At 44.7% G+C, this 144,179-nt stretch overlaps 3 protein-coding genes and 1 pseudogene across 4 annotated transcripts; 3 read left to right on the top strand and 1 right to left on the bottom strand.

The window, feature by feature from the left end:
- The first annotated feature begins 14,736 nt into the window (after positions 1 to 14,736).
- LOC109895618 (protein kinase C delta type) lies at positions 14,737 to 42,672 on the top strand. Of its 2 annotated transcripts, XM_020489470.2 has the most exons (18): positions 14,737 to 15,348; positions 23,516 to 23,651; positions 23,871 to 24,070; positions 24,149 to 24,218; positions 24,612 to 24,771; positions 27,380 to 27,411; positions 27,610 to 27,695; positions 30,288 to 30,417; positions 30,511 to 30,611; positions 35,331 to 35,424; positions 35,709 to 35,839; positions 36,067 to 36,240; positions 36,499 to 36,590; positions 40,269 to 40,331; positions 40,573 to 40,711; positions 40,914 to 41,102; positions 41,215 to 41,343; positions 41,614 to 42,666. In XM_020489470.2, exons 2-18 carry the CDS (start codon positions 23,537 to 23,539, stop codon positions 41,770 to 41,772), a joined length of 2,064 nt encoding a protein of 687 aa, XP_020345059.2. In that variant the 5' UTR covers positions 14,737 to 15,348; positions 23,516 to 23,536; the 3' UTR covers positions 41,773 to 42,666. The 2 variants fall into 2 exon arrangements, with proteins under 2 accessions (XP_020345059.2, XP_031678318.1); XM_031822458.1 differs by having other exon boundaries at positions 15,214 to 15,348; positions 23,871 to 24,218; positions 41,614 to 42,672.
- A 13,026-nt stretch (positions 42,673 to 55,698) lies between these two features.
- LOC109873659 (scm-like with four MBT domains protein 1) lies at positions 55,699 to 74,738 on the top strand. The gene is given in 23 exon segments (XM_031822474.1): positions 55,699 to 55,814; positions 58,728 to 58,824; positions 58,895 to 58,986; positions 59,123 to 59,366; positions 62,194 to 62,282; positions 62,425 to 62,462; positions 62,464 to 62,584; positions 62,586 to 62,664; positions 62,855 to 62,949; positions 63,018 to 63,119; positions 64,691 to 64,850; positions 66,876 to 66,958; positions 67,028 to 67,154; positions 67,373 to 67,486; positions 67,598 to 67,640; positions 67,785 to 67,846; positions 67,925 to 68,064; positions 69,629 to 69,738; positions 69,996 to 70,171; positions 70,332 to 70,504; positions 71,964 to 72,173; positions 72,297 to 72,425; positions 72,534 to 74,738. Coding segments are annotated over 22 exon segments (2,556 nt in total). The 5' UTR covers positions 55,699 to 55,814; positions 58,728 to 58,799; the 3' UTR covers positions 72,678 to 74,738.
- An 8,385-nt stretch (positions 74,739 to 83,123) lies between these two features.
- LOC109895611 (ruvB-like 1) lies at positions 83,124 to 92,251 on the bottom strand. The gene is made up of 11 exons (XM_020489457.2): positions 91,850 to 92,251; positions 91,111 to 91,197; positions 90,702 to 90,834; positions 89,628 to 89,779; positions 89,332 to 89,421; positions 85,827 to 85,976; positions 84,473 to 84,536; positions 84,098 to 84,296; positions 83,866 to 83,968; positions 83,674 to 83,765; positions 83,124 to 83,580 (listed from the first exon to the last, which is right to left on the bottom strand). The coding sequence occupies exons 1-11, from the start codon at positions 91,988 to 91,990 to the stop codon at positions 83,421 to 83,423; spliced, it is 1,371 nt and encodes a 456-aa protein (XP_020345046.1). The 5' UTR covers positions 91,991 to 92,251; the 3' UTR covers positions 83,124 to 83,420.
- Positions 92,252 to 98,762: 6,511 nt separating this feature from the next.
- LOC109873558 (selenocysteine-specific elongation factor-like) lies at positions 98,763 to 111,000 on the top strand (annotated as a pseudogene).
- The last annotated feature ends 33,179 nt before the right edge of the window (positions 111,001 to 144,179 follow it).

Genomic DNA, 144,179 nt, shown 5'->3' on the forward strand with positions numbered 1-144,179 from the left:
ATATTTGTAATCACTCCCTTCTTCTGAGGGAACATAGGGCCCAGGGAACATAGGTTGATGGAGCATAGGGCCGAGGGAACACAGGGCCCAGGGAACATAGGGCCCAGGGAACATAGGGCCCAGGGAACATAGGTTGATGGAGCATAGGGCCGAGGGAACACAGGGCTGATGTAACATGGACATGGTCCCTCAGAAATAGCTAGAAATGCTAATGTTAGCTAGCAAAAATGTCAGTGCTCTCCCCCCAATTTTACCTAGCTAGCTAAAGTTATACTGCATCTCAAGTCAATCTGGTGACATCACAATGATGACAAAAGCTTATCCTACTAATTATTTGCCTCCTTTTGAAATGTTGTTTCCAAGCCACAGTAATGCACTTCAGACAAAATCCTAATCAGCACCTACACTCTTAGAAAAAAAAGGGTTCTAAAAGGGATCTTTGGCTGTCCCTATAGGAGAACCCTTTTTGGTTCCAGGTTTAACCTTTTTGGGCTCCAAGTAGAACCCTCTTGGGTTACATGAAGAACTCTCTGTGGAAAGGGTCCTACATGAGCTCTGCACGAGAAGAACCAAAAAGGGTTCTTCAAAGTGTTCTCCTATGGGGACAGTCGAAGAACCCTTTTAGGTTCTAGATAGCACCTTTTATTATACATGTGTATTTAGACTGCATTGCATAGAATGCTCAGCTGGGCTTCAGTCCTGAAACGAACGTTAAAAACAACATTGTGATTAAATGATGTCTTGTTTTTTTTGCATTTAGTGTGTTTCTTTGCTATGCATTTTTGTCATGTACTGTATTTTCTGAAATGGCCTTGCATACAGCAACTAGTTCATGTAAATACATATAGATTTTGATAGGCAAATATTGTTTTGCTTTATTTGCACTGATAAAATGAGAATGGAACTGAAAGTGGAATGTAAGTGCACTCTTCTCCTAAATGTTATTCTTTAATCCTGTGTCTTGGTCGACCTGTGCCAAACTCACTAAGCCCAGTGCCTGGAGTTAGCTAACCATGGATATATCAGTTATATCAGATCAATGACAAAAAAGAGACTTCAACATTAAGTTACATAACATGTCAAATTCCTATTTGTATCAAGCCACAGCTCAGCTTTATAATGAGAGTGGTTTCCCTGATGTGAAACCCTGCTATTAGCCATAACTACTGTAGTGGACTTTGTACTGGATGAGTTATTTATTTCAAACCATGGGGGTTTCTCAGACAAGTAAAGTGACTAAGGTCGGATATCCTTTGCATGTGTCAGTTTGTGTGATTTCTTCTAATTACCCTGTGCTAGGGTTGCAAAGCTACTGGTAATTCACCAAAGTTCCCAAAATCTTCAGTAATTTTTTAATGTATTTTAATTTAAATTTGACCCCTTTTTCTCCCCAATTTCGTGGTATCCAATTGTTTAGTAGCTACTATCTTGTCTCATCGCTACAACTCCCGTACGGGCTCGGGAGAGACATTGTCATTACAGTAGTAAAATAACAAAAAACACAAAGTGCGCATTTTGACTTTGAACTTAAGCATGAGAATAGTGTGCTGTTCACCTGAATGTACTGTACATGTGCTCAGGGAGACGGCAACCTTACTGTGGTCCAGGACCAGCACTGTCTCTCTTCAACTCTTGGTTGTCCAAGTGGATTATTATTTGTTCAGATGATGATGAGAACATAAATATGTACAAAAAGGAAAAATACAAAAGGCCAAAACAAAAGACTCAAAAATAAACTAAAGTCTCTGTGGGCTATTTATACTCCCACACGTATTTCAACTGTGTCTGTGTATAACTGTAACTGCACTAATAAAGCAGAAGTGCAATGTATCTGGTTTCAGATCACTGTGAGGGCTTCAGCAGAGCGAGCAGCGGGGCCTGGGTGATACAGACAGACAGCAGTATGCAGTATAGGAGAGTAGGGCAGGAGAAATGGCAGCACTGCTCTGTTCCTTACCTCTCCCTTGAGGCTTCCTGACCCAGAATAGTGAGGGGGGAAAGTTTGTTTTCTGGGGTAACTGAAAGTTGCAGACACCTTGTTCTATATAGGCTGGATCCTTCATCATCCAGTGCTCTCCTTCTTTCCCTCTCCCAGGGTCCCTCTCTTTCTCGTTACTTTCTTCAACAGTATCCCCAATTATTTCAACTCTTCGTCATTATTTTTTGTCTATCTCTCTTTCTGTTTCACAACGTATCCTGTTTCTCATGGTAAGGCTGTTGGTTAGGTCCTCTTTAGTTCATGCAGGTTTCATCATACTTACTCATACCTATTACATAGGGCCAGGGTTTTTTCCAGATCTGAGCAAGAAAAACTCCATGCTCTACTCATACTGCATACCACTCCAGTGATTCCTACTCTTTTTGACTAATGACCATTAATTTGCTCCAGTTCTTCCCTCTCTAGATACAAACCCCTCCCCTGGTACCTGCTGCTCCTGTTCCTATTATCCGACATGGGGGTTTTGTAAACACTTCATTAGCAACTAGGTTGTGCTAATAGCTACTGTTGATGCTGTTACTGTACTTCAGTTATTATTCACAGTACTGATCATTTGCTCAGCAGATGTATCAATCATGAGGCAGGCATATACATGATCAAAGAGGGAAGTGCCAGGTAATAATATGACATTTATCTGACCATCCTTGACTGTTTTTCTTTTCTTTATCAGCCTATAATACCTTCAGTATTCTAATTCTGGCCCCTATTGGCCATCTGTTCTTTAGTCTATATTGTATCAATACCAAAAATGCAATTTTTGTATTCCATGCGCCCAAACTGTCTCAAAGGAAACACTGAATGTGAGAGGTTAGTGATCATCACAATAGAGACGGGACAGGACAATAATAAACAAGGCGATATAACAATTGTGATGTCTGTACAAGTAAGAAGTAGTGGGGTGGAGAAGTGAGACCTAAAAAGAGAGAAGAGGGAGGTCAGTTCTAATACAGATGTAGGCTCTTAATTTGTATTGTCGCAGCAAAATAATATTAAATATTGCCTGCAGAAACAGGATTTGAACATTTAGTCCATAATGTTGCTTGATTGATGGTTAGCTGGCTAAAATTAGGTTACATGAAAAGTGCAATATTGTTAAAAGTGCATTTATCTGACCATCCTTGACTGTTAACCATCAATCAAGCAACATTATGGACTAAATGTTCAAATCCTGTTTCTGCAGGCAATATTTTTGAGTTAGTGAGGGTTTTTTGTGAATTTATGTAAGGCGCAGGAAAATTCTCAGTAACAAAAGAGTGATCAAATTAAGATTCTACATCTGTAGTCATCTTAGTTTTTCTCTGTGTCCTCATTACTGACACTGACTGAGTGTTGAGTACACTGCTTGTTTTAGGATGGAGGTCGAGGGTGGGAGGATACGCTGTTATAGTGGGATGGTACTGTAGCAGCGTCATAACCCAAACACACACACACACACATGCCCCAGGCATGAGGCACAGAGAGCGAAGCATGCGACTCATCAATGCCACAGAATAGAACAGCTCAATAAGGTCAGCTGCCCTCAGCTCTAATTGTCTCTCAGGCTATTGTCTCTCAAATGGACAGCAAACTGTTAAAGATTGCTCAAATATCTATAAGGAAGTAAACATATTCCTTCTGACCTTAGAGGATGACAAAGTGAGAGCTGCCTTGTGTGAACTCATGGCCAAATTCACGTTACACACACATGATAGCAAGGATAAGCTTTCTAAGGCACTCACCAGAGAGGCGAAAGAGCCGTGTGTGTCTGTGCACTAGCTTCAAATGCAGTTCTGAAACTCATATTGCCATTAGTTACCGTATACACCCTCATCTTCCTGTGTGTCAAGTATTACACAAATGTGTTTTTTCTGCTGCTTTATGTTCAAAAAGAGAAAGCATCATCAGTAGGGATGTAGGAGGTGGTTTAACCCATTTACAGAGACTTAAAGAGTCATAGAACTGGAGCTGTGAAAGAGAAAGAGAGGAAAGAAAGAGATTGAGAAAAAAAGAGCAAATACATCCTCATGACATTAGCTTGACATTTCTGGGTCTGCACCTCCGCAATGCAGTGGAGAGAGAGAGGAGAACAGGAGAGGGGAGGAGAGGTAGAGGAGGGTAGAAGAAGAGAGGGACAAGCTGTATGTCCCACTTTAGTGACTCTACATGCAGCCCACACTGACAAGTCACACCTCTTCCTCTCCCTCCATTCCGCCATCCTTTCACCAGTCCACTTTTAGAATCCTCCCTCTCTCCCTCCCTGAAACAAACAGACAAATAGGAAGAAAATAAGCCCCTCAACCCCCCGGCCCTGTGTTATCTATACATGGAGTGTGTTATGGTTTCCATACTCTGTTTCAGCAATGTTGGTCTGCAGAGAGAGAAACCTAAACATGCGAGCAGCGCTGATGGACGCCACTAAAGATCAGATAAGTTAGATCAAATATACTTGTCTTCAGCTTTCATCTAACACCCCCGATATGCACACAAACACACATTAAGTTTAAAGCCCAGCTCTGAGGACAGGCGCCTGTGTCTATGGTTGTGACCCAGATGGCACCCTATTCCCGAGTGCACTACTTTTGACCAGGGCCCATAGGGATCTGTTCAAAGTAGTCCACTATATAGAGAATTGATTGTCATTTGAGACTCATGCTATGTCTGTCTGTAGTGGTGCTGGGTGGTATTAACTGTCCCTGTGGGGATTTACGTAAGTATTCTATTGGCTGGGGGTCATTAGCATTAGGAATTGAATGGCTGGGCTTTCATAACAACGCAAAGGGTCATTACGCGCACCACTATGACAGGGTTTCCTCTCCAGTCAATTTAATCAAACAATGAATCACTGATCACATTACCACAGAGCGACTCTCATTAACTTACCCAAGAGACTCGGTATAAACACTATAGAAGAGATAGTAGTGCCACGAGTCAGAGGCAGAGAAGTCAGAAAGTACATCATGGAACCTCTGGGTGTGATTGTTCCCAGTAACCATGCTTATGTCCCAAATGGCACCCTAGTCCCTATATAGTGCACTACCTTTGAACAGAGCTCTATGGGCTCTGGTCAAAAGAAGTGCCCTAAAAAGGAATATGGTGCCATTTACCTCCGCCTCTGTGACCTCGAGCTAGCTGTGGCCTATTAGAGAATTAGAGCCATGTATGTCAGTGCAGAGCTGGGGGAGTCAGCTGTGTGGAGCCAGATCCATCAGAAAGCCATCGCTCAATGTAATCTCCACATGCTAAATTTACCTCCATGTTCTGCACCCCAGAGTCAGAGTCAGAAGCTGAGTTCTACACACCCACAGAGTTGTATAAGGTGAGGAATTCCCCAGTTCTGTCATGAGTCAGGATCTCCCTGTTATGTAATCATGATTGGAGTAGAGCAGTGACACATACCTGTACCTCCCTGTCCCACAGGTCTCATCTTACAGCAGGGGACCCCCCCCCCCCACACACACACACATACACACAGTTTAATTAATCCATCTATAATTAAGCCTCTATGTAGGGATAATAGACATATTTATACTGCCGAAATACTGCGTGCTAATCTCTGTGATGGTCTTTAGTAGTTAATGATGTGTGTGTGTGTGTGTGTGTCTACGTGTGTGCACTTGCTACTGCATTGCGTGTGCGCACATGAGTGTGGGGAGTATCTGCACTTGAAGCCTAAACATTGGATGATGTTCAACAATTTACAGTTTTGGTGCCAGTTTAGCCTGAGGTACAGTGGTAGCCTCAGCAGCAGCCAAATCTACCACCTCCACATCCTCAGAGTTCTGCCCAAACCAGACTACCCCCGCAGCCGAGCCACGTGATCCAAACCCACACACACCAGGACTTTATGTAAAACTCAGCCCAGGTCTTTTTCCCACACAGAAAAAACACACGAATCTCAGATTATCTACACGTGATCTTGTGTGATCTCATGTGATTCAATGTGAAGTAAATGTGTTAACATAACACTACACGTGACATGTTAACACATGTAAGCACATGATCTCATGTGAAATTAATGTGAAATACATGTGACAACATGGGGATGCAAAATCTCAACATGTGATACCGTGAAACTACATGTGACAACAGGTGAACATGTGAAAACACGATCTCGTGTGAAATACATGTGACAACATGGAGATGCAAAATCTCAACATGTGATACCATGACACTGTATTTTTACAACTAAATGAAGGTGTTAATGTGAAAGGACAGTATGATGCTGTATGTTGATTACTTGGGACTCAACCTCACTTGGGATTTGAACTCACAACCTCTTGGTTGCTAGCTACCTGAAGTTCCTGCCACCAGTGCATTTGGAAAGTATTCAGACACCTTCACTTTTTCCATATTTTGTTGTTACAGCCTTATTCTAAAATGGATTAAATCGTTTTTCTCCCCTCATCAATCTACACATAATATCCCATTGAGACAAAGCAAAAACAGTTTTTAATGTTTGCAAATGTATTAAAAATAACAAACATAAATACCTTATTTACGTACAGTAAGTTTTCAAACCCTTTGCTATGAGACTCAAAATTGAGCTCAGGTGCATCCTGTTTCCAATGATCATCATTGAGATGTTTCTGCAACTTGGAGTCCACCTGTGGTAAATTCAATTGATTGTACATAATTTGGAAAGGCACACACCTGTCCATATAACATCCCACAGTTGACGGTGCATGTCAGAGCAAAAACCAAGCCATGCGGTTAAAGGAATTGTCCATAGAGCTCCCCGAGACAGGATTGTGTCGAGGGACATGTTTGCAGCATTGAAAGTCCCCAAGAACGCAGTGGTCTCCATCATTCTTAAATGGAAGAAGTTTGGAACCACCAAGACTCTTCCTAGAGCTGGCCGTCCAGCCAAACTGAGCAAATGGGTGAGAAGGGTCTTGGTCAGGGAGGTGCTGTGGGGATGTTTTTCAGTGACAGGGACACGGCAAAGACAACGCAGGAGTGGCTTCGTGAAAAGTCCCTGAATGTCCTTAAGTGGCCCAGCCAGAGCCTGGACTTGAACCCGATCTCTGGAGAGACCTGAAAATAGCTGTGCAGCAACCCTCCCCATCCAAACTGACAGAGCTGAAGAGGATCTGCAGAGAATAATGGGATAAACTCCCCAAATACAGGTGTTCCAAGCTTGTAACGTCATACCCAATAAGACTCGAGGCTGTAATAACTGCCAAAGGGGCTTCAACAAAGGGTCTGAATACATATGTAAATGTGATATTGAAGTTAATTTTATTTTAATATATTTGCAAAAATAAATAAAAAATGTTTTTGCTTTATCTTTATGGGGCATTGTGTGCATAGTGCGCTTTGAAATATACATTTGAAGTCGAAAGTTTACATACACTTAGGTTAGAGTCATAAAACTAGTTTTTCAACCACTTCACAATTAGATGTTAACAAACTATAATTTTGGCAAGTCGGTTAGGGCATCTACTTTGTGCATGACACAAGTAATTTTTCCAACAATTGTTTACAGACATATTATTTCACTTATAGTTTACTGTATCACAATTCCAGTGTGATACATACACTAAGTTGACTGTGCCTTTAAACAGCTTGGAAAATTCCAGAAAATGATGTCATGGCTTTAGAAGCTTCTGATAGGCTAATTGACATCATTTGACTCAATTGGAGGTGTACCTGTAGATGTATTTTAAGGCCTACTATCAAACTCAGTCGCTCTTTGCTTGACATCATGGGAAAATCAAAAGAAATCAGCCAAGACCTCAGAAAAAAAAATGTGGACCTCCACAAGTCTGGTTCATCCTTGGGAGCAATTTCCAAACGACTGAAGGTACCATGTTCATCTGTACAAACAATAGTATGCAAGTATAAACACCATGGGACCACACAGCCGTCATACCGCTCAGGAAGGAGACGCGTTCTGTCTACTAGAAATGAACATACTTTGGTGCGAAAACTGCAAATCAATCCCAGAACAACAGCAAAGGACCTTGTGAAGATGCTGGAGGAAACAGCGACAAAAGTATCTATATCCACAGTAAAACAAGTCCTATATCGACATAACCTGAAAGGCCGCTCAGCAAGGAAGAAGCCACTGCTCCAAAACTGCCATAAAAAAAGCCAGACTATGGTTTGCAACTGCACATGGGGACAAAGATCGTACTTTTTGGAGAAATGTCCTCTGGTCTGATGAAACATAAATAGAACTAGTTGGCCATAATGACCATCGTTATGTTTGGAGGAAAAGGGGGAGGCTTGCAAGCCAAAGAACACCATCCCAACCGTGAAGCATGGGGGTGGCAGCATCATGTTATGGGGGTGCTTTGCTGAAGGAGGGACTGGTGCACTTCACAAGATAGATGGCATCATGAGGTAGGAAAATTATGATGATATATTATGATACATTCAATAAGACACCTGGTGTAGCGTGGTGCGTAATTGGTGGCAGAGAAGTCTGGCGCAGGAGAGCAGAACTGGGTGATAACCGGAGATTTATTTAGCAAAACCAACGGCATCCAGAACAACAAGATACATGGGCACAAAAATAACCCGTTGTGCGCTCACGGGGAACGTGTACAAGCACTACAATAAACAATCCCACACAAAGACATGGGGGGAACAGAGGGTTAAGTACACAACAAGTAATTGAGGGAATTGAAACCAGGTGTGAGGAAAAACAAGACAAAACACATGGAAAATGAAAAGTGGATCGATCATGGCTAGAAGACCGGCGACGCCGAACTCCAAGTGCCGCCGAACAAGGAGAGGCCCCGACTTCGGCAGAAGTCGTGACAGTACCCCTCCTTGGAGCTGCGCGCCAACGCCGGCCTCGGGGACGACCCGGAGGGCGAGGCGCAGGGCGATCCGGACGGAGACGATGGAACTCCCGCAGCATTGACGGGTCCAACACATCCTCCACCGGAACCCAGCACCTCTCCTCCGGACCATACCCCTCCCACTCCACGAGGTACTGAAGGTCCCTCGCACGACGCTTCGAATCCAGAATAGAGTGAACGGAGTACGCCGGGGCGCCCTCGATGTCCAGAGGGGGCGGAGGAACCATCCGCACCTCAGACTCCTGGAGCAGGCCAACTACCACCGACCTGAGGAGCGACACATGGAACGAGGGGTTAATACGGTAATCAGGGGGAAGCTATAACCTATAACAAACCTCGTTCACTCTCTTCAGGACTTTAAATGGCCCCACAAACCGCGGTCCCAGCTTCCGGCAGGGTAAGCTAAGGGCAGGTTCCGGGTCGAGAGCCAGACCCGGTCCCCCGGTGCTGAAGACCAGGGCCTCACTGAGGTGACGGTCTGCGCTGGCTTTCTGCGATGTCCCATATCTCCTCCCCGCGCCTGAACCAGTCATTCACCACAGGAGCCTCGGTCTGACTCTGATGCCAAGGCGCCAGAACCGGCTTTACCCCAGTACGCACTGAAAGGGGGACAGGTTAGTGGAGGAGTGGCGGAGTGAGTTCTGAGCCATCTCGGCCCAGGGCACGAACGCTGCGCACTCCCCCGGTCGATCCTGGCAATACAACCGCAGAAACCTGCCCACATCCTGGTTCACTCTCTCCACCTGCCCATTACTCTCGGGATGAAACCCAGAGGTAAGGCTGATCGAGACCCCCAAGCCTTCCATGAACGCCTTCCAGACCCTCGAAGTGAACTGGGGACCTTGACAGGCATTATATCCTCAGGCACCCCGTAGTGCCGGAAGACGTACGTAAACAAGGCCTCCGCAGTCCGTAGGGCCATAGGGAGACAGAGTAGAGGGAGGAGACGGCCGGACTTAGAGAACCGATCCACAACAACCAGGATCGTGGTGTTTTCCTGTGAGGGGGGAGGTCGGTAAGAAAATGCACCGACAGGTGCGACCAAGGCCGCTGTGGAACGGGTAATGGGTGTAGCTTCCCTCTGGGCAGGTGCCTAGGAGCCTTACACTGGGTGCACACCGAGCAGGAGGAAACATATACCCTCACGTCCTTGGCCAAGGTAGGCCACCAGTACTTCCCAACCAAACAGCGCACCGTCCGAACAATCCCAGGATAACCAGAGGAGGGTGACGTGTGGGCCCAATAGATCAACCGGTCATGGATAGCAGACGGAACGTACAGACGCCCAGCAGGACACTGGAGGGGAGCTGGCTCTGCACGTAACGCCTGCTCAATGTCCGAGTCCAGCTCCCACACTACCGGCGCCACCAGGCAGGAGGCCGGGAGTATGGGACTGGGATCCATGGGCAGCTCCTCTGTGTCATACAGTCTGCCTTCACGTTTTGGGAACCTGGTCTGTAGGAAAGGGAAAAAACTAAATGGGTGAAAAACATGGCCCACCTTGCCTGGCGAGGGTTCAGTCTCCTCGCTGCCCGGATGTCCTCCAGATTGCGGTGGTCAGTCCAGATGAGAAAAGGGTGTTTAGCCCCGGGCTGTGCTTCTTCAAGAAGAAGGCACAGGGGCGGAGCTTCGGTGGCGTACCTGAGCACTGAGAGAGCATGGCTCCTATCCCAGCCTCGGACGCGTCCACCTACACTATGAACGCCAAAGAGGGATCCGGATGGGCCAGCACGGGAGCCAAGGTTAACAGAGCCCTCAGGTGACCAAAAGCCCTGTCCACCTCAGCCGACCACTGCAAACGTACCGGGCCCCCCTTCAGCAGTGAGGTAATGGAAGCCGCTACCTGACCAAAACCACGGATAAACCTCTGGTAGTAATTGGCAAACCCCAGGAACCGCTGCACTTCCTTTTTCTGTGGGGGGAGTCGGCCAATTACGCACGGCTGAAATGCGGTCACTCTCCATCTCCACCTCCGAGGTACCCCTAGGAAGGAGACGGACTGCTGGAAGAACAGGCATATCTCAGCCTTGACATACAGGTCATGCTCCAACAGTCGACCAAGCACCCTGCGCACCAGGGACACATGCTCGGCGCATGTAGCGGAGTATATCAGAATGTCATCAATATACACCACTACACCCTGCCCGTGCAGGTCCCTGAAAATCTTGTCTACAAAGGCTTGGAAGACTGATGGAGCATTCATCAACCCGTACGGCATGACGAGGTACTCATAATGCCCTGAGGGAGTACTGAACGCTGTCTTCCACTCGTCTCCCTCCCGGATACGCATCAGGTTGTAAGCACTCCTGAGATCTAGTTTGGTGAAGAAGCGAGGTAGATAAGAGGTAGCGGGTAACTGTACCTCACAGTGATCTGATTTAGGCCTCGGTAGTCAATACACGGGCGCAGACCTCCCTCCTTCTTCACAAAAAATAAACTTGAGGAGGCGGGTGAAGTGGAGGACCGAATGTACCCCCGACGCAGGGATTCGGAGACATATGTTTCCATAGCCGCCGTCTCCGCCTGTGAGAGGGGATACACTTGGGGGGAACAGTGGGTTAAGTACACAACAAGTAATTGAGGGAATTGAAACCAGGTGTGAGGAAAAACAAGACAAAACACATGGAAAATGAAAAGTGGATCGATGATGGCTAGAAGACCGGCGACGCCGACCGCCGAGCGCCGCCCGAATAGGGAGAGGACCCGACTTCGGCGGAAGTCGTGACACCTGGATTCCGCAACTATGTTTTTCACCTACTGTACCCATTGACTGTAATGTACAATTTTTCATATTTACATCCTAATGACCACTACGGAGGACAATTTTGCACATAAAATCAAATCTTGGTAACTTGGTTTTTTCACCCCAAATAATTGCAGGTCTCAGGAGTATACTCACGTGCCTACCAGACCCTCAGGTCAGTGAGTGTAATGGGTTAGCTACAGGTAAGTTACTGTGAATTTTACAAGAACCCGCTTGCAACTTGTTTACAGTAAGTTATTGAAAATGAACTTCTTGTCAACCAGCTGCCATTAAGCTACTGGAAAATGCACAGCAACCTTGTCACACTGCAGCTCTTTATTGTCACAAGTTCTTACAACAATTCTAGAACTGACAGCGTATAACTGAAAGTTTATAACGTAGGTGCACACAGGTCGAGAGACAAATTTGAGTGTGAAATTCCATACCGCCTTGCACACTTGCCTGCATCTTGCTGATATAGGATGTAATTATTAGTCCAACAGTTTCTATTGGATAAATTCAAGTATGTTTATCGCCGTTTTGTTCCGATTGCTTCCATATAAGAAACTTTTTTTTTAACCTCTGACATGCGCTCTCCTCCTCTCACCTCTTGCACAACACACAGCCTACATTGTTGTCACCATATTAGCTAAAGTAACATCATAGTCAGCATAGCTAATAGAACTAACGGGTTAGTAAATGTGCTACAATCATGAAGTAACATTACAGTGTAAGCAGTTGCACAGGTGGGCTTGGTGGCAATACATTTGTAAAACCAAATGCTTACCTTGACTTGGAAGAGTTCCAGTGTTGTGTTGGATAGTCTTAGCCAGCTAGCTAACATAGCATCCCTCTGTTTGAGCAGGGTGTTTCAGTAGGCTAAACTCGCAAGCTGCATTTGCTAGCTAAGTAAGTAAAACTTAAAGTGAAAAAGAAATACAATTTCTCTCTTTATATATTTCTCTCTTGCTTCTCCTTCATTTTGGACAAAATGTATATGTTCAAAACTCATCAACTTTTATCTTTCTCTCTTTTTAAGTCAAATATTCACCACATTTTATGCACTGCAGTGCTAGCTAGCTGTAGCTTATGCTGTCAGTACTAGATTAATTTTCTGATCCTTTGATTGGGTGGATAATATGTCAGTTCATGCTGCAAGAGCTCTGATAGATTGCAGGACGTCCTCCGGAAGTTGTCATAATTACTGTGTAAGTCTATGGAAGGGGCTGAGAACCATGAGCCTCCTAGGTTTTGTATAGAAGTCAATGTACCCAGAGGAGGACTGACACCAGCTGTCCTCCGGTTGAGGCTACTGTTGACCTTCTTTGAAAAATAGTGCGTTTTAATAAATAATTTGGTGACGTTTAGTATAGTTTTATCTGAAAAGGATAACTTCTTAAATGTTTTACCATTTTAATGTTTTATAAAATTCACTGAGGAAGATGGTCCTCCCCTTCCTCCTCTGAGGAGCCTCTACTGACATGAACGCAGCGTGTGTTCTTAACCAAGTGGGAAGTGGGAATTTATACCCTGATGAAGACAGCTTGTCTGTCGAAACGTTGGTTATTAGTTTATAAAATTATTGTATCTGGGTGTGCGGCTCTCCTTTTCTTTTGGAAGTGGGAATTAACACATAAAACTGGGAGAAATCCACTTGAACAGCCCTCCAACTGGTAATTACTACTGTCAAACTTGTCTATCATCCTGAGCTCCCATTTCTCCCTCATGCTGACCTCTGACGTCAGCTACTAAGGAAATTACATTTATAACATAATTTTCGGAAGGAAAAATGCAACAACATTATTAATAAAAAGCAATATATTAATATGAATTTTGAACACAGTAATTTGCTTACAAGCATGATAGCTGTACTTTTAGTTTATGGTTAATGCAGCTTGTTGGCCATTAGGCAATCAGCATTTCTCAACAAGTTCAAAGCACATGAATGCATCCAACTGGTATTTACGACTTCACAACTGGTAAAATCCCACCTCCCAAATTGTTACGAATCGAGCATTAAATTGAATGTATTGGGTAGAACATTTTACTATTATGCTAGATTCTCCGCACATGTACAGTACCAGTTAAAAGTTTGGACACACCTACTCATTCCAGGGGTTTTCTTTATTTTCACTATTTTCTACATTGTAGAATAATAGTGAAGACATCAAAACTATGAAATAATACATATGGAATCATGTAGTAACCAAAAAAGGGTTAAACAAATCAAATTAAAATAATATTTCAGATTCTTCGAAGTAGCTACCCTTTGCATTGATGACAGCTTTGCACACTCTTGGCTTTCTCTCAACCAGCTTCACCTGGAATGCTTTTCCAGCCGTCTTGAAGGAGTTCCCATATATGCCGAGCACTTGTTGGGCGCTTTTCTTTCACTCTGCAGTCCCACTCATCCCAAACCATCTGAATTGGGTTGAGGTTGGGTGATTGTGGTGCCCAGGTCATCTGATGCAGCACTCCATCACTCTCCTTCTTGGTCAAATAGCCCTTACACAACCTGGAGGTTACTTTTTTTACATGGGCAATGTCATGTGTTATCGCTATTCAGCTAAAGCATGACCCCACCTGGAATTTGAACTCACATCTTCTGGATGTGAGGTACACTGACCTTTCTGCTGTGCCACAAAGTATGTATATGCATTCAATACATCTCTGCACTTACATTGATTTATTTCCTCAATTTGAGTGTTTTCTGTCTAGCTGTATAATGTTGGTGGTGCATATTAGTCTGCTTTAATGTTACACCTGAATCCCTATGATAAATAATACTTTTTCTTGAGTGTATTTTTTAAATCAAAGCTGGGATGTACTTTGAAGTCCAAAAGTGTAGGAATAAAGGTGAAATCAGTAATAGACATGGTGGGATAGCAGGATGATTGGAATGCAGTGTTCCAAGCATTTATGAGTTCAAATCCCAGGAAAGGACATGTTAAATAGTTATTACTGTAAACATATTCAAAGTGTGTCAAATATGTTAAAAAAAGAAGAAAAAAAAGCACTGTGTGTGTGTATCATAACAACTATATTTGATTGCAAGGCATCACATGTGAAACTTCATGTGGAATATCATTACAAAGTTTTCGAAAAACACATTGTTTTAGATGATTTCACCTGTGCAAAACATGTGGAAATGTCACATGTTAAAAGTGTTTTTTTCCATAACGGTCGTCCATACAGCGATCTGGAACAGACATACTCATCCCGCATACAGCGATCTGGAACAGACATACTCATCCCGCACACAGCGATCTAGGACAGACATACTCACAGCGCTGCCAATATTGAGAAAGGCTTAAAAAAAAGTCACGGTATAAAAAACTGTAGAATTCAATAGGGAAGTGGAGGCATAATTGACTAAGCACTGTTGTAAAGCTAAGAGTTGAAGAACTTGGAGTTAAAAGAGGGCAATTCATTATTATCACCAATTGGCATAAATGTTTTATGATGCCTATACAATGGATCAATGTCAACACAGGAGTCAGGAGATGACCAATAATCAGTGAAACCAAAAGAGGACATGGATCTGTGTATTCTGGGTTGCCGCAAAGACTTCTGCATCCGCAGTGCAGTGCAGTATAGTGCGTGTGTGCGTGCGTGCGTGTGTGTGTGTGTGTGTGTGTGTGTGTGTGTGTGTGTGTGTACGGTCGACGTCACTTCGCTACAGTCTGCGGAGAAGCCTGAGAGCAAGCGAGCAGTAGCTTACTTCCTCGATCGACGGAATCACAGACGAGAAACTGAAGGGAAGACACGAACAAGAAAACTCACGAAACAAGAAATAATCCACACGTTTGCAAGACGAGGTAAGTCAACGGAAAATGACTTTCGGTCATTCGGCTAATTGAGGAAATATATTTTTGTAACTTTTTTCGGTTTTGTTGCGTTTTGCAACCTAGTTTGAGAAGTTTTTCAGGGTTGATTATTGAATGCTTAAATAGCCTTTATACTTTTTACTAGTAGTTGCGCTTGCGCGAATAGCGTACTAATATTTCGAGTACTAGTATTTCGAGTACTAGCCTACAACTGTAATGTTATCTGTTGTTTATGGCGGGCACTGACATGCGCCACATACCAGATAAAAAAAATTGCACAGTAACCTACAGTTTCATGACGTGCAAGAGACGAATGAATCCTTCAAGAGAACGTTGGCCTTGACGAATACTTCAAATGTTTCTAAACTGTAAACGCCGGGGTCTTTTTATGAACAGACTGTCATATAAATCCAGACTTTTCTCAATTATGAGACATCAAGAAACTATTATTTTATATTTGTAGAAAAGAGTGATGATACTGTACATAATAGCCTACCTTGCTTCCAAATCGCTCTGGGGTTTCTCAAGATCACGACACGTTGAATTGACGTCTGTGCCCAGTGAGAAGGCATTGATGGAGAAACCGTTTTAAAGGCATCCACTTATCAACACTATTCAGTTCATTTCCCAATTACTTTACATTTCATGACCAATTCTGCATGTTTGTTGTTGGCTAATAACTGTGTTGAAAAGAAAGGTACTTGACTGTGAAACTTTGGTCCCCGGGGCCCTTTTGTATGCAGGTTTGCTTGCTAAGGGAATCCCCCTTTCATGTTGCATTGCATTGTGAGTCACCACTGGGCCCAATCACAATGCCTACTGGAGTTGGTGAAGCACATTCACATCCAACTAACAGTGCAAAGATGAAACAAGAAGAAGACATGATCTCTGCACACCCAGCTGTTGGCCAACTTGAACTGATCAGATGATGATGTTGAAGACACTGATCTCATTCTTCTCAAAAGGAAGTGTGTGTGTGCGCGTGCGCGTGCGTGTGTGTGTGTTCCGGCGCATGGAGTAAATTGACTCTTTAATATCTTATTCCGTTGTGTCCCACTATAAAGACTGGACTGATCATCGTGTTGCAGCCTCCATCACAGAGAGTGATCAGCTTTATCCATACGCTTCACTTTCATTGCCTGGAGTGTAGCCCATTGTGTGAGTGTGCGTGCGTGTTTATTTGCGCTGCTCAACAATCAGAAGATCAGACCTCGACTGGAACATTGTTCAGCTCACTAGCTGCATGGCTTTGGCTGTGACTGCACTGGAGATGTTATGTCATAGATTAACAGGCTGAATAGTGGTCACTTTGAATGGCCCCATTAGAGTTTGAGTTATGAGTCTGTGTAAGAAGGCCTGTAGTCATTACCGCTCGCTCTCCGTTCATCCATCTCTCCCTCTCTCCCTTCATCTCGGTCTCTCTGTTAGATCATAAGTATTTGTTCTCGCCCGTTGGTTTGGTGACAGACTTCAACTTTATAGGATAAATTGCACTATAGATGGTGACACAAAAGGTGGACGGGGACATATATATATTTTTATCAGGTCAGATGAACACTCCAAACAGCCTACCAGACCGCTCTGAGGCGTCCGCATGGTCCTAAAGCACACCCTGGCTTAGTTTTGGATCACATTTTAATCATAAAACTGGGGGGGGGACATGTCCCAAGTGAAAATTGTACAGTTCACTACTGGCCCAGTAGCCTTGAGTTACGAAGGAGGAGATTAGAGTCCAGGTCCTCTACAGTCTACTACAGGTCATGTCTCCTGCAGAGTCTACTAGAAGTGGTCTGCTGTGAAAGAAATAACCATGACTGCCATAGATCGTATGAGCTTGTGAAAGGAATAACCATGACTGCCATAGATCGTATGAGCTTGTTCCAGGACTGCTGTCTCACTAGTGTGTGTGTGTGTGTCAGAGGGGTTCTTTAAGCTTACACTTGAGTGACGGTCTCTCAGCTATAATAAGTGTTTGTCTCTGTGTATGGTATGTGTGCTTGCATGTCTACTAGCATGAGTCTACCGTTGTTGCGTTGTTTGATCTCCACAGGGTGATGATGCAATGATGCTTCACTTCCCTGTCCAGATCTGTATTCTCTACATAAAAGTTTGGACTAACACACAGTTTCACACTCCGCCCACACATGCGCTCACGCACGCACGCACACACACACGCACGCAGACACACTATTAGTGTTCGGTTTAAAGCTGGAATCCACATTAGGTGAAACAGCGCCAATGGTCGCCCCAGGTGCATTTGTTACTGTTTTTGTTTTGTTTATGGAAGGAGGGTAGGAGCATCCAGCATACTGGTAAAACAAAAATGGAATATAAACTCTGCTGTTTTACCACATGTGCAATGATGTCCAACGGGGAAGAACTGTCTTTGTTGTGACATCGCAAATGGACATGGCAGTTTCACTGCTAATGAGTCCAGCTTTAAGACCCACGTGATTTGATAGGATGTGTGATGCTTATTTATCACAGTTTCGTTGTGTGCTGTAATAGAATCATCTACAGCCTTGTAAATACACCTGGCTACCCATGGCTGACTAGTAACTAACACGTTTCCAGTCTGCGCTTGTCATTTACCAAAAAGCTCTGCCACAGTTTGCCAGGCTAATGATGGCCAGTGTACTGTAGCACAGCTGTGTGATGTCATTGTCTGAGGTGCTGTCAGTCAGCTGTCTGTGAGTCAGAAGGGGATGATGTGTGAATGCATGACTGCATTGGGACAATATGCATATGTTTATTCAACACAGTTGCTGTGATTCACTATATTGTCATACTATAAACAAACAAAGTGTTTGGAGAGGGAGGTGGACAGTGGACACAGGCGATGGGAGAGGAGGAAGAAAGAAAGCGATATGGAAAGGAGTATGAGCTCACAGCCAGGCTCATTGCCACTACATACAGAGAGAGAGAACCGGCTGGTGGACAAGATTATAGTGCTGAGCGATTAACCGAAATATCAGTTATTTTTAGTTTTTTAAACAACTAATTGACCAACCTATTTGAATTCCATTGAGTTTTTCGTTTTAATGTGAGCTCAATGTGCACACTGCGCTGCACCTTTTCTGGAGATAAATTAGATCATGCCAGAACTGTGTGATATAGTAGTGAGTTGTAGTTTCCAACAGGCCAATGTTTTACATAGTTTAGCGCAGAAAACATGATAATTAACTACAATGACCATAATCCATTTTGCGTCTACTTGTACGGTCTGTGTTTATTTTACTCCTGCTACGTAAGAGACAGAAGGATACATAGCAGAGCAGTTTACACACGTTCACCCATCACTCACAAGCTACTGATGTACAGAGCAGTTTACACACGCTCACCCATCACTCACATGCTACTGATGTACAGAGCAGTTTACACACGTTCACCCATCACTCACATGCTACTGATGTACAGAGCAGTTTACACACGCTCACCCATCACTCACATGCTACTGATGTACAGAGCAGTTTACACACGCTCACCCATCACTCACATGCTACTGATGTACAGAGCAGTTTACACACGCTCACCCATCACTCACATGCTACTGATGTACAGAGCAGTTTACACACGCTCACCCATCACTCACATGCTACTGATGTACAGAGCAGTTTACACACGCTCACCCATCACTCGCATGCTACTGATGTACAGAGCAGTTTACACACGCTCACCCAGCACTCGCATGCTACTGATGTACAGAGCAGTTTACACACGCTCACCCAGCACTCGCATGCTACTGATGTACAGAGCAGTTTACACACGCTCACCCAGCACTCGCATGCTACTGATGTACAGAGCAGTTTACATACGCTCACCCATCACTCACATGCTACTGATGTACAGAGCAGTTTACATACGCTCACCCATCACTCACATGCTACTGATGTACAGAGCAGTTTACACACGCTCACCCATCACTCACATGCTACTGATGTACAGAGCAGTTTACACACGCTCACCCATCACTCACATGCTACTGATGTACAGAGCAGTTTACACACGCTCACCCATCACTCACATGCTACTGATGTACAGAGCAGTTTACACACGCTCACCCATCACTCACATGCTACTGATGTACAGAGCAGTTTACACACGCTCACCCATCACTCACATGCTACTGATGTACAGAGCAGTTTACACACGCTCACCCATCACTCACATGCTACTGATGTACAGAGCAGTTTACACACGCTCACCCAGCACTCGCATGCTACTGATGTACAGAGCAGTTTACACACGCTCACCCATCACTCACATGCTACTGATGTACAGAGCAGTTTCTTCGTGAGGTATCTCTACCTGAAAATACATGATCTAAGTGATTGCTGGTAGGTTTTCAGCAGTCATAAATGTAGGCTTTATTTACTTTGATTTTTGTCAGACTGCATAGACAGCAGGTGTATAGAGATGATGACTTGGAATGAAATAATAAAGTCAGCAAATAAAACAAATGTAATATACACAACAACTGAAATATTTTATTAAAATAAAGTAATGTCAATAAGTGATGGTTAATAAGTGATAAGCAGTAATGGTCACTACCATCATGGGACTTTTATTCATTGTTTTATTCTGTGTTGTTGCAGCATTCAATCCACATAATGCATAGAGCATTTCATGTTTAAAAAAATGATTGGGCCTTCTGAGTGACACAGCGGTCTAAGGCACTGCATCACAGTGCTAGAGGTGTCACTACAGACCTGGGTTTGATCCCAGGCTGTATCATAACTGGCCGTGATCGGGAGTCCTATAGGGCGGTGCACAATTGGCCCAGTGTCGTCCAGGTTAGGGGAGGGTTTGGCCGGGGAGGGGGGGCTTTACTTGGCTCATCGCTCTCTAGTGACTCCTTGTGGCAGGCCGGGCACTTGCAGGTTGACCTTGGTCAGTTGAACGGTGTTTCCTTCCGATACATTGGTGCGGCTGGCACCAATCTCTGATTTGCCTGGTAACACACACACACACACACAGTTTATTATTGATCAACAGCCGGAATCATCACAGCTCAAAGCTTGAACACATCGACTCCTGCTTTAATACATGCTGAATGTCATTCCTCTGTCTGTCATTTTTCTGTCCTCTCTTACTTTTTCTCTTTTTTCTTTCCTTGTTTTTGCCATCATTTCTTTGTCTTCTGACATATTTTTGACGTGTATGGGTGGTGGTGTAAAGCTGGGGAACAGAAACACAGGAATGTTGTTGAGGAGCCCTCTTTAGACTTTGGACTTGTTGAGACTTGCTCCCTCCCAGGATGCAGGGAAATACCTTCAGTACCAGAGCTACAGTACACTCAGAGAGAATCACAGAGATCACACACACACATTCTTCAACACCTGCTACTATCATTTCACACCATACACACATTCTCACTGACAAAATTATAAATGAAGCTGTTCTTGACAGAAGTGCTTAAATGCCATGTTTTCTGTGTTCCTATTGTAGGCTATGTGTGTGTGTGTGTTGGTTTGGATTAGGGTTCTTCTAATGTGAGATTGAACCATCAGAGTTCAAGTTGAACCTTTGGTTTACAGTGTCAGTAAGGTTAAAGTCACATGTGGATGTGAGATATGTGAGAAGGGCGTTGACTCAGCTCCGTTTCTCATTAGTAGGTTTAGGCCTATGTCACAGAAAGAGTTTCTGTTTGTTAAGGTGACTCAGAATATCTTTATTTCTCATACACACCCATACTCTCACTCGCTAACTAGAGTCACTCACTCACTCACACGCACACTCACTAACACACGCACGCACACACACACTCTCCCACATACGCACTCACACACACACACAAATATACTCACTCACATAAATAGTGGCTGGTTGCACCTTAATTGGGGAGGACGGGCTCATAGTGATGGCTGGAATGGAATTAATGGAACAACATAGAGCTATTCATTTTACAGTAATGGTTCTATGTGTTTGATGCCATTCCATTGACTCCATTCCAGACATTACTATGTGCTGTCCTCCCCTCACCAGCCTCCTGTAATATACACACATATGGATACATACAGTACCAGTCAAAAGTTTGGACACACCTACTCATTCAAGTGTTGTTCTTTATTTTTGATCTACATTGCAGAATAATAGTGAATAGATCAAACTTTGAAATATCACATATGGAATCATGTAGTAACCAAAAGATTGTTCAACAAATCAACTTCTTCAAAGTAGCCACCCTTTGCCTTGATGACAGCTTTGCACACTCTTGGCATTCTCTCAACCAGCTTCACCTGGAATGCTTTTCCAACTGTCTTGAAGGAGTTCCCACATATCCTCAGCACTTGTTGGCAATTTTTCTTTCACTCTACGGTCCAACTCATCCCAAACCATCTCAATTGGGTTGAGGTCAGATGATTGTGGAGGCCAGGTCATATGATGCAGCACTCCATCACTCTACTTGGTCAAATAGCCCTTACACAGCCTGGAGGTGTGTTTTGGGTCATTGTCCTGTTGAAAAACAAATGATAGTCCCACTAACCAGATGGGATGGCGTATCGCTGTAGAATGCTCTGATAGCCATGCTGGTTAAGTGTGCCGTGAATTCTAAATAAGTCACTGACGGTGTCACCAGCAAAGCACCCCCAACCATCACACCTCCTCCTCCATGCTTCACAGTGGGAACCACACATGAGGCGATCATCCATTCACCTACTCTGTGTCTCACAGAGACACGATAGTTGGAACAAAAAATCTCCAATTTGGTCTCATCAGACCAAAGGACAGATCTCCACCGGTCTAATGTCCATTGCTCGTGTTTCTTGGCCCAAGCAAGTCTCTTCTTATTGATGGCCTTGAGTAGTGGTTTCTATGCAGCAATTTGACCATGAAGGCCTGATTCACGCAGTCTCCTTTGAACAGTTGATGTTGTCTGTTACTTGAACTCTGTGATGCATTTATTTGGGCTGCAATTTCTGAGGCTGGTAACTCTAATGACTTATCCTCTGTAGCAGAGGTAACTCTGGGTCTTCCTTTCCTGTGGCGGTCCTCATGAGAGCCAGTTTCACCATAGCGCTTTGGTGGTTTTTGCAACTGCACTTGAAGAAACTTTCAAAGTTCTTGAAATTTTCCAGATTTTTTTACCTTCATGTCTTAAAGTAATGATGGACTGTCATTTTCCTTTGCTTATTTTAGCTTGCCATCATATGGACTTGGTCTTTTATAACGACACAAGGCGAGACCCAGATGTAGACACGGGAGGCAGATGTTTTGAGCTCTGATGTTTATTATAATCCAAGGAGTAGGCAAAAGGCAGGTCGGGGACAGGCAAGAGTTCATAACCAGGTCAGACTCCAAAACGATACAGGGCAGCAGGCAGGCTCGAGGTCAAGGGCAGGCAGGCGGGCTCAGAGCTAGGACAGGCAAGGGTCAGAACCATGAGGACGAGAAAAACAGACTGGAATAAAACAGGAGCTAGGAGAAAAACCGCTGGTTGACTTGACAAACTGGCACAGACAGACAGAAAACACAGGTATAAAATACACAGGGATAATGGGGAAGATGGGCAACACCTGGGGGGGTGGAGACAAGCACAAGGACGGTTGAAACGGATCAGGTTGTGACACTTTTACCAAATAGGGCTATATTCTGTATACCACCCCTACATTGTCAAAACACAATTGATTAGCTCAAACGCATTAAGAAGGAAAGAAATTCCACAAATTAACTTTTATCAAAGCACACCACATGAAGCTGGTTGAGAGAATGCCAAGAGTGTGCAAAGCTGTCATCAAGGCAAAAGGTGGTTACTTTGAAGAATCTCAAATATAAAATATATTTTGATTTGTTTAACACTTTTTTTGGTTACTACATGATTCCATATGTGTTATTTCATAGTTTTGATGTCTTCACTATTATTCTACAATGTAGAAAAATAGTAAAAATAAAGAAAAACCCTCAAATGAGTAGGTGTGTCCAAACTTTTGACTCATGAAACAATGAATTAAACAATTATCCACATTAGTAGCATGTGACTGATGCTGGTGGATGTGTGTGTTTGCATGCGCGTGCGTGTGTGCATAACCCTCATAACAGATGGTGAAGTTACTGAATCACGGCTGTCATGTGCGTATGAACAGGAGGCTGAGTGACGGACATGTCACTGCAAATATGTTGCCGTGGTTACATTCTGCTTGGCCATGTCTTTGAACAGGTGGCCCAGTGACACATCACCATGGCGCCCTTCTTGCGGATTGCCTTCAACTCCTACGACCTGGGTGTGCTGTCTCCACTGGCCCCTTCTGATCCCCCCTTCTGTGCCATCAAGATGAAGGAGGCCCTCACCACCGGTGATAATCTGACTATTACTGTAGTTATTACTGTGTTATAGTAGGACTATTTTAGTCCCATTGTCCCATAGAATCACATTGTAACCTGTTACCAGTGTGGTACAGATGTGCACATTTTTTGATTGTTACACAAGAATATGAAAAATCAGTCTCTTATCTTATCTTTTAACCTTTATCTAACCTTTCTCTCCCTTTCCCTCTCTCCCTCCTTCTCTCCAGAGCGTGGTAAGACCCTGGTTCAGAGGAAGCCCACCATGTTCCCAGCCTGGAAGGCCAGCTTCGACGCCCACATCTACGAGGGGCGTGTCCTGCAGGTGCTGCTGATGAAGACTGCCGAGGAGCCATTGGCTGAGGTCACAGTGGGCGTGTCCGTCCTCGCCGAGCGCTGCAAAAAGGGCAACGGCCGTGCTGAATTTTGGGTAGGAGGTCTGCAGTCGGATTCTCTACCTTCCTGCCTGAATTATGTGTCTAATTTACAGATGATTGTTTGTGTTCAGGTGGACCTACAGCCCTCAGGGAAGGTGATGATGGCAGTGCAGTTCTTCTTGGAGGGAGCAACTGATACAGGTGAGAGTCAGGAGACAAAGCCCACCTCTCTTCTTCTCATCCTCCACTTTTCCCTTCCTACCTGGCCTGGCATCTTTTATGTGATGTTTGTCACACTGAAGCCTTCTGTCTGTTCCCTTGGTTCTCATCTGTTCACTGCACTTACTTCTTAAATACAGACAGAGTAGACAGCACAGCACACACATTCTTGCAGTCATGTACAGGTCTTGTATATGAATCCCGGTTTTCTAAACATAGTTCTCTATTCTTGGCTTTCCTATATAAGGTTTTGCCTGTTTTCTCATACTAACAGTGTACAAAGCACTCCAAATGTTGTCTCTACTGTTCCTAACGCTACATTCATGTTTCTAAATTGTAGCGCTCCACTGACGCTTCTCTCCCTGTCACCCATAGAGGGCAAGCTGCCCACGAAGGAGGAGGAAGGGGGGCCCACCATAAACCGCAGACGAGGAGCCATCAAACAGGCCAAGATCCACGAGGTCAAATGTCACGAGTTCATCGCCACCTTCTTCAGACAGCCCACCTTCTGCTCCGTCTGCAGAGAGTTTGTCTGGTCAGTTATTCAGTCTGTCCAGCCATCTGGCTCTTTACTCCTAGCTCTATTATCTGTTCGCTTGTTGCTAACAGAAGTGATTCAATATTTAGAAGTTTTATTATCGGTTCCATTCATCTAATTTAAGTGGCAACGTCTTGGTCGGTCTACTTCATGCTGAGAGACTGAGTGGGGAGATAAGATTAGACAATGTCTTAGTAATCTCCTCCTATCTAACTTTAGACTTAGGGTTGGTGGCTAAGAAAGTGGGTCAGAAATCCTGCATTGTGTGGAAATACCAGCACAACATTTAGCAGTGTATTTGCAAAATCAGCACCTCTTCACTGCTAGTCATTTATTTTCAAGTGCTGTAGTGTTGTGTTCTACTAGAATAGGTGGTGTCTGTAGAGACGGTGACAGAGTCTCCGTTTGCTGCTGTATAAACAGTGCTCAACTATCAGCTGATTGTGGTCACAACCACAATTATTGGCAACCTTGACAAAGATTAGCAAAAAATACTGTACACTCTTAGAAAAAAAGGGTTCCAAAAGAGTTCGTCTCCATAGGAGAACCCTTTTTGGTTCCAAGTAGAACCCTTTTGGGTTTCATGTGGAACCCTATGTGGAAAGGGTTCTATGTAGAAACCAAAAGGGCACTTCAAAGGGTTCACTCTTTTACACTAGGTTGTAGACAGCACCTTTTTTTCTAAGAGTGTATAAAATCAACAGCATACAAATACTGAGCTATATTGTATGCTCAAAAAAATACTAATACAACTGCTCTGAGAAAAAGATGGCTATCAAAATTATTGGCACCCCTGTTTTCAATACTTTGTGCACCCTCCCCTAGCAAAAATAGCAGCACTTAGCCTGGTTCTATAATGTTTTATGGGATTGAAGAACACATTGGGAGGGATGTTAGACCATTCCTCCATACAGCATCTTTCCAGATCCTTGATATTCTTCGGTCTGCGCATATGGATTGCCCAACAATGCCCCATGACCAGTGAAAGCAAAACAGCCCCATAACATCAATATACCATATTTTACAGTAGGCATGCGGGTATTTTCTGCATATGCATCCTTCTTTCAAGGCCAAACCCACCACTGGTGTGTGTGGCCAAAGAGCTCTATTTGTGTCTCATCTGACCATAGCACCTGGTTCTAATCCAAGTGCCAATGCCGTTTACCAAACTCTAGGCGTTTACATTTGTTGGTTTCTCTCAATAAAGGCTTTTCTATGGCAACCCTTCCAAATAGTCTATTGGCATGGAGGTGGCGTCTAATTCTAGATTTGGAGACTTGGCAACCCCAGGATGTGACCAAGTTCTGTAATTCTCCAACTGTTGCCATTGCTCTTTTCTTTGCCTCCCAAACCATCTTCCTCACTGTGCGTGGGGACGAGATACACGTGGGTCCACTTCCAGGCAAGTTTACCACTGTTTCAGTGGTTATAAACTTCTTCATTGCTTCCCTAATAGTGGTAAGTATATATATTGTATATATATATTTTTTTCAGTCTGTTTTTTGTACACATTGCCTGATTTATGAAAGTCAAAAACCATTTGTCTCTTTTCATTAGTGAGTTCTTTGCCTATCCCCATGGTGATGGGTGACAAATGGACCAACTCCTTTAACCCCAGTGAAACAGGAAGCCCTGAAAGGCCACAATACAGTTCCTTAAGCAGAAATGAACTTAAAACAAAGCTGAATGTTAATGCAGATTCAATTTTGTTAGATTTTATTCATAAGAATCGTTAGGGCTGCCAATTCTGCCAAGTATCTTTGTTAGATTTTATTCATAAGAATCGTTAGGGCTGCCAATTCTGCCAAGTATCTTTGTTAGATTTTATTCATAAGAATCGTTAGGGCTGCCAATTCTGCCAAGTATCTTTGTTAGATTTTATTCATAAGAATCGTTAGGGCTGCCAATTCTGCCAAGTATCTTTGTTAGATTTTATTCATAAGAATCGTTAGGGCTGCCAATTCTGCCAAGTATCTTTGTTAGATTTTATTCATAAGAATCGTTAGGGCTGCCAATTCTGCCAAGTATCTTTGTTAGATTTTATTCATAAGAATCGTTAGGGCTGCCAATTCTGCCAAGTATCTTTGTTAGATTTTATTCATAAGAATCGTTAGGGCTGCCAATTCTGCCAAGTATCTTTGTTAGATTTTATTCATAAGAATCGTTAGGGCTGCCAATTCTGCCAAGTATCTTTGTTAGATTTTATTCATAAGAATCGTTAGGGCTGCCAATTCTGCCAAGTATCTTTGTTAGATTTTATTCATAAGAATCGTTAGGGCTGCCAATTCTGCCAAGTATCTTTTTTAGATGTTATTTTATGACCAAAAAAAAGGGTTTTCCCCGAGCAATTGTATTAGTATGAAATAATATAATTTCCCCATATTTTTTGCATACAAAATAGCTCAGTATTTATGTTCTTTATTTTATACAGTCTTCTTTGCTCGTCTTTATCAAGGGTGCCAATACTTTTGGTCGTGACTGTCCAGTATGTACTCCATTCTCACTTTATCTCCTTTCATCATCAGCACAACACCTAATCATTAGGTGATCATCATCTTCACTGACCCTCCATAATCTCTCACTCCTATACCTTTGTATTCTACAGGGGCCTCAACAAGCAAGGCTACAAGTGCAGACGTAAGTGTACAATAACATGGACTGCTCTGCTATACAAACCAATGCACACAACATCATAGATACACATTATAAACACTGTAGTTATGAACACTCCCACACTGCAGGGCAGACTATACAGCACTACCAGTGACTTTCATATCTGCCTGTATGAACGGTGCTCACCTGCCATCAATATACTCCATATCCCTTCTCTCCCAGAATGCAATGCAGCCATCCACAAGAAATGCATCGACAAGATCATTGGCAGGTGTACGGGCACGGCCGCCAACAGCCGGGACACTGTGGTACGTTGGGACTACTTATTCATTCATTGATTAGGACATTTCCTTATTTACTTGTCCTGTGTCAGTCCAACGTGGAGTTTTCTCCCTCTCCCTGCAACCGTGAGTGTGAGTGTCATTCCAGTTTATCTAATCTGTTTAGTTAGGCTATTACATGTTATACACTGATTATACAAAACGTTAACTACACCTGCTCTTTGCATGACATAGACTGACCAGGTGAAAGCTATGATTCCTTATTGATGTCACTTGGTAAATCTATTTCAGTGTAGATGAAAGGGAGAAGACAGGTTAAAGATGGATTTTTAAGCCTTGAGACAGTTGAGACATGGATTGCGTATGTGTGCCATTCAGAGAGTGAATGGGAAAAAATAAAGAAATGTAATCAAATTTGAATCAATCAGTATTTATGAAGCCCTTTTTACATCAGCCGATGTCACAAAGAGCTATACAGACACCCAGCTTAAACCCCAAGCAGCAGCAATGCAGGTGTAGAAGCACAGTGGCTAGGAAAAACTCCCTAGAAAGGCCAGAACCTAGGAAGAAACCTAGAGAGGAACCAGTATCTGAGGGGTGGCCAGTCCTCTTGTGGCTGTGCCGGGTGGAGATTATAACAGAACATGGCCAAGATGTTCATATGTTCATAGATGACCAGCATGGTCAAATAATAATAATAACAGTGGTTGTAGAGGGTGCAACAGGTCAGCAGCTCAGTGTTAAATATCAGTTGGCTTTTCATAGCCGATCATTCAGAGTTAGAGACAGCAGGTGCGGTAGAGGGAGAGAGTCCAAATCAGCAGGTCCGGGACAAGGTAGCATCTCCGGTGAACAGGTCAGGGTTCCATAGCCGCAGGTAGAACAGTTGAAACTGGAGCAGCAGCATGACCAGGTGGACTGGAGACAGCAAGGAGTCATCATGCCAGGTAGTCCTGAGGCATGGTCCTAGGGCTCAGGTCCTCTGAGAGGAGAGAGAGAATTAGAGGGAGCATACTTAAATTTACACAGGACACCGGATAAGACATGAGAAATACTCAAGATATAACAGACTAATCCTAGCCCCCCGACACATACACTATTGCAGCATAAATACTGGAGGCTGAGACAGGAGGGGTCGGTGCCAGGTGCACAGGTTTGTGTCAAGAACTGCAACGCGGCTGGGGTTTTCATGCTCAACATTTTCCTGTGTGTATCAAGAATGGTCCACCACCTAAAGGACATCCAGCCAGCATCCCTTTGGAATGCTTTCGACACCATGAGGGTGTTCAGAGGGCAAAAGGGGGGATGCAACTCAATATTAGGGAGGTGTTCCTAATGTTTGGTATACTCAGTGTATAGGACTATGGCCAGTTACTGTGTCTTGTAAAAGACTCACGTATGGCCTTGTGTCAATTGAGAAGTCAGTAGTTCTCAATGATCTCCTCAGGGACCCCCAGCCGTTCCAGAGTTAGCACACCTGATTCAATTTGTTAATAAACACAATAATAAAATCTATGGATTATTTACAATATGATATGGCTATTATACCAAAATAAATAAATAAATTCTCTGGTTCTACAAATAATCTTTGAGATTGAGAAAGGTTCTTTGTAGAACCTTTCTCCATTAAAAAAAGGGTTCTATATAGCCCCAAAAAGGGTTGTAACCATAGCGGGGTTTCCTAAACTCAGTCCTGGGCCCCCCCTTGGTGCACTTTTAGTTTTTTGCCCTCGCATTACACAGCTGATTCAAATAATCAAAGCTTGATGATTAGTTAATTATTTGAATCAGCTGTGTAGTGCACAGGCAAAAACAAAAATGTGCAGCAAGGGGGGGCCCAGGACCGAGTTTAGGAAACCCTGTTTTATAGAACATTAGGAAAGGGTTCTTTATAGCTCCATACAGATTATATTTAGAAACTTAAACATGGTTCTTTATAGAACCTTCAACAAAAGGTTCCAAATAGCACCAAAATGTGTTCCGCTATGGTTACAGCCAAATAACCCTTATTTGGAACTATATAGGACCATTTGTTTTTAGTGTGTAGCTGTGATACCATTAGCTGTCGAAGTGTCAAAGGGTCAGAGTCCAAACTAGCAGGCATCAATCAGACCTGCAACCAATCGGATGAGGTCCCCTCACATTCCAGTCAATATTAATCAATAGAGTGGACAAAAGAGCACAGATAACTGAGCTTAGTTACATTCAAAAGTGAGGGATTCTGCATTCACTCACACCTGAGGAGTGGTGAGAAGGGGCATGTTCTGAGTGAGAGAGGGGCTTAAATAAGGCCATCTGTAGACTAGAGATAGAGCAGGAGAGGAGACCAACAGAAAGTGTGTCTGTCAGTCTGTGACCTTCTAAGGAACACCACGGACACTACTACAGGAAGCATCACACCACGGGATGCAAAACAAAAGGAGAGGGGGAGAGAGCATGGCAGGAGAGAGAGAGACAGAGAGAGAGACAGAGAGAGAGACAGAGAGAGAGAGAGGAAGAGAAATGGGGATGATGAGACAGGTGCGCAGGGCCATGAGGTACCCTCCCAGGCGGGTGTTTTGCCCCCAGTTGGTACCGATGGATCTGGGTGTTGATGAGTTGTGTGTGTGTCCGTCACAGTTCCAGAAGGAGCGCTTTAAGATTGACATGCCACACCGCTTCAAGAACCACAACTACATGAGTCCTACCTTCTGTGACCACTGTGGCAGTCTGCTGTGGGGCCTGGTCAAACAGGGCCTCAAGTGTGAAGGTAGGGAGCTGTGTGTGTGCTGTGTCTGTTGTGTTTGTGTTGTCATTGTATTTACCTATACAGTATACTGTAACTCTTTCTATTCTCTTGTAGATTGTGCCATGAATGTGCATCATAAGTGTCAGGATAAAGTGGCCAACCTTTGTGGAATCAACCAGAAACTACTAGCTGAAGCACTTACTCAAGTCAGCCAGGTAAGTGAGAGAGTTTGTTGTGTGTATGTGCAAGCGTGCAGGCATGTGGTCTATGTGTCCCGTGTATGTGGACGTACGTTCTTGCAAGCGATTGCAGCAAAAGCAGTCATCTCGCTGTGATGTTCTCAGATGGATTAAGAGCTCTCAACATGTAAAAAAACTAAATATTTTCGTGGAATTGAACAAGACCACTTTCTCTTGGTTACAGACAGCCAAAATCAATGTGTGCTTAAAGCTGAAGTTGCAATGAGTCAGCAGGCATTTGAATGGCGTCTCTGCGTTGCTCAGAGGACGATGGACAGAAAATGCGCTGTCGTCAGTTATATGAAATGGTGCCAATTTTGTACTGTCACTAAGTATGATCATATTTATTATACAGTTATAAGACAGGTGAAATATTATAGTAAGTCATTTAGAATTAGATTGTTAGTATATTTAGAAAGAATTTCAATTATTTCAATCATTTCAAGCCCTATTCCCCTACTTTTTTTAAATAGGAAAAAAATCATACATGATTTTTCATATTTTCATATTTTTATCATGTTTGTACTGTGTCTTGAGCTTGTGTCCTCAACAGTGACTGCACATCACTGATGTATACATTTTTTTACCAGAAAGGTGAGATTTGAATCTTTCTGGCAGTATAAGAATTGTTTGTGTTTATTATCAATCCCCTCTTCCTGGGGTCCAGCAACATTGGGGCAGTTATACATTTTAAAAACATTACAATGCATTCATAACAGATTTCACAACATATTAAGTGTGTGCCCTCAGGCCTCTACTCTACTACTACTTATCTATACAAAATCTATGTGTAAGTGTGTGTATATTGCGTATGTTATCGTTTGTATGCATGTGTGTCTATGTTTGTGTTGCTTCACACTCCCCGCTGTTCCGTAAGGTGTACTTTTATCTGATTTTTATCTGATTTTACTGCTGGCATGAGTTACTTGATGTGGACTAGAGTTCCATGTCGTCATGGCTCTATGTAGTACTGTGCGCCACCCATAGTCTGTTCTGGGGACTGTGAAGAGACCTTTTGTGGCATGTCTTGTGGGGTATGCATGGGTGTCTGAGCTGTGTGCCAGTAGTTTAAACAGATAGCTTGGTGCATTCAACATGTCAATACCTCTCACAAATATAAGTAGTAAGGAAGTAATTCTTTCCTCCACTTTGAGCCAGGAGAGATTGACATGCATATTATTAATGTTAGCCATGCTGCCCTGTTCTGAGCCAAATGCAATTAACCTAAAGTCTTTCTTTGTTGCACCTGACCACACGACTGAACAGTAGTCCAAGTGTGACAAAACTAGGGCCTGTAGGACCTGCCTTGCTGATAGTGCTGTTAAGAAGGCAGAACAGCACTTTATTATGGACAGACTTATCCACATCTTAGCTACTGTTGTATCAATATGTTTTGACCATGACAGTTTACAATCCAGGGTTACTCCAAGCAGTTTAGTCACCTCAACTTGCTCAATTTCCACATTATTCATTACAAGATTTAGTTGAGGTTTAGGGTTTAGTGAATGATTTGTCCCAAATACAATGCCTTTAGTTAGTACAGATTGAAAAAAGTAACGGGCCTAGACAGCTGCCCTGGGGAATTCCTGATTCCCCTGGATTATGTTGGAGAGGCTTCCATTAAAGAACACCCTCTGTTCAGTTAGACAGGTAACTCTTTATCCACAATATAGCAGGGGGTGTAAAGCCATAACATATATGTTATGGCTTCCTTAAAGCCCCCCAGCCCGGCTTAAAACTTACTCTTGAGAGTTGAAATAGTGGAATGCACAAGGTGCAATTTCAAAATTGGTTAGTGCATCATCAGTTCCTCTTGTCATGTTAGTCATTGCATACCATAAGAGAGCTATTACTTGTCAGAAATGTCCAGATCAAGTTTGGTACAGCAAATTGGCCAGTGTTACCTAGTGTTTATTTTTCAGTGTAACATTTCTAGTGTTGATTCAGGAGTTGTTGTCTAGTGGACGGGTGGGGTGTTGGTTGAGATTTGGGTTAGTGGGGTTGGGGTTTGTGGTGATGGCCCTTTCCCTGCCGGTGTAGGAAGTGGCCCCTTTTCCAGCACAGGTTGCAGCGGTGTGTTGAGATACAGTCTGAGGTTGGATGGATGTCTTTACAGATCTTACAGATGATGGCTGTGCAGGTTGCGGCCAGATGGCCCAGTTGGCCGCAGTTCCTGCATAGTTTGGGCATGCTGTAGTAGTGGACGGAGCACCTGTTGTTCCCAAGTGTGATGGTGCTTGGGAGGTGTTGGACTCCGCCCACTCCATTTGATCCGGTCTTAACTGGACCAGCCATTTTCGTGCCCCAGTCCAGACATTGTTACCTTCAAATCAAATCAAATGTATTTATATAGCCCTTCGTACATCAGCTGATATCTCAGTGCTGTACAGAAACCCAGCCTAAAACCCCAAACAGCAAGCAATGCAGGTGTAGAAGCAAGGTGGCTAGGAAAAACTCCCTAGAAAGGCCGAAACCTAGGAAGAAACCTAGAGAGGAACCAGGCTATTAGGGGTGGCCTGTCCTTCTCAGGCTGTGCCGGGTGGAGATTATAACAGAACATGGCCAAGATGTTCAAATGTTCATAAATGACCAGCATGGTCAAATAATAATAATCACAGGCAGAACAGTTGAAACTGGAGCAGCAGCACGGTCAGGCGGACTGGGGACAGCAAGGAGTCATCATGCCAGGTAGTCCTGAGGCATGGTCATAGGGCTCATGTTCTCCGAGAGAGAGAAAGAGAGAATTAGAGAGAGCATACTTAAATTCACACAGGACACCGGATAAGACAGGAGAAACACACCAGATAGAACAAACAGACCAAATAGGTCTCAACCACACTGCACACTGCCCTAACCCATCTGGACAAGAGGAATACCTATGTGAGAATGCTGTTCATCGACTACAGCTCAGCATTTAACACCATAGTACCCTCCAAACTCGTCATCAAGCTCGAGACCCTGGGTCTCGACCCCGCCCTGTGCAACTGGGTACTGGACTTCCTGACGGGCCGCCCCCAGGTGGTGAGGGTAGGTAACAATATCTCCACCCCGCTGATCCTCAACACTGGGGCCCCACAAGGGTGCGTTCTGAGCCCTCTCCTGTTGCGTGGCCACGCACGCCTCCAACTCAATCATCAAGTTTGCGGACGACACAACAGTGGTAAGGCTTGATTACCAACAACGACGAGACTGCCTACAGGGAGGAGGTGATTGCCCTCGGAGTGTGGTGTCAGGAAAATAACCTCACACTCAACGTCAACAAAACTAAGGAGATGATTGTGGACTTCAGGAAACAGCAGAGGGAACACACCCCTATCCACATCGATGGAACAGTAGTGGAGAGGGTAGTAAGTTTTATGTTCCTCGGCGTACACATCACAGACAAACTGAATTGGTCCACCCACACAGACTGCATCGTGAAGAAGGCGCAGCAGCGCCTCTTCAACCTCAGGAGGCTGAAGAAATTCGGCTTGTCACCAAAAGCACTCACAAACTTCTACAGATGCACAATCGAGAGCATCCTGTCGGGCTGTATCACCGCCTGGTACGGCAACTGCTCCGCCCACAACCGTAAGGCTCTCCAGAGGGTAGTGAGGTCTGCACAACGCATCACCGGGGGCAAACTACCTGCCCTCCAGGACACCTACACCACCCGATGTCACAGGAAGGCCATAAAGATCATCAAGGACAACAACCACCCGAGCCACTGCCTGTTCACCCCGCTATCATCCAGAAGGCGAGGTCAGTACAGGTGCATCAAAGCTGGGACCGAGAGACTGAAAAACAGCTTCTATCTCAAGGCCATCAGACTGTTAAACAGCCACCACTAACATTGAGTGGCTGCTGCCAACACACTGACAATGACACTGACTCAACTCCAGCCACTTTAATAATGGGAATTGATGTAAAATATATCACTAGCCACTTTAAACACTGCTACTTAATATAATGTTTACATACCCTACATTATTTATCTCATATGTATACGTATATACTGTACTCTATATCATCTACTGCATCTTTATGTAATACATGTATCACTAGCCACTTTAAACTATGCCACTTTGTTTACATACTCATCTCATATGTATATACTGTACTAGATACCATCTACTGCATCTTGCCTATGCCGTTCTGTACCATCACTTATTCATATATCTTTATGTACATATTCTTTATCCTTTTACACTTGTGTGTATAAGGTAGTAGTTTTGGAATTGTTAGCTAGATTACTCGTTGGTTATTACTACATTGTCGAAACTAGAAGCACAAGCATTTCGCTACACTCGCATTAACATCTGCTAACCATGTGTATGTGACAAATACAATTTGATTTGATTTGATGTTTATCTCCCCCCTCCTCCCTCTTGTGGTGGTGGCTGGTTCCTGGTTGTGGGCTGGTGCCGGTTCTGTGAGCGCGATAGTGGGAGGTAGGGGTAGAGAGACATGGAGAGAGAGAGCGAAGTAGAGATTGTGTCCATCGGCCTTGGCTGGCTTGGAAAGTTTACCGTTTCCATCAGACTTCACTCGCATAGAAAAATTGGATGGAAACATGGTTAGTATTGATTTAAGACTGAAGAATTTGCTGTGTGGATATGTCAGTGGTGAAAAGGAAAGTGTTTTTATTTGCTTCTCCATCTCATCACCCTTTTGTAAACATTTTCTCTCTCCCTCTGTCGCCTGTATGTTTTTCAGAAATCCTCCTCTCGGCGCTCAGACCCAACCCTACCTGACCCAGATATAGGGGTCTATGAGGAAGTCATTAGGAACTCCATTGGTGGTCTGGATGGTCAGTGTGTGTGTTGATTTTATGAACATATTTGATGATGATGTGTGATGTTAAATTCACTGAAATCAAGTTGGTGTAAATTGTTTGAAGACAAATATGTTTTTATATATACCCTTACAGAAAAAAACACGATTTAACATGTGAAAACGTGTTTTTGGAACACTCCACATGATCACTTGTGAAATGTGTGTGTTTTTTCCATAAGGGTAATGTTAATTATAATAATGATGATGATAATGACGATTGGGATGATGACTTTATAATGACCTGTGTGGGTTCCCCAGACGGCCCCTCCTATGCCAGGCTGTGGGAGGGCTCAAGCCCTCACCCCCCATCTCGCCTCACCCACCTGACACGCATCAACGTAGACAACTTTGTTTTTCACAAGGTCCTGGGCAAGGGCAGCTTTGGCAAGGTAAGCCTGGTACAGCAGACAGTCAGGATCCTAGAGCAGCACAGTTCACATACTGGACACCAGTAGACACAACAGACTTTATGGGAGGATATTACCACCAATATAATATTTAAATCCGGTTCACCCCTCTTCTTTTGTTTTCTCTTGTCTTCTTCTCTTCTTTCCTTTATTATGTTATTTTCCTCTCATTTTATTCCCCTTACTGTCCCCCACCCTTCTCTCCCCAGGTCCTGCTGGCAGAGTTGAAAGGTCAGGGGGAGTGGTTTGCGGTGAAGGCTCTGAAGAAAGATGTGGTTCTGATGGATGATGATGTGGAGTGTACCATGGTGGAGAAGAGAGTCCTGGCCCTGGCCTGGGACAACCCCTTCCTCACACACCTCTACTCCACCTTCCAGTCCAAGGTACGGACTCTAGCCCTACACACACTCCTTGGTCCTCTTACTGTGTGTCAATCTGAGAAGCAAAAACACAACAGAAAGATTAGCCGTTGTTTTTTTCTGATTAGCATTAGCAAAAGATAAGCGTCTACAAAAGCTGTCTCCAATAAGAAGTGATATCAACGCATAACAAACTCGTTTTCATAGCTTATTACACTACTACTGTACTGGGGACTATACATTACGTGTTATGATACCTGACGTTGAGCGTGTTGTCCACAGGAACACTTGTTCTTTGTCATGGAGTATCTGAATGGAGGAGACCTGATGTTCCATATTCAGGAGAAGGGACGCTTTGACCTCTACAGGGCAACGTGAGTTTCACCTGTCAGAAACACTGATAGTGTATAGATTCAGATAGTTTGAGTGAGGTCAAACACAGAGGAGGTACAGAGTCTCGTGTCTGTTGAGCTCTTCTGAGTGTGTATCTGAAACTGGATGTTAAACTAACTGGTGCTCAGTTTGGGATTATGGAGATGTTCAGTCCTCGGGAGCCTGTATAGCCTCTGTGCTCAGGACAGGTGAGATGAGGAGGCATTCACTTCGACACGGTTGCCAACGATACCTAATCCAGCATGGGCTAGACAGTTTCAGAGAGAGAGAGAGAGAGAGATATTCACCCTCTCGCTGTATTAATCATTAACCAATTGTGCGTGTGTATGTTTGCACACCACACAAGCTGGCATCACAGAATGGAGTCTTGGTTTGGTTTCTTGGACAGATTGGTAAACTGCTGAGTTTCCAATGAGTTTCACTATCTCAGAACATAATGAACCTGTTTACCTATTCACTGACTGACCCTAACCTCTTAACCCAGTGGCACAGACACAGTGGGCCGTGACTAAATCACACTTAAGACATTACAGTAAATACACACTGTTTCTTAAAGAGGTGCCTCTTCACCATTTGGCATGTATTGTGCGGTTCCCTCAGACACAGTGTGTGTGTGTGTGTGTGTGCGTGTGCGTGTGCGCGTGCGTGTCTACATGCATATGTATCACTGGCCACTTTAATAAATGGACCACTAGTCACTTTATACAATGCACTCTAAATAATGCCACTTTAACAATGTTTACATATCTTACATGACTCATATCACATGTAAACTCAGTAAAAAAAGAAACGTCCTCTCACTGTCAAGTGCATTTATTTTCAGCAAACTTAACATGTTCATACAAATATTTCCACATAACAAGATTCAACAACTGAGACATAAACTGAACAAGTTCCACAGACATGTGACTAACAGAAATGGAATAATGTGTCCCTGAACAAAGGGGGTGTCAAAATCAAAAGTAACAGTCAGTATCTGGTGTGGCCACCAGCTGCATTAAGTACTACAGTGCATCTCCTCCTCATGGACCACCAGATTTGCCAGTTCTTGCTGTGAGATGTTACCCCACTCTTCCACCAAGGCACCTGCAAGTTCCCGGATATTTCTGGGGGGAATGGCCCTAGCCCTCACCCTCCAATCCAACAGGTCCCAGACCTGCTCAATGGAATTGAGATCCGGGCTCTTCACTGAATGTCAGAACACTGACATTCCTGTCTTGCAGGAAATCATGCACAGAACGAGCAGTATGGCTGGTGGCATTATCATGCTGCAGGGTCCTGTCAGGATGAGCCTGCAGGAAGCGTGCCACATGAGGGAGGAGGATGTCTTCCCTGTAACGCACAGCGTTGAGATTGCCTGCAACGACAACAAGCTCAGTACGATGATGCTGTGACACACCGCCCAAGACCATGACCGACCTTCCACCTCCAAATCGATCCCGCTCCAGAGTACAGGCCTCGGTGTAACGCTCATTCCTTCGACAATAAACGTGATTCCGACTATCACCCCTGGTGAGACAGACAAAACCACGACTCGTCTGTGAAGAGCACTTTTTGCCAGTCCTGTCTGGTTCAGCGAGGGTCAGTTTGTGCCCATAGGCGACGTTGTTGCCGGTGATGTCTGGTGAGGACCTGCCTTACAACAGGCCTACAAGCCCTCAGTCCAGCCTCTCTCAGCCTATTGCGGACTGTTTGAACACTGATGGAGGGATTGTGTCTTACTGGTGTAACTCGGGCAGTTGTTGCCATCCTGTACTTGTCCCACAGGTGTGATGTTCGGATGTACCGATCCTGTGCAGGTGTTGTTACATGTGGTCTGCCACTGCGAGGATGATCAGCTGTCCATCCTGTCTCCCTGTAGCGCTGTCTTAGGCGTCTCACAGTACAGACATTGGAATTTATTGCTCTGGCCACATCTGCAGTCCTCATGCCTCCTTGCAGCATGCCTAAGGCACGTTCCCGCAGATGAGCAGGGACCCTGGGCATCTTTCTTTTGGTATTTTTCAGAGTCAGTAGAAAGGCCTCTTTATTGTCCTAAGTTTTCATAACTGTGACCTTAATTGCCTACCGTCTGTAAGCAGTTAGTGTCTTAACGACCGTTCCACAGGTGCATGTTCATTAATTATTTATGGTTCATTGAACAAGCATGGGAAATGGTGTTTAACCCCTTTACAATGAAGATCTGTGAGGTTATTTGGATTTTTACAAATGATCTTTGAAAGACAGGATCCTGAAAAGGGGACTTTTCTTTTTTTGCTAAGTTTATATACTGTATTTTATACCATCTACTGCACCTTGCCTATGCCGCTTGGCCATCTCTCATCCATATTCTTACATGTACATATTCTCATTCACCCCTAGATTTGTGTGTATTAGGTAGTTGTTGGGGAATCGCTACAGTCGCATTAATATCTGCTAACCATGTGTATGTGACAAATAAAGTTGGATTTGATTTAGTATACTATGGTATAAATACAGTTGTAGTATTCACATATAGTATTCACTGTTGTGTTTTTTAAGACTTTATTGTAGTAGTCAGTGTATTATTTTGTTTTTTTTAATATCCAATCTTTAAAAAATCGAATGTCATGCCCTGACCTTAGATATCTCTGTTTTCTATATATTTTGGTTAGGTCAGGGTGTGACGAGGGTGGGTACTCTAGGTTTTTGTATGTCTAGGGTTTTTTGTATGTCTATGGTTTTTGCATGTCTATGTTGGCCTGATATGGTTCCCAATCAGAGACAGCTGTTTATCGTTGTCTCTGATTGGGGATCATATTTAGGCAGGCCTTTTTCCCACTTTCTGGTGTGGGATCTGTTCTATGTTTAGTTGCCTGTCTGCATTATTCGTATAGCGTCACGTTTCGTTTGTGCTTGTTTGTTTTGTTTTGCTGAGTTTCGGTTTTATTAAAAACATGTGGAACTCATCTTTATAACGAACGTGACAGCTCTACTACAGTATGCTGGGAAATCTGAAAATGATGAGCATGGTTTTGATGGGAATGTTTTACTCTCCACAAAGTAAAACTGACTCAATCACAATCTCACACTCAACACTTGTTATTAACACCAACACTGTTTTTTTTTAAACCACTAGTGTTAATTTCACTCTTAGAGAGTTAATGTAACTCCTGAATCAACACTAGAATGTTACACTGAAAAATCAACACTAAGTAACACTGGCCAATTTGCTGTGTACTTGTTAGTGATTGTGAGTGTTGAGTGAGAGTCAAGGGAGAAACCTGTCTGCACAAACTCCACTTCCTGTCAATCAATCAGTCTCTTAATCCTAATCTCTCCATCCATATCAAGGCCCAATCAGTTCCCCCACCCCAGAGGTGAAAAGAAAAGCAGGTCAGAGATAGGCTAATCCTTTAGCTGTGGCTAGGCTGGGGCCACTGGGCCAAGAGCATCTCTCAGGTTTCATTCATCCTTACAGTATGCAGCCATTGTTCAGCTGCCTCCTCTGTGTACCACTCTATACAAATGGCATCTTCAGTAATGCAGCTAGCTACACACTGGACTGGAGTCCTCAGGGACAGACAGCATTGTTCAGGGGCCAACTCAATAGGGAGATGAATAGATAGAGTAGTACTCTGCTGCCAGCTAGCTGGACCTCTAGACTGTGTAGTGATGTTTATTTCTCTCCCTCCCTCCAGGTTCTACTCTGCTGAGATCATCTGTGGCCTTCAGTTTCTGCACTCCAAAGGGATAATTTACAGGTAAGTCACAAACACCATCTTCGGCACTCTAATGTACACTCACTAACCACTCACTCAATCACATTACTATACAGATAAAAGAGAATGGCCAGAGCCCCTCCACCAAGGATTGATATAGTGATAGTGACTCACTGTCCCACAATGTGAATGTGATTATTAGCTGTCATAACTCGCACCCTTTCCCCTCCACACCTATCTTTCCTCCTACTCTCCCTTACTTGTTTTGTCTCTCTGCCCTCAGAGACCTGAAGTTGGACAATGTGATGTTGGATCATAGTGGTCACGTAAAGATAGCAGACTTTGGCATGTGTAAGGAGAACGTGTTTGGGGAGAACCAGGCTACAACCTTCTGTGGGACTCCTGACTACATCGCTCCAGAGGTATGGAACACAGACATATACTTGGATGCATCATCTCAAATGACACCCTATTCCTTATTTAGTACCCTGCTTTTGACCAGAGCCAGAGTAGTGCACTTAATAGGGAATATGGTAATAGGGAATATGGTATTATATGAAAAACTATCACTGTGAGGGTCTCACTATGATGATATCACTCACTGTGTCTTCCTGTCACTTTTAGATCCTGCTGGGTCAGAAGTACTCCTTCTCTGTGGACTGGTGGTCGTTTGGAGTGCTGCTATACGAGATGCTGATTGGCCAGTCCCCCTTCCATGGTGATGATGAGGACGAGCTGTTTGAGTCTATCCGTACAGACACGCCCCACTACCCTCGCTGGATCACCAAGGAGGCCAAGGACCTGATGGAGAGGGTCTGTATGCCCCCCCCATACAGTGTCCCAATTCTGCCACTGAGTTTGTTTCTCTCCTCCTTTGTGTGTTTTTATCCCTTTATCACTGTGTTTCTCTCCTCCGCCCCTGCAGCTGTTTGAGAGAGACTCCACTCGCAGGCTAGGCATCGTGGGTAACATCCGTGTTCACCCCTTCTTCAAAACCATCAGCTGGTCTGCCCTCGAGAAAAGGGAGGTGGAACCCCCCTTCAGACCCAAAGTGGTACGGTCTAGACATGAGGTTTTATAGTGACTATATAGGACAGTTGTAATAGGCCTAGCACAATATAACATATTTGGGGTAGTTTCAAAGGGGAGAAGAGGCTGTCACTGACAGCCGTTTGTGTATCAAGTCAAAGATCTACAGTAATTCAACTACTGAATGCTCTGTAGAAATCCGGCATTTGCTGTTTATTATTTGATTCATCCCTTACTGTCTCCATCTATCATGTATCCTCTCTTCTGATTGGCATATCTCTTCTGCCAATCACAGAAAGCCCCAAATGACTGCAGCAACTTTGACAGGGAGTTCCTCAGTGAGAAGCCCCGCCTCTCCCATGGTGACAAGAACTTCATGGATTCCATGGACCAATCAGCTTTCGCCGGCTTCTCCTTCATCAACCCAGAGATGGAGCACCTCTTGGAAAAGTGACGGAGGGGTCTCTCAGCCAATCCCCATGCTCTTAGTTCTCAGTGACATCACTGGGGTCATAGGGGAAAGGTGAAGCCAGGATTACATTACTACTGTTTTAGGGTCACTTTGTCAAGGTGTCCTCATTCATGTGATCAAACCTTCAACTTGAGTGAGCTGTTCTACGTTCAGTATTTGTGACTGTAATAGAAACACAAGTTTCCTCTTCGGGTACTTACTTAGTGAAATGATAAGAGTTAAACTTAAACAGGAATTGGCCTCTGTTGTACAGATAGGTGTTATTGTGTGCATGCTAGAGTGTCCAGGTGTACTAGGGGCCTTATATTTTAATGGTCGTGTGTGTGTGTGTGTGTGTGTGTGTGTGTGTGTGTGTGTGTGTGTGTGTGTGGTGTGTGTGTGTGTGTGTGAGGAAATGGAAATGTCAATGCAGAGGGTTTTGTGTGAATGAGCTGTTTGCATGCATAAAGACCTCATACCAACACCAACCACCTCTCAATCTCAACAACCTCTGAATGTGTGTCACGTACTCTTGAAAGATTAACTGAATCAAAGTTCAGTTTGTCACTGCATGGGGAGCCCTTGCATCTACTAGACAAGTACGAGGGAGTTGTGGTCTGTGTTTGCCATAACAAGACCAAGTTCAGACTGAGCAACTACAGGTATCCCTGCCATTCCATGTAGCATCATCTGGGACAGGGACAGATTTGGTGTAAGTGAATAAGTGCTTATCGTGTATGATGCTATATGAATGTCTTTATTTGAGTGGTACTTAGTGAGATTCTGTATATAGATCTATATGTATATTGTTGTTGCGTATATTATTGGTGCGCTAAGGATTAGCTTTTTTTACTGTCTCCATTTTACATCTTAATAAAAAATCATCAACTCCCAGTGTCTTTAGTCACTTGTCAAGTGTTACTCACTCTGTGATGAACATATAAAACACAGTGATGTTTTATAAACCACACTCTCAGTGAACTCATCAAGAAATTGCCTATTAGCAAGATTAACCAATCAAATACCTTTGCTTTCTGCAAATTGTGAACTTTTTTTATTATTGTATGTGATGTTGAATCTAAATTAAATTCCCATGAGAATTTACCTTAATTTCTGATTTAGTTCTTGTATCTAAAAATCAATATTGGAGTGACGATGCCTCCTAGCGGGCCACTTGCATAATGTACACAAATCGTTCTGGCGACGTAATGGGTCTTCACCATAGATATTGGTCGTTACTAGTTACCACAGCCACAAAGTCATAAACCCGCCTAAATCTGAAAATAAACTCAATCATTGGTTACAAAGGGCTTTATCTCTGAATGGTAGAATATTGCTCACACAGGCTGAGGGTATTTCCATGCTCACTTATGCTGCATGTCGAAAATCAGATAAGCAAGAACATTGATAATGTGCCTTTTAATCTTGTATGGAAGAACAGGACACATTATATCAAGACATCTGTGATTATGAAGAGGGTTGGTCTCAATTTTCTTGATTTTCCCACTTTGAATAGCACTCAAGATTAATTGGATTAAGCAATTCCTGAAGAATCCTAGCTGTATATGGAATTGTATCTCTCGATATGTTTTTTCTCATTTAGGTGGCCTCAAAATGTTCCTAATGTGTAATTACAATATTGAAATAAATCCCGACTAATTCATCTAATTTCCATAACAATCCCTTTTAGCTTGGTCTTTGATCTACAAGCACAATTTTTCTCCATACAGATATTTTATCTGGAATAATAGATGTAGGCATTTTATACAAAGGCAAGTCCCTGTTTTTTGATAAATGGTTCCTAAACAATCTCCTATTGGTGAGTCAACTGTTTGTTCAATGATAAAGGTGTTTTCTTTTATTATGTCAAATTGTTTAGCTTTTCATAAGATACCGATAACTCCAAAGGAATTTACTGTAGTTTATTATGCAATCCCCTCTGTAGTTATTGAACTTTTTAAGGATGTATCCAAATCTATGCCCTCTTCTTTACCATCTCTTGATCGAGCTGACTCACCAGCAGGCAAGATATGTTTCTCTCCTACTGTTTTTAACAACGTTAGGAAAATACACGCCTTATTTTAATGTAATATTGTTTCAGTCCCATACGTCATGTCTTTTTGGAATGGACTTTTAGGAAATATTAATTTTAAAAAAATGTCTCTCAGAAGTTTCTTTTAACTAATAAGATGACATACGTTTCAGATAAATTAGTCCACAAGTGCTACCCTACTAAACATGATCTTGAAAAGTTAGAAAAATATATTAATATTTATTGTACCTTCAATAATTAACAACCAGAGACTTTTTTTACATTTAGTTTGGCTTTGCTCTTATACCCAAAAGATGTGGCAAGATACAGTATCTGTACATTTCTTTTAGATATATACATGTTCATTTTTCTCTTCTCCTTAAAAATGTGATATTTTGTTTTACAATGTAAAGCAAAGTCTTTTCTTTTTAATCCAAGTCATTGTTATTTTAGCTAAATTCCATATTCACAAATGTAAATGTAAGCGTCAAAAGCCTCTGTTTGTTATTTTTGAGAATGAAATTGAACAATATATAAACACAATTTCTTCTTTCATAACATAAAAGAAATAAAAACTTTGAATGTTTGTAATTTTAACAAGTTCTTTATATAATGTATTGACTTTATTCCCTTGACTGTTGTTTGAAATGTGTGTATACTCTGTTGAATACTCGGTTTGTTTTTCTATATTATATATTTGGAATTTCTTTATAATATACAAAATATATATATAAAATCCTAAACCTGCCTATTTCTAAAATGTATCTTCTTAAAATGTGATTTTAAACCTTAACCACACTTCTAACCTTATGCTTACCCCTATCCTTAAATGAAAAATATATAAAAAATTCAATTGTTTTCATACATTGTGACGATATAAAAAAAGTAAAATCGACGTAATGACGTTCCATGTATACAGATGTTGGGTGCATGAAGCAGAAATCTCTCTAACTAGCTGTTGTCAGATATGTTCAAACCAGCCACCAGAAAAGACCAATGGCACTAAAAATGCTACAGATTTTAACTGTCCATATCTTTGATTATGACCCTTTTCACGGTCCACTTTCAAGAGAAACCTCATCATACAGGCAAGTAAGGAGGAGGACTAGTTAACTGCAAGATGAGTTCCCAAGATGTGCTGGAAAATGCCTCTACTCTCGCACCATACAATGTCTTGCTTCAGGTAATATATTTATTATATTTAGCTATGATGTCAAACTAATTTTTGCACTTGATGACAGCTATCTAGTGTCCTTGCTGAAATTCCTTATATCCACTCCCTCAGAGTAATGAGGAAAGAGGAAAGATCCAGCTTGTGTAGCTACTTTTTCTGAATGCATAGATTGTGTAGCAGTTGTTGATGTGATTCATGTGTGTGTGATGCCCTGAGGCATTGAGTCCGAAAATATTAAAGTGGCAGAAAGACATCTACAGAGCAATCTCGATTCCACAGTTCACTGATTACATTTATATATTTTGTATATCTATTTGTGTGTGACTGAATATGCTCCTGATGATTTTTAGGTCATGTTTCGTGCACTCACCTTTCTGCTGAACGTGTTCACGCTGCGCTTTATGTACAAAGAGCTGATTGGCGTGGTTAACGTCAGGTAAGACTGGTTTACTACACCTGGGGTGTATTCATTACTCGGATTCCGTTGCAAAACGTTTGGCAAGGGAAACTGTTTACTCCAAACAGAACACATTTTACAACGAAAACGAGAGTTTCTATAGGACAAATTTCAGGGAGGTCCCTCCCCGTTTAGTTCGTTTGCTCTTTTTGCTTCCATTTGTTTCTTAAACAGTTACCATGTTACCATGATGAATACACTCCTGCTGCAGTATGAGCTGCTGTGAACCTGCATTGAAACAAATACTAACACCACATAGTGTGTGTGTGTGTGTGTGTGTGTGTGTGTGTGTGTGTGTGTGTGTGTGTGTGTGTGTGCAGGTTGACTCTGCTGTACTCCATGCTGGTCCTCTTATCCAGAGAAGCCTTCAGGAGAGCCTGTTTGTGTGGCGGAACAGATCACAACTGGAGACACGTCATCAACCTGCTATGGCTGCCACGAGTGGGACTATAGGGGAGCTACTGCTGCAATGTTGTTGGCTCTTTCATCAGCACTATCTGCTCTACATCTTCTCTGCTGCTCAGGTACAAGTTGGATGATGCTGCCTCATCCCCTACACACTGATCTCATGTCAGTTTTGTCTACATTAGGATTTTGGGTAGTGTAATCGGATCCTTCGTTGAGCACTCAGTTACAGAGGAGGAGGGACAGGGAAAGAGGATAGGTGCAGAGGGTGTAGTCAGAGGAAGCTGTAGACAGTGAAAGAGAATATATACAGTCAAAGGTTTGGACACACCTACTGATTCAATGGTTTTTCTTTATTTTTACAGTTTTTCTACATTGTAGAATAATAGTGAAGACATCAAACCTATGAAATAACACATATGGATCATATAGTAAACAAAAAAGTCTTAAACAAATCAAAATATATTTTATATTTGAGATTGTTCAAAGTAGCCACCCTTTGCCTTGATGACAGCTTTGCACACTCATGACATACTCTCAACCAGCTTCATGACGTAGTCACCTGGAATGCATTTCAATTAATAACAGGTGTGCCTTGTTAAAAGTTAATTTGTGGAATTTCTTTTCTTCTTAATGCGCTTGAGCCAATCAGTTGTGTTGTGACATAGTAAGGGTGGTAAAAGGAAGATAGCCCTATTTGGTAAAATACCAAATCCATAGTACGGCAAGAACAGCTCAAATAAGCAAAGAGAAACAACAGTCCATTACTTTAAGACATGAAGGTCAGTCAAGCCGGACATTTTCAAGAACTTTGAATGTTTCTTCAAGTGCAGTCACAAAAACCATCAAGCGCTATGATGAAACTGGTTCTCATTCGTGGATCAGGCCTTCATGGTCCAATTGCTGCAAAGATACCACTACTAAAGGACTCCAATAAGAAGAGACTTGCTTGGGCAAAGAAACATGAGCAATGGACATTAGACCGGTGGAAATCTGTCCTTTCGGTCTGATGAGTCCAAATTTTAGATTTTAGATTCCAACCCCTGTGTCATTGTGAGACGCAGAGTAGGTGAACTGATGATCTTCGCATGTGTGGGGCCCACCGTGAAGGTTGGTGGAGGAGGTGTGGTTGTGCTTTGCTGGTGACACTGTGATTTATTTAGAATTCAAGGTACACCTAACCAGTATGGCTACCACAGCATTTTTGCAGTGATATGCCATCCCATCTGTTTTGCGTTTAGTGGGACTATCATTTGTATTTCAACAGGACAATGACCAAACACACCTCCAGGCTGTGTAAGGGCTATTTTACCAATTAGGAGAGTGGTGGAGGGCTGCATCAGATGACCTGGCCTCCACAATCACCTGACCTCAACCCAATTGAGATGGTTTGGGATGAGTTGGACAGCAGAGTGAAGGAAAAGTAGCCAACAAGTGCTGAGCATATGTGGGAACTCCTTCATGCTAGTTGGAAAAGCATTCCTCGTGAAGCTAGTTGACAGAATTTTTGGGTGTGCCAAGAGTGTGCAGAACTGTCATCAAGGCAAAGGGTGGCTACTTTGAAGAATCTCAAATATAAAATATATTTTGATTTGTTTAACACTTTTTTTGGTTACTACATGATTCCATATGTGTAATTTCATAGTTTTGATGTCTTCTCTATTATTCTACAATGTAGAAAATAGTGAAAATAAAGAAAAACCTTTGAATCAGTAGGTGTGTCCAAACCTTGACTGGTACTGTATTTTATTATTTTTTAATACTTTGTTTATTGACTTTTCAGCACCAGCATTTAGAAAATAATTGCCCATGTAAGTTATTTGGTAGTAGTATAAAACAACACATCAAAGACAACAATACAGCAGAACATAGAGAGAGAAAAATAATACAACATTTAAAACTGGTTCTCAGAGTAAAATTAAAATAATAAGGAAAAATACACTGCTCAAAAGAATAAAGGGAACACTTAAACAACACAATGTAACTCCAAGTCAATCACACTTCTGTGAAATCAAACTGTCCACTTAGGAAGCAACACTGATTGACAATAAATTTCACATGCTGTTGTGGAATAGACAACAGGTGGAAATTATAGGCAATTAGCAAGACACCCCCAATAAAGGAGTGGTTCTGCAGGTGATAACCACAGACCACTTGTTAGTTCCTATGCTTCCTGGCTGATGTTTTGGTCACTTTTGAATGCTGGCGGTGCTTTCACTCTAGTGGTAGACGGAGTCTACAACCCACACAAGTGGCTCAGGTAGTGCAGCTCATCCAGGATGGCACATCAATGCGAGCTGTGGCAAGAAGGTTTGCTGTGTCTGTCAGCGTAGTGTCCAGAGCATGGAGGCACTACCAGGAGACAGGCCAGTACATCAGGAGATGTGGAGGAGGCCGTAGGAGGGCAACAACCCAGCAGCAGGACCGCTACCTCCGCCTTTGTGCAAGGAGAAGCACTGCCAGAGCCCTGCAAAATGACCTCCAGCAGGACACAAATGTGCATGTGTCTGCTCAAACGGTCAGAAACAGACTCCATGCGGGTGGTATGAGGGCCCGACGTCCACAGGTGGGGGTTGTGCTTACAGCCCAACACCGTGCAGGACGTTTGGCATTTGCCAGAGAACACCAAGATTGGCAAATTCGCCACTGGCGCCCTGTGCTCTTCACAGATGAAAGCAGGTTCACACTGAGCACATGTGACAGACGTGACAGTCTGGAGACGCCGTGGAGAACGTTCTGCTGCCTGCAACATCCTCCAGCATGACCGGTTTGGCGGTAGGTCAGTCATGGTGTGGGGTGGCATTTCTTTGGGGGGCTGCACAGCCCTCCATGTGCTCGCCAGAGGTAGCCTAACTGCCATTAGGTACCGGGATGAGACCCTCAGACCCCTTGTAAGACCATATGCTGGTGCGGTTGGCCCTGGGCTCCTCCTAATGCAAGACAATGCTAGACCTCCTGTGGCTGAAGTGTGTCAGCAGTTCCTGCAAGAGGAAGGCATTGATGCTATGGACTGGCCCGCCCGTTCCCCAGACCTGAATCCAATTGAGCACATCTGGGACATCATGTCTCACTCCATCCACCAACGCCAGGAAGGCATTGATGCTATGGACTGGCCCGCCCGTTCCCCAGACCTGAATCCAATTGAGTGTGTCTGGGACATCAGCAGTTGCACCACAGACTGTCCAGGAGTTGGTGGATGCTTTAGTCCAGGTCTGGGAGGAGATCCCTCAGGAGACCATCCACCACCTCATCAGGAGCATGCCCAAGCGTTGTAGGGAGGTCATACAGGCACGTGGAGGCTACACATGCTACTGAGCCTCATTTTGACATGTTTTAAGGACATTACATCAAAGTTGGATCAGCCTGTAGTGTGGTTTTCCACTTTAATTTTGAGTGTGACTCCAAATCCAGACCTCCATGGGTTGATAAATTTGATTTCCATTGATAATTTTTGTGTTCTTTTGTTGTCAGCATATTCAAGTATGTAAAGAAAAAAGTATTTAATAAGAATATTTCATTCATTGAGATCTAGGATGTGTTATTTTAGTGTTCCCTTTATTTTTTTGAGCAGTGTATATATTTTGATACAGTTATAGGTCAACTATTACAGATAATACCGTCCTTAACATCCGAGATGTCTTGTATGCACATACCAGGCCTCTTACCTCACCAATATATAAATATACATCACCCTGGAACGGCAGGGAAATGTATTCGTTTAAAAAAAGAAGGGAGCCCATATTGCATAGAATTTGTCTACAGACCCATTGAGTGTGCGTTTAATTTTTTCCAACTTTATGCAATTCAAAACAGATTATATTTTTGGTGAAGATTATATTTTTGGTGAAGGAGGAGTAAGGGAAGACAAGTGATGCCAGTATAGACGAGGCAGCCTCCATCTCTAGCCAAATTGGGGGTGGGAATATCTCTCTGCTCTGCAACCAGTAGTGAATGATCCTAAGGTTAGCGGCCCAATAATAGATTCTGAAATCCGGTAGAGCTAGACCGCCGTCTGGTTTGAGCCTCTGCAAAATCTGTTTTCGCATCCTGGGAGGCTTTTTGTCCCATATAAACGGTAGAATTAGGCCGTCAATCTTTTTGAAAAATGTATTGGGAAGAAAAATCGGAAGGCACTGATAGAGATATAAGAATTTTGGGAGAGTATTCATTTTAATATAATTAATTATTGCGACTAAGGAGAGTTGTAGCAAAGACCAGTGTTCCAAATCGTCCTTAGTATGGGTTAAAAGAGGAGCAAAGTTGGCTTGATTTTTCAAATCTTTTTCAAATCTTGGTTTTCAAATCTGATTGTGACATGTACCCCGAGATAAATAAAACTACTGTGAGCAATTTTAAATGGCAAGTTATGTAAAGGGGATTTTTTTTGCGGCCATATTCAGCAGCATCAATTCGCTTTAACTGAGATTCAGTTAATACCCTGATAAGTGACCAAAGGATGTGAAAGTGGCAAGGGCAGCAGGAACAGAGACAGAAAGGTTGGATGTGTATAATAATAAATAATCTGCATGTAAAGACAGTTTGTGTCCGTGTCCGTATCTGACTATACCTTTGATGAGGGGGTTGGAGCGAAGTGTTATTGCAAGTGGTTCTATGGCGAGGGCAAACAGTAAGGGACTTAAAGGGCAACCCTGGCGTGTCGATCGTTGCAAAGGGAAGCAGTCTGAGTGTTATTAGTCCTGACAGAGGCTTGAGGGGATGAGTACAGAAGTCTTATCCAAGCCATGAATTTGGAACCAAAGGCGAATTTATTTAGAGTGTAAAAATGGTATTTCCATTCCACCCAATCAAACGCTTTCTCCGCATCCAGGGATATAATGGCTTCAGAGGTATTGACGACAGAAAGATTATATAAAATATTAAATAATCGTCGAGGATTGAAGAATGAGTGTCTATTTTTAATAAATCCTGTTTGATCCGGTAATTAATGGGAGGACTGTTTCCAGAAGCGTTGCCATAGTCAACATTTAGCAGGCTAATTGGATGGTATGATGCACAGTCAAGAGGGTCTTTGTTTTTTTAAAGAATAAGACAAATGGTTGCCTGAGTGAGAGTCTGTGGGAGAGCACCATTTACAAATGCTTCATTGTACATTTCAATTAGAATAGGGGCTATTTTGGAGATAAACTTTTTATAAAACTCTGTCGAGTAGCCATCAGGCCCTGAGCTTCTCCCAGATTGAAGGGATTTGACAGCATTAGACAATTCTTCAACAGTGATTGGCTGCTCTAATTTTTTAACCAAATCCCGGCTGACAGAAGGCACAGGAAGTGAGTGGAAGAAATCATCCAATTCCAATGTATCCGCTTTACATTCTGAAGTATATAGAGACTGGTAAAATCTCTTGAACTCATCATTGATCCCTCTAGGATCTAATGATATCCCAGATGATGTACGAATTTTAGGAATCTGAAATAATGATGATAGTTGACGTAAGTTGTGAGCTAATAATTTACTGGCTTTTTCTCCTTGTTCATAGTAAGTGCTCCTAGACTTGACAAGCAGTTCAGTAACCTGGTCTGTTAATGTGTCAAATTCTGCTTGCAGAGTTAAACGTTCCTTATAAATATCCGGGGATGGTGAAATGTCATAAATGTCATCTAATTGGGCAATACAGTGTGTTAACATAGATAGCCTATCCCTTTTCAGTTTCTCATGTGCGGTGTAGGAAATCATTTCACCTCTGATATAAGCTTTCAAAGTTTCCCAGAGAGTAGACGCAGAGATGTTCGGGGTTCTATTTGTAATCATGAAAAAGTCGATTTGACTCAAAACAAAATTGACAAAGTGTTCATTGCTGAGCAGTTGAGTATTTAGCCACCAAGGCCGTCGCAGATTGTCAACATTTTGAAAGGCTACTTCCATAGTAACCGGGGCGTGGTCAGATACAACAATTGGATTATATGATCATGAAGATATGGAATGGAGGAGTTTGTCATCTACAAGGAAGTAAAAGTGTGGTGAACTGCTAAGAAAAAAAGAGTGTGCTTTTCCAGCTGGATTAAACATTCTCCAAGGATCTGAAACGGCGAATTCAGACAAAGGTTCGGACAACTCTAGCTGAGGTTGATAAGGTGGTAGTTTTAGTGGAGGATCAATCCAAATGTGGGTCTAGCCAACAGTTAGTCACCACCTAAGATCAACATATGGGAAGACATATCTGGGTGTGTAGAAAAATCACCATTGTCCCAATTAGGAGCATAAATATTAAGAAGTACCTTTGTATTGAGCAGCCTACCACTGACAATTATGTATCTACTATGGGGATCTGCAATCACATTGGAACATGTAAAAGGTATCGATCTGTGAAGTACAATAGCCACCCCTCTTGCCTTTGAAATGAGTAATGGAACACCTGACCCACCCATCTGCACCTAAGACTTGAGTGTTGTGATACCTTCAGATGAGTTTCTTGGAGAAAGATGTGAGCTTTCAATTGATGAAGGTGCTGTAGCACCTTACTACATTTAACTGGATTATTTATGCCCCTGCAGTTTCAAGTGAGAAAATTAAAGCCATTCCCTCCAGCTGGATGGGCTACACTAGGCTGCGTCATGTCTTAAGAGAGAAATGACGTGTAAAGGACAAGGTACAATGTAAACTGAAGATCTTAGTTGAACCTAAAAGCGCAAATTTAAAAAAACAAAGACAAGCGACAAGGTACAAAAGACATAAACTAGATACGGTCACGATGGTCGTACCAAGTGGACCAATTGGCGTGATTGAAGTTCCACATCTTTATTTCGGTGAAATTTTAAACAAAAACAATAAACCAATAACGAAACGTGAAGAAGTGGTGCACAAACACAAAACAATATCCCACAAACACAGGTGGGAAAAATGGCTATCTAAATATGATCCCCAATTAGAGGCAATGATTACCAGCTGCCACTAATTGGGAACCATACAAAACACCAACATAGAAATGTTGAACTAGAACACCCGCTAGTCACGCCCTGACCTACTACACCATAGAGAAACAAGGGCTCTCTATGTTCAGGGCGTGACAGTACACCCCCCGCCCCCAAAGGTGCAGACTCCGGCCGCAAAACCTGAAACCAAATGGGGGGGTTAGGGTGGGTGACTAGTGTCGGTGGCTGCTCCTGTGCGGGTCGTAACCCCCCCCCTTTTTGGAAGGGTGGGGAAAAACTGGCACAGGACTCACCAGACTGCTGACAGGCTCTTCAGGTCGGATGCCATGCAGAACACACCTACATAATATTTCTCTCATCTCTCTCCCAACTTCTCCATCGCCTCCCTGACGGTCTCTGGCTCTTCATGGTGAGTACTGGGAGCTGGCACAGATGGCACCGGACTGATGACCCGCTCTTCCACTCTCCGCTGCTCCGCCGACCACCCCTCATGCCCCCCCCCCCTAACCTAACCTAACGAAACCTAACCTCGGTTAAGAGAGGTTTAACAGCAATACAGATGGTAAAACTACGACTGAACCATGAAAACAGCCACTGGTGACAGATCATTTGTCTGATTATCTGTAATAATGGTATGGGGGGGCCTCCTGGGTGGCGCAGTGGTTAAGGGCGCTGTACTGCAGCACCAGCTGTGCCATCAGAGACTCTGGGTTCGCTCCTAGACTCTGTCGTAACCGTCCGCGACCGGGAGGTCTGTGGGGCGACGCACAATTGGCCTAGAGTATTCCCGGTTAGGGAGGGCTTGGCCGGTAGGGATATCCTTGTCTCATTGCGCACCAGCGACTCCTGTGGCGGGCCGGGCACAGTGCGCGCTAACCAAGGTTGCCAGGTGCACGGTGTGCACATTGGTGCAGCTCTCCCGAGCCCGTGCGGGAGTTGTAGCGATGAGACAAGATAGTAGCTACTAAAAACAATTGGATACCACGAAATTGGGGAGAAAAAGGGGTAAAAATTAAATTAAAAAAATAATGGTATGGGAATAATAATGCATTTTATTTTGTAATGGGGTTTCTTGCATCAAACAACACATTTTCAGTGACCTTGTCTGAAGGACATTTGGATAAACAGGTTAATGTCAAGTCCTGCATGTTTTTAAAAGTCTTGTAGACTGAATGACAGAAAAACAATTTCCATGTTCAAATGTTATGGTATGCATTTATCCATTGTTTTTGATGGAAGGCAACTCTGATAGGCCTACAGTATGATCAAGTAGCCTACTTCACCACTGACTGACACTGTAACTTTAAGCTGGTACAGCCTGTGTTCACAGCAAACGTGCACTGGAAGTTGCACAGACCAGACATTGGATCAGTGGTAAAAACAATATGAGGGAACATTGGATGCGACCACATACTTCCACGAGAAGGTGGGAAACGCTGTCTCAGGCGCCAGAATCTCCCATAAGTGTTCAATCGGGTTGAGATCTCATATACACACCCCCTTTTGAGACCCCTCTTTCAAAGTCACTGAGATCTGCTCTTTCAGCCATGGTAGCCAAAATATTCAGTAACTGGGCATTTTTATGCATGACCCTAAGCATGATGGGATTGCTTATTTAACTCAGGAACCACACCTGTGTAGAAGCACCTGCTTTCAATATAATTTGTATCCCTCATTTACTCAAGTGTTTCCTTTATTTTGGCAGTTACCTGTATGTGAGCAAGTCTAGTCATTGGAGCAAGCACTAAAAACACTGTTTCAACTGCACGTTTTGTAATGCTTCAGAGGTATTTTTGTATTTAATTTACTTTTATTTAACTAGGCAGGTCAGTTAAGAACAAATTGTTATTTACAATGACGGCCTACAGGTAGATTTTGGCTGATTGTTTTGTTGTAGCCTAGGCCAGATAAGATACTAGTGCATTACGGCATCTTGTCGTCCCATATTGTTGTTGAAAACATAGCAAAATAGTACATTTTTAGTTTTGTAGAACGCGCATGTAATATAATGGATCTGCCAATTTACTCTGCATGATGGCAGGGAATATTGTCTAGTATAAATAATGGAAATTCAATGGAAGTATTTGCATCGAGTTTCCCACCACCCCACATCTGTCCTTTAGTGCGTCTCTTGGTGCTGTTGCCATGGAAACGGAGTAGACCTAATTACTGCTTCAGTCTCCTCCCTGCGAGAGAAAAAAAAGTCTATAGTCAAATGGAAAAAAAGTCTATAATCCTACCTGCAAAGTCTAAAACAATCATGTATTTTGGCCTACAGAAATATACCATACAAATGAAAAGTTGCCTTTAGTCTATAGAGAATTCGATGCAGACAAGTCAAAAGATAGGGTATTGAATTGCATTGTTGATATATCTACTGGTCTGAATAAATGTAGATAGCAAGACAGATGCACAGCACTGTAAATACAGAAAGCTAAAACATACATGGCTAAATATAAGCACAATGCACAAGACAGCACTTTGCAATCCATATTGCGTTTCATACAGTTAGTGTGCTGTATAATTGATTGCCCGGCACAGCCAGAAGAGGACTGACCACCCCACATTGCCTGGTTCCTCTCTTGGTTTCTTCCTAGGTTCTGGCCTTTCTAGGGAGTTTTTCCTAGCCACCGTGCTTCTACACCTGCATTGCTTGCTGTTTGGGGTCTTAGGCTGGGTTTCTGTACAGCACATTGTGACATCGGCTGATGTAGAAAGGGCTTTATAAATACATTTGATTGCATGGCTCACGACGACAGCCTGTGTAGGCCTATTTTCTTTTGCTTATCCTTGACCGCGTGTCTTTGTTTTTGAATTGATTTTGATATGCTGTTGTAATTTAAACAAAGACAACACAAAGTTTGGGGCAGAGTATGTTCATATTTTTCCTCTAATCGCTGAATTATATGACCAAGTCCATCGGTGCGGGACGCCTTTTCCTCTTGACAGCCCCAGTTTGAGAAAGTAAATGATCGAGCATGCGCAGTTGAGGTTTGTGATATATTGCAAGGAAGCAGAGAACAAGAGAGGCTTGCGAGGGAGATGTTTTAAATTTACTTGGAAAAACTAGGAAACGTTGAGATTCACGTAAGTTTATAAAATACTTAGCTAATATTTACAATGTACTAACGGGCAAACGCATTTTCAGCTGCCTTAGTGGCTCACGTGTGTTTTTTCCTGGTGTCAAAGAAGCTGTGTTGTGCTCTATTGAGTACGCAGCGCCATACTAATACTTGACATTTCAGCTGCAAACTTGCTCGTGGACAGTGGGAACGGTGTGCAAGCTTCGCGCACCCGATCATTTTCATTGCACAGATTGATATCCACGATCAACATTGCAAAACCGCCAGAGGCACGCCTGGTTGTGTTATTCTCTTTTCAATGTTGTGAATTCAATTTTGATCACGACCACAATATAGAATTTAAAGTTGAGCTGGGCGCATGACGTCTTTGCCTGCAATATTGTGTCAACAGATTGTCATATTGCTGATGCTGACACAACCTTTCCCTGAAAAGTCTGACTCGTTTTTTTTTGTAGTCAATGTTTTATTTCATGGTTGTTTAGCTTGCGATGTATCATTGCAAGCGTCTAATGTAACATTGTAAAATAATATACAGTGTAGCCGATTACACCGTTCCACGCTATTCTGTGGCAAAATGTGACCTATACTGTTTATTGCAACCTAACATAAACAAAGTATCAACATATGTGTAGGCAGGCTTTAGCATTTTTGTGCTGGTTTTGCCACGCCATGGTCAACCTACCCCTTTTCTGAGATGGGACGTTGTTAACCTACTGGCGGGAACACCTGTCACTGCAGGCGGGAGGCAGAGTATGCTATATATATATATATATATATATATTAGTGCAGTTTATAACCTTAAAAGTGCACACTCATCGTTTGATATCACTGCTTTGTCACATTGACGTTATCGGAGGATATCAGGCAGGGATTTCTCAGGATGAGTTCAGTTAATGACTTCTTAAATGAATAAAGATGTCAACAACTCATGGGCTGGTCGAAGGCTGTGTGTGTGGTAGGAATGGGTCTAGGCCAGATAGCCTGCTTTAAGCAGGGCTCTAATCCTTCCTGAGACTGATCACCCCTGACAGAGAAGGGAGAGAGATTGACAGTAATATTGAATTGAAAGAAAGCTTAAAGGCAGGGCCGGTCCTTGACGTTGAAAAGACGTCTAAAATATTTTCCAGTTTAGGTTCTGAATTTTGGGGGGAAAGTAAGTATTTTCCAGGACGTTGAAAAAGCATGAAAAACATTGAAAAATACATATATTCCGGATGTTGAAGTCAGGTTCATTTTTGGTTATGAATTAAAGTTTAAAATACGTGTTTCCAGACTTTTAAAATATATATATTCCGCGCGTTGAAATCCGGACCGGACCAAAAATCAATGTCAGTTGATGTTGAAATCAAGGTTGGTCTGGACCACACCAAATCTGAACCAAACATAGACGTCTATGATTGGTTCATATTTGGTCCGGACCAAAATCCAATGTCCGTGGAAATCAAGGCCGGTCCAGACTGCAACAAAAAAAACAAGGCGACGGCTAAGTGGCCTACAGTTTGTAAAACACCCCAAAAATACTTCGGTTCCTGTTTACTTAGGCGTGGCCTACCATGTCTGCCCGCAATGGAATTTTATGAATGCCCATCCATGTGGTAGGCCCACCATTTGTAAAACAGGCCGTTGCATTGACTGTATTAGTCCTTATTCCTGTGTTAAATCAATTTGACTATTTTAAGCTCTGAATATCGTAGGCCACTACCCAACTTTTTAGGAGTTATGGTGAGCCTATTTGCAATGTGTTTACACAGCAGGACATGCAGAAGTATATTATTTTTCGCATGATCAGCTTGTCAAAAATGTACAGATACAAACTTGAAACCACTGATCATGACAATGGGGTGAAACTCCTGGACGACAGTTGTGAATGGCCATTCCATATTGTCCGTTTTACTTTGACCTGGCCTGTTTTTAGGATATTTTTGTTAACATATCTTTTATTTGATTGGGCAGCATTTAGGTTAGGCTAGTTGATTGGAGAAACCTGCATGATGTAAAAAGTGTCAGTCTCAATACATTCATACAGTCTATCTCCAGCCTGTAGGCTACAGAAAAGGCCATAAACTTTCCCGTAGCATGCGCTAGCACGCGCTCCAGCAGGTATAATTCACTGGTCACCCCCAAAGCCAATTGCCTTTCCTTCCAGTTCTCTGCTGCCAATGACTGGAACGAATTGCAAAAATCACTGAAGCTGGAGACTCGTATGTCCCTCTCTAACTTTAAGCACCAGCTGTCAGAGCAGCTCACAGCTCACAATTTGTAATTATTTTGCCACTATGGCCTATTTATTGCCTTACCTCCCTTATCTTACCTCATTTGCACACACTGTATATAGACTTTTCTATTGTGTTATTGACTGTATGTTTGTTTATTCCATGTGTAACTCTGTTGTTTGTGTCGCACTGCTTTGCTTTATGTTGGTCAGGTCGCAGTTGTAAATGAGAACTTGTTCTCAACTAGCCTACCTGGTTAAATAAAAGTGAAATACAATTTTGGGGTGGAGCACCGCAGCGATGTGTCTCTCCAACAGCACCCTGGAGGGGCACACTGGGAATGGACAAGCAACATATTTTGCACCCCAGCCTTTGACAAAGTGGGCACTACTTATCACAGGGCGGCATCAACGCTCACCTGAAAAACCCATATGCCACTGGTTGAGAGAAATTGCCATTGTTTTGGGGCAGAATGATGTTTTGTAGGCAGATGCCTAATGAGCAGGCCGGCCGTGCCTGAAGGTCCCACATTCAAAACAGACAGCTTTCCTATTGCAACTCTCCTCTCAACCTACCTAAATCTTCATGAGTGCTAACCTTTTTTTTGTCTTGGAAGTGGAACTGTATAAGTGTGTTGTAGTTACTGAGTACCAGGCACTAAACACAGACATGTTTATTTCATGTCGTCTTTGTATCTTTTTCAGGTGGATCTAAAGTGGTTTTAGCTACTGCTAATACAGTCTTCTGGGTGGTGTTGGGAACACAGTAGGGGCATCATGAACCCCGAGGCACAGGAATCTGGTGAGTCTCACAATGGTTCAATGGCAGTGGTGTATTTTTCTGTCTTTATAAATGAGTTTGTGTCTTTCAGCAGGGGGCTCTGACCTGGAGTCTGACTTCAACTGGGATGAATATCTGGAGGAGAATGGAGTATTGGCTGTTCCACATCACGCCTTCAAACATGTATGTCTTATTTCACTGCATCAGGGCCCATTTGCAGATATGGTACTTATAGTTAGGGCCCAGTGTTTTTCCTGGTCAGGGCCCTATTTATTGTATATCCACTCACACATGAATTATAGTTGTCTTTCCCTGTCAGGTGGACCGTAGCCTGCAGACAGGGCTGGCCCCAGGGATGATGCTGGAGGTGTCTGTGCGTTCAGAACCTGACCAACCCTACTGGGTGGCTACCATCATCACTGCCTGTGGCCAACTGCTGCTGCTGCGCTATGAGGGTTACCATGACGACCGACGAGCAGACTTCTGGTCTGACATCATGACCTCTGACCTCCACCCTCTGGGGTGGGGTAGGCAGCAGGGGCGGCCAATGAGACCACCCAATGGTGAGGGGGTGACATAGGGGTTAATGGCAATATACGTTTGTGTTGCTGTAGACCGGTTGGGCCCTGTGCTCAAATAAATGTATTGGAATACACAGTTTTTCCATATACAGTTGAAGTAGGAAGTTTACTTACACCTTAGCCAAATGCATTTAAACTCAGTTTTTCACAATTCCTGACATTTAATCCAAGTAGAAATGACCTGTTTTAGGCCAGTTGGCATCACCACTTTATTTTAAGAATGTGAAATGTCAGAATAATAGTAGAGAGAATTATTTATTTATTTCATCACATTCCCAGTGGGTCAGAAGTTTACATACACTCAATTATTATTTGGTAGAATTGCTTTTAAATGTTTTAACTTGGGTCAAACGTTTCAGGAGCCTTCCACAAGCTTCCCACAATACGTTGGGTGAATTTTGCCCCATTCCTCCTGACAGAGCTGGTGTAATAGTCAGGTTTGTAGGCTTCCTTGCTCGCACACGCTTTCAGTTCTGCCCACAAATTTTCTATAGGATTGAGGTCAGGGCTTTGTGATGGCCACTCCAATACCTTGACTTTGTTGTCCTTAATCCTTTTTTCCACAACTTTGGAAGTATGCTTGGGGTCATTGTCCATTTGGAAGATCCATTTGTGACCAAGCTTTAACCTCTTGAAGCTAGGGGGCACTTTTTATTTTTGGAAAAATAACGTTCCCAAAGTAAACGGCCTATTTGTCAGGACCAGATGCTAGAATATGCATATAATTGACAGCTTAGGATAGAAAACACTCTAAAGATTCCAAAACTGTAAAAATATTGTCTGTGAGTATAACAGAACTGATATCACAGGCGAAAGCCTGATAAAAATCCAATCAGGAAGTTACTCTTATTTTGAAAGCTCTGTGTTCCTATGCATCCCTATTGACCATTGAAAGGGATATCAACCAGATTCCTTTTTCTATGGTTTCCCTAAGGTGTTTACAGCCTTTAGATATAGTTTCAGGCCTTTATTTTGAAGAATGAGCGTGAACAACCACATTACATAAGTGGTCAGTTGGGGGCTCTCAGAGTGATTTTTGCACAAAAGAGAGAGGCAGCCATTGTTCCTCCCGGTCCTAGTGAAAAGCCAACTGTCCCGGTTGATATATTATCGAATAGATATTTGAAAAATACCTTGAGGATTGATTATAAAAAAACGTTTGACATGTTTCTGTCGACATTATGGATATAATTTGGAATTTTTGTCTGCGTTGTCGTGACCGCTAATTCCGGTGGATTCCTGGGCATAACGCACCAAACTAACGGAGGTATTTGAATATAAGAAATATCTTTATGGAATAAAAGGAACATTTACTGTCTAACTGGAAGTCTCGTGAGTAAAAACATCTGAAGATCATCAAAGGTAAACGGTTAATTTGATTGCTTTTCTGATTATCGTGACCATTTTCCTGATGCTAAGTGTACATAATGCTATGCTAGGCTATCGATAAACTTACACAAACGCTTGTATTGCTTTTGCTGTAAAGCATGATTTCAAAATCTGAGACGACAGGGTGATTAACAAAAGGCTAAGCTGTGTTTTGCTATATTTCACTTGTGATTTCATGAATATGAATATTTTCTAGTAATATTTTTTGACTGTTGCGCTATGCTATTCAGCGTTGCTGATGACAAATATACCGGATCCAGGATGGGTAGTTCTAAGAGGTTTTTAACTTCCTGACTGATGTCTTGAGATGTTGCTTCAATATAATATCCACATAATTTTCCTACCTCATGATGCCATCTATTTTGTGAAGTGCACCAGTCCCTCCTTCAGCAAAGCACCCCCACAACATGATGCTGCCACCCCCGTGCTTCACGGTTGGGATGGTGTTCTTCGGCTTGCAAGTCTCCCCCTTTTTACTCCAAACATTACGATGGTCATTATGGCCAAACAGTTCTATTTTTGTTTCATCAGACCAGAGGACATTTCTCCAAAAAGTACGATCTTTGTCCCCATGTGCAGTTGCAAACCGTAGTCTGGCTTTTTTATCGCGGTTTTGGAGCAGTGGCTTCTACCTTGCTGAGCGGCCTTTCAGGTTATGTCAATATTTGACATGTGGAAGTGGAGACTTTTGTACCTGTTTCCTCCAGCATCTCCACAAGGTCCCTTGCTGTTATTCTGGGATTGATTTGCAGTTTTCGCACCAAAGTACGTTCATCTCTAGGAGGCAGAACGTGTCTCCTTCCTGGGTGGTATGACGGCTGCGTGGTCCTGTGATGTTTAGAATTGTGTGCTACAGATGAACGTGGTACCTTCAGGCATTTGGAAATTGCTCCCAAGGATGAACCAGATTGTGGAGGTCTACAATTTTTCTTCTGAGGTCTTGGCTGATTTCTTTTGATTTACCCATGATGTAAAGCAAATCGGCACTGAGTTGGAAGGTAGGCCTTGAAATACATCCACAGGTCCACCTCCAATTGACTCAAATGAAGTCAATTAGCCTATCAGAAGCTTCTAAAGCCATGACATCATTTTCTGGAATTTTCCAAGATATTTAAAGTTACAGTCAACTTAGTGTATGTAAACTTCTGATCCACTGGAATTGTGATACAGTGAATTATAAATGAAATAATCTCTGTAAACAATTGTTGGAAAAATGACTTGTGTTTCAAGCACAAAGTAGATGTCCTAACCGACTTGCCAAAACTATAGTTTGTTAACAAGACATTTGTGGAGTGGTTGAAAAACAAGTTTTAATGACTCCAACCTAAGTGTACAGTATGGGAACTTCTGACTTCAACTGTATACAGGAATTAACAGCTTAAAGATACACACACAATTTATGAATGTGATGTGGGTCCAGGTGTCCGTGAGAAACATGGTGACTGGGAGGCTGTCCTAGAGGAGGCTCTGGCTCAGGGAGGGAGTGCACCAGCACACCTGCTGCAGGGGGTGAGTGGGAGAGGGAGGAGTGGGGACACAAGGACCATAACTATTGCTAGGACCTATTCAACATCACCTCATGTCAGAAAAGCTTGATTCTTTTTTTACATTTTCAGTATTTTTTTAAATAAAAAAATGTCAACATGTCCAGGCTCAGGCAGGGGGAGACCCAGCAGACCTGTTTCCCAGTATGTATGGACCCAGGGGTGGCCTGGGGGGCGCAGGTGGAGGACAACATAGGGGGCCGTCTGTGTCTGCGCTACGCTGGGACAGAGGGGCTCACCCAATCACTGAACAGGCGATGGATATTCTACCTGGACCTACCTGGACCCCCTCCTGTACCCACCTGGCTGGGCTGAGGAGAACAGCTGCTCTCTCACCCCACCTGCTGGTAAGGAACAGAACTGCTTCAGCACCTTGTGGTGCACCTTGTGGTGCTGTTGACCAACCCTGGTCCTTGAATAAGGTGTATTAATGCTGGGCTGGTTGCCTGCTGACCACTGTTTGTGTTTGTTTGGATGCTTTGTGTGTGTTTAAGTATTAATGAGTTACTTAGTGATAATGTCACTGCTGTGTTTCAGTGCTTTGTGGTTTGCGCAGTGAAGCAGAGTGGGAGGAGGTGAGAAAGACCATCAGACAGCCTAAAGAAGAAGCCTTCAATCGAGACTTCTTTAAGGTACGCTTTACATCTCCCTCTCTCTGCCCTCTCTGTCTCCCTATGACATATCTTCTGTGTGTTTGTAGGACAGGCCAGTCCTCTCTCCTCACTGCTTCTCTGAGGGGATGAAGTTGGAGGCGGTGAACCCCGCTGCCCCCTTCAACATCAGCCCAGCTACTGTCACCAAGGTAATGCCCCCTTCAACATCAGCCCAGCTACTGTCACCAAGGTAATGCCCCCTTCAACATCAGCCCAGCTACTGTCACCAAGGTAATGCCCCCTTCAACATCAGCCCAGCTACTGTCACCAAGGTAATGCCCCCTTCAACATCAGCCTAGCTACTGTCACCAAGGTAATGCCCCCTTTAACATCAGCCCAGCTACTGTCACCAAGGTAATGCCCCCTTCAACATCAGCCCAGCTACTGTCACCAAGGTAATGCCCCCTTCAACATCAGCCCAGCTACTGTCACCAAGGTAATGCCCCCTTCAACATCAGCCCAGCTACTGTCACCAAGGTAATGCCCCCTTCAACATCAGCCCAGCTACTGTCACCAAGGTAATGCCCCCTTCAACATCAGCCCAGCTACTGTCACCAAGGTAATGCCCCCTTCAACATCAGCCTAGCTACTGTCACCAAGGTAATGCCCCCTTTAACATCAGCCCAGCTACTGTCACCAAGGTAATGCCCCCTTCAACATCAGCCCAGCTACTGTCACCAAGGTAATGCCCCCTTCAACATCAGCCCAGCTACTGTCACCAAGGTAATGCCCCCTTTAACATCAGCCCAGCTACTGTCACCAAGGTAATGCCCCCATGTCACCAACAGACGTTAAACACTTTTTTGCATTGAAGTGTGAAGACTACCACTGTAAGCAGTAGGCCTACTGTAGACTACCACTGTAAGCAGTAGGCCTACTGTAGACTACCACTGTAAGCAGTAGGCCTACTGTAGACTACCACTGTAAGCAGTAGGCCTACTGTAGACTACCACTGTAAGCAGTAGGCCTACTGTAGACTACCACTGTAAGCAGTAGGCCTACTGTAGACTACCACTGTAAGCAGTAGGCCTACTGTAGACTACCACTGTAAGCAGTAGGCCTACTGTAGACTACCACTGTAAGCAGTAGGCCTACTGTAGACAAAGTTTCAGAATTCGCGGGCAGTGCAGCATATTGAGGTTTGGGGAAAAGTATATACAACATTTTATTGATATATCAAACAATCTTTTTACAGGTCTTCAACAATTTCCAATTGGTTTTGTCTTTCTGACATGTTCAGACACAGCAAAAGCAAAAGAAAACAGTCTGCCCACCTCTCCAGAGACAATTGATTAAGTTCGCCTTGCATTGCTATTTCCTTAGAAACTGTCTTGGCCTAATTCCAATACTTCCAAAGTATACAGCAAATAAGGGCATTATTGTCACCATAGAAGGTGAATGATGGGCAGTTTTCATGTGGAGTTATAATGCTCGTTCACGCGTACACAGTTTCACCACAGGTCTGATTTATAACAGGAAACGTGTGGTGTGCTCCCAAGTTTATAAATCTCATTATTTTTGTGCGTGCACAGTCTTTTCAGAAGTGGCACACAGCTATTCAGTGTTACATTTACACAATGGTTATAAATGATGTCACCACAGTAACACCCCCACCGCACCCACACAGCTTCTTCCGTGATTATCAATTACGTATAGTGTGTGATAGGTTGCACCTAGTTGTATGGGGCTGCAACAGTGATGTCATCATTGTGTTCCCCAGGTGTTGAATGAACAGTACTTCCTGGTGCAGATGGACAGTCTACAGGGAGACAGTGAGGGGGCGGGGCCTGGCTCATCATTCCTCTGTCACCATGGAAGCACTGAAATCTTCCCTGTCCAGTGGAGCCTTAAAAATGGGGTACCCCTCAGTCCCCCTCCAGGTGAGGCAGAATAAACCAGAGGTGTGGACTCGAGTCACATGACTTGATAGAAAATAAAATAACTTCAGACTTGGAGCATCAAGACTCGTGACTCGACTGAACTTATCTGGCCAGGGTTTTGTCACTAATTTTGTTGCAGAGAGTCTCCGGATATTCAATGTCTGCTTTTTATTTTATTTTTTACCCATCTAGCAATAGGTGCTCTTTGTTGCGAGGCATTGGAAAACCTTCCTGGTCTTTGTGGTTGAATATGTGTTCGAAAATCACTGAAGGACCTGAAGGACCTTACAATTATCTGTATGTGTGGGGTACAGAGATGTACATTCAAAAATCATGTTAAACAATATTATTGCATACATACAGAGTGAGTCCATGCAGCTTTTTAAATTGATTTATTAGGCAAGTCATTTAAGAACAAATTCTTATTTACAATGACGGCCTACCCCGGGCTAAACCAGGACTACGCTGGGCCAATTGTGCGCTGCCCTATGGGACTCCCAATCACGGCCCGGGTGTGATACTGCCTGGATTCGAACCGGGTACTGTAGGGACGCCTCTTGCACTGAGATGCAGCGCCTTAGACTGCTGTGCCACTCGGGAGCCCGTTATGTGACTTGTTAAGCAAATTTTTATTCCTGAACGTATTAAGGCTTGCCATAACAAAGGTGTTGAATACTTATTGGCTCAAGACATTTCAGCGTTTAATTTTTAATTAATTTGCCAAAATGTCTAAACGTAATTACACTTTGACAGTATGGGGTATTGTGTGTGTGTAGGCCAGAGACACAATCTCAATTTTATAAATTTTAAATTCAGGCTGTAACACAGCAAAGTGGGAAAAGTCGAGGGGTGTGAATACTTTCTGAAGGCTCTGTATAGCCTACCATTTGGAGTTTATATATATATTCCTTTGTTTATTCAATCTGGCCACTAACATAGACCTACGGCATTGCACAAAATTCTTATTTCAAAAACATCTCATCTGTGCTTCAGAACCAAAAAGTGGCTCATCTTGACTGTTGACCAGTCATTGGCATTGGCGTGCAAAGACGGGCTCACATATCCAGGTTAATGACCAGACAAGACAGCACTTTAATTTTCTCAGGTTTTTCCTGGCACTTTTTTTTTCTTCATATAAAATACCATTTAGCAATCTGCTACTCACGCATCTTTACCAGAACAAAATACTAGCTGGATATTTCAGATGGGACTAGTTTGGATGGGTTAGTTATATAGCTCAGTGGTGGGTAGGACTTCTGGCTACAGATAGTTCTAACCTCAATACTCATGGGATGAAGATGCAACATATTCTGGCTAACTAATTACGATATTTGTGAGGAAGAAAAAGTCTACAGACAAACCATGCTTTCCAACCGATCCTGCTGGATACAGGCACGATATCCCAAGTGGATATTGAATGCTAACGTGAATGACTTTCAGCTCTAAGTGCAGGTGTCTTGTGTTTTTGAAAATGCAGCACCGTTTATATCTGAAATGACAGGCGACAGAACAGAAATTGCGTGTGCGTGCACACTCCGTTTGAGAACCACTAAGCTAGCGAACAGATGGCTGATTTCCTGGCCAGCTGATGGATCGGGTGCAGCACAAACTGCACTTTGTAGGGAGAGCGGTTTGCCATAAATAAATATGCAGCTCCAAAAATAGTTTGGTGATCAAGAATATTAACGGTTTACTTTGCAAGCTCACCAGTAATAGGGCATCAATCAACAATGACTAACATAGGTCTGCTGGTCTTTTGGTATGTCAATATTGCTTGAAATTGATCAATGAAAAGGGCTGCCTGGTAGCCTAAACATTTTTTTAAAATAAAGGTTTGTTTTTTACTTGTGACTTGACTTGCCCTTAGATTGCACAACTTGGACTTGACTCGGCCGGTTCTCGACTTGAGACTCGGACCTTGTGACTTAATAATAGTGACTTGGTCTGTGGAATACACTCATCTCATGCACTGTACTGCAGTTACCAGTGAAATGTTACTGTGTTCCTGGGTATGTGGGTGTGTAGGTTACCAGGGTCAAGACTTTGACTGGGCGTATTACCTGAAACAGTGTGGCGCAGAGGGAGCGCCAGAGAGCTGTTTTCCTGTGGTGAGACATGCACACACACACACACATATATATTATACCACTGACTGATGACAGGTGTTTTTCCTCCAGGAGCAGAGTGATCATGACTTTGTTGAGTTCATGAGGCTGGAGGCGGTGAATCCCATCTCTCCTAAATACATCCACATGGCAACTGTAACCAGGGTCAGAGGTCAGCACATCTGGATAGGTCTAGAAGGTGAGAACAGAACAGCTGTATAATGGAGAGAAAGTGCTGGGTTGGAGAGATGTAAGGGTTTTGGGGGAAGGATGTTGATCTTGTGAATATTATCACTACGACCAAGTCAGTTTTGTGTGGTAATTTCAGCTACCTGAATTCTCAGTGTTCTATTTACATAGTGTTTACGTGTTCAGCCACTCATACCCTCCTCCCTCTGCTCTGTGTGTTCTCTCCAGGGTTGAAGCAGACTCTGCCTGACGTCATCACGCATGTGGAATCCCTGGACATCTTTCCAGTCAGCTGGTGTGAGAGTAACGGCTACCCCCTCCAACACCCCTCCAAAGCTACAGGTCAGGCTCCAAACAAGACCCTCCTGTCCAATTTGGGGATTGGTCTATGTCAGTGTTTTATCTGTCGGTTACTGTCAAATGTAGTTTGACTTTTGACCTCTTCTGTTGCAGCTCCAAGGAAGAGCTGTGTGGCCGCGGTGCAACCAGAGAAGCAGTGAGTTTTTGCAGACTGCACATTACTGAGAGAGAGTGGGAATCTAAATGAAAAAGCTGAACCTGTTCCTCTACTCTTACCCAACTTTGACATGTCAGTTTTTATTTCTAACTGTATGTGTATTTGGGTTTGATCCGATGGCAGATCTCAACTTAAAGCCACGCCCCATGCAGCGAGGCAGCAGGATCTGAGCCAATCAGAGAGCGGTGAGTGTAATACCTTGTGAAAAATAATTTGTGCAAAAATAATGCGTATGAGAATCTCACGTCTGTGTCTGTCAGCAGCTCAGGGGAACGGAAAGTACAGCTGCCCAAAGATCTTCTTCAACCACCTCTGTTTCTCTGGCCCCTACCTGAACAAGGGCCGCATCGCAGATCTGCCCCAGAGCATCGGCCCTGGCAACTGTGTTCTGGTGCTGAAAGAGGTGATCGAGACAGCAGCACACATCTACAAGCTCCTCTCAATCTAAAAATATCAGGCCAACATCCAATCTCCCCTTCCTCTCCAAGGTTTTAGAAAAAGTGGCTGCTGTACAGCTCCAGGACCATCTCAGTCTGAACAACCTACAGTATTTGAGAAGTTCCAGTCAGGTTTCTGGCCGGCCCACAGCACTGAAACGGCCCTACTCAGGGTCACCAACGACCTGCTGGTGCAGGCTCCCCCTGTCCCCTGATCCCCCTGGACTTGAGTGCAGGATTTGACACTGTCGCCCACCCCATCCTACTTGAACGCTTCCTGGATGCCACCGGACTGTCTGGACCAACTCTGAGCTGGTTCCACTCCTACCTCTCACAGGACTGAGTATGTGTTGCTAGGTGGGCCCAGGTCCCGGACCCACCACGTCACCTGCGGTGTACCACAAGGATCTGTTCTTGGACGCATCCTGTTCGTCCTGTACATGTTCCCCATCGTGTCATTACCCGGCATGGAATCTCATTCCACTGTTATGCTGATGAACACATGCCTTGAGTAGATGGATGAAGGAAAACGTCCTTCAACTGAACAGCAGCAAAACTGAGGCCCGACATGTTGGCACCCCCCTCCAGGTCCAGCACTCACCAATAACACACCTCAACATTGCAGGACAGCACATCCCTCTCTCTCTCCCTCAGTTTCCAATCTGGGTGTAAAGCTTGATTTCTCCCTGACCTTTGACAGCCACGTAAAGCGTCATTCTGTCACCTCAAGAACATTGCCCAACTCCGTCCCACCCTCACTCAGTCTGATGCAGAGAAGCTCATCCATGCCTTTATCTCCTCAGGGCTGGACTACTGCAACACACTCTTCATCAGGAGCCCTGGCAGGAGTCTTCAGAAGCCCCAATACATCCTGAACAGTGCTTCCAGGATCCTGGTCAGTGTGTGGAAACACCATCACATCACCCCCATCATGGCATCTCTGCACTCGCTCCCCGTCTCATTCCGGATCGACTTTCCGGTGTATTCGTGGCAATACCCCTCCTTATCTCAAAGAACTGCTCTCCCTCCAAAACCTCACCCGCACCCTCAGGTCAAGCCATAGCCTGCTCCTACACGCCCCCAGGATTAATCTCCGCTCCTTGGGGGATTAGGCTTTCATCTCGACCTCCCCCAGCCTCTATAATGCCCTCCCGGACCACCTGTAGGCACACTTTAAAAGGGGCCTAAAGAACCTTCTCTTTAGGAAGAATTTCAGTTGATAGCTGTGCTTCTTGGTGTCCGTGTCTCTTGTAGCGTCAGCTATGTTCTTTGTCAGTTTCCCTGTCTAGTTGTGTCTTTTATTATTCATTTGGTTCATTTAAAAAAAAAATTATGCACTTTTAGATTATTCTGTATAATGAAAAGCGCTTTACAAATGTAATGAATTATTAACACACGCGCTCCTGTAGATTACTTCTCACTGATATCACCATACAGATACATAATCCACTCTAGTATCCTGTTTAATTCTGTGCTGTATCCTACAGTGTGTACTTCTAACCCCCCGTCTCCTCCTGCCCTGTGGTCCAGGTGTTGACGCTGCTGATCAGCTCGGCCTACAAGCCCAGCCGGGTGCTGAGGGAGCTGCAGCAGGACCCAGAGCTGAGGCGGCACGGCCAGGGAGAGACTCTCAAGGCCAAGTCAGTCTACCCAACCAATAGACAGACCACAGTATACACCATAACAACACTAACATGATAGTGATACCATGACGGTTTAGATTGTACAGTATTAGGATAAAATAGTAGTAGTCACGTGACACTGAGGATATATGTTCTCTCTGCTCCATGAACATCATACTGGATGCAGGAACTGGGAGAGATGCTCTCTGCCACATTGGTCTCTGACAGACCGTATTAATGGGTGTACCTATCCTGCTCTGGACGGTGGTGTGTAGGTACAAAGGGAAGAGTTACCGGGCCACTGTGGGGATTTCCCGTACGGCTGACCAGGTGGCTGAGTTCTGCAGGAAGACATGTGTGAGGCTGGAGTGCTGCCCCAACCTCATCACACCTCACATGGTGCTGGAACACTGCTCTGAGAACTGTTCCCTGCTCACCAAGACTAAATACAGTACGTGCTACCTTACACACACGTATGCATGTATAGACAGACACACACCGATTTGTATTTACAATGTACTTATCAATATTTAGCTATACAGTCATGTATACCACTCCTGTTATTATTTTTCTAAGATAGTTTCCTTGGTGTCTGTCTATGTACTCTATAGCTCATTACTACGGTAAGAAGAAGACCAAGCGTATTGGCCGTCCCCCTGGCGGTCACACTAACCTGGATATCAGCACCAAAGAGGGGAGCAGGAGGAAGAAGAGGAAGCCCCTGTCTGTCTGCAAAAAACGCCTGTTTACCTCTGTGGACAGCACCCCTGCTTGGTCCCCACTGGTACTGCATATACTGACATTCAACACATTAAAGTAACTGTTCAGTGAAAATCTCACTTTGAAAAGATTATATTCTGTTGACCAGTGGCGTTGATGCTGTTTAATGTTTTTTTCATGCCCCTTTTTTCCCATTACAGCATATTGGCTGACTGTCATTCATATTCCATTCACCCAGTTCAGCGATCGGTGTAGGCTACTACATGAAACTCTAATTTTCCCTATACCCATCATGAGGTTGCTTCAACCTTGCCTATGAATGAAAGTTTACAACGTAGGCGCACACAGGTCAAGAGACAAATTTGAGGTGACATTAAATACTGCCTTGCACACTCTTGCCTGCATCTAGCTGATATAGGGTGTAATTGTTAGTCCAACAGTTGCAAACAAGTTTCTGTTGGACAAATCCAGGTTTGTTTATACCTGTTTCGTTCTGTGTGCTTCTGTTTGAGAAATGTTTTTACAACAGAATTGGCGGAATGAATACATCCCTGATCACACGTGAACACAGTTCACTTTCATAGCAGCCATGTTGTAATCCTTCTCACTCCTATGTGCTCTCCTCCTCTCACCTTGTCCTTTTGCTTGTGGACTTCATTGCGCAACACATCAGCTGTATGTGACCAGGCGAGAACCTTTCCAAGCCAAACCATATTAGAACCGCTACACACAGCCTACATTGTTGTCACCATACTAGCTAAAGTAACGTCATAATCAACAAAGCTAATGACGCATTAGTAAACCCACTACAATCATGCAGTAAATTTAGTGTACAGTCATTAAGCAGTTTAGCAGTTACACCAGCGGGCCCCGGTGCCAATAAATCAGTAAAACCAAAAGCTTACCTTGACTTGGAAGAGTTCCAGTGTTGTATTGGATAGTCATAGCATCCCTCTGTTTGAGCCTGGTGTTTGAGTAGGCTAAACTAGCTAGCTGCATTTGCTAGCTAAGTAAGTGAAACTTAAATAGATTTTTTTTCTTGAAATATCTCTCTCGCCATCTCTTGCTTTTTGAAGAAATTCATTTGTTCAAAACTCTATCTCTTTGAGTCAACTACTCACCACGTTTTATGCAGTGCTAGCTAGCTGTAGCTTGTGCTTTCAGTACTAGATTCATTCTCTGATCTTTTGATTGGGTGAATAACATGCCAGTTCATGCTGTAAGAGTTCTGATAGGTTGGAGGATGTCCTCCGGAAGTTGTCATAATTACTGTGTAAGTCTATGGAAGGGGTGAGAACCATGGGCTTCCAAGGTTTTGTCGCTGTCCTAGCTGTACATTTTTGGAAGAGAAGCTAGAAGTTTAGTTTCCCTCAACCACTGGTCCAAGGTCAGAGATTTTTGAATATTTAAGGTTAGGATTTGGGGTAGGACGCAGTGCAATCTGATTCTACATCTGATTTTATGGGCAACTTTTATATGGAAAGTAATCAAACTCATAACTGTACTCTTTCTTTGCACCCCAGGGTAGTGGAGAGGAGGAGGAGGAGGACCTGGATGAGGACTACTCTCTGAGTGAGGAGGATTCGGGCTCAGAGCAGCAGGGTGACTCTGAGGTGTTAGAGAGGAAGTCCCAGCCCGCCTCTCCCCGTCCCACCCCTCCAGAACCTCGCCCTCGGGAAGGACCCCAATTAACCTCCTACTCAGATGATGATAACCAGCCCCCCTCACCTATGGTAGTGGCTGTTGCATAATTACACACACACACACACACACACACACACACACACACACACACACACACACTGATCCTAGAACTATATATATGTGGAACTCCTTGTTTTTGTGTTCTGTCTCAGAGTGGGCGGGTGGAGTTGCAGGAGAAGCTGCATCTGGACAGCAGTCCTCTGGGCTGGAGCATCACTGATGTGACTCACTTCATCAGAACCACTGACTGTTCCCCGCTGGCGCGCATATTCAGGGACCAAGTAGGAGTGACACACACACACACACTTCGGTGTGGAAAAGGCAATACACATGTGTACACATATACACACGCACAGTGCACTGAGCCATGTTGTTGTGTGTGTTGACAGGAGATCGATGGTCAGGCCCTGCTGTTGCTGAGCCTGCCCACAGTACAGGAGTGTATGGGGCTGAAGCTGGGCCCTGCCATCAAACTGTGTCACCTTATAGAGAGGATCAAACTGGCCTTTTACCAGCACTTTGCCAGAAGATGAGTGTGTGTGTGTCTGTGCGCATGCATTATGTACACTGTTGTTTTCAATTATGTGTATAAACCCTGGATGACTGATAGGGGGCGTTGTATTGAAGCCACCCCACAGCTATCTCTGTACATCTAAATTGTAAAAAAGATGTTGGAAGCTCTAGAATCATTTTTGACATGTGGCCAATACATAGCATCAGCAATCCAGGGTTTATATACATCATCGGTTGTTATGTACATTATATGCTGCTCCAGGATGGACACAGCTTATAGCCTCAGCTGTTCACCCCTGGAATATGTGACTGAATGATGTATCTTTCAGGGATTTCATGTTTGTTTACCATTTGTTTGTACACAGTGGATGGGAATTGAAAAGCACAAGATAATTGAACAAAGTCATGATGGAATTATTTTCCATCCATTCATCACTTAAGCCTTTGGTTGAAATGAAAAGCCAGGTAAAGCATATAAACAAAATAGATCCGGATACCTGTTTAGGTACTAGTTTACCTCTTATTAATGCAAAGCCCCCTCATTGTGAAACCCTAGACATGTTGAATCTGTATAATGTGAATAACACCACCTTATGTGGGGAGACATATTTGCACTATCATCACCAGGTTTTTACATCGGTCTACAAGGTTAGGGTAATCAATTTCACTGACTTCAGACTTTTGGGGCCGGTTTTCCACACAGATTAAGCCTGGTCCTGGACTAAAAACCATCTTCAGTGGAGATTCTCAGTCCAGGAATAGTCTTAATCTCTGTCTGTGAAATGAATCTTAAATGCATCCTATTAGATTCTCAATGGGTTAGGCTGTTTCTCAATGGGTTAGGCTGTTTCTCAATGGGTTAGGCTGTTTCTCAATGGGTTAGGCTGTTTCTCAATGGGTTAGGCTGTTTCTCAATGGGTTAGGCTGTTCTTGACCTTTTTGTCTATGATGACTATGATCACTTTAGTTTTTTACTATAGTAAGTCAGTCACTAGTTATGGGTGTTCATGGAGTGGTCGACAGGGTTATAATGGTCCTGACAATTATGGACCGATCAGAAAGTATTTTATTATTGAGGACCTGTTTGGCCTCATTTTACCTCTTGTATATTGCAGCTTGATCAAAGTATAAACGGAACCATTTTTAAAGTATTTGTAAAGATTGAATGTCAACTATGTTTAAAAGCGTTTTGCAGATTGCTTTGAGTAAAACATCTATTGATTTATATAAAATAATGTAGGATAATATAAAATGTAGGATAATACTCATGCTATCTCTAAAAAAATGAACTGTACTCAAGGCAGAACTGTTCCATGTTTGAGACATTCCCTGTTATTTATGCTCATTATCACCTTCCACATCAGCTTGTCATTTCATTCAGGGCTGTCATTGTAAGTCTTCATGTTTCTATTCCCGTTCACTTTATCGATTTACTTGATTTTACATTCCTGTTGCTCATGTTGAAAATAAGTTCTGGTAGTTAAGTCAACTAAATGGGTTTCTCATGAAACAATCTAAAATGTAAATGGTTTGTGGATGTTACCAATGTGAATATGTTTCCAGAATGATTATTGCTTTTAAAAGTAATAAGATGTGGTCTAGGGCACTGAATCGCAGTGCTAGCTGTGCCACCAGAGACTCTGGGTTCGCGCCCAGGCTCTGTTGCAGCCGGACGCGACCGGGAGGTCCGTGGGGCGATGCACAATTGCGTCGTCCGGGTTAGGGAGGGTTTGGCCGGTAGGGATATCCTTGTCTCATCGCGCACTAGCGACTCCTGTGGCGGGCCGGACGCAGTGCACGCTAACCAGGTCGCCAGGTGCACAGTGTTTCCTCCGACATATTGGTGCGGCTGGCTTCCGTGTTGGATGTGCGCTGTGTTAAGAAGCAGTGCAGCTTGGTTGGGTTGTGTATCGGAGGAAGCATGGCTTTCGACCTTCGTCTCTCCCGAGCCCGTACGGGAGTTGTAGCGATGAGACAAGATAGTAACTACTAACAATTGGATACCACGAAATTGTGGAGAAAGGGGGGTAAAATTCAACAACAAAAAATGTAATAAGATGATAAAATTGCAGTTTATCTTCTTACCAGTGTTGTTTGTTTTTTTCTTCCCAGGAAGCAATCTTCTTCACTGAATGATCTTATTCATATTTAGTGAAATTAGGGTCCACCGTCAAACCATTTCCTAGCAGCACTGAATGATAACATGAAGATTGTATTGGTTCTCAGATGTAAGGTGGAAAATGTCTACTGTCGCTCCAGCTGTTCTCTCCATGATTTAGTGTTAAAGGTCTTACCTACCAGGTTTTATATTGGACTTCTCTCAGCCACACTCATCCAAAATCCAGAGGAACAGAATAATAACAGAACGGGGGGGGGGGGATGACACATCTTCGTTGCCATGTAAGTGACTTGTTTGCCCATTGAATGACTGTCGAGTGTTGAGCGTAACCATTAGATTGGTCCCTTCAGTTGTTACTGTTGTGGACAGAACTATGCGTCTTGAACTCATTTCACTTTTGGCCTAGTGACAAGTAGAGGATGAGGAGGGCCATGAAAGAATGTGATCATAGTGGAGGAGTTGAGTTTTAGACTTTGATTTGTGATATTTTATTAGTCTGTGAAGAGTTACTTTAAAAGAATGCAAGACCATTCCAACTGTAGACAAGATCACGTCATTCACTCCCCAATGATCATCCCCACATGCTTCACTGTGGGGATAGGGTTCTTGGGGTGATGAGGTGTTGGGTTTGCGCCAGACATTGTTTTCCTTGATGGTCAAAAAGCTCAGTTTTAGTTTCATCTGACCGGAGTACCATTCTTCCATATGTTTGGAGAGTCTCCCACGTGCCTTTTGGCGAACACCAAATGTTTGCTTATTTACTTCAATCTCCGCTGTGGAGGTTTGCAGCTCCTTCAGTGTTATCTTTGGTCTCTTTGTTGCCTCTCTGATTAATGCTCTTCTTGGCTGGTCTGTGAGTGATGGTGGGCGGCCCTCTCTTGGCAGGTTTGTTGTGGTGCCATATTCTTTCCATTTTAAATAATGGATTTAATAGTGCTCTGTGGGATGTTCAAAGTTGTGGATATTTTTTTATAACTCAACCCTGATCTGTACTTCTCCAACTTTGTCCCTGACCTGTTTGGAGAGCTCCTTAGTGGATTTGCAGACTCTGGGGCCTTTCAGAACAGCTGTGTGTATGTAATATATATATATATATATATATATATACACACACATCTAATATTACTGAGATTGCGCACAGGTGTACTTTAACTATGTGACTTCTGATGGTAATTGGTTGCATCATATCTTATTTAGGGGCTACATAGGTGGTATGTCATTTTTTTCACTTCACCAATTTGGAAATATGTCCATTACATGAAATCCAAACAAACCTATTTAAATTACAGGTTGTAATGCAACAAAAAAGGAATTACACCAAGGGGGATGAATACTTTTCAAATCAAATGTATTTCTAAAGCCCTTCTGGCTGTGCGGGATGGAGATTATAACAGAACATGGCCGAGATGTTCAAATGTTCATAGATGACCAGCAGGGTAAAATAATAATCACAGTGGTTGTCGAGGGTGTAACAGGTCAGCACCTCAGGAGTAAATGTCAGTTGGCTTTTCATAGCCGATCATTCAGAGTATCTCTACCGCTCCTGCTGTCTCTAGAGAGTTGAAAACAGCAGGTCTGGGACAGGTAGCACGTCCGGTGAACAGGTTAGGATTCCATAGCCACGGGCAGAACAGTTGAAACTGGAGCAGCGGCACAACCAGGTGGACTGGGTACAGCAAGGAGTCATCATGCCAGGTAGTTCTGAGGCATGGTCCTAGAGCTCAGGTCCTCCGAGAGAGAAAAAAGAAAGCGAATTAGAGAGAGCATACTTAAATTCACACAGGACACCGGATAAGACAGGAGAAGTACTGCAGATATAACAAACTGACCCTAGCCCCCCGACACAAACTACTGCAGCATAAATACTGGGGGCTTAGACAGGAGGGGTCAGGAGACACTGTGGCCTTGTCCGACGATACCCCAGGACAGGGCCAAACGGGAAGGATATAGCCCCACCCACTTTGCCAAAGCACAGCCCCCACACCACCAGAGGGATATCTTCAACCACCAATTTACCACCCTGAGTCGAGGCCAAGTATAGCCCATGAAGATCTCCCCCACGGCACAACCCAAGGGGGGGGCGCCAACCCGGACAGGAAGATCACGTCAGTGACTCAATCCACTCAAGTGACACACCCCTCCTAGGGACGGCATGGAAGAGCACTAGTAAGCCAGTGACTCAGCCCCTGTAATGGAGTTAGAGGCAGAGAATCCCAGTGGATACAGTGCATTCGGGAAAGTATTCAGACCCCTTGACTTTTCCCACATTTTGTTACGTTAGCCTTATTCTAAAATGGATTCAATTGTTTTTTTCCCCCTTTAATTATTTGTTTTTTTTGTGCAAATGTATTAAAAACAAACTGATCACATTTACATGAGTATTCAGAGCCTTTACTCAGTACTTCGCTGAAGCAGCGATTACAGCCTCAAGTCTTAGGTATGATGCTATTTGGGACATTTCTCCCATTCTTCTCTGCAGATCCTCAAGCTCTGTCAGGCTGGATGGGGAGCAGCGGGGCACAGCTATTTTCAGGTCTCTCCAGAGATGTTTGATTGGGTTAAAGTCCGGGCTTTGGCTGGGCCACTCAAGGACATCAGAGACTTGTCCCGAAGACACTCCTGCGTTGTCATGGCTGTGTGCTTAGGGTCGTTGTCCCGTTGGAAGGTGAACCTTCGCCCCAGTCTGAGGTCCTGAGCTCTGATTGTACTTTCCCTTGATGGTCTCCCAGTCCCTGCCGCTGAAAAACGTCCCCACAGCATGATGCTGCCACCACCGTGCGTCACCGTTGGAATGGTGCCAGGTTTCCTCCATACATGACGCTTGGTATTCAGGCCAAAGAGTTCAATTTTGGTGTCATCAGACCAGAAAATCTTGTTTCTCATGAGTTATGATGAGTTAGGTGCCCAAACTCTAAGCAGGCTGTCATGTGCTTTTACTGAGGAGTGGCTTCCATCTGGACACTACCATAAAGGCCTGATTGGTGGAGTGCTGCAGAGATGGTTGTCCTTCTGGAAGATTCTTTCATCGCCAGAGTGGAGAGGAACTCTGACGCTCACCACCAAGGCCCTTTTGCCCCGATTGCTCAGTTTGGCCTGGCGGCCAGCTCTATGGAGAGTCTTGGTGGTTCCAAACTTCTTCCATTAAAGAATGATGGAGGCCACTGTGTTCTTCTTCAATGCTGCAGACATTTTTTGGTACCCTTCCTCAGATCTGTGCCTCGACACAATCCTGTCTCGGAGTTCTACGGGCAATTCCTTCGACCTCATGGCTTGATTTTTGCTCTGACATGCACTGTTAACTGTGGGACTTTATATAGACAGGTGTGTGTGCCTTTACATTCAATTGAATTTACCACAGGAGGACTCCAAGTTGTAGAAACATCTCAAATCAAATCAAATTGTATTTGTCACATACACATGGTTAGCAGATGTTAATGCGAGTGTAGCGAAATGCTTGTGCTTCTAGTTCCGACAATGCAGTAATAACCAACAAGTAATCTAACTAACAATTCCAAAACTACTGTCTTATACACAGTGTAAGGGGATAAAGAATATGTACATAAGGATATATGAATGAGTGATGGTACAGAGCAGCATAGGCAAGATGCAGTAGATGATATCGAGTACAGTATATACATATGAGATGAGTATGTAAACAAAGTGGCATAGTTAAAGTGGCTAGTGATACATGTATTACATAAGGATGCAGTCGATGATATAGAGTACAGTATATACGTATGCATATGAGATGAATAATGTAGGTTAAGTAACATTATATAAGGTAGCATTGTTTAAAGTGGCTAGTGATATATTTACATCATTTCCTATCAATTCCCATTATTAAAGTGGCTGGAGTTGAGTCAGTGTGTTGGCAGCAGCCACTCAATGTTAGTGGTGGCTGTTTGACAGTCTGATGTCCTTGAGATAGAAGCTGTTTTTCAGTCTCTCGGTCCCAGCTTTGATGCACCTGTACTGACCTCGCCTTCTGGATGATAGCGGGGTGAACAGGCAGTGGCTCGGGTGGTTGATGTCCTTGATGATCTTTATGGCCTTCCTGTAACATCGGGTGGTGTAGGTGTCCTGGAGGGCAGGTAGTTTGCCCCCGGTGATGCGTTGTGCAGACCTCACTACCCTCTGGAGAGCCTTACGGTTGAGGGCGGAGCAGTTGCCGTACCAGGCGGTGATACAGCCCGACAGGATGCTCTCGATTGTGCATCTGTAGAAGTTTGTGAGTGCTTTTGGTGACAAGCCGAATTTCTTCAGCCTCCTGAGGTTGAAGAGGCGCTGCTGCGCCTTCTTCACGATGCTGTCTGTGTGAGTGGACCAATTCAGTTTGTCTGTGATGTGTATGCCGAGGAACTTAAAACTTGCTACCCTCTCCACTACTGTTCCATCGATGTGGATCATCTCAACGATGATCAATGGAAACAGGTGTATCCATTGATCATCCTTGATGTTTCTCAATTTCAAGTCCTATAGTAAAGGATCTGAATACTTATGTAAATAAGGTATGTTTCCACTCCATATACAGGACAGTTGAGGATGGTCAAAGACAAGAGGGAGACACACTTTACTGTCAAACACTGTGCCCCCCTCCCCTCTCCCTGCTGCATGAACTATAGATGTTTATACAGTACATATCCACAGTCTGACATACTGTAGATCCATCACCCACTTGCACTGAAGTCAAGTAGCTCCAGTCAAATAATTATGTTGTATTGACAGAGCGTGCTTGTAAAGTTGCCCCGTCTGTGTTCAATGGAGCACATTCAGTCTGTGTTCAATGGAGCACATTCAGTCTGTGTTCAATGGAGCACATTCAGGGCGAGAGAACGCCTTCCAGGGTCGACTAATCAGGAAGTAGCAGAGGCAGCAAAGCCACTTCTTATACTCCAGCCTGGCCTACATCGAAAACCACACTGGTGTGACTGAATGTGCCTTGTTTTGGTCAAGTATTTCTTAACTTTTTTATTAAAAGCTTGAACCCTCATTCTATAAGAAGTCAGAATGTCAAGAAATGAGTTTAAGTGGGCATTAACTTGGTGTCAAGTTGAGTAGGTGTAACATAACTTTAGTCCATCCCCTCGCCCCGAACCAGGGACGCTCTGCCCACATCAACAGTCACCCTCGAGGCATCATTACCCATCGCTCCACAAAAGCGGCGGCCCTTGCAGAGCAAGGGGAACCACTACTTCAAGCTCTCAGCAAGTGACGTCACCGATTGAAATGCCACTAGCGCGCACCACCGCTAACTAGCTAGAGCCATTTCACATCGGCTACATAGGCACTACTGATTCTTTATGAATATACACTGAACAAAAATATAAATGCAACAATTTCAAAGAATATATTGAGTTACAGTTCATATAAAAAGAATCAGTCAATTGAAATAATGTCATTCGGCCCTAATCTATGGATTGTATGACTGGGAATACAGATATGCATCTGTTGGTCATAGATACCCCCATTTGCTTCATACAGTGTGACACATCTCCTTCGCATAGAGTTGATCAGGCTGTTGATTGTGGCCTATGGAATGTTGTTCTACTCCTCCTCAATGGCTGTGCGAAGCTGCTGGATATTGGCAGGACCAGGGACACGCTGTTTATCCAGAGCATCCCAAACATGATCAGTGGGTGATATGTCTGGTAAGTATGCAGGCCATAGAAGAATTGGGACATTTTCAGCTTCCAGGAATTGTGTACAAATCCTTGCGACATGGGGCCATGCATTATCATGCTGAAACTTGAGGTGACGGCGGCAGATGAATTACTTGACAATGGGCCTCAGGATCTCATCACGGTATCTCTGCATTCAAATTGCTATTGATAAAATGCAATTGTGTTTGTTGTACGTTCCTTATGCCTGCCCATACCATAACCCCACCACCACCATGGGGCCCTCACAATGTTGACATGCCATACACGCTACGCTGTCTGCCATCGAAACCAGAATTAATCTGAAGAGCACAATTCTCCAGCATGGCAGTGGCTATCTAAGGTGAGCATTTGCCCAATGAAGTCGGTTACGATGCTGAACTGCAGTCAGGTCAAGACCCTGATCAGGACGACGAGCACACAGATGAGCTTCCCTGAGACGGTTTCTGACTTGTGCAAACCCACAGTTTCATCAGCTGTATGGGTGGCTGGTCTCAGACGATCCCGCAGGTGAAGAAGCCGGATGTGGAGAAACTGGGCTGGTGTGGTTACACATGGTCTGCGATTTTGAAACCGGTCGGATGTATTGACAAATTCTCTAAAACATCATTGGTAGAGAAATGAACATTCAATTGTCTGGTAACAGCTCTGGTAGACATGGTTGCAGTCAGCATGCCAATTACACACTCCCTCAAAATTTGAGGCATCTATGGCATTACGTTGTGTGACACAACTGCTCATTTTAGTGGCCTTTTATTGTCCTGGCACAAGGTGCACCTGTGTAATGATCAGAGTTGTGGACTCAAGTCACATGAATTGAGTCTGACTCAAGTCACAAATTTTATGACTTGGAGCCTCAACTCGACTTTGACTTGAGACTTATATGTACATATTCGTATTCATTCCATTACACTTGTGTGTATAAAGTAGTTGTGAAATTATTAGATTACTTGTTAGATATTACTGCACGGTCAGAACTAGAAGCACAAGCATTTCACTACACTGCCATTAACATCTGCTAACCATGTGTATGTGACCAATACAAAACCTGGACAGATAATCAAATCAAATTGTAACGGTTTGTCACAAATTTTTTGGCAGAGGCTAGGTGGATTACGCTACACGCAGCCAGAGACAGTAGTCGCAGCGTCACCCTTGCCAAAAACCTTTAGCTAATTTGGCTATTGAAACACACAATCGGCACTCCTGATTGGACCAACAAACTCAATCAACACATAATGTACTTATAAAACTTCCATTTGGAATTTGTTGTTCAAATTAATTATTACTGTGGAGAAAACATGCCCTCTCCAAACTTCCGCCAGGGGGGGGGGTGTTTTTCCCCCTATATTTTTAAACGTTTGCTGTTGCTTTCACACGTTTAAATGCATAGACCCTATGTGGTAAATCAATATTCCATATAATATGACAATTTCTAGGGTTTCATCATTACATCAACGTACCGTTTATTCCAACAGGTAGACATTTCTGTTCCATGTCGGAACTCTGACATAACCCGGGACATATGAACAAAGGAAACCATGCATGAATGAAATAAACATAACTTCTACCTCATGAGTCTTACGAACGTCCATGTGCGCTTTGAACATCACGCCGATTTAGAGCAGGGTAACACATGGTTTTCTAAATGGAAATGTATCTGTAGGCTTATCAAACATGAAACAGAAATATATATGTAGGACTATCCAACGTTCCGTGTGTATGTGTCCTATTTCTATGTCGTTTTTGTTGCTGGAGAGCGCAACAGGGCCGGCGCCACACGCTTTAGAGTCAGAACTTAAGAGAAAATTATTGTTCTTAAGACGAAGCTACCAATGTAACAGTGGATGTGAAAAGTGCCTTTTATATTGTAGAACCCGTTTATTGGTTATAGTTGCCAATTGGGTAATTGTATGGTTCTGGGGACCCTGTGCTTATATTATGCAGGCCTACCTGTTTGACAGATTCGATTTGGTTTCTCAAGGGGAGGCTGTGCATTCTTACCCTCTACCTGTGTCGGTTCAGATAGGTCAGGTTAACCCTTATACATAGGCGATTTCTTTTGGGCTATTGCCCGTGTATATTTGGATCACCAAGACCTGTAAATAAATGTACACTGAGAATGACAACCTGCCTTGCCTTCTGCTGATTTTACACCCTTAAAACCTGCTACAAGGTTTCCATTATATAGGCTAATCAACACGTGTTGACAAAATAAAAACTTGCTCTTAGAATGCTTGACTGGAGTCGACCTGTTCTACTTGGTAACCGACTTGGACCTTGTGACTTGCTGGGGACTCATGATAGTGAGTTGGTCCCACCACTGTTAATGATCATTCTTTAATCAGCTTCTTGATATGACACACCTGTCAGGTGGATGGATTATCTTGGCAAAGCAGAAATGCTCACTAACACGGAAGTAAACAAACTTGTGCAGTTTGAGAGAAATAGGCTTTTTGTGTGTTCTGAACATTTCTGGGATCTTTTATTTCAGCTCATGAAACCAACACTTTACATGTTATTTATATTTTTGTTCAGTGTATGTACCTAGTGTTCATTTGCAAGAGGATGTTCATCATTGTACGATCTCTGTCATTCCCAGTCCTTACGGTATCAGTATCACTAGCTAGTGCAGTATAGTTAATCTAGCAGTGTCTATTCTATATGTATCTGAGAATAAGTCTGCGAGCAACAATGACAAATCCATTTTTATTAACAAGCAAATAACCTTAAATGTTTTTATCAGAACGGTACAAACCACTACAGTCTGAGGCACAGCTTGGGGGGGGGGGGGGGGGGGGGGTGTTGAACAAGAGACAGGATGTAATACAGGACAAAAGAAAGAAGAGAGGGATGAACTTTACATGGAGAACTGGGAGATTTTTAAAAGAACTGCCAGGGCAAACATGATGCTTAGCCCTGTGGTAGAAACTGCAGCTGAGGGATGTAGCGAAGGGTGGATGAACTGGAGAAGGGGTGTTAGTTCTTTATTTCATGTACTTGTGCTGCTGGTCCTGGAGGATCTTAGCGGAGGACTTGGCATCGTAGAAGAGTTCGTTGATCTCCTCCACCTGCTCCCTCTCTACTCCCTCCTTCCCCTGGACTCTGCCTAACAGACTGGCTGGGGTCAGCAGCTGCGCCGCATACCTGACAGAGGAGGGATAGGTGAGTCAATATACACACACGAGACAAGTGGAGTGTGTGCACGCATGTGCAGAGTAACAGATTGGTGAGTGTTACCTGAGGGTGGTCTTAGTTCCAATCTCTCCCAGGTGACTGAGGGCCTCCTCGCTGATGTTGATCCCCTCAGTCTGAGCTCGGATTTTAATGATCTACGGAGACCACACACACTGTCAGCAACACACCAGTGACCACACAAACATAGCATCTCTTAAACACACACTTCATATATAGGGATGCCATCACACACACCTGCTTCATCTCCTGTGGTGTGTAGAGCATGGTGCGGATGATCATGACCCTGTCCAGCAGGTCCAGAGGAATGCCATGAGGAGAGCTGATGTCCTCTGTCCCCCTGAGAAACCAACCACACAGAAGGGTCCGTGAACAGAGCAAAGTTGGCTTCCAAAACAAACAGATTATCACTGACTCATATTCAAACGGACTGAGTTGCAATCACGTGCATGCACATTAGCACACCCACCTGATGAGGCAGTTGCCCCTGTTGGAGGCGAAAACTACGATGGGTGCGATGGTGCTCTCCAGGGCTCGGTGCAGGTAGGTGAAACACTCAATGTCCAGCATGTGCACCTCGTCCACAAACAGCACCCCGGGGACCAGCTCAGCCACACCCTGGTCAATGTAACGGTTTACCACCTTGTTGATCTCAGCTCGCAGCTTGTCTAGGGGTCAAGCAAGGGAGCCAAGCAAAAGGTAAGGAGAGAGCAGAAAGAATGGGTTTCTTTTGAGTGATGTTTATTGTGGGGGAGGTTGGGGTTTTGAAAGTACAAGCTGCTATTTCAACAAGGATATGGGAAGTGGGTTTTAAAGAAGTTAGACTCAGTTGTTCAGGTCTTACCTGTGATCTCGGTCTTCTTTGGCTTCATCAGTTGTCCCATCATAGACAGGATATCTTGACCTCCCTGAGAGGAGAGCAATCACACTTTATTCCATAAGAGTGGGGTCATACCAACGATCATTTAGATTTCCATTAGGCGCAGAAATAGACACTAGGTGGTTAACTACCAAAGATCAAGTGTGTTTTTTTGTTGTTGCACATAAATTGTTTTCAGAGCAACAGTTATTTTCCTGAAGTGTATATCTGCAGTGCAGTCTTATTCACTAACCAGGCTCTAGGGGAGACTGTGTCTGTGTGTACCTGTGGTCTAGGAGAGACTGTGTCTGTGTGTACCTGTGGTCTAGGAGAGACTGTGTCTGTGTGTACCTGTGGTCTAGGAGAGACTGTGTCTGTGTGTACCTGTGGTCTAGGAGAGACTGTGTCTGTGTGTACCTGTGGTCTAGGAGAGACTGTGTCTGTGTGTACCTGTGGTCTAGGAGAGACTGTGTCTGTGTGTACCTGTGGTCTAGGAGAGACTGTGTGTGTGTACCTGTGGTCTAGGAGAGACTGTGTGTGTGTACCTGTGGTCTAGGAGAGACTGTGTGTGTGTGTGTACCTGTGGTCTAGGAGAGACTGTGTGTGTGTACCTGTGGTCTAGGAGAGACTGTGTGTGTGTGTACCTGTGGTCTAGGAGAGACTGTGTCTGTGTGTACCTGTGGTCTAGGAGAGACTGTGTCTGTGTGTACCTGTGGTCTAGGAGAGACTGTGTCTGTGTGTACCTGTGGTCTAGGAGAGACTGTGTCTGTGTGTACCTGTGGTCTAGGAGAGACTGTGTCTGTGTGTACCTGTGGTCTAGGAGAGACTGTGTCTGTGTGTACCTGTGGTCTAGGAGAGACTGTGTGTGTGTACCTGTGGTCTAGGAGAGACTGTGTGTGTGTACCTGTGGTCTAGGAGAGACTGTGTGTGTGTGTACCTGTGGTCTAGGAGAGACTGTGTGTGTGTGTGTACCTGTGGTCTAGGAGAGACTGTGTGTGTGTGTACCTGTGGTCTAGGAGAGACGGTGTGTGTGTGTACCTGTGGTCTAGGAGAGACTGTGTGTGTGTGTGTACCTGTGGTCTAGGAGAGACTGTGTGTGTGTGTGTACCTGTGGTCTAGGAGAGACTGTGTGTGTGTGTGTGTACCTGTGGTCTAGGAGAGACTGTGTGTGTGTGTACCTGTGGTCTAGGAGAGACTGTGTGTGTGTGTACCTGTGGTCTAGGAGAGACTGTGTGTGTGTACCTGTGGTCTAGGAGAGACTGTCTGTGTGTACCTGTGGTCTAGGAGAGACTGTGTCTGTGTGTACCTGTGGTCTAGGAGAGACTGTGTCTGTGTGTACCTGTGGTCTAGCGTTGGCAATATCCAGGTCGTGTAGCGTGACGTCTTGGATTATCTCTTTCTTCTTGTGGACGTCCCCCTTGGGCAGCGGCACGTACTCCTCAGCCTCCAGGTCAAACTCTGTGGCAAATGTGTCACACCGACCTTGTCTCTGCGCACAAGCCACACACAGATGGAATGGTTAAACACAGAACACAAGCATACTCAGCAAAAATATAAACGCAACATGTAAAGTCTTGGTCCCATGCTTCATGAGCTGAAATAAAAGATCCCAGAAATGTTTAATACGCACAAAAAGATGATTGCTCTCAAATTTTGTGCACAAATGTTTACATCCCTATTAGTGAGCATTTCTCCTTTGCAAAAATAATCTGTTTAATGCTGATTAAAAAGCATTATCATTACACAGGTGCACCTTGTGCTGGAGACAATAAATGGGAACTCATATTTTGTCACAACACAATGCCATAGATGTCAAGTTTTAAGGAAGCGTGCAATTGGCATGCTGACTGCAGGAATGTCCACGAGCGTTTGCCAGATAATTTAATGTTAATTTCTCTACTATAGACCACCTATGTCCTTTTAGAGAATTTGGCAGTACGCCCAACCGGTCTCAACCACAGACCACGTGTAACCACGCCAACCCAGGAACTCCACATCTGGCTTCTTCACCTGCAGGATCATCGGAGACCAGCCACCTGATGAAACTGTGGGTTTTCACAACCAAAGAATTTCTGCAGAAACCATCTCAGGGAAGCGCATCTGTGTGCTTGTCGTCCTCACCATGGTCTTGACCTGACTGCAGTTTGGCATCGTGACCGACTTCAGTGGGCAAATACTCACTTTCCATGGCCACTAGCACGCTGGAGAAGTGTGCTCTTCACGGATGAATCCCAGTTTCAACTGTACCGGGCAGATGGCAGACAGCGTGTATGGCGTCGTGTGGGCGAGTGGTTTGCTTATGTCAACGTTGTGAACAGAGCGCCCCATGATGGGGGTGGGGTTATGGGAAAGCATAAGTTAGACAATTGCATTTTAACGATAGCAATTTGAATGCAGAGAGATAACGTGACGAGATCCTGAGGCCCATTGTCATGCTATTAAGCTGCTGCTATCACCTCATGTTTCAGCATGATAATGCATGGCCATGTTGCAAGGATCTGTACACAATTCCTGGAAACTGAAAATGTCCCAGTTCTTCAATGGCCTGCATACTCACCAGACATGTCACCCATTGATCATGTTTGAAATGCTCTGGATCGACGTGTACAACAGAGTGTTCCAGTTCCCATCAATATCTAGCAACTTTGCACAGCCATTGAAGAGGTGTGGGACAACATACCACAAGCTACACTAGTTCATTCAGCAGACAAGATTTGCTTCGAATTCCATGCCATTATTTTGTATTATTTTATTGCATGAAGAATACAATCGAACATAGGTTAATAAAATAGAAAGGATATTTTCTCCAAACAATTTCAAAAGGAAGTGTGGACATGTGGCTATTCTGTGTTGAGCAGTTAACAAAGAACTGGTCCTCCTACATGCTTCATTTAGAGTTATTTATTTAACTTTAGTTGTAATACAAACGTTGGGCTATATGTTTTGATGTTTAATACATTCTAAGACTGCATGATGGGACTGATGATTTGAGAAAAGTCAAAAGCTGCACATACTTCAGTCTCTCATTCACAATTTGACAAGCACTTGATAATATTCTCACCAAGCCTTGAATTTCCCAGCGGCCCACCTTGTGTGGCCATAATGCCTCCTAAAAAATCCATGTAATTTGCTGACAAAGTGGCCGTTGTGCCCTTGGGCTGAATATAATAGGCTAATTATACTTCCCTTCTCCCGGCTGCCGTGCTCCAAAGCACCCTTCACTCACATGGCTCTCTCAGATGTAGCCAATGCCAGTCACATGATCGGATCCTTCTCACAGGCATTTCAGCTAAGTAGGCTACAAGTGAACGAAGACCGACACGTCGGTGATGCAAGTGCGCGAGTCCCTCTTATGGAATTCCCAGGCACATATTGATGTTAGAACTGTCCACATTTAGCCTACTTTTCAGCAGCCATCAAGCTGAGTAGGCCTAACGAACAGCAAAAGCATTAGCCTATGTCAATCTAATATCCCCCATAGTACAAACGTTGACCTATTCTAATGGTCAACTCGTCCTTCTCTGCAAGGAATAAATATTAGAAACATACTCTGGGACAGCAGGGGTGAGATGCGATAGAGACCAAATTAATACCACCACTTGCATAAAAAAATGTTTAAAAGCATTGAGGCCGATCGTTTAGGTTAAAATGTTGCTAAACTATTAGGCAATTTTTTCCCCACATTATAAGAACAACAATGCGCACACGGCAGTGGGCTATTAGCGCGAATGTTCCAAAATGCAAGAAATTAGCGGGAAAACATCGTTCTCGAAAGTGACGGCAAATGCGATTTATGCATGCAATGCTTTATTTTAAAGGTACATTTTTAATGGTGAACATTATCTTCCCCAAACGTGAAAATACATTTGCATTGATGGGAGAGTGATTAGAGGGACAATAACAGCAACAGAGCTTGAAAAAGCCTAATTACTGTGACTAAACGGTCACGTGGAATTTGACTGCGTTCATGACTCGTGACCGCCGGTGTGACAGTAATACGGGACCAGCCATAGTCACACCAGATACTCACTGATTTTATGATCCACGCCCCCCTATTTAAAAATAATAATAATAATAATGTTTCTGTATTCCCAGTCATGCGAAATCCATAGATTAGGGCCTAATGAATGTATTTAAATTGACTGATTTCCTTATATGACCTGAACTAAATCTTAGAAAATGTTGCTTTTATATTTTTGTTCAGTGTACTAACTCAATCCCATCAGAGGAGGTCTGGTGGCTGAAACTATGCCCATCACTTCATAGGGGAATAAGATGAAGGGAGGAGGTGGAAAGCAGGGGTATGACTGGACTCAATGCCACCTCGAGGAGGGCATGAAAGAGGCAGGGGGATGAAAGAGTAAGATTCAGGGAGGGTCCTGCAAGGGCTGTCAACAGCAACAAATGTAAGGACCACCCCTCCCCACCTGCAACCTCAGCCCACCTGCACCAATTAAAGAGGCCGTCAACACACGTGTCAACACAGGCCACGAGGCCCGTCCACCAGAACAGAGGGAGAGATGGAGAGATAGGGGGAATAAAACCCAGTGCCGATGAAGAGCTGGAAGAACTCCAGTGTACAGTAGAGAGATGAAACAGAGCCGGAGGACTGACGGAGATAAAACAAAGCCGGCATGGAGGACTGGGGCATAAGGGCATAGCGTTTAGTGTAGTTTGTAAGAATATTCTTAGTTTGTGTACTTGCTTGTTAGTTTTTGTAGTATGTCAATTACTTTGACTTTGAATTGTTTGAGCCACTGTAAATGTGTAATTTGTGTATGGGAGCCTTTTCAAGGTGAGTGTTTGTATAAAAGTGTATTAAATAGGTGGAAGTGTATTGATACCTTGACGGCTCCACTGTTTGATTCAATATAGATGACGTCTCCCGCCTCCACACGCTCCTTCTGCAGGCTCTCATAAATACTGGGATCCAGCTACACACAAACAGAGACAGTAAGATAAGAATGAGTGTTTTTACAGAGCGCTTCGTGCCCATTCATGAGTAGAATGAAGTTGTCGCTAGACACTGAGCTAGGGCCAGTTGTGTCCCCCACCCTCCCTAACTGTTATAGCTGATCCTAGATCTGTGCCTAAGGCCAACTTCTACATGGATTGGTCTAGCCTCCGACAGGTGCCTGACCTTGAGCTGCTTGGTGCCCTTGCCTGTCTTCAGTCCGATGATGACATGGCTGATTGTCTTCCCGTAACCACCCATGGGGTTCTCCGTCTCACAGGGGGTCAGCTCTGTGACCTCCCCCTCATACACCTCCTTGGTTTCCTTGATACGCAGCCCTGGAGGATGAAGAACAGGGTCACACATACTGAATGAAGACTCTGTAAAGCCTTTATTCTCTTGAGCCAATAATACCATCCTTTATTCTACCTGGCAGATCATTTATTGGAGAATGTGAGAAGAGAGTGATTGTGTGTACAGTGCATGGTCCTCTTTCTGTGTAATGTGATCACACTGTAGCCCTTGTTCCTTCTGCATACAGCCTCTCGGTGTGTGAGTGGTGCACAGGTGACTGGGCTATTGTTGTGTGTGTGTGTGTGTGGGGGGGGGGGGGGCACGCCTCTGAGGGAGAGGCTGTTTTTCAGAGTGCTCAGAATGTACCCTGCCCTTTCCCTCCATCGTAACACTCGTGTTCTATCCTAGGTAGGGGTGAGGGTGTTGACCACCACCTCTCAACCCAAGCTCCATTCCCTTCTCTGTGACAGTGAATAATAATAATTTGGCGTGGTGCTTATATTTGTCCTGCTACACACAAGTATGTAATGGAAATTTGTTTTTTTGCATATTCCAACTCTCCCCGAGACACCTGCAGGGAGTGGGCCATGGCCACCAAGTTAAGTGCTTTGCTCAAGGGCACAGTAATACATTTTTCACCTTGTCGGCTCCGGTATTCGAACCAGTCACTTCTTGGTTACTGGCCCAACGCTCTAACCTCGAGGCTACCTGCCATAATGTTAACACTCGAACAAACCCCTTCCCCCAATGCCCCTTTCAAGCATTTCCCCCAGTGTCAACAGCCACACTGATCCCCTACCCTAGTCAGCCTAGTAGGAGGGGCGTGGAAGAGAACCCCTGACTATTCTGATGGTGGTGTAGCTGGTGAATGAAGGGTGGAGCGTTATCTGGTCTCCAATTGACCCAGGTATGTGTGTGTGTATGTAATTCATTCCCAGTGGCCCGTGTTTGTGTGTGGCCCCTCACCTATTGCCCTCCTGAAGTTCTCCATCAGCACCTCTGTTTTCTTGATCTCTGAAGAGTAGACCTCACTACCCACCATGGGGCAAAATGGCACCTTGTTGCCCAGTTCCTGTGCCATAGCCAAAGCCAGGGCAGTCTGCAAGGGGGAGAAGTAGGGTTGGTTAAAGTCTCAAGTCTCGTATTTCTATTAATGTGGAGGTCAAAGGTATAATCATCAGTCCAAAAGTATGTTTTGCAACAAAAAACAAGTTTCTATTGGACACATTCAGGTAGGTCCCTCCCCATTTTGTTCACTTCCATTTGGTTCTAGTTGGTTCCTAGTGAATACACCCCTGTAGACACAGTAAGCATATTAGACATTTCACAATTACTTTCAGGTGTCATTGAAGTACTGCAGTAACATTTGATCTACCTTTCCTGTACCGGGAGGTCCAGCCAGTAAAACTGCCCTTCCTGACATCTTCTTTGAGCGGATCAGTTCCACAATAATACCACAAGCCTGTTGACAGAAAAAAACATAACATAAAATATTGAAAGACATAAAATAAATAACATTCCAAAGGACAATGGCCTGCAAAGCCACGTGATATGAAACTGGAAACACTCATCTCCCTCACTAGCTTTAAGCACCAACTGTCAGAGCAGCTCACAGATTACTGCACCTGTACATAGCCCACCTATAATTTAGCCCAAACAACTACCTCTTTCCCAACTGTATTTATTTTGCTCCTTTGCACCCCATTATTTTTATTTCTACTTTGCACATTCTTCCATTGCAAAACTACCATTCCAGTGTTTTACTTGCTATATTGTATTTACTTTGCCACCATGGCCTTTTTTGCCTTTACCCCCCTTCTCACCTCATTTGCTCACATTGTATATAGACTTGTTTATACTGTATTATTGACTGTATGTTTGTTTTACTCCATGTGTAACTCTGTGTCGTTGTATCTGTCGAACTGCTTTGCTTTATCTTGGCCAGGTCGCAATTGTAAATGAGAACTTGTTCTCAACTTGCCTACCTGGTTAAATAAAGGTGAAATTAAATTTTAAAAAATGTATATATATATATCACATACCGTGGCTAAATAACTAAAAGTAGCCAACTTCAAGACTTACGTTCACGTAACTAGCTAGCTAGGCTAACTTACCTCTCTTGCAGCCTCCTGCCCCACAAGACCTGACGCATTTTGCTTTGCATTCCCGGCCTCGTCTAGCCCGAGTCCTTTCACATGGCTGTGAGAGGCGACGCGCTGCGTTTTCGTGGTGCTTTTCACTTCTTCGATCTTCATGGCTGTGTTATGTTTATTAAAGTCTTATAAGTAACCAATAACATCTAACAATAATGCCCCCTTGCTCGTTATTTCTTCAATGTTTGAATCTGTTATAATCGGCGCGTTAACTCTAAACACACATAGAACCGGTCTGTTTCCATGTGGGTTACCAAGGAAGTACAACCGTAAAGTTATCTGTTCTGGGGGTACACTATTGGACAATTATGCTTTTCTGTTATAAACCGATTGGATAGAAACACTGTCACTCTCACTCATAAGAAAACACCACGCCTTTCTTTGGCTTTTATTTCCGCTTGTGTTTACGTCACTTTGACGTTACGGAAAATGGTACAGACTTTGAGATTGGTTCCATCCGATGTGCATTCCATCGCCTATAATGTCTTATCGAAGTTCTAGACGGATATTTCTTCACATCTCACATTTATTTTGTAGCTATGCTTGCGAGAGGGACTAAAACGTTACTCCAACCGGCATATTTTCCAGATGACTGTTTTTATTGATACACAGTTGACAGGAAAGTTTTGTGTAATTCGACAGCTAACGTTAGTGTTTAGCTAAAGTAAACTATATTTAATAAAAAATATGAATGAATTGTAAGATTAAGAGTTTAATGAATGACTTAGTTTAACGTAAAATTAGTAAATTGTGTTACGTGTAATTACGGAAAGTAAACTAGAGTTCAAAGTCCAGCCACGCTACGTGCTGAGACTGGTTGCGACAGGAACATATAGCTAGTTAGCCAAAACTACCAGTCATGGCAGACTCGAGCAACAACCACCCGAAGACCCTCAATTTTAACGTGGGGGAACTTGGGCATGTCGGCAGCGGGAAGACGCTGCAGCACAGCGTCCACGGCTGCCCCCCTGCTGCTTTAACAGCCTCCACGTATCTGGGAAGGCTTTCCACTAGTTGTTGGAACATTGCTGCGGGGACTTGCTTCCATTCAGCCACAAAGAGCATTCGTGAGGTCGGGCACTGATGTTGGGCGATTAGGCCTGGCTCGCAGTTGGCGTTCCAATTCATCCCAAAGGTGTCAGATGTGGTTGAGGTCAGGGCTCTGTTTTGGCCAGTCAAGTTCTTCCACACCGATTTTGACAAACAATTTCTGCACAAGGGTATTGTCAGGCTGAAACAGGAAAGGGCCTTCCCCAAACATTTGCCACAAAGTTGGAAGCACAGACTTGTCTAGAATGTCATTGTATGCTGAAGTGTTAAGATTTCCCTTCACTGGAACTAAGGGGCCTAGCCCCGAACCATTAAATAAAGTGACACTATGACTTCTTACGTTGAAAGTCACTGAGCTTTTCAGTAAGGCCATACTGCTAAAAATGTTTGTCTATGGAGATTGCATGGTTGTGTGCTCGATCTTATACACCTGTCAGCAATGGGTGTGGCTGAAATAGCCGAATCCACTATTTTGAAGGGGAGTCCACGTACTTCTATTTATATATAAACATGAAGAATAAATACACAATTAGTAACGATAACTTGCTATATACACGGGGTACCGGTACCGAGTCAATATGCAGGGGTACGAGGTAATTGAGGTGGATACAGTGCATTCGGAAAGTATTCAGACCCCTTGACTTATTCCACATTTTCGTTACGTTATTTCGTAACATTTTCGTTATTTTCGTTACAACTTTGTTCTAAAATTGATTAAATAGTTTTTTCTTCATCAATCTACAAACAATACCCCATAATGACCAAGTGAAAACGTTTTTATCTTTTGCAAATTTAAAAAATAGAAATACCTTATTTACTTAAGTATTCAGACCCTTTGCTATGAGACTCAAAATTGAGCTCAGATGAATCCTTTTTCCCTTGATCATTCTGTGGTAAATTCAAGTGATTAGACATGATTTGGATAGGCACACACCTGTCTATATAAGGTCCCACAGTTGACGGTGCATGTCAGAGCAAAAACCAAGCCATGGGGTCGAAGGAATTGTCCGTAGAGCTCCGGAACAGGATTGTGTCGAGGCACAGATCTAGCGAAGGGTACAAAAAAAAAATTCTGCAGCATTGAAGGTCCCCAAGAACACAGTGGCCTCCATCATTCTAAAATGGAAGAAGTTTGGAACCACCAAGACTCTTCCTAGAGCTGGCCTCCCAGCCAAACTGAGCAATCGGGGGGGAAAGGGCCTTGGTCAGGGAGGTGAACAAGAACCCAATCATCACTCTGACAGAGCTCCAGAGTTCCTCTGTGGGGATGGGAGAACCTTCCAGAAGGTCAACCATCTCTGCAGCACTTCACTAATCAGGCCTTTATGGTAGATTGGCCAGACGGAAGCCACTCCTCAGTAAAAGGCACATGACAGCCCGCTTGGAGTTTAAAAAAGGTACATAAAGGACTCTCAGACCATGTGAAACAAGATTCTCTGGTCTGATGCAACCAAGATTGAACTCTTTGGCCTGAATGCCAAGCGTCACGTCTGGAGGAAACATTGTACCATCCCTATGGTGAAGCTTGGTGGTGGCAGCATCATGCTGTGGGGATGTTTTCTGGCTGCAGGGACTGGGAGACTCGTCAGGATCGAGGGAAGATGAACGGAGCAAAGGACAGAGAAATCCTTGTTGAAAACCTATCCCAGAGCGCTCAGGACCACAGACTGGGGTGAAGGTTCACCTTCCAACAGGACAACGATCCTAAGCACACAGCCAAGACAATGTAGGAGTGGCTTTGGGACAAGTCTCTGAATGTGCTTGAGTGGCCCAGCCAGAGCCTGGACTTGAACCCAATCAATCATCTCTGGAGATGAAAATAGCTGTGCAGCGACGCTCCCTATCCAACCTGGCAGAGCTTGAGAGGATCTACAGAGAAGAATGGGAGAAACTTGTCAAATACAGGTGTGTCAAGATTGTAGCGTCATACCCAAGAAGACTCGAGGCGGTAATCGCTGTCAAAGGTGCTTCAACAAAGTACTGAGTAAAGGGTCTGAACATTTCTAAAAAACGGTTTTTGCTTTGTCATTATGGGGTATTGTGTATAGTTTGATGAGGGGGACAAAAACAATTTAAGTCATTTTAGAATAATGCTTTAACGTAACAAAATGTGAAAAAAGTCAAGAGGTCTGAATACTTTCTGAATGCACCGTATGTACAGTGTAGGGGTAAAGTGACTAGGCAATAGGATAAGTAATAAACAGTAGCAGATGCGTGTGTGATGAGTCAAAATAATTAGTGCAAAGAGGGTCAATGCAGGTAGCTATTTGGTTAATTATTTAGTTGTCTTATGGCTTGGGGGTAGAAGCTGTTCAGGGTCGTGTTGGTGCATCAGTACTGCTTGCCGTGCTGTAGCAAAGAGATCAGTCTGTGACTTGGGTGGCTGGAGTCTTTGAAACGTTGTAGAACCTTCCTCTGACACCGCCTTGTATAGAGTGCCTGGATAGCAGGGAGATCAGCCCTAGTGATGTACTGGGCCGTACGAACTACCCTCTGTAGCGCCGTGTATAGAGTGCCTGGATGGCAGGGAGATCAGCCCTAGTGATGTACTGGGCCGTACGAACTACCCTCTGTAGCGCCTTGTATAGAGTGCCTGGATGGCAGGGAGATCAGCCCTAGTGATGTACTGGGCCGTACGAACTACCCTCTGTAGCGCCGTGTATAGAGTGCCTGGATGGCAGGGAGATCAGCCCTAGTGATGTACTGGGCCGTACGAACTACCCTCTGTAGCGCCGTGTATAGAGTGCCTGGATGGCAGGGAGATCAGCCCTAGTGATGTACTGGGCCGTACAAACTACCCTCTGTAGCGCCGTGTATAGAGTGCCTGGATGGCAGGGAGATCAGCCCTAGTGATGTACTGGGCCGTACGAACTACCCTCTGTAGCGCCGTGTATAGAGTGCCTGGATGGCAGGGAGATCAGCCCTAGTGATGTACTGGGCCGTACGAACTACCCTCTGTAGCGCCGTGTATAGAGTGCCTGGATGGCAGGGAGATCAGCCCTAGTGATGTACTGGGCCGTACGAACTACCCTCTGTAGCGCCGTGTATAGAGTGCCTGGATGGCAGGGAGATCAGCCCTAGTGATGTACTGGGCCGTACGAACTACCCTCTGTAGCGCCGTGTATAGAGTGCCTGGATGGCAGGGAGATCAGCCCTAGTGATGTACTGGGCCGTACGAACTACCCTCTGTAGCGCCTTGCGGTCGGATGCCAAGCTGTTGCCCGTCAGGAAGTCCAGCATCCCGTTGCAGAGGGAGGTGTTCAGTCCCAGGGTCCTGAGCTTAGTGATGAACTTGGAGGGCACTATGTTGTTGAACAGCTGGGTTTATTTTTGTAATCTGTCATAGTTTGCAAGCCCTGACACATCAGATGAGTGACAGAGCTGGCGTAGTAGGATTCGATCTTAGTCCTGTATTGACACTGCCTTTTTTATGGCTCATCGGAGGTCATAGCGGGATTTCTTATAGGCGTCCATATTAGTTTCTTACTCGTTGAAAGCGGAAGCTTTCGCTCAGTGCGGATGTTCCCTGTAATCCATGTATTTTGGTTGGGAAATGAAACGGGCCAGTCAGCTGATTGACAGCTGGTACTCTAGCCCTGAAGTTTGATAGTCAGGTACAGGAATGGCAAGTGGCAACATACAATGACTTTATAAGATAAGGACAACATGTTCATGGATAATTGATTGAGGTTGGTAACTTCCGATACTGTAGAGTTTACTGTATTGTCTGTGAAATGCTCAGAGTTCAGCTCTAGATCCAGCCAGCAGAGGGCGAATGAGGACTGCAGAATAAAGACTACACAAACACACATACAAATACAGTACCAGTCAAAAGTTTGGACACCCCATCTCATTCAAGAGTTTTTCTTGATTTTTACTATTTTATACATTGTAGAATAATATTGAAGATATCAAAACTATGATATAAACAAATAAAAATATATTTTAGAGACTTCAAAGTAGTCACCCTTTGCCTTGATGACAGCTTTGCACACTCATTCTCTCAACCAGTTTCATGAGGTAGTCACCTGGAATGCATTTCAATTAACAGGTGTGCCTTGAAAAAAGTTAATTTGTGGACTTTCTTTCCTTAATAAGTTTGAGCCAATCAGTTGTGTTGTTACAAGGTAGGGCTGGTATACAGAAGAAAAGTCCTCATTAATTTAAGGCATGAAGGTCAGTCAACTCGGACAATTGCAATCGCAAAAACCTTCAAGTGCTATGATGAAACTGGCTCTCATACCATCACTCATTCATATAATTTTTTATGTACATATTCTTATTCATTCCTTTACACTTGTGTGTATAAGTTAGTTGTTGTGAAATTGTTAGGTTAGATTACTCGTTGGATATTACTGCATTGTCGGAACTAGAAGCAAAAGCATTTCGCTACACTCGCATTAACATGCTAACCATGTGTATGTGACAAATAAAATTTGATTTGATGAGGACCGCCACAGGAAAGGAAGACCCAGACTTACCTCTGCTACAGAGGATAAGTTCATTAGAGTTAACTGCACCTCAGATTGCAGCCCAAATAAATGCTTCACAGAGTTCAAGTAACAGACACATCTCAACATCAACTGTTCAGAGGAGACAGGGAATCAGGCCTTCATGGTTGAGCAGCTGCATAGGAACCACTTCTAAAGGACACCAATAATAAGAAGAGACTTGCTTGGGCCAAGAAACACGAGCAATAGACATTAGACCGGTGGAAATCTGTTCTTTCTAGAGTCCAAATTTGAGATTTTTGTTTCCAACCGCCATGTCTTTGAGAGACGCAGAGTAGGTGAACGGATGATCTCTGCATGTGTGGGGCCCACCGTGAAGCATGGTGGAGGAGGTGTGGTTGTGCTTTGCTGGTGACACTGATTTATTTAGAATTCAAGGCTACCACAGCATTCTGCAGCATTACGCCATCCCATGTGGTTTGCTCTTAGTGGGACTATCATTTGTTTTCAACAGGACAATGACTCAACACACCTCCAGGCTGTTTAAGGGCTATTTGACCAAGGATAGTGATGAAGTGCTGCATCAGATGACCTGGCCTCCACAATCACCGACCTCAACCAAATTGAGATGGTTTGGGATGAGTTGGACCCCAGAGTGAAGGAAAAGCAGCCAACAAGTGCTGAGCATATGTGGGAACTCCTTCAAGACTGTTGGAAAAGCATTCCTCATGAAGCTGGTTGATAGAATGCCAAGAGTGTGCAAAGCTGTCGTCAAGGCAAAGGGTGGCTACTTTAAAGAATCTAAAATCTATTTAGATTATTTCTCGAATCAACCATGCATAGCAGCAATTACATGGTTAACGCAGACTGACTGACTGGCCCCTCCACTATCCTGTGGCTTTGCAAGGAGAGAGAGAGGAGGAATGGGTAGAACTCTCCAGGAGGACGAGAGAGATTTCCTTATCCTTACGGCTCAGTTGAACTCTGCTCACTCATTTCCCCTCTCTTCTTTCTTGCTACTATCCCCCCCCCATGAGTGTTTGTAGGGTTGATCCACTTTGTTTTATTATTTCTATTAATATCAGGAGTTGACAATATGTATCCTGTAAGAGGAGACTGCTTTGACAGGCCTGAGAGGTGAGGGTGAGCAAACTGGGCATTGGTGGGAGAAGAGAACAGAGGGAGTCGCAGTAGAAGGAAAGCAGGATAAGGCGAATATACACACACACAGGAGTGCAGCCTGAGTCAGTGTATATGGCTGGTAGTTTGCTATATAAAGCCAGTGTGTCCCTGTGGATGGCACATGCTGTGGATTAGGGCGGAAGGAAGGTGTGGGGAACGGGGTATGTAATAAGCTTCCCCTCCTATCCCCAATGGGGAGAGCACAGGAAAGAAAGGGAGCCAAAGAGAGGCAGAGCAAAGAGGGGAGCACAGGAAAGAAAGACTGCCAAAGTGAGGGGAAGAAAAGAGGGAGGAAAGACAACCAAGCGAGCTGGGGCTCTAATTTCAGCCCTCTAGCCCTTCTCCCTTCTTTACATCCCTTTGTACCCTCCCTCCCTCTTTCCCTCTCTTCTTGTTCTGTTGTTATTCTTGGTTGTCTGTTTCTGTTCCTGTTGCTCCATTGGTTGCTCAACTTATGAATTTGGTCATTTGGCCCTCCAGGAGTCCTGTGTAGAGGAGCTGTAACCATGCAGTGCTGAGTGTGCACAATCATTTCACTGCAGTAGTTTTGGACTGCGGTGTTTATTATTGACAAGTCATATAGCATAAATGAAAGTATAATTGTGCGTGTGTGTTCCAGGGACTCAGGTCATAGACCTGATGATGCTGGTGGTAGACGTGGTGAAGGGGGTCCAGACCCAGACAGCAGAGTGTCTGCTGATAGGAGAGCTGACCTGCAACCCGCATGGTGGTCATTCTCAACAAGACTGACCTGCTGCAGCCCAACAAGAGACAGACCGCCATCGACAAGATGACCAAGAGACTGCACAAGACCCTAGAGAACACCAGGTAACACACACACATACACACACACACACACACACACACACACACACACACACACACAGTCATTCTAAACCCTGTTTCATCCTCTGTTGACCAGATTTAAAGACTGTCCTGTGATTGCCGTGGCAGCGAAGCCTGGGGGTCCTGAGGCCCCTGAAACAGAGGAACACCAGGGAGTGCCTGACTTAATGGAGGTAAAGACCCTGAACACACTGGTGCCCCAGGATGTGCCTGCACTATTAGCGGTATGGGTTAATATTCTGACGAGACAGGACAAACCCGTTTTCCCGATCTCTGGTATATCATCAAGATAAATTAATCGCAGCACGTTTTTGGAGTAATTCAGCAGTTTGTGCCTGGTTAATTAGAATGTTGTTGGAAATTAATGTTGAAAGCAAACATTTTGAATTCTTAAAACATACAAAATTATGCTATCGCTGATTCCTGTTGACAAGAACTGTTCATAAATAGGCCAATGTCAAAACACAGTTTTCAAGTGTCCAAATCAATAGATACAAAAACTATTTGTGATATTGAAAACCTAAATGAAATGTACTACCTACATATACAGTTGAAGTCAGAAGTTTACATACACTTATGTTGGAGTCATTAAAACAATTTTTAAAAATATCTTGTTAACAAACTATAGTTTTGGCAAGTCGGTTAGGACATCTACTTTGTGCATGACACAAGTAATTTTTCCAACAATTGTTTACAGACAGATTATTTAACTTATAATTCAAGGTATCCCAATTCCAGTGGGTCAAAGTTTACATACACTAAGTTGACTGTGCCTTTAAACAGCTTGGAAAATTCCATACAATTATGTCATGGCTTTAGAAGCTTCTGATAGGTTAATTGACATCATTTGAGTCAATTGGAAGTGCACCTGTGGATGAATTTCAAGGCCTACTGTCAAACTCAGTGCCTCTTTGCTTGACATTATAGGAAAATCTAAATAATCAGCCAAGACCTCAGAGAAAAGTAGACCTCCACAAGTCTGGTTCATCCTTGGGAGCAATTTCCAAACGCCTGAAGGTACCCCGTTCATCTGTACAAACAATAGTACACAAGTATAAACACCATGGGACCACGCAGCCATCATACCGTTCAGGAAGGAGACACGTTCTGTCTCCTAGAAATGAACGTACTTTGGTGCGAAATGTGCAAATCATTCCCAGAAAAACAGCAAAGTACCTTGTGAAGATGCTGGAGGAAACAGGTACAAAAGTATCTATATCCACAGTAAAACTAGTCCTATATCGACATAACCTGAAAGGCCGCTCAGCAAGGTAGAAGCCACTGCTCCAAAACCGACATAAAAAAGCCAGATTACGGTTTGCAACTGCACATGGGGACAATGATTGTACTTTTTGAAGAAATGTCCTCCGGTCTGATGAAACAAAAATAGAACTCTTTGGCCATAATGACCATTGTTATGTTTGGAGGAAAAAGGGGGAGGCTTGCAAGCCGAAGAACACCATCCCAACCGTGAAGCATGGAGGTGGCAGCATCATGTTGTGGGGGTGCTTTGTGAAGGAGGGACTGGTGCACTTCACAAAATAGATGGCATCATGAGGTAGGAAAATTATGTGGATATATTGAAGCAACATCTCAAGACATCAGTCAGGAACTTAAATCTTGGTCACAAATGGGTCTTCTAAATGGACAATGACCCCAAACATACTTCCAAAGTTGTGGCAAAATGGCTTAAGGACAACCAAGTCAAGCTATTGAAGTGACCATCACAAAGCCCTGACCTCAATCCTACAGAAGATTTGTGGGCAGAACTGAAAAAGCATGTGCGAGCAAAGAGGCCTACAGACTTGACTCAGTTACACCATACATGTCAGGGGGAATGGGACAAAATTAACCCAACTTATTGTGGGAAGCTTGTGGAAGGCTACCTGAAACGTTTGACCCAAGTTAAACAATTTAAAGGCAATGCACCCAAATACTAATTGAGTAAACTTCTGACTCACTGGGAATGTGATTTTTTTTTAGCTAAAATAAATCTCTACTATTATTCTGACATTTCACATTCTTAAAATAGCAGTGATCCTATCTGACCTATGACAGGGAATTTTTAAAGAGGATTAAATGTATTTGGCTAAGGTGTACGTAAACTTCCGACTTCAACTCTACATGTGCCCAACAGTAATATATTACTTGTATTATAAAATTTTACGAGCACCTTATAAACTGCATATGCACCAAAAACAAGTGACAATAATGATTTGACAAGTGGCAATAAATCACTCTTATTTATTTTGGGGGAATCAGGTTGTATGCACAACAAAAAACACACAGGAGGTGTAAATATTGTTTACATCACTGATTAGAGGACAAGCTATTGAAGACAGCCTGCTACATTTTGGAGTGATGCATTTTAATTTGGTGCTCACCAAAACGGAAAGAGAAACGCAGCACTTATTTGCCAATCACTCATAATCGATATCACGTTGAAATCAATAGAACGAGGGGGGGGGGGGGGGGGGGGGGGGGGAGTCAGGTTGCACGTCCTGTTCAAACACTACTGAAAAACCCCACTGAATTTGGGAATAGTACGTATACTGTATCACTGGTTAGAGGTCAACTTGTAAAAAAACATCCAGCTACCTTTTCGATTGTTGCATTTTGTTTCAAGTGGATTGCTAATGCAGAAAGGTAAACGCAGCACTATTTTGTTAAAGGGATACTTCGGGATTTTGTCAATGAGGTCCTTTTTGTACTTCTCCAGAGTCAGATGAACTGCTGGATAGCATGCTAGTAGATACCTATAGATTTCCAGTACATCTCTTGGAAAGTAGATGAATTGTCAATAGCCTGAAGTATCCCTTTAGTCACTCATATCAATATCACATTAAAATCAATAAAGCGAGGCAAACGTCTGGGTGGTAGGCGCTGTTTGAACTAACACTATTCAAAGCCACATTGAGTCTGAGGATATTTTTTTATATCACTGGTTAGAAGTTAATTTGCTAAAGACAGCGGTCTACATATTGATTTGTTATTTAACTTACATGAATCACGCCCCTGCATATGATATCAACACTGACAACGTTTGGCTGTTATGTCAGTGATAGTTTGAATCTGGTGTGAGGCTAGCAACTTTTATAGAGAGACTACCCCAAATTCTCCATGCTGTTTGAGTTCGAAAATGAGAGCACAGTTCTAACTCCTGTGACCCACAGTGCGTATGTCTTAATCACAGTGCGTATGTCTTAATCACAGTGCGTATGTCTTAATCACAGTGCGTATGTCTTAATCACAGTGCGTATGTCTTAATCACAGTGCGTATGTCTTAATCACAGTGCGTATGTCTTAATCACAGTGCGTATGTCTTAATCACAGTGCGTATGTCTTAATCACAGGACAAAACCAAAGAGATTGATCTGTTTTAAGCAAATGATCTCGTGCCATCATGCTGACTATAAACTTTTATACTAACATCACCAATCTGAGGTAAAAAAGGATGTTTCATTCCCCCCCAATTTGATGTAGGGAAATTCCACGGTTTGGAATTACTGAAAATGGTACCAAAACACATTTACAAGAAGATCTGTGCTGATGCAAAGTTTGGACATCTGCACAGTTTTTCCAGTAGATGTGTTTTCGTACAATTTTCTGTTGAATTTGTTAAAGTAGTCCTTGTGCATAGAGCTGTATGGTTGGTTAAACTTTGAAATCAATAGTTTGGGTTTGATATACATTTTGAAGTGAAAAATCGGTCTCAGAGTAATTCGGTTAGCTTGGAATTGCCCTGTGGTCAAAACATGAGCTTGTGTAATGTAGTAACACATACTGTCCTCATCATGGAATGTTTCGTCATGTAAATTCATTAAATGTGGCATAAAAATGCAATATTTAAATTTAGGGTTATAGTTAGTTAACGTACAATAATCACCATATATTTCTCACTAGTTTACCCATTTAGAGAGTTAAGTGCTCTCAAACACATTTGAACCGATGTGAAGACCACTTCAATGACACCTACAGTATCCTTTAATTGAAATGACACAGTAAAAGGTAGATACCATAGAACAAAGAGGCATATGACAGACACTGTCCTAGGGCAGAACCCCCTGACCTATGATTAAAACACAAGAGCCACTGTCAGGAAGTCTTTATGAAACCACAGGATACACAGACTCAACACTAAGATATGCTTCTGATTAGGACGGGCCCTCTAGTGTGTGTGTGTGTGTGAATCACACTCATGCCTACGGTGACTGTACAATGTTATGACAGCAGTTTTGACTTTGCTCTGTATGCACGTCTCCCCGAGCTGTTGAAGAGCCAGACGTGCCTCCCTCACAGAGACCCGGGGGGAGCCCTGCTGATGGCGGTGCACCACTGCTACTCCAGCCGCGGTCAGGGCACGGTCATGACCGGAACCATCCTACAGGGGGCGCTAGCTGTCAACGACACCGTGGAGATCCCAGCCCTCGAGCTACGGTCACTGACCACAGAACGTTGATTTGCATGACCACTGAAAGAAGTCCTGGTCAGTGGTTCTCAACCCGCTAAGTCTATTGACCAGCAACAATTATTTGTGATATTGCTGATTTATTATAGTGCGTTAGTCAGTTGAATTAGTTCCATGGCATGCTCTTAGTCCCTGCTTCCAGAAAGGTGGAGAAACGTTGTTGCAGTAGAACAACTCTGATTCAGATGACCTGGACAGCACAAGGCTGAAGTAGAATCTACAGAGTTCATAAGTTGACTGGAAGAGGAGGGAGGGGAAAGAGGGATGGTAGTGTGGGGGTGGAGGATGTGTGTGTGTTTTGGAAAGGGCAGGATGGGGAGACTGGAGAAGAGGGGTGGGGGTTGACAGTACAGGAGCTGACTAATTTAGACCAGATGCAGTCACTCACATTTGTTTGTAGGCCAGCCTAGTCTAAACACCAGCTTATTGTATTCAACCTTACTATCAACTGGTGTCATTATAACATCCTCCATCAGGTGGCAGCAAAAGCCTGAAAAAAACAGGCTTTTGTCTCAGCATTCAGTGTCAGAGAAGAATGGTGGTTAGGCCACAACGACCATACTCTCCGTCACAACACTACAGTGGACACACAACAAAAACAACACTCAGTGATGGGTAGGGTAATTGGCCCTGTAACCAAATGGTTGCTGGGTCAAATCCCTGAGCCGACAAAGTAAAAATCTGCCGCTCTGCTCTTGAGCAAGGCAGTTAACCCCAACGACAATTGCTCCCGGGGTACCGATGATGTGGACGTCAATTAAGGCAGCCCCCAGCACCTCTGTGATTCAGAGGGTTTGGGTTAAATGCGTAAGACGCATTTCAGTTGAAAGCATTAACTGAATGCAACTGAATAGGTATTCCCCATTCTCTGTTCTGTTGTATATTGTACATGGTAATACCTCGTAATTTGTCAATTGCAAAACTAACCTTGCACAAACAACAAACAAGAGTCGGTTAGTTTGATTGTCTGTCTGTGTTTGTCTTTTAACCCCTAGGAGACCAAGAACGTGAAGTTGATTCAGATGTTCCGGCAGCCGGTGTGTGGGGCCATGCAGGGTGACCGCATGGGTGTGTGTGACCCAGTTTGGCCCCAAATTGCTAGAACGGGGGGTGGTGTGTACCCCTGCCTCCCTACACACCCTCCACGCTGCCCACATCTCCGTCAGAAAGATTGGCTAAAGATTGGCCACCCGTGCCAAGTTCCACATCACCGTGGGCCACGAGACCGTCCTGGCCAGGGTCACCTTCTTCGGTCTGCCCCCTGGGGAGACCCCCCAGACTCCCAACACGGACCCCCAACCACCACCCTCCGACCCACACTCCCCACTCCCCTCAGCCAGAACCCAGCCCCCTGAGCTCAGCCTTCTCCTTGGACCGGGAGTTCTTCCACCAGGACGAGTATGTGATTGGTCAGTGGGAGGCCGGAGGAACTAGGCCAGACCCGAAGCAGTGGGCGCTGCTGGAGTTTGAGCGTCCGGTCACGTGTCCCCCTCTATGCCTGGTGATAGGCTCCAAGCTGGACACAGACATCCACGCCAACGCGTGCCGGCTGGCGTTCCAGGGGCGTCTGCTGGAGGGCTTTGAGGAGAAGAGCTATTCTGAGACTACGCTACCCAGACTACGCATCTACATGCCCAAACGCAAGGAGGGAGCGGTGGAGAGGGTAAGTGGATGCCCTGCTCGCCTCTCTCTGACACCCTGCCCTCCCATCACCCTTCATGGATCTCTGTCCTTGCTCCTTTGCCCTCTCTCTCACCCCTCTTCTCCCTCTTTCTCTCTAGTCTTTATTTGGATTTTTCATTGCTGGTGGTACTGGAGCGTGTTGCAGGGACTGAGCTCCCATTGTGCGCACACACACAGAGTCCCTGGGGCGGTGCGGGAGGGCAGTGTGGAGAAGTATGCGGGGCCTTGACCTGTGCTGGGCTGTGACACAGGCGTGTGGTCCCCTGATGCCAGAGGCAGCAGCCAGACAGACTGGTGCTGTTTGGACACACCTGAGTGGCACAGAAATATACCCACATGGCTCTCTGCATTCCTCCCGACCCGCACTCTAGCCTCTGCTCTCTCACTCTCTCTGCTCTCTCTCTATGTTCTCTCTGTTCTCTCTGCTCTCTCTCTGCTCTCTCTCTGCTCTCTCTCTCTACTCTCAGCTCTCAGCTCGCTCTCTGCTCTCTCGCTCTCTGCTCTCTCGCTCTCTCTCTGTTCTCACTCTCTCTGCGCTCTCTCTGCTCGCTCTCTGCTCGCTCTCTCTGCTCTCTCGCTCTCTCTGCTCGTTCGCTCTCTGCTCTTTTTTTTCTTTCTCTCTCTCTTTGTGTACTCGATCCATCATGTTTTTTGTCTCTCACTTTCAGCCTCTTTCTCCCTGGCTCCATCTCACTCTTGTAATATATTTCTATGTTCCTCAGTTTGTTTTTCCCCTTTTGGCTCATAAGAGTCTTATCTGCCTCTCGTTGCTCCTGTCTGTCTCTGTCTGTTTGAGTGTTGTCTGCCACCCAGCAGCAGCCAGCAGTCTGTCTGTGTGTACACACCCTCAGTCAGGGTCGCTAAGAGGTCAGAGGTCAAGTGTGTGGACAAGTTTGACTGCTGTTAGCACCTCAGGCTGTCGACAGCCAACCCCACAGTTACACAGCAGTCCTTGACCCTCTCCCTGTGAGGTCAGACTCTGTTCATGTGGGTGTGTGTGGGTTCCCCTCACATAATGAGGAAGTGCTGTTTGTTTTTTGTCTTCTAAGAGGACACATACCTGAGATGTTGGAATGTTTGAGATATGACTGTGTCTTTATGTCATGCCTTTGTCACAGTGTTTTCTGACATGTGTACCAACTGTAGCTTATCTGTGGTCACGCTTCAGTCAGAACCCAACGTCAGAGAGAGAGAAAGGGAGCGAAGTGGGGAGGGTTCAGGAAAGAGTGAGGGGGAGAAGTAGAGAGAGAGACAGAGCGGTGCCCTCCCTTTATCGGATCAGTGACGGTTGAGAGAGTCTCAGTGATGGAGAGAAAAAACAAACAACAAACAGAAGAATGTGTAGAAGAACGAAAGAGGAGATACAGACAAGCTGGTGGCAGGCCTAGGGCAATGTGGCTCGTTGGGTTGGGACGGGGTACAGAACAGTGTCATGGTGGGGTCAGCCACCCCCCACTATGGCGACAGAGTGGCAGCATGGTAACACGAGGTCATGCACCAGTGTCTGTTGAACAGAGAGAGGAACATAGAAAACAAACACACACTGACCTCTCTGTGCTGGAGGAAGTTTATACTGTCAGACTCAATAAATAATTCAAGGATATGCTGGATAGTTTCAGGAGATTTTCCACGTGTATTATTTGCTTGTATCATTAACTGGAAGCTGTTCGTTGAATAATAATATTATTTAAGCTTATTACATTAGAATAATTATATTTAATATTTTCTTATATGATTTCTTTGTGTCTGTCATTGGTGCCCCTCATGTCTCGTTTAGTCATCTCTAATATTTATATATTCCTTAATTCCCTTCTTTTACTTTTAGGTTTGTGTGTATTGTTGTGAATTGTTAGATATTACTTCACTGTTGGAGCTAGGAACACAATCATTTTGCTGCACCCTCAATAACATCTGCCAAACACGTGAATGTGACCAATAACATCTGATTTGATTTGGTCAGGTAACAGATGACTAGACTGTGATTGGGCGAAACCTGTTTAAGAAGTAGACCAACCTGCAGTTGTTTTTGGGGTTAAAGGTCACTCTCAATCGGCGGGGCAGGGATCATCGAGGGCGGCTTCAGACAAAGCGTCAAGTTTACGATCTGGGTGCCAGGTAAGTAGTGGTGGGGCTGGAGAGGAAGGTGGAGGTGGTGAATGAATCTGTTTAGGAAGAAAAGGACCGCGCCGACGCTTGGTTAAAATCAGCGGACCCATGGGCGTCCTATCACATTTTACCATCAGATATTGCAGTGGATGGGCGTCCTATCACATCTGACCATCCGATACCACCCATCATTTTCTATTAATTTCCTGGCGATTCTACATGTTGATCTGCCACTGTTCGTTGACAGCAGGTGATCTACTGTGCACGGCCAACGTTCCCTATGGTGTCTCTCCTTCATAAACTCCATTAACAGTCAAGATAAGGACTGTATCAGTTGAGTTTCTTACTGCGTTTGTTGCCAATTTCTTATTCCATCTGTTTATCAGTCAGAATTATGCAATTACATTTATAGTACAACCAAAGAATGAAAGGGGCCTTCTCTTTTTTTCCTGTATCTCTCTCTCTGGTTCCTGTGCTCGCAGTACGTTCGTTATCAGGATCAGGATGTGGTTAGAGTGGTGGGCTGGGAATCCCACTCCAGCATTCCCAGGATTCCTCTGGGGGTAGCTCTGGGTCCGAGGGAAGTCTGCTCCCTGTTTATTTTACCTTGTGTCTCCCCGCTCCCCTCCGACCCACAGCTAGGCTCCACACCGGGCCGGGCAGGAAGAGAAACCAAAAACATTTAGAAAGAGAAGCCTACCTATATCCTCTCAACTCACTCACATTCACGTACACACACTCACACACATGCTCTTACATACACACTGACATACTTGGCTAGTCACTTAAGACATTCAGTATGCTCATTGCTCGTACACACTCATAGAATGACGGTGCTGTGTGATCCTCTGACCTCTAGCTACCCCAGGTGTGTTTGTGTTGTGTGTGTGTGTGTGTGTGTGCTCCCTTTCTCTCGTTGTTGTTCTTTTCTTCTCCCCTCAAACCCCTTCATGGCACATGATTAAAGACAGAGAAAGCCACGGAGAGAGGGAGAAATGGAAAGAGGAGGGCTAGTTAGATTTGAAGGGCTTCTTTGAAGGCCCTCCAGGCCTCTCCACAACCTCCCCCCTCTCACACAGGCACTACTGTCCAATCCCCCCGCTATCCGCCCTCCCCTGGACCTGACCCCAAACTCATCCCCTGCAAGCCCCTAAAGGCCACCAGCCTGGCACCAGACAGTTATTCTGTCTCTCCAGAGAGGGATGGAGGGATAGATGGAGGGAACGGAGCAGAGAAAGATAGTGGAGTAGTGTGGTTTGTGTACGTGATGTCCGCTTGGATAGAACAAATGTTTTCATTATGTGGTTTAAATCAATACCACAGCTTGTTATACATGTGTGAAGGTGGCTTCAGGAGGGTAATTCACTGTGTGCGTGTTTGCAAATGAGTTGCATTTTACTCAAACCTTGAACTAGATTTGACCGTTTTATTGGACACTATCACATGATTCATTCTAGTTTGTATTTACTGCTATTTATCTAAGTGCTTCCCTTTGTGTGATTGTTTGCGTGAGTGTTTGTGTGAGTAAGTGAATGAGAGAAAGCGAGAGAGAGAAGTGGGGTAAGGCCAAGCGAATAGATCGGAGATATCCATCCCCGTAATCCTAACAACCCTCATGCTGGCATAACCATAACAATCTCCTCGGTGGCGCCGTGTGACGCGGGTAGGCGAGGTCAGCCGATGCAGAGGTTTGCTCAGGGAACATTTCTCAGCTACACGTGAGCAGAAAAACACACACACACACACACACACACACACACACACACACACACACACACACACACACACACACACACACACACGCCCCAGAGGAATCCAGAGCATGTCCACAACCGCCTGACGGCTGTCAGACACCAGTGTAAATGTCAGCCAGGACAGGACCGCCACAGAGAACCCTGACAGAGACACGTTTCTTCTACAACTATAGGAACTGTGAGACAAGACCAGCACAACAGATCTACACTATATAAACAAAGTTGTGGACATCCATTCAAATGAATGGATTTGGCTATTTCAGCCACACCCATTGCTGACAGGTGTATAAAATAAAACCAGCTCAGCCGCGAAGTGGTAGGCCACACAAGCTCACAGAACGGCACTGCCGGTTGCTGCAAGAGTGCTGTAAAAGAACGCTACCTGCCCGACTGCATCGTGCCAACTGTAAAGTTTGGTTGAGGAGGAATAATGTTCTGGGGCTGTTTTTCATGGTTTAGGCTAGGCCCCTTAGTTCCATTGAATGGAAATATTTTTGTAGCAACAGTTTGGGGAAAGGCCCTTTCTCGTTTCATCATGACAATGCCGCCGTGCACAAAGTGAGGTCCATACAGAAATGGTTTGTCGAGATCGGTGTGGAAGAACTTGACTGGCCTGCACAGAGAGCCTCAACTGCTCTTATGGCTGAATGGAAGCAAGTCCCCGCAGCAAGGTTCCAACATGTACTGGAAAGCCTTCCCAGATACGTGGAGGCTGTTGTAGCAGCAAAGGGGGAACTCCATGTTAATGCCCATGATTTTGGAATGAGATGTTCATAAAAACAGGTGTCCACATACTTATGGTCATAGTGTTTCTGTTCTCTCTCCCATCTCCATCTCTGTCATCAACACACAGAGCAGATATATACCGTTGACCCTGATTCACCAATGGAGAGCAGTCATAACAGGTCTAGTGGTGTGTCCTAGGCTGGTCTAGTGGTCTAAGCCATTGCCTCCAGATCACATATAACGCAACAGCATGGGTACGAATCTGGTCCACTGCTATTTCAGCACACTCGCTCTTCTATATTTTCTCTCTACCTCTGTCCAATCCTTTGTTTAATTTTGTTCATTTAAATTGTATTTTTTTGTATTTGTTAAATACCTTTGTGACTTGTATAAACTACCAGAAATTCTAATGCTTATATGATTTCTATTTCTCTCTCTTCCCCATTCCCCCTTTCTTCTCTTCAGAGGGTCTCAGTCTAGAGACTAAGCAGCTCCTCTCCTCCACCTCCAAGAAGAAAGGAAAGGGTGGGGCTAAGGGGGAACTAGCCAAAGAGGAAGATGCCAAGATGGACACTCAGCCAATCAACATCAGCCTCCGATTCAAGAGATACGTTTTTGACCCCCACAAGAAGATGGTTCAGTCTTGAGGTGCGTTCAGTTCACTTGAACGTTTGCTACGTTGTGGAGCGGTTTGTACTGAACAACACGTTTCCCCAAAACGTTCTTGTATGTTCTTGAACAGACTTTGTGCTAAGTTTGGTGGGTATGGCGAGGTGTGGCTTGAAGCAATGAGTGACGAATTTAAAGGGCAGCGGTCATGCTGACAGCGTTCCCAAACCCACAACCCCTCCCCATTTTTAAACTGGTTGTTCAGAACGTTCCAGAATGTAAAAACCAACAGACCGCAGCCCTGACCTTGGCAGCAGTAGCTAGAGGATGAGAACAGAGTGGTTAAAAAAAGTGGCTACACTGTTCTCCTCTTCGAGTTGAAAGTAACGATTACTATATTTTCAATACATTTTTCCATGATAGGTGAATAAATGCTTGCACAATATAAAAGGTGTGTCAGCCATGTTACAGTAATGATGGAAAGATGAGTGGTTCAGAGACAGTGTAAAGGCTGGCCTCTGTATCTGGAGCACATAGTGCCTTCAGAAAGTATTCATACCTTTTGACTTATTCCACATGTTGTTGTGTTACAGCCTGATTTCAAAATAATGACAAAGTCAAAATGTTTTTAGAAATGTTTGCAAATGTATTGAAAATGAAATACAGAAATATCTCATTTACATAAGTATTCACACCCCTGAGTCAATACTTTGTAGAAGCACCTTTGGCAGTGATTATAGCTGTGAGTCTTTCTGGGTAAGTCTCTATGAGCTTTCCACACCTGGATTGTGCAACATTTGCCCATTTATATATTTCAAAATTCTTTGCTAGACAGTCATTTAAAGGTTTACCGTAACTGTTTTAAAGTCACCATTGGCCTCATGGTGAAATCCCTGAGCGGTTTCCTTCCTCTCCGACAACGGAGTTAGGGAGGACACCTTTATCTTTGTAGTGACTGGGTGTATTGATACACTGTCCAAATGTAATTAATAAACCAGAAAGCCATTGCAATGCTAGTTATAGCCTAATGTTAGCTAGCTAACTAACATTGAATCTAGTTGGTTAGCTTTAGCTACCTGCAGATTCATACTCCAGCATTTCATGAATGGTGGCTAGCTATGACAATCCATTTTGCACTGTAGCTATGGGTTGGGATTATGGTTAATTGTTTAGCTAGCTAGCTAACATAACTTTATTTCTGCTAGCTAGCTACATGTCTAAACAAAATACTCCACTTCGCAAGAGAATGATTACGTGACCCATCAATTTAGCCTGGTGCGTCTGGGGGTGATTACGGCCATCTATTATATTTCATGTACATGTCTAGACAATAGTGACCCATCCACTTACATAGATGTGGCTGGGGGGTGGTTATAGCATTTATTTAACATGGCCCATCAATTTAGGGTCTGGGTAAGCATCATCTAATAATTCTGAAATATTTATACAATATTTTTAGCTGGACACTTTCAAAGTAAGATTAGGATATAGGCCACGGACGAGATAATGTGTATTGTTACCTGGAGATTTTCATTAATGTAGGCTACTACTTAAACCACGTTTAGTCTTGAAATCTTTGGTTGTTTCAGTCTCTCCGTCAAGTTACCTGGTAAAATAACAGATTAAAAAATAATAATAATAAATAACCCAACCCTGATCTGTACTTCTCCACAACTTTGTCCCTGACCTGTTTGGAGAGCTCCTTGGTCTTCATTGTGCCGCTTGCTTGGTGGTGCCCCTTGCTTAGTGGTGTTGCAGACTCTGGGGCCTTTCAGAACAAGTGTATATATACTGAGATCATGTGACGGATTATGTGACACTTAGATTGCACACAGGTGGACTTTATTTAACTAATTATGTGACTTCTGAAGGTAATTGGTTGCACCAGATCTTATTTAGGGGCTTCATAGCAAAGGGGGTGAATACATATGCACGCACCACTTTTCTGTTTTTAAGTTTTGTACATTTTTTGAAACAAGTAATTTTTTCCATTTCACTTCACCAATTTGGACTATTTTGTGTATGTCCATTACATGAAATCCAAATAAAACTCCATTAAAATTACAGGTTGTAATGCAATAAAATAGAAGAACCGCCAAGGGGGATGAATACTTTTGCAAGGCACTGTACTGAATGATGTGTGAAATTTGTTTTGATTTGAAAATGGACCATTGTCATTAACCTGTCTCGAAACAGGGGCAGCAGAAAACTCCCGTACGGGCTCGGGAGAGACGAAGGTTGAAAGTCATGCATCCTCCGATACACAACCCAACCAAGCCGCACTGCTTTTTAACACAGTGCGCATCCAACCCGGAAGCCAGCCGCACCAATGTGTTGGAGGAAACACCGTGCACCTGGCAACCTTGGTTAGCACGCACTGCGCCCGGCCCGCCACAGGAGTCGCTGGTGCGCGATGAGACAAGGATATCCCTACCGGCCAAACCCTCCCTAACCCGGACGGCACTAGGCCAATTGTGCGTCGCCCCACGGACCTCCCGGTCGCGGCCAGTTATGACAGAGCCTCTGCGCGAATTGTGGTTCATTTTCATGCCAGCCAGGTAGGCTATACTCCTGCTGTAAAGAGAAGCAATGTGCTTAATATTCAGAAAGTCGAGAAATAAATATAGTAGGCCTAGCCTATAGAAAGCTGATAGGGTACTCCTCTTTTTAGTAGAAGCCATCACTCTGTTTTCTCACACAATTGCATAGCCTATAGAAATGTTCCGCAACATGAGCTCATGGGCTCTCATGAAGTGTTTGATTAGATTTTCGATTACATTTGCATTGATGTCAGAGTGATTAGAGGGACAATAGAGTGCTGAGTACCAGGCAGTTAGCAAGTTTGGTAGGCTACTATTGACCATCAGCAGCATCAGAGCTTGGAGAAGCCTAATTACCCTGACTGCGGGGTCACGTGGAATTTGACTGTCAGCATGATTCGTGACCGCCAGTGTGGCGGTAATATGGTCACTGTGACAGCCATACTCCTGCCCAATGGCATCATGGGGCGGCAGGGTAGCCTAGTGGTTAGAGTGTTGGACTAGTAACAGAAAGGTTGCAAGTTCGAATCCCCGAGCTGACAAGGTACAAATCTGTCGTTCTGCCCCTGAACAGGCAGTTAACCCACTGTTCCTAGGCCGTCATTGAAAATAAGAATTTGTTCTTAACTGACTTGCCTAGTAAAATAAAAAGAAAGGTGACAGAGTTAGTGTGGGTTAATTCTGTTTTATTTCAGCTGTGTGTGTGTTTTACTTTCACCAGGCCTTAGAGGTATGCCAGTGGGGTATTGAGGATGTAGTGTGTGATGTCAGCAAACTGTCTCTGTGGACCCGTTCTGTATCTGAGCTGGAATCAGTGGAAATAGGAGGGAGGGAGAATGAGAAGGGGATACTACCAGGATTGTTCCTCTGACTGACATTCCTTTTAGTCTTATCTCCTCCTGTTCCTCTTATAGAAAACCTTCTCCCTGTTCCTCTTATAGAAAACCTTCTCCCTGTTCCTCTTATAGAAAACCTTCTCCCTGTTCCTCTTATAGAAAACCTTCTCCCTGTTCCTCTTATAGAAAACCTTCTCCCTGTTCCTCTTATAGAAAACCTTCTCCCTGTTCCTCTTATAGAAAAACAGACGAAGGGTAAAAAAAAAACCTCTGCCTGTTCCTCTCCTTTACTCCTCTCTTTCTCCCATTTCTCCCTTGCTCATGTCTCTCCACCCAGCGTTTTATTTGTGCCTGTATGTCACTCTCTCAACCCCCTTTCACATTTTGTCTTCATAACTTCCCACTCTCACATTGTGTCAATTTTTCCTCAGTTGCACCTCACAGCTCTTTGTGTGAAACCTCTCTACTCACATAGATTTTAAGGTTAACTAGAACGATTTACCAGAACATGGATGCGTGTATGTTCATGTACACATTATTTGCACAGCTGTGTATATGTAGTGAATATGTGTGTGTTTGTACACAGATGCATGTGCATGCTAATGTATGTTTGTATGTGTACCCAATAACATTTCCTCAGACGGAGACAGTGCGGCTCAAGGAGGATTGTGGGAATCGGGAAATCTTTACATATATTGCTTTATTGTGTTGGTGTTGATCTGTGCGGTAATGTGACAAATGTGACTAGGTGTTCATTTGTATACATGCCTCAGATATGAGCACACCAACCAGACAGGGAATAACAGTGTTACCGGGGTAATAAACCATTGTCATTGGCCGTCAGACTGTCATCATCATCATCCATCCATTTTAGCTCGTCTCTGTAGTTCTGCTTTTCACGCAGATTTATCAGTCAATTACATCAATAACGAACAGGGGTTTTCCCTGTATAATCTGTCATACTGTATAGATCTTAAATACTCATACGACCTAATTGGTTTTTAGTGTGTCTATTCTGTTTTTGCAAAGCAAGACAGAAACCCTACAGAACATAGAGAATTGAGGCAGCATTTGTTGGGGAACAGAGGAACAGTTAGAGATGGAGAGAAAATGTTTTAGTGATCCTCTTGTTTCGATCCCTCTCTTCATTCTTTTCTCCCGCCGGGATAAAGATCTTTTCGCGCTTCATTTAGACAGACAAGCCAGTGTGGGCTGCTTTCTTCCCTGTGTGTGTGTGTTATAAGATGCATGCTAATCCTGTTGGCCAACTTGGCCTGTGTGTGTGTGTGCTTGGCTGATTGCGTGTGTGTGGTGCTGGGAGCATCACTGGAGCCCTATCTAGGCTTAGGTGAGGAGGGTTAGAGGGGGTGGGGGTATAATCTGGTTTTAGAGCCATGGCTGATTGTGGCAAGAGGAGGAGAGGAGCCAGACAGGGAGGCGATGTGACTTGGGCTATGGGGTAACATTCTCGCGCCAGACCCTCTTAATACACCTGACAGACAGACAGGTGAACAGACAGGAGAAGAGAGACACCAGATAGAGCGATCACACCTTGAAATTGAAATCCATTCACCCTAGTATCGTCAAAGATGGTGGATAATGAAGATATTTCACTCAGGTCGTTTACCATTATAAAAAAGGTAAGTTCTGGTCTACTTAAATGGGTGTCTCCCCCATAGACACCAATGCAATAGCAGCTTGTTCTGGTCTACTTAGTTTATTGACTTTCATTGAACCAGAAAAAAAACTGTGAATTACGTGTCTCACTTCGTCCTCCATATCTGGTATCGTCTCTGCCCACCTCAGGGTCACGACGGGGCCAAGGGTCAACCGCTGAGCAAACATGTTTACAGACAGGAGAGAGGGATGTAGGAGACAGAGAGAGAGAGAGGGATGTAGGAGACAGGGAGAGAGAGAGGGATGGAGAAGGAGACAGAGAGAGAGAGAGAGAGAGAGAGAGAGAGAAAGGGATGGATGGAGAAGGAGACAGGGGGAGAGAGAGAGAGGGATGGAGAAGGAGAGAGAGAGAGAGGGGGATGGAGAAGGAGACGGGGAGAGAGAGAGGGATGGAGGAGACAGAGAGAGAGAGAGCGAGAGGGATGGAGAAGGAGACAGGGAGAGAGAGAGGGATGGAGAAGGAGACAGGGAGAGAGAGAGGGATGGAGAAGGAGACAGGGAGAGAGAGGGATGGAGGAGACAGAGAGAGAGAGAGGGATGGAGGAGACAGAGAGAGAGAGAGGGATGGAGAAGGAGACAGGGAGAGAGAGAGGGATGGAGAAGGAGACAGGGAGAGAGAGGGATGGAGAAGGAGACAGGGAGAGAGAGAGGGATGGAGAAGGAGACAGGGAGAGAGAGAGGGATGGAGGAGACAGAGAGAGAGAGAGAGAGAGGGATGGAGAAGGAGACAGGGAGAGAGAGGGATGGAGAAGGAGACAGGGAGAGAGAGGGATGGAGAAGGAGACAGGGAGAGAGAGAGGGATGGAGAAGGAGACAGGGAGAGAGAGAGGGATGGAGAAGGAGCCAGGGAGAGAGAGAGGGATGGAGAAGGAGATAGGGAGAGAGAGAGGGATGGAGAAGGAGACAGGGAGGGAGAGAGAGAGGGATGGAGAAGGAGACAGAGAGAGAGAGGGATGGAGAAGGAGACAGGGAGAGAGAGAGGGATGGAGAAGGAGACAGGGAGAGAGAGAGGGATGGAGAAGGAGCCAGGGAGAGAGAGAGGGATGGAGAAGGAGATAGGGAGAGAGAGAGGGATGGAGAAGGAGAGAGAGGGATGGAGAAGGAGACAGGGAGGGAGAGAGGGATGGAGAAGGAGACAGGGAGAGGGAGAGAGAGAGAGAGAGAGAGAGGGGATGGAGAAGAAGACAGGGAGAGAGAAAGGGATGGAGAAGGAGACAGGGAGAGAGAGAGGGATGGAGGAAGGACCAGGGAGAGAGAGAGGGATGGAGAAGGAGCCAGGGAGAGAGAGAGGGATGGAGAAGGAGATAGGGAGAGAGAGAGAGGGATGGAGAAGGAAGAGAGGGATGGAGAAGGAGACAGGGAGGGAGAGAGGGATGGAGAAGGAGACAGGGAGAGGAGAGAGAGAGAGAGAGAGAGAGGGGGATGGAGAAGAAGACAGGGAGAGAGAAAGGGATGGAGAAGGAGACAGGGAGAGAGAGAGGGATGGAGAAGGAGCCAGGGAGAGAGAGAGGGATGGAGAAGGAGCCAGGGAGAGAGAGAGGGATGGAGAAGGAGATAGGGAGAGAGAGAGAGGGATGGAGAAGAGAGAGAGGGATGGAGAAGGAGACAGGGAGGGAGAGAGAGAGGGATGGAGAAGGAGACAGGGAGAGAGAGAGAGGGATGGAGAAGGAGACAGGGAGAGAGAGGGATGGAGAAGGAGACAGGGAGAGGGAGAGAGAGAGAGAGAGAGAGGGATGGAGAAGGAGACAGGGAGAGAGAGAGAGAGGGGGGGTGGAGAAGGAGACAGGGAGAGGGAGAGAGAGAGAGAGAGAGAGAGAGAGGGGGATGGAGAAGGAGACAGGGAGAGAGAAAGGGATGGAGAAGGAGACAGGGAGAGAGAGAGGGATGGAGAAGGAGCCAGGGAGAGAGAGAGGGATGGAGAAGGAGCCAGGGAGAGAGAGAGGGATGGAGAAGGAGATAGGGGAGAGAGAGAGAGGGATGGAGAAGGAGAGAGAGGGATGGAGAAGGAGACAGGGAGGAGAGAGAGAGGATGGAGAAGGAGACAGGGAGAGAGAGAGGGATGGAGAAGGAGACAGGGAGAGAGAGAGGGATGGAGAAGGAGACAGGGAGAGGGAGAGAGAGAGAGAGAGGGATGGAGAAGGAGACAGGGAGAGAGAGAGAGAGGGGGGTGGAGAAGGAGACAGGGAGAGAGAGAGAGAAGAGAGAGAGAGAGAGAGAGAGGGGGATGGAGAAGGAGACAGGGAGAGAGAGAGGATGGAGAAGGAGACAGGGAGAGAGAGAGAGGGATGGAGAAGGAGACAGGAGAGAGAGAGAGAGGGGATGGAGAAGGAGACAGGGAGAGAGAGAGAGAGAGAGAGGGATGGAGAAGGAGACAGGGAGAGAGAGAGAGAGAGAGAGAGAGAGAGAGGCTGTAGAGGAGTGGTGAAAGAAAGGGAGCTGAAGGGAGGGGGATGGTAGGAGGGTAATTGGCAAGGGAAAGAGAGAGGGAGAAGGAGAAAGTGGCAGGAGGCAGAGGAAGGAGATTAAAAATATAATTAGCAGGCGTTTGACTGATAAATGAGCATGTGGTTAATTAACAGCCTTTTAACAGTGTGGATGTGGTTAGGCTACTAACGTCCTCTGTTTCTCCTAACTCTTCTTCACTCTCTCTCACCCTCATCTCTCTCATTTACTTTTGTAGCGCTGGTATCTGTCTTTTAACTCCATGATTTGTTTGGATCATGTGCGTATTCTTCTCTGTCACTCGCTGCGTCTTTCGATCATGGCTTGTACAAGGTTCGCTCAGAAGATAGAATTTGTTGTCAAGTGCCATGGCAGGCCTATAGTACATGACCCTATTCTCAAAGTCCTGTTCTCAAAGCGCTGTATTCACAGGAAGCATGTTTATGTTATTGATGATATGAAGAAGGAAACATGGTTGCTGTTTCTATTGAAAAGAAAACCCCCGCATTGTGTAGATGAGTCTGAGTGATCAAATAATGCGAGTGCAGATAAAATCACCCTCTCCTTCTCTCTCGCCTTTCCCTCGCCTTCAAATGGAATTAACTGTGGTTTAAAATGTCCATTCTTAAATAAATGCCACACCGCCTCTTTTCTCTCTACCTCTCCATTTCCTGTCTCTCCTATTTCTCATCTGTCCATCTGCCTTTTCTTTCCCCTTGTAGCTGCTGTTTTGTTCTCTCATTCTGTCCCTCTACTGCTTGTGTCATCCTCAACATTGATTGATGAGAATTGTGAACATTAATGTACATGTGCAGATTCAGCAATTTCTTCATTGTTTCGCTTTAACGGTCGTATTTTGCCGTCAAAAGGACGCTAACGGTAAAGAGCTTAGAAAAGTCAGAATCTCCATCTCTCTGTTCCCTCTTTTATGTTCATTCATTTATACTGCTATTTGGCCAAAGGATGGATGGCTTTAAATACATATGTATACTGTTGTACTGTAGCCTATGGGAATACATTTAAATGATGGGCTCATAGGATTGTTTTAACAAATAAACATGTGTGTTGCCATGGCCTCTGCCCTGCTAACAGGCCTAATGCCCACAATGTTACTGTCTAAGCAGAATGGGGAAGAAAAGTAAGTCCTTCTGACTGAATGTATACATGAATATGGAAACTATGTTGTTTTGGATTAGCTTTCTTCGGGAACATGAGAACTGAGTATGGTTTCAATAAAGCAGGGCACTGGTCATCATGGGATCCAGCATACTGCTGTTTTCACCCTCCCTCCTCAAAATCCTGGGTCTCAGAGTGCCTTAAATGGGGGAGAGGAAGAGAAGGAAGGTGTTTAGGATTTGGTCCAAGTTGAATGGGAAGAATGACAGGTGGGGGAGTTAAGAACTTTCAGTATTGTATTATAATAACTTCATATGAGCCAGTCTAAGGGTGATGTGTCTTCAAAGTCCATGAGACTTTTTATAGCTCTACGGGTCGCTCTACGGGTCTCTCTACGGGTCTCTCTACGGGTCGTTCTATGGGTCGCTCTACGGGTCTCTCTACGGGTCGTTCTACAGGTCGTTCTACGGGTCGCTCTACGGGTCGCTCTACGGGTCGTTCTACAAGTCGTTCTACGGTCGCTCTACGGGTCGTTCTACGGGTCGCTCTACGAGTCGTTCTACGGGGTCGCTCTACGGGTCGCTCTACGGGTCGCTCTACGGGTCGCTCTACGGGTCTCTCTACGGGTCTCTCTACGGGTCGCTCTACGGGTTGTTCTACGGGTCGCTCTACGGGTTGCTCTACGGGTTGTTCTACGGGTCGCTCTACGGGTTGTTCTACGGGTCGCTCTACGGGTTGTTCTACGGGTCGCTCTACGGGTTGCTCTACAGGTCGCTCTACGGGTTGCTCTACGGGTTGTTCTACGGGTCGCTCTACGGGTTGTTCTACGGGTCGCTCTACAGGTTGCTCTACAGGTCGCTCTACGGGTGTTCTACGGGTCGCTCTACGGGTCGCTCTACGGGTCGCTCTACGGGTCTCTCTACAGGTCTCTCTACGGGTCGCTCTACGGGTCGCTCTATGGGTTGCTCTACAGGTCGCTCTAAACGGGTTGTTCTATGGGTCGCTCTACGAAAAGAGTGCCTTTTGTGTTTCTTTGATATTTAAGTAGGAATTGTGCACCAATATTTCATTTTAAAATCCTGTTATAGTCAACAAAGGCCCCTTTAATGTAGACCACATGGAGAATTAAATACATCTGATTTTTTATGTGAATAACGGCTTGTTTTATTGGAGTGGTATAGTGTTTTTTGGGTTGGCTTCGTCCTGACATTCGTGGTTTCTAGTTTTGATGATTTTTTGTATACTTTTCTGACGTTTTGACCTTTTTTTTGTTTTTTTTGTTTTGTTCTTGACCTTTATTTAACCAGGCAAGTCAGTTAAGAACAAATTCTTATTTTCAATGACGGCCTAGGAACAGTGGGTTAACTGCCTGTTCAGGGGCAGAACGACAGATTTTGTACCTTGTCAGCTCGGGGATTTGAACTTGCAACCTTTCGGTTACTAGTCCAATGCTCTAACCACTAGGCTACACTGCCGCCACTAACTCCTGTACTGTTAAGGAGTTAGTAACTCAATTTCACTGCACCCGCTATAACATCTGTTAAACTGCGTGCACAACCAGGTTGGAACTTTAATTTTGTTTGCTGAAGTGTCCGTCAACCCTGTATCCTTTCTAGGAAGATTTTAACCCACTTATTCCTAAAATGTCTCTAAGTTTCACCATTCTAAAGTCCTACTTACATTGTTGCTTTGACAGTTATTTCTGAAGATGATTATTTAATGTGATTCATTTACGTTTGTCCCTCATTTTAAGGTCGACCCTGTTACGTGAACTGAACTCTTGTTTTAAAAATGGTGATATTATTCCTTTTTCAATATGTTTTTCAAAAGAAACATTGAGCATCTAATAGTCAAATCATAGTGTAAAAGCAGGTGAGCTGGTTTTACTCTTTTTGGCAATTTTCTGGTGTTTTGTGGTGGAAAACTAAATGGGTCGAGCATAACACGTCAACCCTGTTACCCATAACACGTTTTTGACTTTACAAATATTTCTGGTACCATCCCCAGGATCTGGAAGGCGGCCCATTTACTCCCCCTTCACATTGGTGGTGACATGATTTAAATAATTGCCCCATTTCCAAACTCTCTTGCCTAGCAACAATTCTAGAATCCTTGCTAAAACTTCAAATGTACAACAGTCAGATTTCAGACCAGGCCATAGTTTCAAAGTTTATTCGCCACGTGCACAGGATACAACAGGTGTAAAACAGTACAGTGAAATACTTACCTTGACAGCTCTTTCTCAACAATGCAGTGATAATAAGAACATGCTGTAAATACAAGTAAGAATAAAAACTACACAAGAACTAAGATGAGAGTTAAAGAACACGAGAATACAAATACAGTACACACCTACTCACTCGAGGGTGTTTCTTATTTGTACTATTTTCTACATTGTAGAATAATAGTAATGACATCAACACTATGAAATTACACATACACAGTGTGTAGCACATCTCTGCTACTTCTTTGGTTTTAAATCATGTTAATTGTTTGGATAAGAAGAAACACCTTGTGCGGCTCTTTTTATTGACCTGTTTAAAGCCTTTGACACTGTGGATCACTCATTACTTATTCAGAGGCTTTCGTCAATAGGCCTGGCCCAGGCTACATGTTTAAAGTACAAAATGCAGTGTGTATTTACAGATGGTGTTACATCAGGTTTTCTGAACATAACAAAGGGTGTCCCACAGGGATTGATTCTTGGTCCGGTTCTTTTCTCTATTTACATTAACAATATTGGTTCACTTGTATGCAGATGACATTGTGGTGTTTGCTATTGCCTCCACAGCTGACCAGGCTCTGTCAGAGTTTCAATCTGCCTTTGTTGCCCTGCAGAAAGCCTTTATTGAACTGAAATCGGTAGTTTTGCAGGTATAGCAAGTTTGTTATTTTCCAAATCAAGTAAAAATGTATCTGAAGGATGGGACCAAAAACAAAAAAGATAACTAATGTAAAATATAGTGTGTCCGTAAAATGTATATAGAATGTTGAAGCTGTAGAAGCCTAAGTGTTGTTGTGTTGTCCATTAGTTTACTCCAATTAGGGGAGGTGTTGTAGGGTTAAAGGAAAATAATATCTATATTTAAAATTATATATATTTATTAAAAAGATAGAAGGGCAATTGTAAATGATGCAGACAATTACATTGATAGAAGCCACAATCTATTTGCAGTATTATTGCTGATCCACCCTCTAAAAAATAAATATGTGTCTGATGATGTTTGCATACATACTTTGGATGGTGCCCTCATTGATCATGCCCCGCTTATAAATATCTCAGCATCTGGATTGATGAAATGCTCACTTTCAAAAAGCATGTTGAATTAAGAAATTAAGAATTAAAATAGGCTTCTTCTATAGAACTGGTCCTGTCTTTCTTTAAATAGAAGCAAACACATTTTTCATTCAACATTCATTCCGGTTATTGACTATGACAATATCGTCTATATGAATGCAGCTCCCCACTGTACTGTATTGAAGCCATTGAATGCAGTTTAGTTACTCTTTATTACGGGTGATTGTTACGCCCTGGCCTTAGTTATCTTTGTTTTCTTTATTATTTTGGTTAGATCAGTTTGTGACATGTGGGATTTATGTGTTTTCGTCTGGTCTAGGGGTTTTTGTATGTTTATGGGTCTGTTTCCTTTCTAAGTAGTTTGTATGTCTTTGGTTGCCTAGATTGGTTCTCAATTAGAGGCAGCTGTCTATCGTTGTCTCTGATTGAGAACCATATTTAGGCAGCCATATTCTGTGGGTAATTTGTGTTTGGTTGTCTTCTGTCTTTGTGTCATTGCACAGACAGGACTGTTTCGTTTTCACATTTGTTGTTTTGTATTTTGTAGTGTTCTCATGTATGGTCTATATTAAACATGTTGAACTCTAACCACGCTGCATTTTGGTCCTCCTCTCCTTCAACGGAAGAAAACCGTTACGTGATAGGTTCAGTGAACATCATTGCATTTTGTATCAGAAAGTAGGCTTGCCCTCCTTGAAGTCTCGTAGATTGATACATTGTGATATTTTTGTCTATAAAGACCTCTTGCATTAACCTCTCCCACATCTTACCTCATTGTTAACCTTCAGACGTACAAGTTACCAGACCCGGACTTAGGGATGGCTGTTACGATCAACCCTGGCTCTTACTATACCTCGGGATTAAATTGTGAAGTTTGAACCTGTACTCTTTGTGACAGGATGTTAAAATGAGGTGAAATCTAATGCATTTACACATCTCAAAAGGCACTGAATTGGTAGAACGACCTCCACAGTTATCCCTATAGGCTTAAACATTCACTGATTCATGGCAAACATCTTGAGCACCTTATGTACCTGATTTGAGTTGATGTGTTTTAATATCATCATTAGATGTAAATAGCAAAGGAAAAGATGGCATTTCATGTGCTATTGAGTTCAACAATACTGGATCGCACACTGCTCCAATCGGCTGTGACGATAACATATGCATGAATCCAAGAATCCCTCAGAAGTTCAGTTACCAATTCCACATTTCTGTTTTATTTACATACAAAAGAAACCCATTAGCTGATCCCTCAGTAAAACTGGTGCAAGGTAAAAAAGCAGAATACCCTTATGAAAGAAAAGCAAATGACCCTTCCAAGGCCACCATTGTTCCCCCATCACCGCTTGTTTGCATATCTATTCCTGTCTCATTACTCACACAGAGAAAGACAGTCATGCAAATTAGTGCTGGCACCCCTGCACAGCATTGTATTGATATACTGTTTCTATATCCCTGACGCACGCACCCATGCACAAACACACCAACCTCTCCCACCCAAAGGTCCAGTTATTGTGTGACTGCTGTCTTTGTGTTTACCAGCCCTGTCATTCCCATGCTCTCCATGTCGCTTTAAGAAGAGGATGGCTGCAGAGAAAGAGAGAGAGTGTGTGTGGTTGTGGGTGGGGGGCTGACAGCTAAAGAATAACCGGCAATCATGGCGACTGAACAGAGCTCAGCAGAACCCAGCCACTGAGGTCAGGGGGCACCGGCACATTGAGAAATGCCAGGCAGCCCCACTGTACCAGCGTCACTGTGTCATCCTGTCCATCCTAGACCCCCTATCACCACCCTATCACCACCCCCACCAGACGCCCTGGCCCTGGGTGCTTTATGATTGGCTGCATGGACACCCCCCCACCCCCCACCCCCATCTGTCTGCAGCTGTGAGCCAGAGATTGGGACCTCTGTGACAGGGTGCTGGAGTCTGGTAGACTTGTGGGGGGGGGGGGGGGGGGGGCTTTGAGGATGGAGGGGATGTGGGTAGCCTTCTGTCAGACTCTTCTGCTTGTCTTCTTCTTCCCTTACCATGCCTGCTTCACCCCTAACTCTCTCTGTCATATCTCCCTCTCTCCTATTATTGACCTCACTGCATTGAAAAGGCCTGCTGACCGCTTAGGACTGCTAGTCAGAGAGTAATTTGGAAGTTTAGAGAGAGAGAGAGAGAGAGAGAGAGAGAGAGAGAGAGAGAGGAGAGAGAGAGAGAGAGAGAGAGAGAGAGAGAGAGAGAGAGAGAGAGAGAGAGAGAGAGAGAGAGAGAGAGAGAGAGAGAGAGAGAGAGAGAGAGAGAGAGAGAGAGAGAGAGAGAGAGAGAGAGAGAGAGAGGAGAGAGAGAGAGAGAGAGAGAGAGAGAGAGAGAGAGAGAGAGAGAGAGAGAGAGAGAGAGAGAGAGAGAGAGAGAGAGAGAGAGAGAGAGAGAGAGAGAGAGAGAGAGAGAGAGAGAGAGAGAGAGAGAGAGAGAGAGAGAGAGAGAGAGAGAGAGAGAGAGAGAGAGAGAAGAGAGAGAGAGAGAGAGAGAGAGAGAGAGAGAGAGAGAGAGAGAGAGAGAGAGACGAGAGAGAGAGAGAGAGAGAGAGAGAGAGAGAGAGAGATTAATGGTAAGGGTGCGTAGAGTACTGAGTGTTTGTGTTTACTGAGGGTAATGAGAGCAATATGGGAGAGCGTGTGATGTATTCAAGTCTTACTGTGCTGTTGTGTATCGGACCCAAAGTGAATGGGCACCACGTTTCAGAATGCAAGTTTCAGGTAATCCTGACCGCAATGAATGCTAAAAGGATTTCCCTCGTCATGCAGCTCCTGCCCTCTCCTCCTGTGTCTATCTATTCCACCCCTCCATCATTACTCCACCTTAAGGCCTTGTACCTCCCACCTGTCTCACCTACACTAGCCCTGTTGTGTGTATACTAAAGCAATAGCTCTCTGTTGTTCGAATAGAGAGATGTTGTTAATTTGTCATGGACATGCAACACCAATTCTCTCCCCTGGGCCAACTACTGCACACACACATCACAGTGATGGGAGAGAGAAATGGGGAGAGATGAAGAGAGAGATCTGTGGGAGGTAGAGTTATGGAGGGCTAGATAAAGGAGGGGGGGGGGGTGAAAGAGAAGAGAACAGGGATGAAAAATGTTTAAGCCAAACTTAGTTTCAGACACAAGCTGACAAGAATCCATAAGCAGTTTGTGTTTCACAGTTATGATTAAAGTATATATTTATTTCCCTCCCTACCACAGTTATGATTAAAGTATATATTTATTTCCCTCCCTACCACAGTTATGATTAAAGTATATATTTATTTCCCTCCCTACCACAGTTATGATTAAAGTATGTATTTATTTCCCTCCCTACCACAGTTATGATTAAAGTATGTATTTATTTCCCTCCCTACCACAGTTATGATTAAAGTATGTATTTATTTCCCTCCCTACCACAGTTATGATTAAAGTATGTATTTATTTCCCTCCCTACCACAGTTATGATTAAAGTATATATTTATTTCCCTCCCTACCACAGTTATGATTAAAGTATATATTTATTTCCCTCCCTACCACAGTTTGTCAGGGAGACAACAAGAGATGGATCCTCCTTTTCCCTCTGCGGGTCGTGTTTTATTCAAATTTCTTTAACCACAGAACCATTTTACTCTTGACTTTCCTGGCCCTAATTATGCCCATGCCACATTGACTGCACACAAGTGTTGTGTCACAGTTAACCGTGAATGCTCTGTGTAGTAGACTGTGACCTGGCCTCAGGGAGGGGAGGGGTGTGGGGAAATCTGTGGCCCAATCTGGCAACCCCACCATGCTGATCAGTCAATGTCACCTTTGATCGGGGGCCAGTAGGGTATCATGACAGCATGGTGACATCATGGCTCTGGACTGCCATTGTTACAGATTGAATGTTCAGAATATAACAGTTGGCAGACGTTTGTGTTAGCTCTTTCTCTCTCGCTCTCTCCCTCTCTCTATCAGTAAATGAACTTCTAACCCAACATAATCATCATCTTCATCATCATCATCATCATTAACTCAGTGTGGAGGTTATTTCACCATGTTCAAATTGCAGGGTTGGGGTCAGGGGTTAGGTGGCGGACAGAGGGGCTTTTACTGGCTGTATTAGGGAAGCCCCTAAGGCATTCTGTGTTTATCCCGGTTGTGGGGAGGGAGATTGGGGTACAAGTGGGGTTCTGAGAGTGAGGGGTGGGGGTAGTCACAAGGATGTGAGGTTGGAGCAAGACTTCTGCTTAGAATGAGATGTGAAAGGTCGTGTGAAAATTCCTCTTCCTCACTGGATGACCTAAAAGAGTAGGCTGCACACTCCATCCCGGAAGTGATGTCACAGAGCTTGTCAGTGTTGTCTTGGGGTCGCTCACTCCTTCTCCATGAAAACCTCATTTTCATTTGACCTTTAACCCTGAATGACAGCATTTTTAGATATGTGCTTCATGCTATTCTTATTACTTTAGTAGACGTGCATCTCTATTTAAAGGTGTAGCTCATGGATGCTCCATAGAGAGTTGTTTTTTCAGCTTTACTCTTGACCTGCTGCAACCATGGAGGGTGTTTTAGGATTAGTCCTTTAAATAGAAAATATCATCTTTACTATGCCACATGTCAAAGTTGTCAGTCTGACTGTCTGTCTGACTGTCTGTCTGTCTGTGGATAGAGAGATATTGTTCATATGTTCCTGCAGTGAAAATACTGTAATGAAAAGAGCACCGCCATAGAGACACTACATCACCAAAAGTATGTGGACCCCCATTCAAATTAGTGGATTTGGCAAACCATACAGAAATGGTTTGTCGAGATGTGGAAGAACTTGACTGGCCTGCGCAGACCCCTGACCTCAACCCCATCAGACACCTTTGGAATGAATTGGATCGCCGATTGCGAGCCAGGCCTAATCGCTCAACATCAATGCCCAACCTCACTAATGCTCTTGTGGCTGAAGGGATTCTGCTCCAGTCTATACCACAAGCCCGTTCTCCCCAATTAAGGTGCCACCAACCTCCTGTGTTTTATATTCTGTTGCATGTATCTCTCTAAACTACAACTGAGATGCTATTTATATGATAGCATGTTATGTGTATATGTTCAGTATGTACGTGTTGTATTAACAGTGTTCCTGATACAGTACTGTATCATAGTGAAAGAGACTTTGTTGAAACTCTACAGTAATGTTATCAGATCAGGGCAGTAGAGGATTTATTGTGGCCTACAGCTGTGCTGTATGGACTGTAATAGCAGCAGACTGTATACAGAGTTAATCCTGGCCTGACAAGCTCAAACCAGCCAGGGTTCTTGTGTGGTGGTGGGGGGGGGCTATGGTAGAGGAGGCTGTGCTGGGGACCTAAACATGGGGCTGGATCAGGGCTGTTCTGACCGTCTGCGACCCGTCTAGGGCTGTCAGGCAGGCCCAAGGAGGAGGTTCGGGGGGGCTCAGGAAGGGTGGGGGGGGCTTTTAGACCGGCAGGCAGAGTGAGTGACGGAGGTTTGGAGGAGACCTGACAGGGCAGACTGCAGAGCTGCTGTTTATGTATGTATGCTGGCCCTCCAAAACGGTGTTTATGAAAACAGTGGCCTACTGCCAATCAGATAGGGCTGGGATGGGGACTGAGGGAAACTGAGAGAATGGAAGAGAAAGGGAGTGAGAGAGAGAGGTGGGGAAAGAGCGGGATAGTAAAGGATGGTAAGAAGATCAGAGAGAGTAGATGGTAAATGAAAAGGATGAGAGACTAGATAAAGAGAATATATATATAATGTTCGGTGTAGGAATCTATTCTAAAGTATATCCACTCTGCAGCACCAGCCAAACCTTTCCTAATCCATCTCTCTGTATCCATCTCTTTATCACCTTCCCTCTCCCAAGTTTCTGCTCCTCCTCTTCCTCCCTGTGTCAGCCGAGCTCAACTCTCTTACAGAAGTAACACAACTTTGTCTGTTTCACTAATCCTCTCCTGCCTCTAATTTGATTCGTCTCTCCTCTGTAATTAGATCCTCTCGTCTCCCTCTGGTTTCACAGATTGGGAGCGTTGACTCGCACACGGCGCTGCCCCAAATCAACCATATCTACCTCCTCTCAATACTTCTCCCTCTCCACCCCCCTCTTTCTACCCCTTCCGTCCTGCTTCCCTGGCACTCCGGGAGCCAAAATAGCGTTGTTGTACCGACACAGCCCCCACCCCTCCCTCCCCAACTCCTACATTGCTTGCCCACTGGCTGCAATTGACTGAGTTCCCTTGTCTTTGAAGTGGCACATGCAGAATGGAGATTCTGTGGTTGTTATGCCCTGCTCCGTGCCCTCTACTATAGCCCACAGGCCGCAGTGTGCAGATCGCTGAGTTGCATTCACAGCCCATAACCGTTCCTGTGTGCATGAGATGTTTATTTGAGAAAGTTTATTTGTCTCTCTGTGTGTGTGTGTGTGTGTGTGTGTGTGTGTGTGTGTGTGTGTGTGTGTGTGTGTGTGTGTGTGTGTGTGTGTGTGTGTGTGTGTGTGTGTGTCTGTGTGTGTCTGTGTGTGTGTGGGTGTGAATGTGTATATTCTTTCTAAATAGTTTTATACTTTCTGTAATCAATGGCATATTTTGTCAATGTACTGTATATTGACAAATGTACTACATCGTTAGAATCATGTACAGTATCTGTGCTAAAAAAAGTTATGTTTTATTGTCAAACACTCTAGATAGGTGCAGTGAAATGTGTTGTTTTACAGGGTCAGTCATAGTACTAGTAGCCATAGTGCTAGGAGGAAATTAGGGTTAAGTGCCTTGCTCAAGGGCACATCGACAGATTGACCCTTTTGCCTACTGGCCCAACGTCCTAACCGCTAAGCTACCTGCCACCTCAATTTACATGCCACTTACTTGGTTCATCTGACACATCTTGTGTCCATGATATTTCCTCTGTGTATGGTCTTGTCTGTCTGCATTGCGCCTGTGTATTTGTGTTTATAGGTCCACAGAGGCCTGTGTATTTGTGTTTATATGCTCCACAGAGGCCTGTGTATTTGTGTTTATAGGTCCACAGAGCCTGTGTATTTGTGTTTATATGCTCCACAGAGGCCTGTGTATTTGTGTTTATAGGTCCACAGGGGCCTGTGTATTTGTGTTTATAGGTCCACAGAGGCCTGTGTATTTGTCTTTATATGCTCCACAGAGGCCTGTGTATTTGTGTTTATAGGTCCACAGAGGCCTGTGTATTTGTGTTTATAGGTCCACAGAGGCCTGTGTATTTGTGTTTATAGGTCCACAGAGGCCTGTGTATTTATCTTTATATGCTCCACAGAGGCCTGTGTATTTGTGTTTATATGCTCCACAGAGGCCTGTGTATTTGTGTTTATAGGTCCACAGAGGCCTGTGTATTTGTGTTTATAGGTCCACAGAGGCCTGTGTATTTGTGTTTATATGCTCCACAAAGGCCTGTGTATTTGTGTTTATATGCTCCACAGAGGCCTGTGTATTTGTGTTTATAGGTCCACAGAGGCCTGTGTATTTGTGTTTATAGGTCCACAGAGGCTTGTGTAGTTGTGTTTATACGTCCACAAATGCCCGTGTATTTGTGTTTATATGCTCCACAGGGGCCTGTGTATTTGTGTTTATAGGTCCACAGAGGTCTGTGTATTTTTGTTTATATGCTCCACAGAAGCCTGTGTATTTGTGTTTATATGCTCAAACAGAGGCCTGTGTATTTGTGTTTATAGGTCCACAGATGGTTGAGTATTTGTGTTTATATGTCCACAGAGGCTGTGTATTTGTGTTTATAGGTCCACAGAGGCCTGTGTATTTGTGTTTATAGGTCCACAGAGGCCAGTGTATTTGTGTTTATAGGTCCACAGAGGCCTGTGTATTTGTGTTTATAGGTCCACAGAGGGCTGTGTATTTGTGTTTATATGCTCCACAGAGGCCTGTGTATTTGTGTTTATATGCTCCACAGAGGCCTGTGTATTTGTGTTAATAGTGTGTATTTGTGTTTATATGCTCCACAGAGGCTTGTGTATTTGTGTTTATATGCTCAACAGAGGCCTGTGTATTTGTGTTTATACGCTCCACAGAGGCCTGTGTATTTGTGTTTATATGCTCAACAGAGGCCTGTGTATTTGTGTTTATAAGTCCACAGAGGCCTGTGTATTTGTGTTTATAGGTCCACAGAGGCCTGTGTATTTGTGTTTATATGCTCCACAGAGGCCTGTGTATTTGTGTTTATAGGTCCACAGAGGCCTGTGTATTTGTGTTTATATGCTCAACAGAGGCGTGTATTTGTGTTTATAGGTCCACAAAGACCTGTGTATTTGTGTTTATAGGTCCACAGAGGCTGTGTATTTGTGTTTATAGGTCCACAGAGGCCTGTGTATTTGTGTTTATAGGTCCACAGAGGCCTGTGTATTTGCTTTTATAGGTCCACAGAGGCCTGTGTATTTGTGTTTATAGGTCCACAGAGGCCTGTGTATTTGTGTTTATAGGTCCACAGAGGGCTGTGTATTTGTGTTTATATGCTCCACAGAGGCCTGTGTATTTGTGTTTATATGCTCCACAGAGTCCTGTGTATTTGTGTTAATAGTGTGTATTTGTGTTTATATGCTCCACAGAGGCCTGTGTATTTGTGTTTATATGCTCAACAGAGGCCTGTGTATTTGTGTTTATATGCTCCACAGAGGCCTGTGTATTTGTGTTTATATGCTCAACAGAGGCCTGTGTATTTGTGTTTATAGGTCCACGGAGGCCTCTGTATTTGTGTTTATAGGTCCACAGAGGCCTGTGTATTTGTGTTTATAGGTCCACAGAGGCCTGTGTATTTGTGTTTATAGGTCCACAGAGGCCTATGTATTTGTGTTTATAGGTCCACAGAGGCCTGTGTATTTGTGTTTATAGGTCCACAGAGGCCTGTGTATTTGTGTTTATATGCTCCACAGAGGCCTGTGTATTTGTGTTAATAGTGTGTATTTGTGTTTATATGCTCCACAGAGGCCTGTGTATTTGTGTTTATATGCTCAACAGAGGCCTGTGTATTTGTGTTTATAGGTCCACAGAGGCCTATGTATTTGTGTTTATAGGTCCACAGAGGCCTGTGTATTTGTGTTTATAGGTCCACAGAGGCCTGTGTATTTGTGTTTATATGCTCCACAGAGGCCTGTGTATTTGTGTTAATAGTGTGTATTTGTGTTTATATGCTCCACAGAGGCCTGTGTATTTGTGTTTATATGCTCAACAGAGGCCTGTGTATTTGTGTTTATAGGTCCACAGAGGCCTGTGTATTCGTGTTTATATGCTCCACAGAGGCCTGTGTATTTGTGTTTATAGGTCCACAGAGGCCTGTGTATTTGTGTTTATAGGTCCACAGAGGCCTGTGTATTTGTGTTTGTAGGTCCACAGAGGCCTGTGTATTTTTGTTTGTAGGTCCATAGAGGCCTGTGTTTTTGTTTATAGGTCCACAGAGGCCTGTGTATTTGTGTTTATATGCTCCACAGAGGCCTGTGTATTTGTGTTTATAGGTCCACAGAGGCCTGTGTATTTGTGTTTATAGGTCCACAGAGGCCTGTGTATTTGTGTTTATAGGTCCAAAGAGGCCGGTGTATTTGTGTTTATAGGTCCACAGAGGCCTGTGTATTTGTGTTTGTAGGTCCACAGAGGCCTTTGTTTTTGTTTATAGGTCCACAGAGGCCTGTGTATTTGTCTTTATAGGTCCACAGAGGCCTGTGTATTTGTGTTTATAGGTCCACAGAGGCCTGTGTATTTGTGTTTATATGCTCCACAGAGGCCTGTGTATTTGTGTTAATAGTGTGTATTTGTGTTTATGTGCTCCACAGAGGCCTGTGTATTTGTGTTTTTATGCTCAACAGAGGCCTGTGTATTTGTGTTTATATGCTCCACAGAGGCCTGTGTATTTGTGTTTATAGGTCCACAGAGGCCTGTGTATTTGTGTTTATAGGTCCACAGAGGCCTGTGTATTCGTGTTTATATGCTCCACAGAGGCCTGTGTATTTGTGTTTATAGGTCCACAGAGGCCTGTGTATTTGTGTTTATAGGTCCACAGAGGCCTGTGTATTTGTGTTTGTAGGTCCACAGAGGCCTGTGTATTTTTGTTTGTAGGTCCATAGAGGCCTCTGTTTTTGTTTATTGGTCCACAGAGGCCTGTGTATTTTTTGTTTATATGCTCCACAGAGGCCTGTGTATTTGTGTTTATAGGTCCACAGAGGCCTGTGTATTTGTGTTTATAGGTCCTCAGAGGCCTGTGTATTTGTGTTTATAGGTCCACAGAGGCCTGTGTATTTGTGTTTATAGGTCCACAGAGGCCTGTGTATTTGTGTTTATAGGTCCACAGAGGCCTGTGTATTTGTGTTTGTAGGTCCACAGAGGCCTGTGTTTTTGTTTATAGGTCCACAGAGGCCTGTGTATTTGTGTTTGTAGGTCCACAGAGGCCTGTGTTTTGTTTATAGGTCCACAGAGGCCTGTGTATTTGTGTTTATAGGTCCACAGAGGCCTGTGTATTTGTGTTTATAGGTCCACAGAGGCCACCTTACTCTTTCTCTACTTTGTTTTAGTCACATGACATTCTAGTAGTGTGTACAACAGGACAGAGGTGAGGGAAAAGTGAATTGACTGCAGTACGTACTTCAAGAGCGTGTTTCAAATGTCCTTAATTGTTTTGTGCTTCTTTTATTTATATCTGTAATATGCAGAATCCCCTGAAGCTGCTTTGTGGCTGAAATACTGTTTACTTCCTTTGATTTGGAATCCTTTGGTTTTTTACTGCTAGCGTTAATTAACCTTCAATAGGAAAAATTAGCAGGGAGGCACATACTGTTACAGGCACACATACAGTAAACACACACACTGTTACAGGCACACATACAGTACACACACACACTGTTACAGGCACACATACAGTACACACACACACAGACGCAGAAGTGATGAAAGTTTTCTCAGTTTTTGATCTGACATATCCCTCCCCGCTGTTTTTATTTTCTGTCTGCAAACTCTATTACAAACATGTTCTCTCTCTCGCTCTCCTCTCTTTATGTACAGTGGTCTGTAATTCCATCTAGTCTTTGTTGCGTCCTTTCTCTGATTCTTTGAACTTCTGTCAGAACAGAAACAACATAACAGGTTCAAAGAATAGACATGTTTTTACTGTTTACAATGATTCCCTCTCTGCTGTTAACTTTGTCTCTCCCTTTTGGTTTCTCTCTGTCTACGCTATGGCATCATCTTCTCTCATGTTTCTAATTTCCTGTAAATGGCCCATTGTCTGGTAAAACACTCCATCGTTGTGATACAGCCTCTCATTAGCTGTTCAGTTTAATTAAAAAGCTCATTCATGTGAAAATGGGACTGATAGTGATTTCCCTCCCAATCATCTACCTCTCACAGCAACTTTTAATTAGAATCCTGTTTGATTGACATTGGGCTCGCCGACTGTTCTCTCTGTGGACACACACACACACACACACACACACACACACACACACACACACACACACACACACACACACACACACACACACACACACACACACACACACACACACACACACACACACACACACACACACACAGAGTGACAGCCTACTAGCACTGCTCTTACTTAGTGTGAACTCTCCTTCGTCTTCTCCTTGCACCTCTCCATCTCTCCTTCTCTCGTTCCCTCTCTCCTCTCCCCACCTGTTTTCTAAACGCGCCCGCTGGTGTCAATGTTCTGATAGGTTCATTCACTCAGTGTTTACTGTGCTGAAAAGATTCCCTTCAGGCCTTTTCTCGCTCTCTGTTATTCTTTTATCTCTCCCTCTTTTCTTTTCTCCTTCCCTCGCTTCGTCTCTGCATCTTAATCAGGTGTGTGTGCACAGCTTCATCGTAGGAAGGCACACAGAGGGAGCGGGGGATGGTGGAGACAACAGAGGAAGAGGAGGGGATGAAAGGAGGAAGGGTGACATTGAGCAGCAGACACAGTGAGTGATGATGTAGGACAAACACATCCCATCTTCCTCCTCTGTTGTTTTTGATGGTGTACATTGATACAGATTCATATCAATATTGTGAGCTGGATCCAGCCTCACCTTTGTGTATATTATACAGCCAGGTCAGACTGTGTGTCCGTTCTTCAGGAAGGGAAATGCAGTGAGGAAATCAGATTAGACACACTCCCAACTCAGATTCTCGTTCCATACCGAAGGGGGGGGGGGGGAGATGGACAGACTGGGAGTTTTGAAGGAGGGGGCGCGGTGGAGTGGGTTAAACTGGGTCTCCGCTGCAGTCAGGCTCAGAGCTGCAGGGTAGTGTCCCACGGAAATGAGCCATTAGAATTTCGGATTTATTTATTTATCTCCTCTATTTTTCCTTTCTGCGGTGGGGGGGGGGGGGTGTTTGGGAATGATTTGAGGGACAGACAGGATAGCCCCCACGGCAGCCCGGGTGTGGGAGTGGGATGTCGAAATGTTTCTATTACCGTATGGCTTTTTTGTTCAATCAGGATTATTTAGGGATGTGGAGATGGAACGTCTTGGACATGTCTGATCCCCTTACAGAGTAGACACAGAACCCTTGGTCTCAATCCACACTCGCATGCCCAGACAGTAAAGCAGGCCCAGACAGTAAAGCAGGCCCAGACAGTAAAGCAGGCCCAGACAGTGAGTGTCCCCTGCCCCACCCTACTCCCCTGCCCCACTCTACTCCCCTGCCCCACCCTACTCCCCTGCCCCAACCTACTCCTCTGCCCCACCCTACTCCCCTGCCCCACTCTACTCCCCTGCCCCACCCTATTCCCCTGCCCCACTCTACTCCCCTGCCCCACCCTACTCCCCTGCCCCAACCTACTCCCCTGCCCCACTCTACTCCCCTGCCCCACCCTATTCCCCTGCCCACCCTACTCCCCTGCCCCAACCCTACTCCCCTGCCCCACCCTACTCCCCTGCCCCAACCCTACTCCCCTGCCCCACCCTACTCCCCTACCCCACCCTACTCCCCTGCCCCACCCTACTCCCCTGCCCCAACCCTACTCCCCTGCCCCACCCTACTCCCCTGCCCCAACCCTACTCCCCTGCCCCACCCTACTCCCCTGCCCCAACCCTACTCCCCTGCCCCACCCTACTCCCCTGCCCCACCCTACTCCCCTGCCCCACCCTACTCCCCTGCCCCACCCTACTCCCCTGCCCCAACCCTACTCCCCTGCCCCAACCCTACTCCCCTGCCCCACCCTACTCCCCTGCCCCAACCCTACTCCCCTGCCCCACCCTACTCCCCTGCCCAAACCCTACTCCCCTGCCCCAACCCTACTCCCCTGCCCCACCCTACTCCCCTGCCCCACCCTACTCCCCTGCCCCAACCCTACTCCCCTGCCCCACCCTACTCCCCTGCCCAAACCCTACTCCCTGCCCACCCTACTCCCTGCCCACCCTACTCCCCTGCCCAAACCCTACTCCCCTGCCCCAACCCTACTCCCCTGCCCCAACCCTACTCCCCTCCCCAAACCCTACTCCCCTGCCCCACCCTACTCCCCTGCCCCACTCTACTCCCCTGCCCCACCCTACTCCCCTGCCCCACCCTACTCCCCTGCCCCACTCTACTCCCCTGCCCCACTCTACTCCCCTGTCCCAGCCTACTCCCCTGCCCCACCCTACTCCCCTGCCCCACTCTACTCCCCTGCCCCACCCTACTCCCCTGCCCCACTCTACTCCCCTGTCCCACCCTACTCCCCTGCCCCACCCTACTCCCCTGCCCCACTCTACTCCCCTGCCCCACCCTACTCCCCTGCCCCACCCTACTCCCCTGCCCCACTCTACTCCCCTGCCACACTCTACTCCCCTGCCCCACCCTACTCCCCTGCCCCACCCTACTCCCCTGCCCCACTCTACTCCCCTGCCCCACCCTACTCCCCTGCCCCACTCTACTCCCCTGCCCCACTCTACTCCCCTGCCCCACTCTACTCCCCTGCCCCACCCTACTCCCCTGCCCCACCCTACTCCCCTGCCCCACTCTACTCCCCTGCCCCACCCTACTCCCCTGCCCCACTCTACTCCCCTGCCCCACTCTACTCCCCTGCCCCACTCTACTCCCCTGCCCCACTCTACTCCCCTGCCCCACCCTACTCCCCTGCCCCACCCTACTCCCCTGCCCCACTCTACTCCCCTGCCCCACTCTACTCCCCTGCCCCACTCTACTCCCCTGCCCCACCCTACTCCCCTGCCCCACTCTACTCCCCTGCCCCACCCTACTCCCCTGCCCCACCCTACTCCCCTGCCCCACCCTACTCCCCTGCCCCACTCTACTCCCTTGCCCCACCCTACTCCCCTGCCCCACTCTACTCCCTTGCCCCACCCTACTCCCCTGCCCCACCCTACTCCCCTGCCCCACCCTACTCCCCTGCCCCACTCTACTCCCTTGCCCCACCCTACTCCCCTGCCACACTCTACTCCCCTGCCCCACGCTGCTCCAGTATCGAGGAGATGGGGCGATAAGATTGTGGTAAGAGCTGAAGGAGGTGTTTGAAGTTATGGATGAGGTGTTGTCTTATCACTGGGAGCAGGTCTGAGTCGTCCGCCAGGGCCTTCGAAGTAACGGATGAGCCAGACGGGAGTGGAGACAGCGAGGAGGTGAGGGATCGCCGTGACGATGAGGGGTGATGAAGAGCCAGGACACGCGCAGATACAGATGAGCTCCACCACACCAAAACATCAACTATCTTCCTGACAACAAACATCCACCAACACAACGCTGCCATTGTGCTGCTGCCGGGCTGTGAGGACATCAGACAACCCTAGAGAAGAGTACTGCAGTTCCTCAGCTCAGTGAAGATGCTCATCCCAGTTTATTGTCTAATGTGCGTGGTCCATATTGTAGCTAGTGCCGTTTGGCTGGTGTACTTCAGTACGACTAATGTTAAATTGGTCAACCTGAATAGCACTGTGATTACTGTGCCCACTGCCAAGCTTATAGTGCCTAGTTCATCCCCAACCCACTTGTCCATTATCTCTGTAACGTATTTATCCTTATTGATTTGGTTAACATTCCAGCATCTCTCTGTGAGGAAGACTGACTCCAATGTCAGACTCTACTTTTCACTGTGTATTAATATCCATAATCCCAGTTGTTATTGAATGGAAGGAGCAGTTGATTTAAGGCCTGAGTGAACTGGGAGGGAGGAATAGACATTAGGACTGCTTCATCTGGAAGAGGTTATCCGGCCAGGCCGCCCTCCCGCTCTCATCTGGATGTAGTTTTGACTTATGGAATACACATTTTGGTTCACTCGTTCATTTTCTTCCCCTGCTAATCCTTTCTTTCCTATTCATCCTAATGAAGCGAAACTGTTTGCAAACACGAACACGGTTTCTCTTTCCTATGCCTCTCATTTCTGGGTCCGTCCTACTGCCAATGCCACTCTGGCGCCAGAACAGCCCCCCCCCCCCCCCCCCCCCACGTCCTCCTCCTCCTATCCCAACTCTATCCCAACTCCTCCTCCTATCCCAAAACCTTCTCCAAATGTATTTCTTCTCCTCATCTTTATTTTTCATGTCGACTCTCTCTGGTCTTTCTGATCAAAATTGCTCTAGCCTTTGGCACCCTGTGCATCTCACCACCTATGTGTGTGTCTGTATGTGTCTGCGTGTGTGTCTGTATATATGTGTGTGTGTGTGTTTGTGTATGTCTATCTTTGTGTCCGTCTGTGTATGAGAGGTGGGGTGTTGCGGGGTGTGTTGCTTGATTAAAGCCCTGCTGGGTCGATGCTTGCCCCCTGTGCATGAACAGTTGAACCATGTTTGTGTTTTAGTATTCTAATGCAGAGTGCGGTTAGATTACTCAGGCGGGCCTTCTGTGTTCTCTGGCCCCCCAGGCCCATGATTGGTAGAGAGCCGTGGCCGGTGGCCCTTGGTTCTGCTCCTGTCTTCCTGTTCCAATCAGGATGGAGGGATGAAAGGAGGGCGTGTGCCGTTCCTGAAAGAGAGGCCTCATCTCTCCGGCTCTCTTTTGCTGTTTGTCTCTTTATGCTCATTCTGTCTCCATCTAATTTCTCTCTCTCTTCCTTTGTGTATTTCAGTTTCTCTCCCTCTGTCTGTCTCCCTCTGTCTCTCTCCCTCTGTCTCTCTCCCTCTGTCTCTCTCCCTCTGTCTCTCTCTGTTGAATTCTGTCTCTGTGTTTCTCTCTCCTTCAGGTCTCTTCTAATGTATTTTCTTCTTCTCTGGTCCTTTGTGAGATGTGGTTCAAACCATTTGGAATGCTCTGGCCAGAGCCTTTGTTACGACTTCCGTTGCCGTGTTCCATTGCTGTGTAGCGTGACTGGTTCTCTCCCCGTAGGGTTCTGTCTTTCCTGTTCCCTCTGTATAAATATGAATGAATCGCCACAGTTCAGCAGAGTGCAATTTAATTAATTAGAACATGTTGAGGAAAGAAAGCTTCTTTCAGTTAGGTCAGTCTAACTGAGCTTATGAAAACACTGCAGGCAAGAGGGCCTACATACATTAGTACATGATATACATGCATATACTGACAGATACACACACACACACACACACACACACACACACACACACACACACACACACACACACACACACACACACACACACACACACACACACACACACACACACACACACACACACACACACCAGCCATTTCAGCATGTACAAAGACATGCATAATCGCTCTCTAATATGTAGGTTCATACTTCCATCCCTCTTGGCCTTTATGCCCTCTAGCCTGTTCTCGTTCAGCCCATATCGGTCTCATTACTGTGGGCAGAGTGAGCTGTAATGTCTCCTGAGATAAGTCCCACCTGGATGAGCAGGGCTTTGAACAGCAATGATTAGTCCTGCTGCAGAGATAACAGAGCCATTAGCTGAGGCAGATCATTTCATGGCTACAGCAACAACAAGAGAGGCAGCTCCACCCAAACCCTATGAATTTAGAGAGACTTTTGTTCAATGTGTGTGTGCGTGCCTGCGTCTTTCTGTTTGTAAAGTGGAAAAAGGAGGTTATTTTAGTAAACAAGCACACTGCATAAATGTTAAATGTGCCTGATGTCTTCATTACTGCAGAAAGCAGGACAGAAAACAAGAGAGAAGAGGAAAAGTATAACAGGTAGACAGAAGAGATAAGAGGAGATCAAAAGAGCCGAATGGACGATTTGATTCAGCCTCTCAGATCTTACACATTAGCGGCTCGATTAGAGACAATATGGAGTCCTAGTCATGTGACCGTAGCTGTGACAAGTTGAACTGAGTGGTCACAAAGTAATTACAGTCAACCCCTATGGATGGAGGACACTGGGGTACACTAGGAGACACTGGGGTACGCTGGGAGATACTGGGGTACACTGGGAGACACTGGGATACGCTGGGAGACACTGGTGAACGCTGGGAGACACTAGGGTATGCTGGGGGACACTGGGGTATGCTGGGAGACGCTGGGGTACACTGGGAGACACCGGGGTACACTGGGAGACACTGGGGTATGCTGGGGTACGCTGGGAGACACTGGGTTGCGCTGGGGTACACTGGGAGACACTGGGGGGCACTGCGGGACACTGGGAGACACTGGGGGACACTGGGAGACACTGGGATACACTGGGAGACACTGGGGTACGCTGGGGGACATTGGGGTACGCTCGGAGACACTGGGGTATGCTGGGAGACACTGGGGGACACTGGGAAACACTAGGATATGCTGGGGTACACTGGGTTACACTGGGATACACTGGGGTACACTGGGAGACACTGGGGTACCCTGGGGTACACTGGGAGACACTGGGGGACACTGGGAGACACTGGGGGACACTGGGAGACACTGGGGTACGCTGGGAGACACTGGGGTATGCTGGGAGACACTGGGATACGCTGGGAGACACTGGGGTACACTGGGAGACACTAGGGTACGCTGGGAGACACTGGGGTGTGCTGGGGTACACTGGGAGACACTGGGGGGCACTGGGGGACACTGAGAGACACTGGGGTCACTGGGGGACACTGGGAGACACTGGGATACACTGGGGTACGCTGGGGTACACTGGGGTACGCTGGGGTACGCTGGGAGACACTGGGAGACGCTGGGAAACACACTGGGGTACACTGGGGTACGCTGGGGTACGCTGAGAGACACTGGGGTACGCTGGGGTACGCTGGGAGACACGGGGAAACACTGGGAGACGGCTGCTGCTGTGCCTACTGAGGTAGCATTCTCTGGTGCTGAAGAAGTCTAGCTAAGCCACTCTGATATAGGCTTACGGTATACTGAATATCCGGCCATGAACAAACCCTGTTCTCGTGAGGCACATTTCTTATGGTTTTCCTGCCATCAGGCACCTAATTGATCAATTGATGTCATGCATTGGTGCTAGAGTCCCCACACCTGTTTAGCCAGTCAAGCAGTCTGTTTAGCCAGTCAAAGCAGTCTGTTTAGCCAGTCAAGCAGTCTGTTTAGCCAGTCAAAGCAGTCTGTTTAGCCAGTCAAAGCAGTCTGTTTAGCCAGTCAAGCAGTCTGTTTAGCCAGTCAAAGCAGTCTGTTTAGCCAGTCAAGCAGTCTGTTTAGCCAGTCAAGCAGTCTTTTAGCCAGTCAAGCAGTCTGTTTAGCCAGTCAAAGTAGTCTGTTTAGCCAGTCAAGCAGTCTGTTTAGCCAGTCAAAGCAGTCTGTTTAGCCAGTCAAGCAGTCTGTTTAGCCAGTCAAAGCAGTCTGTTTAGCCAGTCCAGCAGTCTGTTTAGCCAGTCAAAGCAGTCTGTTTAGCCAGTCAAAGCAGTCTGTTTAGCCAGTCAAGCAGTCTGTTTAGCCAGTCAAAGCAGTCTGTTTAGCTAGTCAAGCAGTCTGTTTAGCCAGTCAAAGCAGTCTGTTTAGCCAGTCAAAGCAGTCTGTTTAGCCAGTCAAAGCAGTCTGTTTAGCCAGTCAAAGCAGTCTGTTTAGCCAGTCAAGCAGTCTGTTTAGCCAGTCAAGCAGTCTGTTTAGCCAGTCAAAGCAGTCTGTTTAGCCAGTCAAGCAGTCTGTTTAGCCAGTCAAAGCAGTCTGTTTAGCCAGTCAAACAGTCTGTTTAGCCAGTCAAAGCAGTCTGTTTAGCCAGTCAAGCAGTCTGTTTAGCCAGTCAAAGCAGTCTGTTTAGCCAGTCAAAGCAGTCTGTTTAGCCAGTCAAAGCAGTCTGTTTAGCCAGTCAAAGCAGTCTGTTTAGCCAGTCAAAGCAGTCTGTTTAGCCAGTCAAGCAGTCTGTTTAGCCAGTCAAGCAGTCTGTTTAGCCAGTCAAAGCAGTCTGTTTAGCCAGTCAAGCAGTCTGTTTAGCCAGTCAAAGCAGTCTGTTTAGCCAGTCATAGCAGTCTGTTTAGCCAGTCAAAGCAGTCTGTTTAGCCAGTCAAAGCAGTCTGTTTAGCCAGTCACAGCAGTCTGTTTAGCCAGTCAAGCAGTCTGTTTAGCCAGTCAAAGCAGTCTGTTTAGCCAGTCAAAGCAGTCTGTTTAGCCAGTCAAAGCAGTCTGTTTAGCCAGTCCAAGCAATCTGTTTAGCCAGTCAAAGCAGTCTGTTTAGCCAGTCAAAGCAGTCTGTTTAGCCAGTCAAAGCAGTCTGTTTAGGAAACAATGCAGACAACAAGCAGACAAGGTGGCCCTTGATGATCAACATCAAAGTTCATAGGTCATGTGGACACGGTACAGGGAAAGGCTTGCTTGCTCATTCTGCTCAACAATGCAGTACAATATCAATCAATAATCAAATGCCAAATACAGAAGTCCAAAAACAACAAGCAGTAATAAAAAGTACAAGAAAAAAAGAGTATTACAAACTAGTATGAGAAGTATGTACATAGTAGATTATGCAGTACGGCTGATTTACTATTAGTAAAGTGAAGTGAGTAAAGTGATTAGAGCTGTAATATCATTTTGGTGTGATGGTAGCTGTGGCCTGTAGGGGGCGCTCTGAGGGAGTGTTTTCCCAGCCTCCCTGCTCCGACCCCAGTTACAGGCCCATTGTTCCCCAGTCACAGTTTTGTCATGGTGGGACGGCTTGGGCGTTTAGGCCCCCCGGCACTCTGGACCTCTCGTTCAAAAAACACACCATGCAAATGTACAGGTACGGTAGGCAGATGAACACGGGCTGAGCACAGCCTCACTGACCCACCTGGACATCTGCAGCCGACACTCAGAACCGGTCTGACTGGTGGGTGGTGTGGTGGGTGGGTGGGTGGTGTGGGTGGGTGGGTGGTGTGGTGTGGTGGGTGGTGTGGTGTGGTGTGGTGGGTGGGTGGGTGGGTGGGTGGGTGGGTGGGTGGGTGGTGTGGTGGGTGGTGTGGTGTGGTGGGTGGGTGGGTGGTGTGGTGGGTGGGTAGGTGTGTGGTGGGTGGGTGGGTGGGTGGTGTGTGGGTGGGTGGTGTGTGGGTGGGATGTGTGGGTGGGTGGTGTGGGTGGGTGGTGTGGTGGGTGGTGTGGTGGGTGGTGTGGGTGGGTGGGTGGGTGGTGTGGGTGGTGTGGTGGGTGGTGTGTGTGGGTGGGTGGTGTGTGGGTGGGTGGGTGGTGTGGGTGGGTGGGTGGGTGGGTGGTGTGGGTGGGTGGTGGTGTGGGTGGGTGGTGTGTGGGTGGGTGGGTGGTGTGGGTGGGTGGTGTGTGGGTAGGTGGGTGGTGTGTGGGTAGGTGGGTGGTGTGTGGGTCGGTGGGTGGTGTGGGTGGGTGGGTGGTGGGTGGGTGGGTGGGTGGGTGGTGTGTGGGTGGGTGGTGTGGTGGGTGGGTAGGTTGGTGGTGTGGGTGGGTGGGTGGTGTGTGGGTAGGTGGGTGGTGTGTGGGTGGGTGGGTGGTGTGTGGGTGGGTGCACATCCCAGCAGAACTCTTACTTCCCTTTCATCTGTCTTTCACTCAGAAACCTGCTTTTTACATCACTGCAGACCAGAGAGCAATATCAGTGTGTTTGGGAATCATTTGAGGCATTTGACATTGCAGTTATGATTAAAACACACACTCTCTCTTTCTCTCAAAACACATTCCGTTGACATTGCTGCATCTTTCCTCCTGCTCCTCTTTCTCTGATTCCTCCCTGTCCTCTTCCTGTTTGGAATCTTAATGCCTGACGGGACACTTTGATTGTCAGGTTAAGATCTGTGCCTGTTGCCGTGACGGCTGGTATCACTATGCAGAGATACTACAGTAACAACACACAGCCAGAATTAGCGTAATCAAGCCCCTTTCTCCCTTAAACAATGCTAGTGTGCGGACGGCCATTTTAAATTAGATGAATAAATTTGAAAGCATAATATTTTTGGCGCTTGAGCTATTATTCTCAGCTATGGAGGGGGGGGGGTGAAATTAGATGAATAAATTTAAAGCATAATTATTTTTGGCGCTTTGAGCTATTATTCTCAGCTATGGAGGGGGGGGGTGCATGATCCCTAGAATTCACTTGCGCACAGTTTATTTATCTCCTTTTCTCGCCCTTTTTTTTCCCTCTCTAGATCTCTCCCTTTCTCTCTCTCCCTCCTCTGTCCTTCTCTCTCTCTCTCTCTCTCTCTTCTTTCTCTTCTCTCTCTTCTCTCTCTCCTCTCTCTTCTCTCTCT

Source organism: Oncorhynchus kisutch, linkage group LG1 (assembly GCF_002021735.2).
Source record: "Oncorhynchus kisutch isolate 150728-3 linkage group LG1, Okis_V2, whole genome shotgun sequence".
NCBI lineage: Eukaryota > Metazoa > Chordata > Actinopteri > Salmoniformes > Salmonidae > Oncorhynchus > Oncorhynchus kisutch.

What these genes read in the sequence shown, in the direction of transcription:
- LOC109895618 (XM_031822458.1), top strand. Translation starts at nt 23,537, where the DNA reads ATGGCGCCCTTCTTGCGGATTGCCTTCAACTCCTACGACCTGGGTGTG. An exon ending in GTCTGCAGAGAGTTTGTCTG is followed by an intron (nt 24,772 to 27,379) that starts GTCAGTTATTCA and finishes TGTATTCTACAG; the next exon opens with GGGCCTCAACAAGCAAGGCT. An exon ending in ACAGGGCCTCAAGTGTGAAG is followed by an intron (nt 30,418 to 30,510) that starts GTAGGGAGCTGT and finishes ATTCTCTTGTAG; the next exon opens with ATTGTGCCATGAATGTGCAT.
- LOC109895611 (XM_020489457.2), bottom strand. Translation starts at nt 91,990, where the DNA reads ATGAAGATCGAAGAAGTGAAAAGCACCACGAAAACGCAGCGCGTCGCC. An exon ending in GAACTTCAGGAGGGCAATAG is followed by an intron (nt 89,780 to 90,701) that starts GTGAGGGGCCAC and finishes TTCATCCTCCAG; the next exon opens with GGCTGCGTATCAAGGAAACC. An exon ending in AGGGGCAACTGCCTCATCAG is followed by an intron (nt 83,969 to 84,097) that starts GTGGGTGTGCTA and finishes TTGGTTTCTCAG; the next exon opens with GGGGACAGAGGACATCAGCT.